Source organism: Narcine bancroftii, chromosome 11 (assembly GCF_036971445.1).
Source record: "Narcine bancroftii isolate sNarBan1 chromosome 11, sNarBan1.hap1, whole genome shotgun sequence".
NCBI classification, from domain to species: Eukaryota; Metazoa; Chordata; class Chondrichthyes; order Torpediniformes; family Narcinidae; genus Narcine; species Narcine bancroftii.
Window position 1 is genome coordinate 82,287,750 of NC_091479.1, and position 114,360 is coordinate 82,402,109.

At 39.9% G+C, this 114,360-nt stretch overlaps 4 protein-coding genes across 24 annotated transcripts; 2 read left to right on the top strand and 2 right to left on the bottom strand.

The window, feature by feature from the left end:
• Nucleotides 1-1,604: 1,604 nt before the first annotated feature.
• Nucleotides 1,605-16,698, bottom strand: atp6v1e1b (ATPase H+ transporting V1 subunit E1b). Of its 2 annotated transcripts, none has more exons than XM_069903727.1 (9): nucleotides 16,473-16,698; nucleotides 13,048-13,113; nucleotides 7,952-8,061; nucleotides 6,796-6,862; nucleotides 6,014-6,103; nucleotides 4,446-4,514; nucleotides 3,403-3,497; nucleotides 2,450-2,537; nucleotides 1,605-2,113 (listed from the first exon to the last, which is right to left on the bottom strand). In XM_069903727.1, the coding sequence occupies exons 1-9, from the start codon at nucleotides 16,503-16,505 to the stop codon at nucleotides 2,051-2,053; spliced, it is 681 nt and encodes a 226-aa protein (XP_069759828.1). In that variant the 5' UTR covers nucleotides 16,506-16,698; the 3' UTR covers nucleotides 1,605-2,050. The 2 variants fall into 2 exon arrangements, with proteins under 2 accessions (XP_069759828.1, XP_069759829.1); XM_069903728.1 differs by lacking the exon at nucleotides 16,473-16,698 and adding an exon at nucleotides 13,446-13,469.
• A 106-nt stretch (nucleotides 16,699-16,804) lies between these two features.
• bcl2l13 (BCL2 like 13) lies at nucleotides 16,805-96,156 on the top strand. Of its 13 annotated transcripts, none has more exons than XM_069903718.1 (7): nucleotides 16,805-16,971; nucleotides 17,777-17,888; nucleotides 18,508-18,612; nucleotides 20,721-20,877; nucleotides 22,532-22,601; nucleotides 29,383-29,517; nucleotides 55,095-56,758. In XM_069903718.1, exons 2-7 carry the CDS (start codon nucleotides 17,789-17,791, stop codon nucleotides 55,908-55,910), a joined length of 1,383 nt encoding a protein of 460 aa, XP_069759819.1. In that variant the 5' UTR covers nucleotides 16,805-16,971; nucleotides 17,777-17,788; the 3' UTR covers nucleotides 55,911-56,758. The 13 variants fall into 13 exon arrangements, 12 of the variants coding, with proteins under 12 accessions (XP_069759819.1, XP_069759816.1, XP_069759818.1 ...); XM_069903715.1 differs by lacking the exon at nucleotides 16,805-16,971 and adding an exon at nucleotides 16,980-17,126 and having other exon boundaries at nucleotides 17,686-17,888; XM_069903717.1 differs by lacking the exon at nucleotides 16,805-16,971 and adding an exon at nucleotides 16,981-17,126.
• Nucleotides 60,633-98,347, bottom strand: LOC138746033 (BH3-interacting domain death agonist-like). Of its 8 annotated transcripts, none has more exons than XM_069903731.1 (7): nucleotides 98,147-98,347; nucleotides 96,146-96,344; nucleotides 73,087-73,274; nucleotides 68,077-68,312; nucleotides 65,748-65,857; nucleotides 63,192-63,410; nucleotides 60,633-60,773 (listed from the first exon to the last, which is right to left on the bottom strand). In XM_069903731.1, the coding sequence occupies exons 4-7, from the start codon at nucleotides 68,276-68,278 to the stop codon at nucleotides 60,759-60,761; spliced, it is 546 nt and encodes a 181-aa protein (XP_069759832.1). In that variant the 5' UTR covers nucleotides 68,279-68,312; nucleotides 73,087-73,274; nucleotides 96,146-96,344; nucleotides 98,147-98,347; the 3' UTR covers nucleotides 60,633-60,758. The 8 variants fall into 8 exon arrangements, with proteins under 8 accessions (XP_069759832.1, XP_069759834.1, XP_069759833.1 ...); XM_069903733.1 differs by lacking the exon at nucleotides 98,147-98,347 and adding an exon at nucleotides 98,075-98,118; XM_069903732.1 differs by lacking the exon at nucleotides 96,146-96,344.
• Nucleotides 98,348-104,984: 6,637 nt separating this feature from the next.
• LOC138746035 (apoptosis facilitator Bcl-2-like protein 14) lies at nucleotides 104,985-109,137 on the top strand. The gene is made up of 4 exons (XM_069903737.1): nucleotides 104,985-105,726; nucleotides 105,824-105,891; nucleotides 105,978-106,259; nucleotides 108,695-109,137. Exons 1-4 carry the CDS (start codon nucleotides 105,609-105,611, stop codon nucleotides 108,746-108,748), a joined length of 522 nt encoding a protein of 173 aa, XP_069759838.1. The 5' UTR covers nucleotides 104,985-105,608; the 3' UTR covers nucleotides 108,749-109,137.
• The last annotated feature ends 5,223 nt before the right edge of the window (nucleotides 109,138-114,360 follow it).

Consider the following 114,360-nt stretch of genomic DNA (forward strand, 5'->3'; position numbering starts at 1 on the left):
GATATGACTGATCTGGTAACATGATTGTGGACTTTTAAAGCGGTGACAGCTGATCCATGTTCCAGCATGGTGGGGGTAACAAATTGTACGTGAAGGGATGTTGAAAAGAAAGCAACTGCAAGAAGTCAACGAGCTTTCTATTTCCAACATTTAATTCATGATGCATCTAATCTGAGTATTTTGAGCATTTACTGTTTTTAAGATTTCCAGCAGTTGCCATTTTGCTACTGATTTACTTCTGAGGTTGAATGATGACGGGAGAAACCTAGTGTCTGGCAAAGTATCAGTTATGGCAGTTGAAGTTGGGAGGATTCTAATTTGTTGAATAAAAGCTATTGGTCGATCATTGCAGTTTTAAAAGGTTTACTTGGATAGTGCACTATTTGTGCAATTTCAGTCCTTTGGAGGGAACAGCTACTGGCTCAAGAAAAATGTAACCCTCGAGTCAAATTGCAAAGTGACCTAGACTTGAAATATCAATTGGTCAATAGCAAGAAATATATGCAGAGAAATGAGACAAAAAGCAGGAACAATAGTGCTACCATGATTAGCTGCTTGAAAAGGACATGACTGGTTGAAAATACCCTGCATTAATAGGAGTCCACCATGTGAATTGATCGTCAATAATCAATGGAATAGATCCACAGTGGAATGCAGTGCTTCAATATCAATTTCTTGCAACTCTTTTATTCTAATAGTCTTTAACAGAAAGGTTTGAAGTAAATAGAAATTTCAAGAGATAATATCCAAATTTAACCTAAATACTATGATTTTTTTTAAGCGGAAGAAATGATCATTTTAAATTTAGACACACAGCACTAGCCCGTGCCATACAATTACACCCAAACTACCTTCACCCCCTGTTAAGTTTTGAACAGTGGCAGGAAACTGGAACCCTCAGGAAAACCCACACAGGGAGAAAGTATGAACCGTGGCAAAATTCTCTTAAAAATGAATTAATCTATTCAAAAATTGTTTTTAAATGTTCGAGCCAACTATCACAAAAATCATACAATGTAGAAACAAGCCCTTCAGCCAACAAAGTCCATGACCATCATTAAGCACCCATTTGCACAAATCCTGCAGTCATCCCATTTTAATTCTCTTCACATTCCTGTTATCTCCAAGATTTAGCTTCACTGACACACCAGACCAATGGACTCCAACCAGCACCTGAAAGAAACTCCATCACTGGCAAAACCCAGAGCACCAGTGATCAGGTTTGAAAGCCAAGTTGCTGGAGAAATGAGCTATGGTTTATGAGGAAATGTTTTCAAAAGTTAAAATGGAAATTAAATACAACTTCACTCTAGATCCTTAGTTTGTTAATGAGGCCAATTTTTGAAACAATTGGAGACACAGATTCAGCAAATGCTGCCCATGAGGCAGGTAGTTGGTGATCACTCCTAGACTTATTTATTGCTTTATTCTCCATACCATTCCAATTCTTTTTAAAAAACTTATGGAGTCAAAGGAGATGTATTTCTTCAAGGAAGCTTTGAGTACATCCCTGATCTTGGCCTAGTAGTGTGGTAGATGGGTTGACAATCAAGTCATTTCTGGCCAGTCTATTAGAATAAAGATGCACCTCAAAGAAAACCATATTTAAGATTCAGTAAAAGCTTTACTTCAGAACCACATATACATACAGTACTTGAAACAAACTTCCATTTCAATTTAAATAGTACAAGACTAATATCAGTAACACTAGGTACAATACATCTACAGACTTCACTTTTGTACAGTTAAAGTGACAACCAACAATTCAAATGATGCCTTCTTCACACTTGGAAAAACAGATTTATGTGTACACAAAAAGAAGCAACTGATAATACAGGGCATTCCCAGTCCTTCCCCATCCTTTCTGGCACTTTCCCTTGGGCCAATACAGCAAACGTTAAATTGGAAAAAAACTACCAAATGAAGCAGTTTCAGGTTACATTAATAAACAAAAGCAAGAACAATGGATCATTTCACTCAAGTACTGGTCTGTAACTTTTACATTTTTTAATCATAGTATGTGCCAAGATGCAACAGTCAAAGCACACATTTAGTCCAAGAACTTCCGGTTTTGATTGGCACCAAACAAAGCTACGCGGATTTCAGGCATCATCTGAGAAATAAAATTGTGGAAGGTCAAGATAATTCCTTTATTATAATTGCAACCTAATCAAACAGTCTACGGTGCAAAGCAAATACTTAAGGCAGTTCAGTGACAACCCTTTTGAAGCTGGGATCTATTTTTCCCCATTCATGACTATAGCATTTGAAAAGATAGGGAAAAAAATTGCCTACATTTCTGCAAAGCCACCCAGGGGCCGTGGACACAAAATGCACACAGAAAATAGAATGCACAAGCATTAACTATGAATACCACCCCCACCACCAAAACAGAGAAATTCTTAACACTGCATTAGCATTTCCCCTGGAGCTCAGACTACCTCCTTACCTGCTGTGCAATGAGTTCCAATCTACTCTCTAAGGTATTGGAAACCTTGATTTTCCCAGTGGAATTATACATTTCAATACCTCCAGCACTGTTAGAAAAGAAAAATAATAAGTACCTTTGTCAATATTTATTGCCTATACAATGCCAATTGCTCGTTATACAAAAACACAAATATAAAACTTTCATTAATCCAAATGCTGTTAACAGTGAACCAAATGGAAAGAGCTTTCATTTCAGAGTTTTTATTTATTTGCACATTGCCATTTAACTGGTCGTCAAAATGCTCAGTTTTTTTGTCATCCATTCGGGAAGTTCTAATAAAACCTCATACAAACCCACTCTCCAAATATTACCTGAGCATTTTCTCTCCCTACAGAGCAAAGACTGTTCATCAACTTCTCCAAAATTAAAATCTTAAAATTTACTTTTACTGAGAAAAAATTTTACTTGTAAAATTTCAGGACCAAACCTAAAATTCTACAGATCTAAATAAGCTTTCACAATATAATTGTAATGGACAATCACTAAATTGGTCTATTAATTAAGATTCTAAACCCACTGAGTAGCCTTTCTAATGGATCTACAGTACTGAATAACAAAGAAAATTTTCATTTTAGAAGATATGATCAGTACTTTGATAGCAAATTTTAACAGATTACACAACTGTTACCTGTTATGAACTGCAGAGCACTTTTACATTTTGAAGCTCAAAGGAAAACTTAACACTAGTACTTGCATCCTGCCAGTGCAGGATTTGGACTCAAGTGATACTTAATCCTGGGTTGATAATCAAGATAAATATTTTATAAAACAAAATTAATGTTTTAATATTCAATGGACAGATAAAATACAGATACAGATCGTATTTTAGAGTACATTATTAAAAATACTATCTATTTACAGCAGGTGGAACTAAACCAAGCCCAAGTCTTTTCAAAAGAAATGATGCTTACATGTCTTCTGGTAAAAAGTTTTCCTGGTCAATGTGAATTTCAATTCCTTTATTTATGCTGCTCTTGTAAATGGGAAGATTCTTGCTGATAGAGGTCTGTTTGACAAAAACAATGAAAATTCACGTTTTAACTTGTGATAGTACAGATTCTATCACCAACCTGTATATCTACATATGCAGTCTTTTAGTTAATAAAAGCCTTGGTTTGGATCAACAAGTCTTTGGTTCTTTCGACGCGCATTACATAACTAATATTCTCAAGCTGGGAAATCAATATTAACTAAAAATAAATTTTGAAAAGACTGGAGCATATCACAAGTAGGTCAACCAGTCCAGAATGACCTGGTCTGGCTAGGAGCAATCCTTTAAGACCTGCCAGTAGATGTGGCTACACTCTCAGCCAATCATAGTCATCCTACACTACCATCTGTACATATGTACATAGTTTGAAATGGAGAGTGGCGATTTGGCTTCACACGAGGCACTGTGTTTGATGGCGGCCATTTTGGAGCGACAGACTGCAGCAAAGTGGCCATTTTTAAGGCATTTCTGGCACCTGGCTTTGTTTGCCAGGCACTGGGATCTGCTGTGCTTGTTCTTCCCGCAGAAATTACACTTTGGGGTTGCATCGGGCAGCGTAGCGGCAGTAGTAGGGTAGACACCTACTGGTAGGTCTTAAAGGTTTCACACAAAGAGGAGGCGACAGAGAGCACAGAATCCAAGAGGTTAGAAGTGCATGCAAATCTGCCCCACCAATGGAGATTTGAAATACTGACCAATTTTGAAAAAGTTGATTTTTGAAAGGGAGTTAAAAGAAATAGATATGGTTTCTTTTGGGAGAGGAAAAAGTGAGTTTTGGAAAGACTAAAGATTACTAATGAACTTTAGACACTAAATGGGAACATTCCGGATACATTAAATGGAGGCAAGGGCAAATGTCAGCTAGATCCTTTAACCACTGCACAGGATGCTAGTTGGAAAAAAAAATCAAAGCATTCCAATTTCAAACACAAAAATATCTTGAACAGAGCATTGCTTTATTACCTTAACCAATGACACATCTTGTTTGCAGCATCGAATAATCACCACAGGTTCCAAGAGTTGATAAAAACCCTTAAAATGGAAAATAATGCATTTCATATCAATTTTGTGAGATCATAATTTTCTTAATGCAACTGATCAAAGCTCAAACATTGTTTTGGCAAAAAATTAGGCTATAGAACAGTGGTAAACTGAAGGTTTCACTTTTACTTGCTGTTCTAAAAGTTCTTTCTTTGGCTTGGCTTCGCGGACGAAGATTTATGGAGGGGGTAAAAAGTCCACGTCAGCTGTAGGCTCGTTTGTGGCTGACAAGTCTGATGCGGGACAGGCAGACACGGTTGCAGGGGAAAATTGGTTGGTTGGGGTTGGGTGTTGGGTTTTTCCTCCTTTGCCTTTTGTCAGTGAGGTGGGCTCTGCGGTCTTCTTCAAAGGAGGTTGCTGCCCGCCAAACTGTGAGGCGCCAAGATGCACGGTTTGAGGCGTTATCAGCCCACTGGCGGTGGTCAATGTGGCAGGCACCAAGAGATTTCTTTAGGCAGTCCTTGTACCTTTTCTTTGGTGCACCTCTGTCACGGTGGCCAGTGGAGAGCTCGCCATATAATACGATCTTGGGAAGGCGATGGCCCTCCATTCTGGAGACGTGACCCATCCAGCGCAGCTGGATCTTCAGCAGCGTGGACTCGATGCTGTCGACCTCTGCCATCTCGAGTACCTCGACGTTAGGGGTGTGAGCGCTCCAATGGATGTTGAGGATGGAGCGGAGACAACGCTGGTGGAAGCGTCCTAGGAGCCGTAGGTGGTGCCGGTAGAGGACCCATGATTCGGAGCCGAACAGGAGTGTGGGTATGACAACGGCTCTGTATACGCTTATCTTTGTGAGGTTTTTCAGTTGGTTGTTTTTCCAGACTCTTTTGTGTAGTCTTCCAAAGGCGCTATTTGCCTTGGCGAGTCTGTTGTCTATCTCATTGTCGATCCTTGCATCTGATGAAATGGTGCAGCCAAGATAGGTAAACTGGTTGACCGTTTTGAGTTTTGTGTGCCCGATGGAGATGTGGGGGGGCTGGTAGTCATGGTGGGGAGCTGGCTGATGGAGGACCTCAGTTTTCTTCAGGCTGACTTCCAGGCCAAACATTTTGGCAGTTTCCGCAAAGCAGGACGTCAAGCGCTGAAGAGCTGGCTCTGAATGGGCAACTAAAGCGGCATCATCTGCAAAGAGTAGTTCACGGACAAGTTTCTCTTGTGTCTTGGTGTGAGCTTGCAGGCGCCTTAGATTGAAAAGACTGCCATCCGTGCGGTACCGGATGTAAACAGCGTAATGATGTAGCAAAAGCATCAATTTCAGGTTCAACGAATTTTCAAGTCTCTAGTTTTATTGTCCATAAAAACATCAAGTTTTGAGCAAACTTAACTGTTGCAATCCATATCATTCTTGTCATTTTCTTTCCCCAACCACAAGAAAAACCAGTAATATTAACATGGCATCTAATAAGATAGAGAAGGCACAGTACTTGATGTAGTTGAGTGAAAAAAAAAACTAACCCATTGTTTCTAATCTGTTAGACCATTCTTACCTGCAGTACAAGTCCATCAAGAAGTGTTTGGTATCTGGAAGGATCTTTTGCTACCCTGCTCAGTGTCTGTCTGGCTTCATTCAACAAATCCTGGAAACCAAAATAAAAGCCCTCATCAAAAAGGTCACGAAAAATCAAAGAAAATTCAAATAGCTACAAATACACTTCACAAATTCCAGAGGTGTCCAGACCAAAACTTGCAAAATTCCAAAAGATGAACAACTCTGAAATTTGTTTTTGCCACAAAAGGCAAAATTCTTGTGCTAAAAATACTTAAATACAAATTAAAACTTTTCTTCCAGATAGTATGCCACAGTGATTTTAATATTTTCCTTAAAATAGCTACTACAAACAGGACTCAAATTTTATTTTCCAACCTTTCAACTGTAAACCTGAACATGTTGAGAAGTGATCAGTGTGTCAGCATGCAAGATCTTCATGCCAAGTAGTAATAATAAATGCCAAGGCAGCTTGGAATTAGGAGAGGGGAAAATTTAAAGGAGACATACAAGGCAAGAAATTTTAAAACACAGTGGTAGGTATCTGGAACAAGCTGCCAGGAGAGGTGGAAAAAACAAATGTGATAGTAACATTTAAGAGGCATTTAGATAGACATCAACAAGCAGAGAATAGGATACAAACCATATGCAGACAATGGGATCAGTTAGATTGTTATGGTCAGCTGTTCCTGTGCTGCACTGTTTTATGGTCTTAAAAATATACTCTTTAGATGGGAGTCCCCAAGTAATAACACTTAGATATTTAAGCATCAACAATCTTACCGAAATCAGATCATCTCTGGCTTTGAGGACCTTCAACCTCGCCTGGTTCAGCAAATTAGACATTTGACTAAAACAAAATAATAACAGTCAGAAAGACACTTCAATACCCAACATGTTAAGAATCTGAGCAATTTGTATATTGTGAAAATCATAGTAAGGAGGTATACACAAATTGTTTCATTTTGATGTTTAAAGTTTCTTTATACAGTAAAGTCCCTGGTATCTGGAATCCAAGCAATCAGCAAAAAAAAGTTAATAAGAATAAATAAAAAATTAAATACAAATTTTTAATTTGAGAAGTAAATGTTCTCCGAACCAACACACAACCCTTTGGTGAAGATGGCAGTAAACATTCAGCCAGTGGAGCACCTGGTTATACCCTGCCCTCAGCAGCTTAGTTTTGGAAAAGTTGTGTTTGAATAAAGTGAAGGTGCCCTGGCTGATGCTGCTCACCACTATGGTGAGTCTTCTAAAACATCTTCCTATCCTTGCTTGGTAAGTGTCTTCATCTTTATTAGTATGGCTTCATCTGTAAACTTTGGTGCAGGAGTTGCACTTTTAGTCCAATGCTATTACAGCACTTCAAAGTACACCTCCTTTGAAGAAGACTGCAGAGCCCACCTCACTGACAAAAGGCAAAGGAGGAAAAACCCAACACCCAACCCCAACCCACCAATTTTCCCCTGCAGCCGCTGCAACCGTGTCTGCCTGTCCCGCATCGGACTTGTCAGCCACAAACGAGCCTGCAGCTGACGTGGACTTTTACCCCCTCCATAAATCTTCGTCCGCGAAGCCAAGCCAAAGATTACAGCACTAGTGAGCAGGGTTAGAATTTAACTTTAATTCCTGATTAAAATGAACTTCATACAATTTAGGACAATAGTGATTTTTTTTTGGTCAAACTACTTTACATTGTGTTTTATCTTTTAAACTGTCTAGTCTTAATTCAGATGTATTAGGTAGGCTTTACAAAATTGTGTCTCAGACAATCAGAAAATTTGCATATTCAACATCTGCAATCCCTGTAGATGCTAGATACTGGGGATTTTACTGAGTTACAAACTAAAACGCCAATCAAGGAATATTTAAACATGGGGAGGTGGGGGGGGGGGGGAAATAAAATCGTTCACTATTTAATACTTTACAAAGTATTTACATTTTCTTCTGCTGTTCAATTTGCTTTTCCTTCTTTTCATAATACTCCATGATCTTCAACCTTTGAGTCTGTACAAGCCGACCCTTTTCAATGTTAAACTCTTCTTCTGCCTGCAATCAGTTCAAAACATCTTCAATACCAATAAAATAATTAGTTTTATAAACCTGCATGCTTGTCCAAAGTTATAAAAGGTACATATATTACACAAACATTCTAAAAGTGTATACAATGGTAAAAAGAGGCAACCTTGGAGGGTATTTCAATATCGCTATTTTTTGTGTCTAGTGTCGGAGAATCGACCACTACAGCCAGTTTACAGCTGGGCTGTCAACAGCACTTGGAAGCCAAGATATTTTTTTTCTCCGCCTTCTTTACAAAGACTATCCAAAGATAGCAGTTCAGTAAATTCAGATAAATACCATAACTAATATCAGGATTCCAAAGAAAGATCAGCCAGGTGAGAAACCTATTTTTGTGGGGGCATGGCCATGCTGAGGACCTCGACAGGCATAGGTTGGAAAGGCTCTCCGTGAAGATTGATTAAAAGATCAATTTAAAGTCCTTTTTTTTGTGTTTAAAAACAAAGGATTGATGGGTAAGAAGAACAAGACCCAGAAAAATATAACTGAAGAAGCTCAAAAAGTCATCTAGATCATCAATAGAAGTCTACAAGGGAGTGGTGAAGAAGGTACAGAAGGAAGTGGGGGGAATCGACAAAGGATTTGCTAAAAGATAAGAGCCTATGGAGGTTCTGAATGAACGATTCTCCAAGGTGGACTAAGAGAAGTGGCAGGAAAAATAACAGCAATGACAACAGCAATTGAAGAACTGAATACTTGAGTGGGCCAAGTTGAAAACAAACTGATAATGACTCAAGGACAATTAAAAACCCTGGAGGAAAATGCAAAGAAGTGGAAAGTGGATAAAAAACTGCTGCTGGACAAAAATCAACCACATGGAAAATTTCAGAAGAAATAATGCCCGAATCATCAGGCTGAGAGAAGGGACTGACCAGGGAAGGGGGAGGGGGGGAAGAGAGGACCGGGTGAATTTCTTTAAAGTGATTCCCACAAGTGCCAGGAGTAGGAAAAGACAAAGGAAAACTACTTATAGAGAGAACCATCAGCCCCAGGAGAGCAAACAACCAAAGACCAAGACCTGTCCTGGTGAGATCTTTGAATTACCGGGACCAGCAGGCAACATTAAGAGCAACAGTGGAGTATGCCAGAGAAAACAGTGGCCCAGTTGAGAAGGAAGGAGTAAAGGTACTATTCTTTCAGGACTGTGAGCGCTAATTTGGTAAAAAAGAAAAGAATTTGACAATGTTAAAATAAAATTAAGAACACGGAATATAAAATATGGAATGCTGTATCCAGTGATGCTTAGGATCAATGTAACAGAGGGACCCCAAAGATTTTATAAAACAGTAGAGAAATTTCTACAAGAACTGTAAAGGGGACTCAAATATTGAACCAGGAAGAACAAGAATAAAGACAAAGTGAACTGTAAATGTTAAAAAGATAAAAATATAACTATTGTTTTACTTTCTATCTTTTAAAGTAATATTAAAGGTATAGGAAGAGTAAATATTTAAAAAATAGCAGGGTGGAGACTCCAACTTAAGGGGGTTAGTGGCGCCAGAGAGGGAGAATTTTTTCAAAATTGCGCCGAAGCGAAGGGGAGGGGTTTTTCCTCAGACAGTACCACGGGTTTTTTTTTTTGCAGGCTTCCAGGGTTTCTCGATTACTTCACCAATCAGATCAGGGCCAATACATCTGTTTGTTAAAAGGAGAAAATCACTTTACTGTACAACTAATCAAAAGGGTCTAATGATAGAGCTGAATATGTAAAAATGTAAATATGAATAGAAAGTCAAAATTTAATTATAATATTAACAGGATAAACTGACCCATAAAAGGTAAAGAGTTTTGGGACACTTAAAATTTAAAGGCAGTTATAATTTTTCTACAAGACACACACCTTACAAAAATCGGAACAAGTTAAAAAGGGACTGGGTGGGACAAGTCATATCCTCCTCTTAACACCAAAGCAAGGGGAGTGGCAATTTTAATAAACAAAAATATACCATCATTGTCGAAGACACATCCATTGACCCAGCGAGAAGATTTGTAATGGTATATTGTAAGATGTATGCAAAATCCTGGAAGCTTGTGAATAAGCTCCAAATTTTGATGATGAATCATATAACCATTAACAGCACGTTAACAGACCATGTCAGCCCTTCAAGTCCGTACTGGTTCACTTGAACAACTCCACTAGCTCCTCCACAAACTCCTGAGGAAGTGTTGGCTGCCTTTCCCAGGCAGTGAAGAGATGTGGATGGAATCTGTGGAGGGGATGGCAGTACACTGGACTTGACTTGAACATCTACAGAGCTCTAGGATAACTCAGCAGGTCAACCTGTGTAAAAATTCAATGCTGGGGAATCTCAGCAGGCAAAACAGTGTAAAAACTCAATGCTCCTTTATACAAAATGACTTCTGAAAAAAACAGTAGAGGGTAGACAAAATGTACTGATTGGAAGATATTTTAACTTTTGATTGGATCCCGTCCTTGATAAATCAGCAAGGCAAAACTGCGAAAGTTACTCTTTATTTAATGAAAGATTTAAACCTGATAGATGTATGGAGACAGTTACACCCCATGATGAGAGATTACTCATTCTACTCCTATACAAGAATAGATTTGTTTTCAATGCCTGCACAATTGAAGAGCAGAGTGGTTGAAATCTAAACACGCGCCTCTGACCTTAATGATAATGATGCCTGAAAAGCAAGAGAATATATACAGATGACATCTCAATTCTACACTGTTGAGAAGGCCAGATTTCTGTAATTTTAATCAGGGAACAAATAAAATTGTTTTGTGAAACAAACAGACCCTCTACTTATGACAGTTTCCTAATATGGGATACATTAAAAGCTTGCTTGAGGGGACGGATATACAAAATAAATAGTATATGGCAGAGGACAATGGCCTGAAGAAATAACAGAATTAGAAAAATACCAGAGAACAGGTTCAAAAGTAAAATAGAAAATTTTGGTAAATAAAAAAAATTACAAAACAGAAGTATTATGAATTGGGAGATAGAGCACAAAGTTTTGACATGGCAATTAAAGGCAGAGGAGACATCCTCTGATAAATACAATTCAAATAGAGCCTGACAAATTAACATATAATCAGAAAATCAATTAAACAATACTATACAAAGCTCTATGAATCAGACTTGAGAAGATTCTACTGAAATAGATGAATTTCTCTTGGCGATTAAACTGCCAAAGTTGGACGATAGAGATCAGATGGAATTAGATGCCCCCTTCACTCGAGAACAAAAAGCCTTGAATACATTACAGGTAAATAAGTCACCAACCCGAGTTTTATAGACAATTTTTTGATACCTCTCATTATGGAGGTATTGGATTGGGCAGTGTAAACCAAGACACTTCTGGAATCCTTCGACAGCTATTATTACGGTACTACCAATAAAAAAAGACACGCTAAAACAGTCATCACACAGATCTATCTCTTTATTAAATGCAGATCACAAAATTTTGGCAAAAGTGCTAGCCAATCATTTAACTAAACCGACCAGGTGGGTTTCATTTATATAAAAAAAAGACAACCTGCAGATAATTTGAGCAGACCATTTAATGCAATTCATTTAGTTAAGTCTAAAGAAAACCCAAGTGTAATTGTATCATTAGATACAGAAAAGGCATTCGATTGGCTAGAGTGGCCATTCCTATTATAAGTACTAGAATGGGCCAAACATTTATTATTATTGATACTGATGTTTTTCTTTTTGATTATTCTTCATTTTGACTGCATGTTGATTGAAAATTTAAAGAAAAATAAAAGCCAGACACCTATAAAAAGTATAATTCAGGATTATTTCCAGTCCAACACACCAGGGTGAACACAAGACGGTAAAAAGTTCAAGAAAGATTCCTCCAGGACTACCGATGCAGAAAAGGATTTACATTCTTGACGCATTGAGAACAGTTGTGGAAAAAAGAGACCTACCTGTTCATGCAGAATGGGTCAGATATTCTTGCAATGGTGCTAGTCATGGGAACATGTCAGGGGGATGGGTACCCAAGAGTTAGAGAAAAAGAAAGAATAGAAATCGAGAAAGAAAAAAGCTGTAAAAGAGCAAGATGGAATTGGAGCAACAACAGAACTAATACAATTGAGAGTGAACAAAATCAACATTACATATTGAGATGACCAGATATAATTGGATAGTCACAAGAACCATGGTTAGGAGATCAAAGCTATGAACTCTATACGACATCGGAAGAGTACACAGGAAAAAGGGCAGTGAGTTGGCTTGCTAAATAAAAGATACAATCATGAAAGAGGATAGTCTTAGAGAACGTAGAGTTCATTTGGGGAAGGTAACAAAAGGAAAACAGTGTGTTAGGTATATAGGCCCCAAAATAGTATCCACAATTTAGGAAAAAGTAGTAGAAATAATAGGGTATGTTTAGAGAATAGATTATTAATTATGGGGAACTAATCTTCTGATACATTGGGTTCGTCAAATTAGACATTGTAGCCACAAGATCAAATAAGTCAGGTGTGCAAAAACAGAGCTTATTTAAGTGCATTCAAAAGATGTTAGAAAATAAATGGATTTGGAGAGAAATGGTCAGTCAACATTTTGGATCCAGATCCATTATCACATCTTTGTTGTGCACTATCAACAGGGCATGATCTTTTAATTTGTAAAGAAACAAATGACATTCCACAGTCATTATTTGAATTATTCAAGTTTTATAGTGCAATAGTTTCTTAGTATCAGTTCCCACTCTTTATTGCAACAATCAGACATCAAGACAGTAAATGAGGAAGAGCCAAGAAAACAGGGAGAACAATCTGCCACATTCACTTTCCAAAATGAATCTTGACTGCTCAGAATTCAACTGTAAGAAATAAGCTTGAATGTCATCCAATAACCAATTTCCTTAGATGGAGTGCAATTATTGAAATCTCTTCAAACAGTTTAGCTCCACAGCTAACGGACTGGATGGCAAAGCAACCACAAGGATCGCAATTATCTACATAAACCTTACCTTTGCATCGATTTCTTCAGCCTTTTCATTTGCCTCCTGCTCAATGAAGGCCATCATATGCTTTATCTACAAAACAAAAGAGAAATAGCACATACAATCATACTGATGAGACTAGGCACAACACATCTCCTGCAAAATAATGTCCACGTTCACCAGGTTCCATTTGCTAGAATATCATGTGATCCACAACTCAAAGTCCAATGTACAAAAAGTCAAATGAGCTTTTCCCCTACCTAAACAAAGGACCCTTTTCCATATTTGAGACAAATTATCACAAAGAATTTTATTTAAAATCTTTATACATTTTACAAAATGGCTAGAAACTGACCATACAAAGGGTTAGCCAGAATAATCTTCAACAGTTACAAGAGTTCTGTTTCAACTGACCCATTCAATACCTTGAGCATGTTCAATTACATCAAGGTGTACTTATCCCTAATGGTCATTTGTCTTTTATTGCTGTATGACCACCAATGTAACTACACCAATTTTATAGATTCTTTACCAGATTAGTCAAGAAATACAATGGCACTGTAACAAATATTGCAATACTTGAATATCAAAAACACTATTTCAAGAATTTTAGAAAATAAAATTAAAATAGAAATTTAAATAAATAATCTGAGATGCTCATGGTTTTCTACTTCAGATTATTAAAGAAAATCTGGAGGAACCATTTTATAAACAAATGTCAGTAACCAGGGGAGACCAATGTATTGTGACTGAGAAAATAACCAGAGATGACAAGGCTCTTCTGAAACCAGACAAGTTAGTGTATTTGGAGGATTGCTTGAAAAGATCAGAAGAAAATTTATAAAATAATTGGATAACTATTTTGAGGGGATAAAGATTAAGGCTATGAAGAGTAGGGGAGTGGAATTAATTGGATGTCTTTACCCAAGAAAATATGGGATTGATGAGCTTTTATCATTCCTTGGCCCCATGTATTCAAACCACACATTACAAACAGCACTCAATGAGCCGCAATAGACAATGAAGCAGTGTTTAATTTTAAAACACTAATTTTATTCCTAACTCAAACTATTGACTTAACTTTTAAACTATCCTTCCACACCACTACAGTCCAGGCCAAAATCTACAAAGTTCAGTCTTTCAAATTCAGTGTTGAAGCATAGGGCTTTCAAATTTGATGCTCAGCATTAATGATGAACTGATGGGAAGACTGGAGTTGTGGCTGGTACAGACTCACAAATTCTTGCGTTGCCTTTGAAGAAATGTCCATCCACATGAGCTGTAGTCATAACACTCCTGGTCCTTTTGTAGGCAAGAATCGAACTGGGTGGTCTCCATGAAGCTTCCAAGACCCTGGGACTGGTCTCTCCAATTGACCTTCACTGTTAGTCACACTCAAAATGAAGCACTTTGCTTCAGAAAAGACCCTCCTGGCCCTGGTCAATCCACCAAAAAGGCCCAGTCATTCACAGAGCATGCTTTGCTCTGAATTCCACAAAAATGACTGGCTACAAGAGCTGCTTCAAAATCCTGCTTTCTCTTCAGCATTCAGAATGGTTCTCCTGTAGCAGCAGCTACACTGCTACTGAAAGAACTCACAACCAGACAGGTTGAGCTCAGTGAGCAGAACTGATTTATTGCAGGCTGCTGGGCTGGACGTACTCCCAGCCCGGACCTGGCTGAGAACCGCGCCGGCATCACTCGGGCGTCACATGGTCCCCCAGTGCTGGGTTCTGAGCCCGGTGCTGAGAAGAAGGGGGAACCCCCGACGACGCCATTTTGGCCGGCTGCCCCGCCGCGTGGATTACAAGCAGGGCCGGTTCACCTGCCGAGTGGCATGCCGCCATACTCCCTTGCAAAATCACAATGTCTTTGGAAATGTATCGAATCTGGAACAGACTGTGACAAGCCTTCCCTCAGTTCTTCCAATATATTGAATTGTCACTGGCCTGTGACTTGTGTTGTGATGGTGTTTGGGTGAAATTTCAACTGTGACCATTCAGTTCTTCCTACCTATTCTATCCCTTACAATGATAATCCCATTTTACTAAAATGAGAGCTTGTAATACTCAGTACTTTTGAAAAAAAATAGAATTAGTTGTAATTACTAAAAATTTAAATAGCTCTCTCATAAGTTGCACACAGATTAATTTCATGTACACAGGAATGGAGAATGATCTGAAAAAAATGTCATACTCCACCAGCAATTTAACAAAAATAGCTCTCCCCCACACTAGAACAAACAAGAATCCAACTGCTTCAAACGAGGTGCTTCAGCTCAAACTAGTTTTAAGTAGCAACTCAGTGGGTTTTTTTTGCTTACCGACAACTAGAACTTAGTTAAAATCAAAATATAGAAAGGAACCCAAAAAGATACAAAAATTGATTTTAAAAAATGTTCGTGCAATACAAAAACTTAAAGTTACCAACTGTTAAAAATGAATATTCATGGCACTCAACAAGGTTAAACATTATCTCAATGTCAAAAAGAAAACAGCCATTTTAACTTACTCATACAAAAACACTTTGGTTCACAGCATTTTATGAAAGCTAAAAATAATCCAGTGGATTTACAATACAATACCTGTAAATAATAAGTAGAAGTCTCATCAAGGGTTAAGACGGTAGATGAAGGGTAGTGACAATGGAAAAATTGCAACTGAAGTATACAAAAGGATTTTATTTTACTTAACTTTGGTATTTCCACATGAAACGTTAAAAAGTTTTTCCAACACATTGACAATATTTACTCTTTACAAACGAACTCAAATGACATTATCATAAAAAGTTTTTCCAACACATTGACAATATTTACTCTTTACAAACGTACTCAAATCACAGGTTTTCAAACAACCAGTTGAATACAACATCACCACAAACAAGGGGTCTGTGTAAAAGAACAGGATCTTCCATAGATATGAAAGTATACAATTTTGTTAGGGTTTTTGAAAATGGTGGGAATACAAGAGCTCGCATTTCAGATCACGCTTAATACAGCAATGTCAATCACCAAATTAGGGGGGGGGGGGAGGAAAGAAACATGGACTTCTTGAACAAAATAGCAGAGTCGTGCACAAAAGGATCATCACTCGATAGAAAGAAAAGTTTTGTCGTTAATGTCAAATATTAACCTTTTCTGAAAGAAGCCCAAGAATTTTTAGCATTAAGATCCAGGTTTTTTTTTAAAATGAGAAACATTTTCCTGCAGGTGTTTATTAACACTATACAAGTTTAAAATGGGACATTTCCTCCAAATCCGTTCGAGCACATCGTTAATGAATCCCCTCCTGCCACATCGCAAATCATTTTGAATGACGAGGGTTGGTACTTGTTAAATGTAAAACTGGTGAAAGAGGGATCAGGGGAAGAAAAATGCAAGCACCACTGGTTCGATTCCTCCCTCCCTCCCTCCGTGGTGGGGGCGCGGGGGGGGGGGGCGCTGTCCCCTTTACCTGCTTCTGCACATCAGCGTCGCTCAGCGCCATCGTCTTCCAGAGAGAAACACCCACCGAGGCCACTGAAAAGAGGGGGTGAGCGAGCTCGTGGCAGGATCCCACTGCTTTCACCTCCAGCCAGGGAGTCAACCACCAGCGGCTGGATCGGCAGGGGCCTCCAACCTCGAGCCGATCAGCTGATGCGCGGGTCACGCCGTCCTGCGGCAGGGCGGCGCGCGCAGGCGCAGTGCCGACCCGATCCGCCAACGGCCCGAATTTGCGTCACGGGGGGGGGAGGGGGACTCGCTCGCGCGTGATGATGTCGATCGGGTGGGCGTTCGCCGATTCAACCATTCAATAAAATGCGATTTTGACCTTGGTCTCGTCTTTCGCATTTTGGTGCTCGTGAACTTTGACCTTTGACTCGGGTGGACGGATTTTCTTTCTACTCTGTCGGGATGTTCTCTGCAGGGGGCCTGGCTGCTGGGATGACGGGAGGCCTGCTGTGGTTTTCACGGTGATTTAAGGCGAGGTTGTGGGCGCCTTGCCCCCTTGTGTTGCGGGACGGGGCGGAGACATGCTGTCTCTTTGCCCCCTCCTCCCAAGATGGCGCGGGCCTAAATAAGGATCAGCGCTCAGCAGTTGGACCGGCTTGTTCCCTGCTCCTGTGCGGTGAGTCGGTCCTGCTGCTTTGAGTGACATTTTGGGGGGGGGTTCCCGCAATTAGATCGAAAGTGAGTATTCGTTCAAAGATCATGCAACGTTTAAAATATAAAATGCTTTTCGTCTCTCGTGTAATCTGGGCTATTTTGATGTCTCAGGCCAGTTAAAGGCTGTGGAGTGAACTTGGATATTTAATTTTGGATGGTCCTGTGAAGTTTATCGAATTTTTAAACATCACTTCCTAGTCTGTTCAAAACTAATGTCAGGACTTTATAATTGCCTCGTTAATAGGGCATAAAATGCCACCCAACCGCGCTGGTTGTGACTGTTCCCCCCCCCCCCCCCCCTGTATTGTTGGAATTGCATCTGTATTTGGTGGGTCGTTGAACAAAGGACTTTGTTATCAGCGGTTTACTTTTCCAAATAATGTCTTGCCGATCATAATTTTCAACACTAATATATGGGCGTTCAGTTTTATCTTGATCATGTGTTCTGAAACTTAAGACCCTCTTGGAAACTTTTTAATAGCGCTTTTCTTCCTTGATAAAATAATGGGGCAAAATCGTAGGGATTAGATGCTAACTAGTTCGTCGATTGTGGTTTATGCATCGTTTTCTTCTCCTGGCTTGTGTTTCTCAACGTCGTTGGGCTCCGGAAAGGTTCAAGTGAAAATGGCTACAGCTCTACCTGAAGGTTTTCGTTATGAGACCAGATACGTCGTCCTTCGTTATTTGGGTCTGGCTTCACAAGAAAATATTCCACTAATGAGAGGTAATCTTAAGAATATAGTTCAGGGGGGGGGGGGGCATAATGATAAATAGCTTCAACACTTGTGTGGATTAATTTGCTTGTTCTAAATGTCTTTTTATCGATGTATGCGGTTAGCGTATTGTTTTACAATTAACTGGATTCCAGATTTGGAATCTCGTGCAACAACTTGACAAGTTTACTTTTACTTTGGCGTTTTTATTTTGTTAGTTTTTTTTCCCCCCCTTTAAGGAACAAAGTTAACCAAGTTTGCACTTTGGGGAAAGAATAGCCTTGATTTCACTTGCAAAGTATCTTGGCATATTATCTGCAATCATGCAAAAGTTGTCTGTTAATTTTCTGCATGGTTTGTAATGAATCCTGTCAAAGTGTCATACTTTATCAGTGTGAAATGTCTTCATTTAGAAATACAAAGTTGAAAGGCAGTTGTGTTTTGCAATGGGTTTTCTAGAACTGCTGAATAAAGAAATAACTGAAGAGTGGAAAATTAAGTCACTGTTGTTAAGCCCTATTGTATCCCTGATTTAATTTGCGAAGCTTAATAAGCCAAATAGTTTTTTCTCCATTTAAGCTAATATTGTTATGTAAATGCACAGTCGGTGATGTACTACTGACTTTACAGGGACGCAATCAATAGAAGTGGTTCCTTTGGACCCTGCTGCAGCTGAGAACCTCAAGATGAAAATAGAAGAAGAGGTTAAACTATTGCAAGATGAAATTAATAAAGGTTGGTTTAAGCATCTCCAGTTTGTTGTTTCCAATTAGTTTTACTTGAATATTTTGGGTGCATTTTTCATTATGGATGCTTATTAAGCTAGATTTCTTTTTGTTTGACAGCCAGTGCGATGATGGTAGAGCCCATTGTTTTTTCTTAATGTATTTTGTGCTAATCTGAAAACAAATGTTGGTGAATATAGGAGAAACCCAAGTACAGAATTTTTTTGTTATTTCTGTGAACAAACATTCCATCAATTTCAATAATGTGATGTCTGACTTAAGACCTTAAGTAAAATTGGGCTATTCAGCCCATTGAGACTGCTTCACCGTTCAAATCATGACTGATGTATTTTTCCTTTCAACCCTATTTTCCTGCCTTTTCCCCATAACTTTTTGATACCCTTACTAATCAAGAATCAATCAACTTCTGCTTTAAATGATTTAGCCTCTACAGCCATTTGTGGTAACAAATTGCACAGACTCACTGCCTTTTGGCTGAAGAAACGTTTTCTAATTTCTGCTCTAAAGGGATGCCCTGTTATTCTGCAACTGTGCCTTCTGGTCCTCGACTCTCCCATTTGTGGAAATGTCTTCTCCACATCTACTCTATTCAGTTAGTGTTTTCACTTCAACCACGGGGTCGACAGATTTCTGTGTTTTACTTGTACTCTATCCAGCCCTTTCAATATTTTGTGTTTCAATGAGATCTCTCTCATCCTTCTAAACTCCAGTGAGTACAGAACCAGAGCCATCACGTGCTCCTCGTATGTTATCACTCTCATCCCTGTGATAGTTCTCAAAAGCCTCTGGGTCCTCTCCAACTCCAGCATATTCTTCCTGAGATTTGGGGCCTGAAACTACTTGCACTACTCCAAATATGATTTGACAAATGCCTCAATATTCTGGATGACTTGAAATGAATGCAAACATTCCATTTCTTTTGTTACTATCAACTCAAACTGCAAAGTCACCTTTAGGGAAACTTTTGCTTGTGAATTCTCTTCCCATTTAGAAAATAGTTCCTTCTCCCAAAGAGCATGACCATAAACCTCCCCGAGTTGTATTCCATCTGCCTCTTTCTTTGCCCATTCTCCAGACCTGCAAACCTGGTCAGAAAGCTTTCTTTTTCTTCCTCATAATCATTTGCATTGTGAAAAGTAGCTACCCAACACAGTTCCCCACAGAACAGTGCACTGGCAGCTAGCCAGAAAAGGCCCCATTTAGTCAGTCATGCCTTGTACCTTTTCTGTAATATGTCCTATCTTGTTTAGCAGCCTTGTCAGAGCTCTGAAAATGCATGCAAACAATATCCACTGGCATTCTTTTGTCCTGCTCATCTCATTACTTTCTCAATGTTTGGAAAAGTGTTTTTCCACTGATTATGTATATTTAACGTGAATAGAATTTGCCAGTTAACTGTCCAGCTTTCTGGAATGAAACATTCATTATTTTGAAATGTATTTTTATTGCAATTTGGTAACTGCCTCATTTTATATGCTCTTTTATGCTATGTTTGGGAAATGGAAATTTGTTTACTGCAAAATAAATGATGGTCATTTTTATAATTTGCCTTTTTCCATATCAATAACTTGGTGTGAAATTAAATTTTTGCAATGATTAAATTACTGCTATAAATATTGACTACTGTTGATGTTGAATTTTTAAATATTGATATTGCAGCATTTTACACCTATTCCATAATCAGCTTTTTGTACTGTTTCTTTCTGTTTTCCTCACTAAAAAGGACTCAACTTTTTTTTGAGTTTTTTTTTAAAAAGTACTGAATGCAATGGATATCCCTTTTTCATTTCCAGTTTAGAGCTAAGTGATTCTATCAAGTAGTAAAAATATCTGTGTATACACATACAGTTTTGTGTAACTTGGGACCATATATAATTTATAACGGACTACAGCTAAATACTTTTTTAAAAAAGTTCACTTTGTTTGCCTGCCCATGATTGTTGGGAGTCAAATTTGAATAATGTGTACGGTATATAACAGTTTAGTGTTTTGTAAACCATTTTATATTATTTCCGCTCTAAGAAGATTTGTTTGATTTTTAGGTTCAATTATTCTAAATTTCCATCTTTTTATTTTACCCCCTCCCTTCTCTCCTAGCCTTTGCCAGTACAGGTTTTGAGTGCCACACTTCTCCAGTATTTAGTCCTGCAAATCCAGAAAGCTCAATAGAAGATTGTCTGGCTCGTCTTGGAGAGAAAGTATTTCAGGAGCTTACTGAGCAGGTGCAGGGAGCAGTGCAAAATATTCTTGCCAAGTGAGTTGCATTATTTGAAGCATTTAAAATTTTTTTCACTGAATAGTAATCACAGAAACATGTTTTGCCGAGAGTGGCATATTTCATATTTACATCTCCACCTTGCCTATAAACAGAGCTGCACATGAATAATGTAAATCTATGACTTGGGTGTTAAAGACATGAAAATAGAAACTATGCAGGTCTGAGTTTCCAGCTTTATGTTTACTTTTTTAGGGTTAAGTTTTCATGCCTCTGCTGGGTTCCTATTCTTTTTCCTCATCTGAGCTCTTCTAATGTAGAAACAACTGACGTTGTTGAATTAAAACTTGGAGCTGGGCAAATCACACATAGCAAGTCAATTTATTCTATGCAGTACACTTTTTATATAAAAAATTATTTATATCAATAGAATACCAAGTTGACGTGTTTGTGTTTTAATTTCAAACTCAAAGCTATTTTTCTGTGCATTTTCTTAGTGGCCAGAAATTTTTAATGACATCCTCTGGGGAAAGAGTCATAACTGTACAAAATACTCGATCGAGGTGCAGTTTCTCCAAAGCCCTTTATGCCTAGTTTCTAATTCTCATAATCATCTTCCAAAATACTTGTTATGTGCACATGATGGCTCAGTATTATGTCCAGGTACTCCAATCTTTTTTGAACGTTATTACCCAATCCATCAGTAGTTATTTTTAAGTACTCTACTTTTCTGTTTTGTGCATTTTTCCACCTTTGTATCTGCATGTTCTTGCCAAATCACTCAGCTTGTCTATATCTTTTAAATCATCTTGACACGTTCATTCCATCGTGCAAAAACCTTTGGAGGTATTTGGGCCCTTCATATGTATTGTTTAAGTGGATGACGAATAGCTAGTTATCAGTGCTTGGGGCCCCACCCCTGCAAGCCACAGCTTGACAATCTGGGGAAAATATCTATTTATTCCCATTGTTTAACTGAATCTCATCATTTGAATCATTCAGTATTAAAATAAACTATAGGCATGCATATCCTGGATTTTGTTTCCTATAATACAGAGTGCCCACTGGTCTGTGTGGGTGTTGGACTTCATCTCTTTCCATGCTGAATAACTGCATACAGAAACTTTTGAGGACCAGCAGATTTTCCAGCCCAATGGATATTCTTTTAATTAGCCTTTTTAAAGATGTAAACAGTTGAATAACATTTTCCAGCGAACCTGTTTAGTATCGGGGAATTTAGGAAATTGAAACATAGGTTTCAAGAAAGTAAGAAAATCTAAAGAAGATGAAGTTCAGGGTAGCACAGCAACCGGGAACCATATGGAGAACCAATGTGCTTTGCAGATAGTAGATTATCAGAGGTTTACAATTCCTGTACTAGGTCTAGTTAAATTAGTTAACTAACCACTTCTTGTTTGACATATGGTTAGAATGGGGTTGTGCTTTATTTCACCAGCTTGTTTTTAGAATGATCATTTAATAGATGCCTGCACCTTGGCCTATATTAGTGTGGCAACTCCTATATGAGGAATGGAATGTTTTGATTGCCTTATTGTATCATTGTCAATATTATCCACGGTCACTGGAAGCAATTGAGGTGGGAATGTCAGTTCTGTGTCTTTATGGATTTCTAAGGTACGTTGCATTTAAAGAAATCTTATAAAATTGTGCTTTTTTTTGTCTCAATTTGCAGACCCCTGGAGTATGAGCTGTACAAAGAGCAAGTAAATCAACTTGCTAGCCGCGCCACTGGGTGGAATAAGGTAGAATTAACATACTATTTTGGAACATTCCGTCAAACTCGTTTGGAGCTATTTTTTGAGTATTAAGGTGAAATAATGTGGCTAACGGGGCGGTCCGGTTGGTGTAGCAGTTAGCACAATCCCTTTATAGTGCCAATAATTGGGACCAGGGTTTGAATTCTATGCTGTCTATAAGGAGTTTGTACATTCTCCCCATGTCTGCGTGGGTTTTCCCCAGGGGTTCTTATTTCCTCCCGCCGTTGAAACATAATGGCCTGGTACTGTGCTGTATGACTAAATTATTTTTTAAAAATAAGGCAACATTAAACAATGAACAAATAGAAGAGTGGTTATGTCCACTTTAGGCAACTTCTTTGCAGCTGTAAAAGTATGTAAACTGTGCAAGTTTATCCAAGACTATTTTGTATTTTTTAAAATTTAAAACTTCTATGTTTAAAATGTTTACACATTAACTCATTGCTAAGTGTTAGTGGTGGCCTATGCAGTTACCATCTTTAAGTTGCCTACTGATTTAAAATTTTTGTGTTGTCGATTGAAATGGCAATCACCCCTCTTGGATAGAAATGGAACTGCAGTTTTCCAAAACAACTTCTACATTGGCAATTTTAGGATCCTTTTTACCATTTTCCTTTTCTAAATTGACAAACAATCTGTTAGTAAGAAATAGGTTGAGAATATGGGCCCAATTTAGGAAACTTTTGGGTTTGATTGTTTTTATTTGGCCAGTCCATCATAGATAACCATCTTTTTCAGCTGTCTCTGCTGGATGTAGGTTTCAAGGAATGGCATAGATTAGGTATCCAAAGTTATAATGATCTTTTTAGTCAAGATAATTTTGCTTCTTTTGAACGATTATCAACCAAATTTAATCTTTCTAACAGACATTTTTTTTTAGATATTTACAAGTTAGACATTTTGTTCAGTCCAAGCTTTCTGATTTCCCATGAATAAAATACTCATGATGTATATTTTAACTTGTGGTTCTTTTTTCATGGTGGATTAATATCATATTTATAATGGTTTAAGATCACCCTCCATGGCTGGGATTAAGAATGATATGGAACAAGATTTGAACATAACACTTTCAGATGAAGATTGGTGCTCTATCTTAGCTTGATTTTATTACAATTCAAGGTGGTACACAGAACACACATGTCCAGACTTAAATGATCTTGTTTTTTATGCAGATGTTGATCTACTGTGGAAAGTTTTTGAAACCTCACACTGATTTGGAATGCCCAAATTAGAGAGGTTCTGTCAATAATTTTTAAGATTAGTATAGAACCTTGTCCATTAATTGTTTTATTTTTTCTCGTGACCCAGATACACTTCTGCCTGCATCTCAGGGGAAAGTTTTAACCTTTATCGCGTTGATAGCCAGTCGAACTATTTTATTGAAATGGAAAGATGTCTCTTCATCTACCCATACACAGTGGTTATATGATATATTAAGTTTGGAGAAAATTAGATACAATATTAAAGATGAAAAGTTTCAGTTTGTAAAGATGTGGGGCCCATTCATAGAATATTATTATGATTGGAAAAATTAAGAATTTTTGAGTGCACCAGAGATTCTTTGTCTGATATCTGGAGGTCACATTGGATTCACAATTTCCTTTTTCATATATACACAAAGTAACATTGATTAGAGGGAGGGGGTAGATAAGATGTAGTTTTTACATTTTTTTCTTTGTTTTTCTTTTTGGTCTAACTTTGAAAACATAGGTTTAACTTAGTTATTATAGATTATTTTTAATCATTAGTTTCTTATTGTTGATCAAGGAATCACTGATGTAGTTTCATTTTTTTCTTTGTGGTTACATGTTTACAAGATGATTTAAGTGCTTTCCTTAAAAATTGTTCAGTTTGTATATTAAACTCAATTAAAATATTTTTTTTAAAAAGACGGCTGAAACTGTAACATTTTGGAATGAATTAAAATGTGTAACTTATTATCAAAAGACCTTTTTTAATAATTAAAAATTTTTCAGAAGGCACTGAGATGTTTTTTGGCTTGGAACAATAGCTATTATCTGAGTAAGATGGTCGGTGATAAAGTATTTAACTTCTAGAATAAGATATTGTACTGATATGCTTTGTAACCATGTTATTCACTAAACTGAAGCTTTTGCATTTTTCTGGTACATTATTGCGATTTAAGTGAAGTCGACTGCAAGCAGTAGAATTGTGCCACATTGCTTGGAGATCAGGGTTGGTGTAACTTCTTTTATCCTCCACTGTGTATTTGTTGAATCTTTAATTGAAGCCATAAAGTTTACAGGAAATTAATGCTGGAGGCTGAATATTTTTGCTTTGTATGGAGGGAAAATAATAAGACATGGTATGATTTTGATCTTCCTATTGGCAAACAAATCCTGTAGTTCATTGTTTTGTGCTTTGAAAGTCAAAAGCTGGAGCTACAATCAATAAAAAAGAGATTCTTAGTTCCTTTTATCATTTAATAAGAAATTGACTTGGACTGAAAATTGACAATACTTTTGGACAGAAATGAATAAAACCTATCTTTTGATTGCTGTTTGCAATTTCACAGACTTTGTAAAATTCCATAACTTGGATGTGAGAGGCAACAGTTCTTCATGGTTTCCTGATCATCAAAGTTAATAAGTTGGTGTGGGTTTGGAATGCTATGTGGCTGGCTGCATTATGACCTGCTCTGGCAAGCCACTTGGTTGTATCAATACAGCTGTTTAAAAAGTTATTAGAATAAAATGACTATGGACATGGAGCTTGTGACAAATGAATATAATAAAGCCCATTTGATTCTACTGGACAAAACTTTTAGTTAAGATCCCAGTCATTTCCATCATTATTCCTGTCTTGTCAAACATGTGATTGCAGCACCATGATACATCATTGATAGGAAATGTTTGCTGCAAGGTCTCAATTCATTTCCTACTATAACTGCACTATCAACTGATGACTAGTATCCTCAGTGTTAAATTGTATTGAAGAAGCATTGAGGATATCAAAGATAAAGAATATTTTCATAATCATAATTTACAGCATGTAATGAGGGTCAAGTATGTGCTGACCATCAAGTACCCATTTCCACAAGAGACTGGACAATGTCAATGCTGGAATCTGATGTTAAATAAACTGATGAAGGAACTCAGCAGGTAAAACCGCATCAGTGGGAGGAAAAAGTATAGTCGCTATTTTGGCTTGAGAGGAAACTTGTAGCAGCCATTGTGGAATGTGCAGGAAACTAGGGCATTCAGAGGAAATCCTTGTGAGGTCACATGGAGAGTGCAAAGTGGAGTTTGATTTGAATGTCAGAATTGAAACAGGTCACTGGACAAGCTCTTCTACCATTCCTGACCCTACTCTGGATGAAAAATTTGAGTATCTGACATTGGTTCCTGAAAAATGTAAATGCTTGAATTTGCTTTGTCCTGAAACATCTATCTGCTAGACGAGATATGTAATAGATTGTTAAATGAAAGTTTGGGAGAAAAATCCACTTGAATTTGTAATCCAACTACCTGCAAGCATCATCCATAATCTTGTTGGAGTTCCCTGTAGTGGCCAAGTTGTGCCTTCACATGCACGAGGTGTGTGGGGACCAGCTGTGTCAAGTGGCAGTTGAATTTTATTTCAGCTCCACCTGTAACCACATGGTACTACCATCAAGACCTGGCTCATTGAAAAGAAACAATACCTTCAAATCTGAATACGAGTAATTTCATTTGAAAGTATAGATTTAAAAGGTGAGATGCAAAAGGGAAAAAAAAATTCTAAAGGCTCAATTGAGATTGAAGAAGTTTTCCTTGTCTCTTTTCTCTTGTATTGAGTAACAAATTCCCAGTCAAATGTTGAGTGTACAGTCTGTTGCTTTTCCAAGGAGAACATTAACCTGAAATATTGTTTTTCCTCTCTAGAATTACTGTAATTCAGTATTTTCTGTTTTTTTTTTTCCCAAACGTAAGCAGTGCAGTTAGTGTAAAGATTAGTGCTATGCTGTTCTAGCACCAACAGCCTGGGTTTGAAACCGGCACTGCCTGTATGGAGTTTATATGGTTTCTCTGTGACCTGTGTAGGGTTTTTTCTGGTTCTCTGTTTTCTTCCCATCCTCTAAACCCTACGGAGTTGGTAGGTTAATTGGATGTAATTGGGCTGCCTGTTTCTCCTGGACTGGAAGGGCCTGCTATCATAATATATCATTTTTAAAAAATAGTTTATCTATTTAGTAATTGAAGCTAATAATATTTATTACCCCTGCTTTTTTTTTTGCCTCCAGCTTTTGGTGGTGGATTTGAGATCGTGCTATTGTGCATCTTGTAGGTGGTGCACTGCACCCCATGAAAATGATTTGAAATAGTAGATGGCAAACCAACGAGTGAGCTGTTTTTTCCTTTCCATGAGCTACTTGAGTGTGATGAAAGCTGCATTGATTGAAGCATCTGGCAAGTACACTGCTGGGCTTAATTTTAGAGAGTCAGCAACCAAGTTATTTGTGGAATAATTCTAAACTTTATATTAATCTAGTCAGTAATACAAAGGACTGGCCTAGTTGAGTCTGGATACTAATGGTTGAATATTTGACTAGTAAAGCTACTAAATGCAGAAGAAAGGTGATTAGATAATTATTTTACAGATTCCATTGATAGCTCTTTTGTATTGTCCAATTTTATTTGCCCCTTATCAGTCCAAGCCAAAATATTTTAATAATCTTCAACAGTGTGCTTCATGAGCTGAGTAGCAGTGAACAAAATTGAAATTAATGCCATCACAGCAATCTCATTCCTCCACCTCCAACATATAAAGGAATTTTATTGATAAGGCAGATAAAATGGTTGGAACCTTGGTCTGAAACATTCTCGGTCAGAGATTTGATTATGGCTTTCTGTTTGCTTCAATTGCAACTATTGCAGAGTTATTTTTCCTCATTTCAATAGGATCTATTTTATTCTGGTTCCAGGTGCCATTGTTATGAAGTATATTTTAGTTGCTTGGTATCTGTAATTCATTCTATTCCTCCACATTTAATTCAATTTTAATGACTTCTGGAGTGGATTGGCCAGGTGTATCTCAATTGAATGTTGATTAGTAATTCCCTTTTGACCATGTATTGCAAGCAATTGCTGCTTCATGCTTCCATCAGAGTAGCTCCTTTTTATTTGCATCTGATTCTGCTCCTGGTGCCATCTTCTCTTTTGAACCAGGGATAGTTTGCTGGCTGGCTGGTTATGGTAGAGAAAGAGTTCTGCCAAATCACTGGCAAAATAATAGTAAGATTACTTCACTTTTACCCATCTTCCTGGAGACACTAAGAATCAAGTGGATAATGTCCTTGATTTGTGAGCAGACACATGAAATAGCTGAAGTTATCACTTGAAATCCAGTAGTTTCTTGGCAAACAATTTGCAAACTTTATTCAATTTCACACTGCTAGAATTGTTCAATTTTGTATTGAAAACAAAAATTTTGGACCCTTGTACAAAATATTTGGGAGAAAATAGTGAATATTTCATCAATTTTATTCCTGAAGTTTTCTTTATATTTCCTTTTTAATGCAAGAGTATCTTAAGGTTGAGGGGAAAAAAATGCATTGGAACCTTCTGCTCAGATGTTATTAAATTGAAGGTAGTCCTTTTAATATAGAACATAAAATAAACAGTATAGCGTAGTACAGTCCCTTCAGCCTCCAATGTTGTGCTACCCCATGTAAACCTACTCCACAATCAACCTAATCTTACCCTCCCTCAAAGTCTATAACGCTCTATTTTTCTTGGATTCATGTACCTATCCAAGAGTCTTTTAAATGTCCCTATTGTATGGGCCTCAACGCTGTCCCGAGTAGTGTATTCCAGGTACCCACTATTTGGAAAAAAAAAGCCTCTGATATCACACCTAAACTTTATTCCACTCATCTTGTGTCCTCTGGTAGTGGCCATTGCTGCCTGGGGGGGGGGGGGGGGGGGGGGGGGGGGGGGGGGTTGGGGGAGAGATGGTGGCTCTCTATCGTTTCTGCCTGTCATAATTTTAAACACCCTTTTTATGTCACCTCTTGTCCTCTGTCATTCCAAAGAGAAAAGCCCTAGCTCACTTCACCTATCCTCATAATGCATATTCTTCAATCCAGGTAGCATCCTAAAGCTAGTAAATTGAATGCTTTGTTTTGCCAAATCCATTGTGGATCTGAAAAGTATGTTCAATAATGATATTCATAATAGATCTTTCTGAAAATAGTAATGGGTTCTGAAAGGGTCAGATTTTTGTTTTTAATGAGGAGAGTGCAGGGTAAGTTGTAATGTAGAAACCTTAATTCTGCTTTCTTCATTATCTTGTCATAAAACTTCTGCACTGCAGTTCCTGTGAAATGGCAGTGTGCTCAAGCCAAGATCATGAAGGGTAAAACAAGAAACTTGTTCATCTCTCAAAAGAGAGAAAAATCAAGTTTGTGCTGAGTTATGTATCTGTTTTAGTATTGTCATCAAATTTGTGGAGGTTGCTGAATGAAATAGTTGTGGAATTTCTACATTTTTTTTGTAAAGAGATAGTTACCATGACATTGTAGGTACCATGAACAAGGTGGTATCTATTTAGTACCTTTCTTGAAAGTTTTATTAACTTAAGCAGGGACTACATTTTTAACTTGCATGTGTCAAGGTTAAAGATCTATTTAAAGGAAGAAGAATTGGAGATTAATGAAATTGTATGCTATTGCTGTTGGGTTTTAATCCAGTGGGTCCTTCAAGATCATAATAAATTAGGTATGTTTGGTAATCTTGTATTTTACTATTCCAATTTTATTTTGTAGGTTATGCTTTCTCTGATGGTGTTGAGGCAAATTCTGACCAGTAACAGAGAGCCATCGCTAAAGATGCTGGTAGAGCTTGGAGTGAAGTACATCGAGGAGACAGATGCTGACTTTATCATCCAGCAAGGAGGATGGGTAAGTTCATCAACCAATCGCAACTTCAAAAGTACAAGAATAATCCGTGTTCTACCAAAAGTTCCTCTAGACAACATGTATTCAAACTGAGCACATTTTATTATCCAGCTTTTCTCCCCTCTCCCTATAATCTATCCTTGTCTGTTTTTTGTACGTCTTGTCCATGAACAGAAAGTGCCCTCCATCTCACCACCATCTTGTGATTCTATAGTCCACTAGTCAGATTGTCCAACATTCTCCAAATATTGTGAAGACTGGAAATTAAGGTACAGGCACATAATCTTTTACCTGAAATTATGAAAACTGAACATTTTTTCCATGAATATAGAGCACACACCAAAGCTCGCGCTTGATTCCAAACATGACCTGCCCCTGGTCTAGCGCCGTGTGGTGGCATGGAGCAATGTGCATTTATCAATGAGCATGAAATTATGGCAGTTTATTCAATTAAAGGGAGACTGCTCAAACAGAAACCTCTTAATGAAACAGTTGACACTGGAAAAAGTCTTTGAACTAATGCACCATTTCAACCATGTGATCATGCCTGCACAGTCCATCCTTACCTTGAGTTAAGGACACCCATTTGCAACTCCTCCAATGAACTTGTCAGATTGAGCCATGGATCCCATTTGGGAGATCCCGAGTTCAATGTAACCCTTGATTTCCACTTTCACCTCGAAGATGATGCTTGCATTGTGTTTCCACCTGAAGTGATATTTGCTCTTTGCATCCAGCACGGCACAGTAGCAGAATGCTTGGTGCACCCATTTGCCTATGGCCTGCACACCTTATAGCATGAGCAGTGGCAGTAGTCCTGCAGCCAAAGCAAGACACCACAGGTAGCTTGATTCTCACATGCAATTTGAAAGTGCCTTCCTGTCAGAAAGATCAGTGTTCGCGTGGCTGTTTTAGCCTTGCGAAGCAGCGAGCATCCATTCAAAGCTTTTCGCATGGCAGCATGTGAAGCTACAGTAAGCATGATGCGAAAGGAGCTGGTGGTCCGACTCTTGCTGCAGTTTCAAGCCAGGGCAGGTAGGCAGAACTGCGGGGAGTTGTTAAAGCCCCCCCCCCATCCAGCACCGCTCCCCCCCAACCACTCCGTCCAGAGACCTGTCAAGTTGGAATGTTTGTTTGGCACAAATCTGAAGTCAGCGCAATTACTTAACATTCTGCCATTACTATTCTATGATCTGAAAAATTCTGAAGTGTCTGATCCCAAGGGTTTAAGATAAAAGATTATATTGTAGCGAGTTGTGAGCGAGGGCAGCAAAGGACTGAGGCAACAGGCTGAGAGCTCAGTGGTCACAACGGTTTTAATTTGAATCTCACACCGCAACCTTTAAATCCGGCTGCCATTCCACCCCTTGCGAGTCGGCACTCGCATCACGATGACGTAAGCACATACATGCCCTTCCTATCTGTACTGGAAGAGACGGTCCTGTGACGCCATCCTTGCCGTGGCTGCCCCGCCACCCGCGTGTAACAAGCGGGGCCAGGTCACCACAAATTCCAATCCAATCCATAGCCATTGACTAGCCCTCTCCTTGTTGACAGTAAATCTACTTATAACTTTGATATTACAGTAAAATCCCTGGTATCTGGTACCTACATGGATCACAGATGCTGGTTATGTGAATTTTCACTCTAACAATGCCTAACTAATACACCTGCATTAAGAATACAGTTTAAAAGTTAAAAGACAGTGCAAAATGTAAAGTAATTTAAAAGAAATCAGTATTGTAGACCTTAATTATATAAGTTCACTTTAATCAGGGAATTTCTGTTTTTTGCAAAATGAAAATTTAAATTCTAACCCTGGATGCTGCACAAAAATAGTGTCGGCGTCATCATTAAGACCCCTTCCCCCCCCCCCCCAAGTTTACATAAAGCTTAACTAATATACTTAATGCTAATAAATTATAAAGGCTCTAACTAGGCAGGAAACACTTTGGGAGAGTCATCCCAGCAGTGAGTGCCATTTTATTCAAACATCTGCTGTGGGCAAAACATGACTGGGATGCTCCACTGGCTGAATATTTGCTCCCATCTTAACGTTTTGCTTCAGAGAACATTTACTATTACAATTTAAAACTTATTATTGTTTAAATTTGCTTTGCCCATTGGTTAGGTTGCTGGTTTCATGAATTCCAGATACTGGGGATTTTTTACTGTATATTTGATACTTATCCACATTATAATTTATATAAATGGTTATTATTTATAGTTTTACTGACTCTTAAGAATTGGTCAAAAGTGTTGCTTATCTTAAATTTTTCATTAAAATCTCATTCACCTATTATCCCTTTGACTATCTTAGTTCCTGTTTTAGCAACACCTTTTAAGGATTTAAAAAAAAAACCATTGTTGAATATATTCAAAATTCTCCTATCGTCTCTATTTTGTATTACAGTCCCACAATCATTCAAGGTGCCTGGAATCCTCTGGTTCTGTCATCCTGGTCATTTCCTTCTTTAATTATTGCACTATTTTCAACGTCTAAAGTCTGAATTAACTCCTTAAATCTTCTATTTCTTAGTTGCAAATTGCTCCCTTTTAAAATTCCCTCCCCACTTCCACCAGACTTTTAGTCAACTCCCCATATCTCTTAATGTAGCTTAATCAACTGTTCTTGTCAAGTGCCTGGGAATTAGAGATGGGAAAATGAATGTGGTGGATGATCCACAATATACCAATATTGAAAATTAGCCTTTAATCAAGATAAATTCCTCCCATTCCTGGCATTTTTCAATTGGAGGTTTATGTGGATATAAATTGTAGTTTTTAAACTTTAAAGAGACTCAGTTTCTTTGTAACAGGCTTTTGCAATTACAAGAGAAAAATGCTTTATTAACCTGGTCTGGATTCATTCTGACAAAAATATTAGTTGTGAAATATGCCAAAAACACTTTCATTTGCTATGCAAAACCTGCATTCGATACAAAGCTAGTTTTTGCAGTCAGATGACACTGATCTTTTAATGGGAATATCTCTTGTTATTTCAATTTACAAACTTGTTGAAGAAATACTTTTGTTAGTGTTTGGTTAATCTAGGTGTGAAATCAATAATAATTCAAGGACTGAAGTGAAGGCATTTATGGTAATAACATAAATTCTTAATACTTATTGGAACTAGGCTTTGAAGTAGAAGAAAAATATTGTAAACCAGTGTGGTTTTAAACTGAAAATTGCAAAATAATTTCAAATGGTGGGGGGTGGGTGGAAAGAGTAATATTTTTCCCAGCAAATTTTGACTTGAATAAAATTTTGAAGTCCTGAGTATCCAAGGAAACAATAGTAATAAAAAGGTAAAGTAAGAGTCTTTAAATGAATGCAGATTTTGTTAAGGCATCTGATGGTAGATGAGTAGCAACTGTTCCTGAACCTAGTGTACAAATTTTGTGACGCCTATACCTCCTTTCTTTTGGCAGTAGCGAGAATAGCATGTCCTGGGTGGTGTGGATCCTTGGTGAATGCTGCCGCTCTCCATTGGCAGCATTTCATGTAGATTTTCTTGATGGTGAAGATGTACTGGGATATGTCCCCATCCTTTTGCAGGGCTTTCCACTGCGAAGCAGCTAATCAGCACACTTTCTACTGCACATCTGTAGAAGTTTGCTAAAATTTCTAATGTAATTTTTTTTAAAAACCTCTGCGAACTCCTGAGGAAGTAGAATTGCTGATGTGCTTTCTTAACGAGGTCATTAGTGGGTTGAATCAAGAGGTCCTGGGATTTAAATTTGCTCACCCTCTCCATTTCTGTATCCCCAATGATCATTGGATTGTACACCTCAGGTTTTTCCTTTCTAAAGTCCATAATGAGCATCTTGGTTTAGGTGACACTAAGGGAGAGTTTGTTGTTAATACACCATTTAACCAAGTTTTCAATCTCCTTCCTGTATGCTGACTCATTGCCCCTTTTTACACAACTCACTTCCATGGTATTGTCAGCAAATTTGTAGATGTTGTCATCATCAAGCCACAATTATGTGTAAAGAGAGTAGAGCATTGATTTAAGTACACAACCCTATGATGCTCCAGTACTGATAGAGATTGTGGAAGAGATGTTCTTGCCAGTTTTCACTGATTTGGGTCTGGAGGTGAAGAAATCCAGGATTCAAATACACAGTGGAGCACTAAGTTCTAGATCTTGGAGTTTGCTGTTCAGTTTTTTGAGGGGATGATGGTGTTGAATGCCAAACTATAGTCGATAAAGAGTTTCCTGGTGTATGCATTTTTGCTGCCCAGGTGTTCTGGGGCTTTGTGTCGAGCTAGTGAGATGGGATCTTCTGTAAATCTGTTAATTGGAACAGATCCATGTCACTGCTCACACAGGAGCTGATATGTTTCAACACCAGCCTCTCAAATTTTTTCATCACTGTGGATGCGAGTGCCATTGGTCAGTAGCCATTTAGGCAGGCTAGCATGTTCTACTTTGTCAATGGTACGATAGAGGCCTATTAGAAATGACACTCTGCCAGAGTGAAATGTTGAGGATGTCTGTGAATACATTGCAACTTGATCAGCACAGGTTTTCTATATGGACTGGATGATTTCTTTGGATTCCCGCTTAAGACAGTCCATACATCAGCCTTGTCTACTGACAGTAGAGGATCATCAGGGGATATGGGGGTGTGCAGTGTTTTTTTTTCTTGTCTTGGTAGTCAAATTGGGCATAGAATGATTGAATTCTTCTGTGAGTAAAGCTTTGCTGTCTCCTGCACCAGATTTTTTTGAGCAAAAATGTTATTTCATTTAGACCCTGCAACACCTGTCAGGCATTCTTTTGTTATTTCTATTCTCTGGAATTTACCACTTTGCCCGAAGTGGCGAAGTGGTAATTCACACAGTTTTTCCTAGGTCGTACCTGTTCCTTGTGATCTGGCTCTTTGAGGTTCTGGATTTCGTTGTTCATCCAGGGCTTCCGGTTGGGGAAAATCCTGAATGATTTGGTGGGAACGCACTTGTCCACATCTGTTTTCAAATGTCTGTTACAGCCCTGATGTCATCATTCCGTTCTTAAGCACTACCCAATCTACTGACTCGAGGCAGTTCTTTAACTGTTTTTCAGCTTCCCTTGACCACCATCACTGTCCTGATCTCTGGAGCCTCTTTTAGGCTTGTTTGTGTGCAGGCAGGAGGAACAATGCCAGGTTATCTGACTTGTCAACATTGCGTTAGTTATTCACTAGATTGACCCTACTGTGTGTAGGTTATGGAAGTTGAATGAAGGTTTACTGTAGGATTGAACCAGACACTGGTACTATCATGCAACTACTCTTCAATTTGTTTGGTGTGCACTCAGTGGGCTGTAGGACCTTCATGTGTTGTATCATGGTTCTAATAGCACTTCTAAAGGAAATTTTGGGTTATCAAAGTCATTTTGGATTTCTAAATGGGTGAATGTTTAATTGAATATTTTGTTTTGAGGTAGTGTATAAAATAGCAGAATAGTTTGAATAGACTCAAAGATTTCCACTTGTGATTTAGTTAAGATTAACTTCTGGGTAACAAATATCAAAAGAATCTTACTGCATGTTTGGAAAGTGGGTGTCATCCTGAAATGGGTGTTGGGTAAAGTCCAATTCCATTGTATACACAACATTGCTTGAAGTAAAATAACTTGGTGCAGTTTTGGTGTTGCATTTACTCCTGTCACAAAGTTCAGGCTTTTCTTTTGAAAGTCCAGATTAATTTGCTTTTCAAAGCAAAGATCAATATATTAAATTTCCTGATCAGATTGCCGCCTTGCTTCCTGCAAATTATTTTAAGATCTGGGGAAATTGGCATGTCTAGGTAGCTGAATATCTTGTGTACACAATGAAATCTACAAAGGATAAATTAAAAGCAGATTTTTAAATTCGTGGACAAGCAGGTGATATGAATTTGTAGAATATTGCAAAACTCTGGAGCTGTTCAAATTTAATAAATGGACAGTTAGTCCCTGCAATTCTAGGACTTTAACATCTTGTGTACAGACGGACATGCTCTGATTGAAGCAAGTGAATGTGATCACTTGTACATTTTGAAACCTAGCAGTTGGATTTCATAAAATCTAAAGCCTAATGGCCTGAATACATATGAGAATGTCTCATCTCGTAAACTGAGCAGGATTGGGCCTGGTCAGTACTTGGCGGGGAGATGTCTACGAACACCAGATGCTATAGTTTTCTGTTAGGGGTGCTGAACAGTGGCGACTCTGCCTTACAGTAGACAAAAGTTAAAGAATTCCATGCATCTTCCATTCTAAATGTAGTATTATGGAACTATACCTTGAATTGATTAACTTTGAGGAATTGAACACAACTATACCAGACTGTACTAAATGCATCAAGCTTCATGTATTTGCTCCCTGCCATTTGCTTCATCCTGTGACCACCTGCCAAGATGAAGCAGTTCACAAGCAGTGACTTTGGCTCTGTGGAAAATTTAGAGGTTCTGCTCTGGGCCATTCCTGATGGCTACAGCTAAAGGCCTTTGCAATACTTTGAATATCTGTAGACAAATTATTTTAAAATCTAAAATAAATTTTATTTGTATATGTGCTTAATTATTAAATATATTAAGTAAAACACAATTCTTTCACAATTGTTAACTGTTTTATTACAAGGCCCATCATATAAAGATTAAATTCAGGAAATGTCTCGTCTATTGCTTTTAAAAATGTTTTAAGTGGCATTTGTGGCTGTTGTTAAACTAAAGACTACGTATATTCGACTTGGGGTGTTTGTTCTCTGTCCTGGACTCTGTGAATCCAGTGATGGAGCAGGAGGTCAAATGTCCTCTGACCTTCTGTTTATCTTTAACTTTCATGATTTGTATGTAGGCACGGAAATCAAAAATGATGTCCCACAAAAAGGATCTTGCTGGTGAAGTTTGATACCTTAGATTCCCTTTGATCTCTTAACATAAGTGCTTCTAATCCCACTTCTCTTACTTACAATATGGGTCAATACCATAAGGTTAGAATAGACTGCTTACAGGAGTAACTAACTGTAGAGCCTCGCAAGGTATCTACGTTAAATTTTGTCTTGATTTTTTTTTTTAAAAAGTGGTCGCAAGAGATTTGTAGGTGAAAGTGGTGGTTTTCATTCAATCCCCAGCATGCCTACAATTAATTTGTTCATCTATGAATTTAATTGCTGTCCATTTTCCAATCAAAATACTCTTTAACAGGTAGTTTTCACATTTGGAAAAAGTATAAAGGAAAGTGTGGAGAGGAGCAGTGTGGGTGGGGTTGCAAAAAACTGCAAGATGCTGGAAATTGTAAATAAAAACAAAAATCTGAATATTCCATGTCAGCTTGCATCTGTGGAAGGGATACCATTAACATATTGATTTGGAAGTCTTTTATCAGAACAGTCAAAATGTAAACTAGTCATTTCAAAGGTATAAACTCAAGAATTCCTGTAATGTAAACATTACACTGGATAATAAATTATTCATGCTGTTTTCAAATAAAAGTATTGTGATTGTACATAGTTAACATTGGATAAATTTAATATGTTCTTGCTATGCAGTCATCTGTAACATTTTCTGCACATTTTGAGGCATTGGTCACAAGCAACATTTTTCCACGGCTCTTAAAAAGCTAACTGTGTTCAATCTGGACTACGCTCAGTCAAACTTGAGGTTACTGTTCCCTTCAGTTTTGTAGCCTCTGAATCTCTCATTGGCTTCTGCTATATGCTGCATCTCATTTTGTTAACAGCTGCATTAGAGATGACTTGTACACCCTACTTCAAGTGAAGAGTTCCTCTAACTTGCATGAGAAAGTAAACTGGATTTTATTTCCTGCTAAAGTCGAAAGTTATTAAGCTGTGCAGAATTTGTACTAAGCAGATTTTAAATGTGCTCGGAATATCATGTTACCAGCACCGCCCACAAGATCCAGTACTTTCTCTTTCAGGCACTGTTCTCCCACGATGGCCTCCTCCTCTTGATGATGCCAACTGCCTATTCCTTATGAACTTTGCCTGCAGTAGAGTTGTAGAGAGAGTTGAATGGGCAGAGCATTGGGACTACCTTGCTGATTGGATGGAGCATTCATGCAGTGAGCACAAGATCATGGATGTGGGAAGAAAAATGGAATTGAAGCAAAGTATACAACTGAGTCAGTGGATGTGCGTATGTATTGGTGCGTGTAGACGTGGAGCAGAACACAAGTAGTTCTTCTGTTATGCATGGGCAGAATCACAGAGATGGGAAAGGGGAAATATGATGAGAGCACCAGGGATATGAAGAGATGCAAAGGAGACAGAAGGAGCTTGTATGAGTGAATGTGTTGCAAGCAAAAGTTTGAAGGCAAAGATTGTAGATGTCTAAGTCTGGCATGGTCATGATTTACTTTGACACTGGTCAAGACTAGGCTTAGTATTACGCCTGACAGGCCTTCCTGCTAATACCTCCTGAAGAGTTTCCATCACTTGACACAAGATATCCCACCATTTTCTCTGGGCCCTTCATGAAAACTATAAAGCCCCCTGAGGGGGTGAAACTGGTGCCACTTCTAAATAATTGATTAAGAAGGGCTGAATGTGTGTGTTTTCAGTATTGGCTGAGGGATGTTTTGGTGGGTCACCAAGTGTAGTTGGCTGTAAGAAATTAAAACTAGTGCTTTTCTGCAACATCCCACAAATGGAATCCGTATGAAATTATGATCCTGATGGTGCCAGTTCTTAAACTGCACTGGAATTATTTTATTTTAAAGCAGTTTTAAAACTATTAGACAAGCTGGGAGGTTGGTGGGAAGCGGTTTGTGGAAAAGTGCCATGCACTTTGTTGACTGAAAGATAAACATTGATTTGATGGCAAGTTGTTGGCCACAAGGAGGGCACAAGATCAGTAGTGTTATGGGATTTTGGGGGAAAGGAGAGGGGAAGATAAAGTTAATTTTTAAAATACCTCTTGAGAATGGGGAGAACAAATGGAATAAGTTTAAAATATTTCCAATTAAGCTTATCATTGGGACTTTAAATATTGTTTAATCTTAGTACAACTAGCCTTATTGTGTAATTTTAAATTTCATCGTTACAACATCGTCCAAGATAAATAGCATAGAAATATGCCTTCATTAACACTTGTCTGTGTCGGCCAAATTTTCTAGTCCCATTTGCTAATGTTCTGCCCATACCCTTCTTAACCAAGTAAAAACAATGCTGGAGAATCTCAGCAGGTCACATTTCAGACTTTTGCATTTACTTCCCCCTCTTAACCTTTTCATGTAGCTGTTGAAATTGTTCATGCTTCTACTACTTCCTCTGGCAGCTTGTTTCTCATTCTACCTGTGAGGGGGGGGAAAAGAAATTGCCCCTCAGGGCCACTTTAAATCTTTCCCCATTTGCCTGAAATCTATGCCCTGTAGTTTTACAATCTCCAACCCCAAGAATACTTTGACCACTTGCCTTATCGATGCTCCTGACAATTTTGTACACCTTTCCGATCACTCCTCAACCTCCTGTGATCCATTATAACACTCATCTGAATAATAAGCTCCTTGGGGATAAATTATCCCATTCCTGATGTAAAATTTGTTGCTGGATAAATCTAGAATAAGCAAACCAATGATTGTGCTTGAGTTCCTGTGTGTGAAAGAAAATGTGGTCCCCAAAAAAGCTAAAACTTGTTTGTAAAGTTACTGCACATTTTGATCTGAGTCGTATCAGTCCACTTTTTGAGGTGGAACACCCCTCGCCCCCACAAAGTTGAAAATTAGTCAAGGAAAGCTAACCTTGGTAGAATGCAGGAAATTTAACTGCTTGTAAAAGACAGACTTCCCCCCCCCCCTTCATTGATACCAATCTTAATGTGATCATTTTTTGAAAAACTTTATTTATTCGTTCAAAAAACAAATAATATATGACATATACAGCAATTAAACATGAACATTTTTTATTTATATATATATTAAAAAAAAAGAGAAAAAAAGAAAAGTTCCCCCCTTCAGCCAACTCTCCTAAGGAGAACCATAAAAAAAGAAAGAATATTTAAAAAAAAGTTAAATATACATATTAAAATCTAATCAATATAAATTGAAATGTAAATATTCTGAATCTAACAGCTACTTATTAATAAAAAAATTATAATGATCATGCGAAACATACGTAATTTTTTCCATTATTAAACAATATTTCATCTCATTATGCCATCTATTAATATCAATCATATTTGTATCTCTCCACGTACTAGCAATACATTTTTTCGCTACGGATAAATTTAAATATACAAAAGCAAGCTGAAACATATCTAATCCCAAGGCTTTCAGAGGTTGCAAACTACCCAATAAAAATACTGTTGGATCTAAAACTATTTTAATCTTATACAGATATTCTAAAAACGATTGAATTTTCTTCCAAAAAGATTGTATATGTATACATGACCAAACAGCATGAAAAAAAGTTCCAACCGTATCACCACATCTAAAACATAAATCTGATTCATGAAAACAATATTTTAAAAATTTTTCAGGTGTCAAATATAATTGATGTAAAAAATTGTAATTAATCATTGCATAATGTGTATTTATCAATCTAGTTACACTATCATAACAGATATCTAACCAATCCTCTTCAGAAAAAGTAAAACCAATATCTGCTTCCCATTTAATTTTTAGATCTATCCCAATCCTTTTTATCCATACCATCCTATAATATTTGATACATAAATGAAATATAACCCTTCTTTGGTACCTTCATAAGAGAAGTCTCAAATTTAGTCATTTTAGGTAAAATCCTATCTCTACCAAACATGTATTTTACCAAAGATTGAATTTGATAATAAAGAAATAAAGAATTCTTATCAATACCAAAATATTCCCTCATCTGATTAAAAGATAAAAACTTACCCTCTTTAAAACAATCTCCCAAATTTTTCACACCTTTAAATCTCCAGTGCAATAAACTTTGATTATGTATTGAAAAAGAAACAAGTTGATAAAGCCAATAATTTACCCCAGAGCCTTTCATTTTATTTTTCTTTATCCTTAACTTCATTAAATGCTTTAGTATAGGCATTGTTAGTATATTTAGTATATTGTTGTAACAAATTTATATCCCACCTAAACAAAAATTGATGTATTTCAAATTCAATTTTAGCCCAACTAGGAGGCCGTACCAAATCCATCAATTAACTAATAAATTTAAATTGGGCTGCCTCATAATAATTTTGAAAATGTGGTAAACGTAATCCCCCTAACTCATATTTCCAAGTTAATTTATTCAAAGCTACTCTCGAAAATTTACCCCTCCATAAAAACTCCCTAATCTTATTTAAATCTCGAAGAAAAATTTTATCAAGTAAATACGGAATAGATTGAAACAATCTATACGCGGGAAGATATTCATCTTAATTGTATTTATCCTTTCCATTAAATTAATAGATAAATCTTTCCATTTAATCAAATGTTTTAATTTTTTTCATGAACAGAGCATAATTTAATTTATATAAAGATTGATAATTAACATTCAAAATTATACCCAGATATTTAATTCGATCAGTCTACTTCAAATTAATAATATTCTTATAAACTGAATAATCTCCTTACCAATAATATCTTTATATAAAAACTCACATCAATGTATATAGGCCCTCCAATAAAAATATCACAAATTAAAAACTAAGAAAAAAGTTAAAAAATCTTTTTTAAAAACAATTAAAAAAATTCCCCCCACCCCAAAAAAAACTACCAAAAGGTAGTAATCCCTAAAACAAAAATTGGATATGGATCACCCACCAGTGACTGATAACTAGTAAAGAACTTAGTGCAAATCTCCCCCTCCCCAACCAAACAATCAGTAACATCCAAGTATCATAATAACAAGAGAAAAAATAAAATAAGAACATTCTTCTTTTCATCCAAAAGACTAGAAGATAGACAATAGGAGTTGGAGTAGGCCATTTGGCCCGTCGGGCCAGCACCGCCATTTTAGATCATGGCTGATCATTACCATCAGTACCCCTTTCCAGCCTTATCCCCATAACCCTTAACTCCGTTACCCACAAGAGTCTTATCTAACTCTCTTTTGAACATAGTCAGCGAATCCGCCTCTACCACCCTCTGTGAGGATCTAGAAGATCCCATTTCAGAAGGAGATAGACTCTTTCCATTCCCATTTTTCCCATTTCTGCCATTTCTTCCGTTTCCAGAGCTACCAAATTTTCCTTTAGGAGATGATGGTGGACTACGTCTTTGTCCTCTTGTATCTGGCAATGAGTCAGCAAAAATTATTGCTTCACAATCAGTTTCAAAAAACCGAAATTGATAGTCTCCGTAAAAGACCTTCAACACTGCAGGGTAACGAAAGGTAGACTTGTAACCTTTTCGCCACAAAACTTCTTTAACTGAATTAAATCGACGTCATCGTTGAATGACATCTTGACTCAGATCAGGATACAAAAAAGACTACTATTCTGAATCAATAATGGGGTTTGTCGTCTCGCATTTTGTACTGCAAGTCGAAGTATTGCTTCTCTATCCAAATAACTCAGACATCGAATTAATAGGTCTCGGGCGTTGACCAGCTGAGGGTATTCTTAAAGCTCTATGGGCTTTTTCCAGTGCCAATCCCCCAGAGAAAAATTCATGCCCTAATATTTGCGGAATCCAGTCTTTAAAGAAACGAAGAGGGTCTTGTCCTTCTATACCTTCTGGAAAACCAACAATTTTCACATTATTCCTTCTGCTTTGATTTTCCAAATAATCTATTTTTCTTTCTAGCTCCTTCACACGATCTCCTAATTCTATGACTGACTTTTCCACCTTCAACACCTTTTCTGTGTTAGAAGTCACTTGTTGTTTACAGTCCAAAAAGCAGTCTGAAATTTTTCAAATTCTTAATAAGATGCATCCACATGTGTCTTAACCATATTTAATTCTGAACTTATACCAGCATTCATTTGATCCATTTCATTCATTGGAGATGTCAACATGGGTTGAATAACTGCATTCAATTGCATATATTGTGAATCAGTAAATCTCAGCTCTGCTCTCTCTGACATAGTGGCAAAACAAGGTAACTGCAGCTCCTGCTGCAATTCAACAAAAGGCATTTAAAAATTTTTACTGCGGGTCTGGACTCCCAGCGACGACACCTCGCCTTCTCCAGGGGGTCGCCACTGGTCTCCCCCCGCATCCTGTTGTTTTCTCATCCAATCCTTCATTTGGTGAGTAATGGTTTTTTTTCAGCCTCCTCAGCCTGGGGCTGTTTCAAGTCGTCTAGGCCCCAGATCTTCAGCACTTCGAAAATGTATCTTCTTTTGAACTTGAGATTTAGTCTTCTTACCATTAGTGGCCATAATAATTCCTTAATACTTTAAACTAAAATTTAAAAAGTTTAAACTTGGAAACAAAGGGTTAAAAAATGGGTATTTAAAAGTCTGGCCAGAGAGGTAGAGATTGCACATCTAGACTCTACGCCATCTTGCCACACCCCCCGATGTGATCATTTCTGAAGAGAAGTGGAATTGCACCAACTATAAATCATTGCTTGGGAAGTGACAATTAGCTGCTAGTTCATTTTTGAAGACCCCCAAAATGTATATGTTCGCTTTCTGAAGCCAGAAACCACTGCATAGTAATTAGTGGTAATTTGGTACATCAGCTTCAGATCTTCTATAATTGTTTGGAGGCAGTTGAACCACCAAGATACATTTGTAGATTATTCTTGTAACAGCCTGCAAGAAAGCTGCAAATTAAATCAGCAAACTAACAACAAAAAATAGAATTTGATTTCTTGTTTTGAGAAGTATCATACTGAAAATGCTACTGCTTTCTAATGACCATTACCTAAACATGCATACAGTTCATTTGAGGATAATTAATCTTGTACTTCAAACATATTCTGCTTTTAATATATTCAAACTCCAAATTTTTGATGAAATAATAAAATGGCTGTTGGTATATGCTGGAAGTGTTATTAGCATAAGTAGACAATATTTAACGAAGGGAAAGAAAATCACAAGTTTTTGTTGGAAAAAATATTTAGTGCTTGCTAAGTACTGCATTATTCTCCCTTTTACTCTTGCTAAATTTTTTAAATGCCCAAGTCAAGGTTCTTGTGTTACGAGCCCAGAGGACTCCAAAAACCAGCAACAATAGAAATTCACCAAGACAATGGTTACTTAAACAAAAATTGCTTTTAATTTTCTTCAAACATAATATAAATTTTAAAATTATTTCTATTAACGTAACCCCCTTCTAATTTTAAGTGCATGTGTTCAGGAAAGTTTTTTGTTTCACTGTCTAATCTTTCACTTTTCACTTCTCCAAGTTCACTGGTATCAGGCAATTTTCCATACTGTGCACAGAATTTAACAATGATGATCTTCACCAGGGTCTGGTGCTTTAACTTAAATTGTTACCACAAAGGAAAGTCTTTGGTTTCAGAGAGAGGTGTTTGTTGTTCATTGGACACGCATACAAACTGATCTCCTTCAATCAGCCACTTCAGTGTCGTGCTGAAGAAACTTGGCCCCCCCCCCTCCCTTGGGTTTTACAAAAAATAACCTCTTCCAGGTTACCTCAGACTTCTTCTTCCCCTATTCCAGGAGTGTCTTGGGTAAACTTATACCTCTCACTTTGTTTGTTTTAGATTGGTCACAGTGTTCGAGCTACCGAAAGAAAATAGACACACACACCGAGAGCAGTTCCGTTTATACAAGTCTTTATTACTAAATCTAAAGCTGAATTCACACTACAATATGCAAGCCCTTCCCAATTATACTTATCAATGCCTGGACTGGTCCAAACTGCCAAAGCGAGGCGACGACTGCACACTTGTAGTAGGTTGTCTGGGTGCCGGTAGCAGCTTCTCCATCTCCCCGGACCGGGACGTCAGTTTGGAATCTTTAAGTTCTTCTTCTTGCTGAGAGATGTTGCCACCTCTTGGAGAGTCTCAAACTTCAGCAGTGGGGCCATGGCTTATATTACCCAAAAGTTGTTTACTTCAGATCTTATCTCTTTGAACAAATGATTTAATTATCTTCAAGGTCTCCTGACAGTCTGCGACCAACAAAAGACAACTGCATCTCTGGGGCCTCATGGTGGAAGTTGGATAATGTCTACTGATTCATATGCATCCCTGGGCCCCATAGTGTAAATTTAGATAATGTCTTCCTATTCAACTGCATCCTGGGCCCCATAGTGGAATTTAGGTGTATCTACTAAATATGCATCCTGGGCCTCATAGTGGAATTGAGATTATGTCTTCTGATGCAACTGCATCCCTTCTTGCATCACCTAGTCTAAATCCTCCATTACAAGGAGAAATACACTAACCAGCCATTTCCTCTTGTAATTGACTATAAGAATGGGCTGAACTCAGAAATTAAAACCCATCTTCAAAATGGGGCCTTATAGCAGGAGTGCCAGTCTTGCAGCCTCCAGCGTCAACTCCTGCTGCAAATCTCTCATTCAAGAATCATGTTTTTTTTTCCCCTCTCTGTTTGCAAAACCACATGACCCCTCTTTGAACAGCAAACTTCAACCAGTCTTGGATCAATGGCACTGGAATCATTTTCAGAGCCTGGACATTAATATTCAATTTATTCTATCATATCACTCCAATTAACACCTATTTGTGAAGTCCTTTCCAAAGCAGTTCCATTGTCTCTGCAAAGTCACTGTAGACTTGTAGGTTCCACCTGGGCATAGCTCTTGCATTTTAAATGAGAGGTCTTTTGTGAAATGTTAAAATCTGTTTGTAAAGTGTCCCTCTACTAATTTGTCATAATTTTATTAACCCAATCTGTAACACTTAAGGCTATAAACTTTCCTACTGTCCGTTATCTAAAGTAGGGGTTGCCAAACCTTTTTCGTTGTGGGCACATACAGAAAAATATAAGGAGTCATGGGCAAAACAATGTTAAGCCCAGCAATTTTCAATCCATTACACTGCAAGAAAAATTGTGTATTTAGACTAGAAAATCCCCGTGCCATCAAAAATCCATTTTCTATCAAAATAACTATATAACACTACTGAACATTTCAACTGACATTAGTTGTTTATTGATATGCTCATATTATAGGAAGCTTTTCTGTATCTGCTGCTCCCAATTTTAATTTAAAAGAATACAATCAAACTCTAAAACTCTTTTTAAAAAAAAAAGTGCAAAGTAAAAAGCTGGGTGTAAAATAAGAACAGGAGTAAAGATCACGAAAAGTCTCCAAAATCCCTCCACTACTCTCAGTGAATACAGTTCATGGTCCAAGTGTCCACCTTAATGATTATGATGCACTATGTAAATCTGTAGAGAGGCTATTAAAGTTGACAGATTCCTTGCAAATCAAACAAATACACTTTCCCTTGACTTCTGTGAAAACTTGTTCATTTTCCCAACGTGTTTGAAATGTTTGGCACTCCCTTGCTATTTTCTCTCTTTTCATTTTGGCCATGTTTAATCAACTGGGGTAAATGTTTTCATTGAGTAACATTTCAATTGTTGGTCTAGTATTTGTTCAAAATAGCAGTGACATCTAGTGTTGAAACTAAATGCAATATGCAGACATTGCAATTTATTGTTAGACTAACTGGCCATATTCCATTTTATTTTTAAAATTTAACCAGGGCCACTTTTATTTTTTTTTTTAAAAATGGCCTGGAGACTGTAATTTGGCCATCCGTGACCTAAAGTAACCTTGAAATCTTATTGTACAATTTTATAAATTGCATTTTTCATTTGAACTCTTTCAAAGAACTGAAACATGAAAGTCTGCAGGCACTGATAGGCATTGATTATAGTTTAAAAAAAAAGCAGGTCTCCAGCATCCATAGGAAGTAAAGATATAACACTATTTTGGGCCTGAGCCCTTCAGGTTGAGTGTTATCTTGAAGGGCTCAGGTCCAAAACATCAGTTAAATATTTTTAACCTCATGGATGCTGCAAGACCTGCAAAGTTCCTCCAGCATTTGTTTTTTTTTATGATAGAACTTTATAGCACAGAAAAACAGCCCATTTGACCCTTCTGGTCTGTGCCGACCAAAAAAAAACTAGCTAGTCCCACTGACCTCTCATTCCATAACCATCCAGACCTCTCCTGTCCATGTATTTATCCAATTTATTTTTAAAACTCAAGATTGAGTATTCACTACATCAGGTGGCAGTTCATTCCACACTCCTACCACTTTCCACTAATATTCCCCTTATACCTCTCCCCTTTCAGCCTCAAGCTATGACTTCGCATATTTATCTCCCCCAGTCTAAGTGGAAACATCCTACTCACATCTGCTCATAATCTTTTAAACTCCTCAAGTCCCCCCTTCATTCTTCCTAATCTGTTTAAATCCCAACTGGCAAATTTAGTTATTCATTTTTTATCTTCTGTTTGTCTTATGCACTGATATTGATTGAATATTGTCATATGTTCCTTAATTAGTTGCAAAAATCTGTAAATTGAACTTTATACTTGACATTCATAATGGCACTCCCTATTTCTTGTTTAAATTTTACTCATGAGTACCATCAAGATCAGGCAGCACCCAGTCTTGTCTGGCAAATGAACAAAAAAAAACCTGTTTCTGTTGTAACATGATTGACCTTTTTTCTTAAATCCTCCTTAGGGTCTCAAACTCCAGATCTTGGGATTTAAAATTAAGAAACCCACATGTCATAAAGTGCAACACCGCAAGGATATGATATTAGGTCAGGATTGAACTTGAGTTTGGAGGTCTTTGATGCAGCAGCATGTGTTACTGTAGCCCCTTTCACACTTGCAAGTGATCCCAGGAATTAACCGCCAATTGGCCTTTAAAGTGCCTAGTGTGAAAGCAAAATCAGCTCAATGCTGGTGTCAGATGATGTCATCTCACGCTGGGGATTGACTGTCTCGACCCAGCAACTATAGACCCCGAAGTTGCAATCAGGCAAGTATGAAATGGGTAATTGCATTGTGGGATTGAAATGACACAAGTTTCTGCATGACTGCAGGAAGAAAAGATTAAAATGAAGGTATAAACTTTGCCATGGGAAAGTCACAGAAGGGGAGAAAGAGCGAGGCAATAAACAGCAATAGTGGACAATTTTTAAACAGCGTGGGAAAATTGGTAGCACTATAGCGTACAATTTATAAATACCATGGGGGGGGGGAAAACCAATGGTGGACCTAACATCCTAGAATGCTGTGCGGCAGAGAACCCCCTCTTTGAGTGCTCCATGCATGCAACTGGACATAACAGCTCTTTCTCTGCTACATGGAATTCTGGGAGGCAGGTCCACCATAGCTTTTCCCCATGGTATTTATAAATTGTACGCAATAGCGCTACCAACTTTCCTACGCTATATAAATTGTGCACTATAGCGCTACAAATTTTCCATACCATATAAATTAAGTGCTATAGCACTACCAATTTTCCCACCCTGTTTAAAAATTGTCTGCTATTTGTTGCTTGCACTTTCCCACAGTCCCTTATATAGGTCAGCACAACAACAGGGGCTGAAGGGCTCAGACTGTGCTGTACATAAAGCTTTATTATATAATTAGGCATGATTATTTTTGTTCAAATATAAGATTATAATACATTGATCAGGATTTAGGACCGATCCACCATCACTTGATGCGTCATGATGTCACGGGTAGAAGATAGAACAGTCCTAACCCTGGGGATGGCTCCTTGCAAGTGTGAAAGCGACACCCCCTCACTCCTATCCCAGGACACTGAATGGCCAATTTCGTGGGATGCAAGTGTGAAAGGGGCTTGTGTCTAGCTCCTTGAATATATTTGTGACTTGGTCTTTGTAGTTTTTAGTGATAACAAATTATACAGGTTCACTACCCTCTGAATGAAGGAGTTCTTGTCTCAGTCCTAAATTGGAGGTGCAAGTTTGTAGAGAGCAGATAGCTGCAGGAAATGTGATAGTAGGAGATTTTAACTCTCTACATATTGACTGGGACTCCCATACTGTAAAAGGGCTGGATGACTTGGAGTTTGTCAAATGTGTTGAGGAATGTTTTCTGAATCAATAATAGAGGTACCAACTAGAGAGAGTGCAATACTGAATCTCCTATTGGGGAACGAGAAAGGACAGGTGACAGAAGTATGTGTAGGGAAAATTTTGAATCCAGTGATCATAATGTCATTAGTTTCAAGTTAATTATGGGGAAGGATCGGTCAGGGCCACAGGTTGAGATTCTACATTGAAGAAAGACCAATTTTGATAAAAATGACAAAGGATCTAGAATGCGTGGATTGGGACAAATTGTTTTCGGGATGAGTGGAGGGCCTTCAAAGGTGAAATTTTGAGGGTATAGAGTTTGTATGTTCCTGTCAGAATTAAAGGCAATTTTAAATGGCATGGGGAACCTTGGTTTTTGAGGGATATTGGGGATCTGGTTTGGAAGAAGAGAGAGGTGTATAACAGGTATAGGCAACATGGAGCAAATGAGGTACTTGAGAAATATATAAAACGCAAGAAAAACTTCAAGAAAGAAATCAGGAACCCTAAAAACAGACATGAGGTTGCTTTGGCAGACATTGTGAAGGAAAATCCTCAGTTTCTACAGGTATATTAAGGTCAAAATTGGTCCCCTTGAAGATCAGATTGGTCAGCTTTGTATGGAAACAAAAGAGAAGAGAGAAGTCTTGAATTTTTTTTTCATACACGTTCACTCAGGAAAAGGCACAATCATGTGAAGTAAGGAAAACAAGCAGAGAGGTCGTGGAACCTATACAGATTAAAGAGGAGGAGGTACCTGCTGTCTTAAAGAAAATATGGGTGAATAAATCCCCAGGGCCTGACAAGATATTAAATCGGACTTTTCAGGGAGGCTAGTGTAAAAATTGCAGGTCTCTGGTAGAAATATTTAAAATGTCCCTAGCCACAGGTGTGGTGGAGAGGATTGGAGGGTAGCAAACATTGTTCCATTGTTTAAAAAAAGCTCCAAAATTAACCCTGGACATTATAGGTAATTGAGCCTGACATCAGTAGTAGGTAAATTATTCTAAGAGATCGGATTGTAGTTGCGCTGTGTCGCAGTGAGAGAAAGGAGGAGTCTGACTCAAGTGGTGTCTAGTTGGAAAGCTGCTTGCTTGTTCATACACACGCACATTTTAAACATTCCTCCCAGGAATCCCCTTGTGCTGCGGGGCAGAAATGACATCACTTTCCGAACCACGGTTCGCCCCGCAATCAGCTCTCCTGATGCTGACGTCCGCAATTTCCCAGTGACTTCCTGAGCCGTTTGAAACTGCGCTTAGGTGAGCCACCATATGGCCCCTATTCCCCCAGAACCGGTGATCGGAGGTGAAATGTTTGGTACCATTCTCTGGTTGTTTGGGTTGGCATCCTCGCCTTTGCGGTGCAGGCACTGATAGTGGTTGATCAAGGTCTAGGTGTGCTGGTTTGAGGCGGTCGATGTCCAGGATGCAAGTAGTGCCGCTGTGGTATACCGCCTTGAATTGCCCCTCTTAGGGATGCTGTAGGGATGGTCTGTGCACATCTCTTGGAACAGAGACATACTCACAGCCCTGTAAGTCCTTGGGCACAAAGAGTTTCTTAGTGCCTTGGCAGGAAAGTTGGAATCGGGGCCAGTTCACTGAGCTGCTCTTGCAGTTTGTTCAGGACCTCTGATGGCGCATCTTCCTGCCCTTGAGCTGCAGGCACAAATTCTCTGGGAACATTAGTCAGGTGCCATATACCACCTCTGCTGATGAAGACTTCAGGTCCTCTTTGGACTCTGTGGAGGTGTCTACAGTGGGGGGGATTGCCTCTTGCAATCTTGTGAACCTGTCCACCATGGCCCACAATGTCTATATGCACATGCTCGAACCTCCACTGTAATGGCTGGAAGGGCTGTAGTGGAGCCTTCATGTGCCATTGTAGGTTTGTGCATGTTCTGGACCAGTGCCCGACCTGCTTTCAGAGGCTGGATGGAAGGATGGGCTAAATTGTGCAGGATGTCAAAAATGCAGTGCCTCCAAGCATCCGGAACGATGGGCCGAAGCTGACCTGTGGATACATCGCAAAGGAATGTTGGACCCCCAGTCTGATGGCAATGTACTCCAGGCAAAGCCCAAGACCACAGTCCTGTATGCCAGGATCTGTGTCCTGGGGCTGAGCTTCAACTAGTGCCGTATAGTCCAGCCCCAGAGATGGGGAATGTACTACTTGTATGGAGTGTGTAACAGTGTGTTGGCAACCACGTTGCTCTTTCTGGAGATGTCGCCATGGTGGTAAACTCAGAGACATGAGAGATGGAATTGTTAGTGGGCTGACCACTGGTATGACACTTTGGCGAAGGTTAGGGGCTTGTAGTCAGTGAAGATGGTGAATTCCCTTCCTTCAAGGAAATACCAAAAATGCCGGAGAGCCAGGTACAGGGCTAATAGCTCCCTGTCGAAGGTGCTGAATTTGACCACTTGTGGGGTGGTTGTAGGTTCCGGCTGAAGAATGCCAGGGGCTTCCATTGGCCATCAATGATCAGTTCCAGGGCGCTGCCTACTGCCAAGATGGAGGTATCCACCATGAGGGTGGTTGGCATGCCCACTTGGGGTGGACTCGGAGTGTGGCATTTGCCAGGGCATCCTTGCTCTTCTCAAATGCCATTACTGCCTTTTGCATCCACTTGATCTCCTTGGTCTTGCTGGACATGAGACCAAACAGGGGTTGCAAGATGCAGGCAGCTGAAGGTAAAAAAAAAAGTGGCAGTAAAAGTTCATCATCCCTACAAACTCTTGTAGACCCTTAACTGTGTTAGGCCTGGTGAACTGGTCGATGGAGTCTGATTAAACCAGTGTTTTGAAGTGTATTACTACCTTCAGTTGTTTTGCACTTTTAAAATTAAAATCTGTATAATCATAAACAATAATGAGGAACTTGATAATACAATTGCTGCAAATGTTCAAAGGTTCCCGTTGTTGTCATTTAATAAGACATTAAAAATTATATACTTAATCTTTTGTCTCCCATAAGGCAAACAATTGCTGTGAGCATTGCCCAGCACCCCTAACGATAAGATAAAGAGAAGCAGAAGAGTCCCTTCAGAATCAATGTCCGTGGATTCTCCTCCAGCGTTCCTGCAGCCGCACAGATTCTAGTTCAAACCTTCAGGAACTTGAGCTCCATATCAGGAAGCCTTCACCACCTGAGGACATTTGGGAGGCCTCCTTTCCCTCCGCACCCTCTCGAATCCTGGTTTGGATGCCTAGTTCCCATGAGCCAGTTGCCAGTAACCTACAACCTTGTGTCTGTCCTTCAGCTGCTATGGTCACTGACCAGTAGGATAATCTCCTATGCTTTACTGACTTTAATTTTAAAAAAAATTTAGACATACAACACAGAAACAGGCCATCTCGGCCCACGAGTCCATGCCATCCAATTTACCCCCATTAACCTAAACCCCCAGTAAGTTTTGAATGGTGGGCAGAAACAGGAACCCTTGGAGAAAACCCACGCACACACGGAGAATGTACTGACACTTTACAGACAGTGTGGGATTTGAACCCTAGACCAGCCCTGATTGCTGGCGCTGTAAAGGCATTGCACTCTCCACTACACCATCCGTGCTGCCCTATTTGAATGTTTTGAGCTTTTACTGTTGAATATTTACTTTTTATTGTTGACCTGATGGTACATGTAATTGCTTTGTGTTGAAATGCCATTGGATTTTCAGCAATTAAAATAAATGGAAAGAATGGTCGTGTTAAATTAATTTCAATTCAGTCATCCATGAACCTGTCTTGCCAAAAATTACAAAGGAAATATTTGCCTGAGGCTTTGTTTCTGCACTGCTGCATCATTTTTCAAGCTTTTTATCTAAATTCAGTCATTCAATTAGTCCTTGGAAAATGTAATTTTCCACCTAGTATACTACTACCACCTACAGATTTTTAGTTTGCACAGTTGGTACTAGTAAACTATAATATCTCCAATATGCTTGTTAAATTGAAAATTTGATTGCAATTGATTCTGAACAAATTGAATTTGGAAGATTTTTGTACTTAAAAGGAAGGACTTGATCAAGAAAATTACTTTGCACCATAACATCTGCCAGACAGAGCTAGAAAGTTCCGAACACTTTGCTGGATAGTTTGTTTAAAAAGCTTCTCTACTCCCCGGGTAATGAGGCTGTCAGGTATATAAAATTAATGAGGGGAAAATGCAAGATTATGTAGTAACTAATAAATGAAGTTTGTACATTTAGAATATTTTTAAATAGGGCAGGTTTGACATGCATTGTTTAATTGTAGATGTAAATCAATAGTGTGGCGTAAATTACATTAGTTTTGTTTCAAATTTCAGAAATGTTGTCACTGGCTTCAAATACTATTGCAAGTGAGAAACTGAGTAATTTGTTCCATCATTCAAAGGCCAAAGCATCCTGTATCCATTATTACAAATTGATTGCTCCTTCGTCTCCAACCAACCACTCCCATTCAATCATAAATATTTTGTCAACTTCCCTTTTGTCTCTTCCCGTTAATCAGGTACAAAAACCTTGTGAAGCAATAATTCATTCTTCCAATTGTATACTGCACGGTGTTCCCTTCTACACTGGAGAACCTCAGTGCAGATTAGGTGACTCCTTTGCAGAGGACTTGCATTCAGTCCATAGGAGTGACCCCCAAGTTTCCAGTTTCCTACCACTTTATTCTCCATACCACTCTGCCCTATCTATTTGTGGCCTCCTGCATTGTGACAACAAAGTCCAACTCAGGTTTGTTACACTTCTCAGCAGCAATTGGGAGGCACATAAATGAATGGGTTAAGTTTAGCACAAAATTTATTAACAAACTAATAATAGAATTAACCCAATAAACTTAACACCTGAACACCAGCCTTAGAGAGGCAACTCTATATTAACAATGGATTATTATACAGCATATGTGGGGGGGGGGATGACCCAAACCATTACAGTCCAAGCTGAAATGCCCCCCAAGATCATTAAAATTCCCAAAACAAACCCCCATGTCAAGTCTGTCAAGAAGGAACAGCTTACGGATTTGGTCTCCAGGCTTGAGATTTTGTTTCCTTGCGCACTGGTTGAGGCTGTATCCAAATGACTGTGGTCCCTATACACTTTCAACCGTCATGGAAACATGAGACTGGCTTGAGTTTTGACTGTGGCAACAACCACCTTTACTTTCTTCACCTGGGAATTTTCACAGTGACCTCCTAGTCACCACATGAGATTCACTCCTCCAAAGCCCTCTTTAAGGTTAACAAGTAACTTTCTGTCACACAACTCTTCTCTGGACACCCTGGCTTGAGTGGTCTCATGACTCCTGTCACACAAAGTCCTCTTGAAAAGGAGCTGGAGAGGCACTGGTCAGTCCCACACACACTCTGGGTATCAGAGTTCCTCAAACTTGTATCAGGACAAGTGCTGATATCCATGGACAAAGTAGCTGTCTTCCTTTTTCCACTGAAACTACTGGGGGAACACACTGACATACAGTTCCAGATGGCAGTGCTAGCACCTGTGAACAAAGCTGCCAGGTGAGCACGCACAGTCAGACCGCCTGTCTGATGATCTGCAGTCCAATACACTGACTAACCTCTTTAAAACCAGTGCATATCTCCAGTTCTCAACAATGGTGGAGAGAGGTTAACAGCTGCAGGCTCGCTCTCCTGCGAGCCCATGGTCTTCTGCGAGCCCATGGTCTTCCAGCATGTGGTTCCCATGCTTTGACAGCTGTCAAAGTTCCCTAGCAGTAGCCCGGTGCTACCACAGCATTAGCAGCTGTTAAATCTTCCACAGTAGGTTCAGTCCTGTCCTCAGTCAAAAATAAAATTGTCCAAGGTCCATAACAGGTTGAAAACCTGCTTATTGCAGCCTTCCAGGCTCTATCAAACTCTCTGACTTGCTGTTCCATTTTTGTATGACCAGAATGAATGTGGACCATTCACCATGCTATTAGCAAAGAACCATGCTATTAGCAAAGACAATGTACTTGTATCACGTGAATCAATATATCAAAGATTCCCTTTGTTTTATCCATCTTTCCTCCATATCTACTACTGAAAACTAGCTTGCTTTCTCGCTTTCCCTATTCTGATAAAGGGCCTTCAACCTGAAATATTAGTTCTGTTTCTCTTCCAACAGTTGCTACCTGCCTTGCTGAGTATTTACATTTTCTGTTTTCTTTGCAGATCATCAGGTCCTTGGGATTGTCAGCATTTCAAGTTTTTCACTTCTCTCATATATTTTTGATTAATACATTTTTCAGATCTTCAATTTTGCAACACCTTTGATTCTTTCAAATGTGTAGCAGGTTTTTTCTGTGCAAAGACTGATGAGCAGAAACTGCTTAATTCATGTTATTTCTAAATTCTCCAATCTCTGACCATAAGGGGTCCACATTCACTAATGTCATTTCCTTAAACATTTAATGCTTTGCAATTTTTTTTTGTTTCTTGCTATTCTACTAGTATATTTCTGCTTTTGCTTTTCTCTATCCTTTTTTAAAATTCTACAGTGCACTTGCAATATGGGCTTGCAACCTTTACAGACTATAACATTTCTTTAATGTAGTATTAGCTGATTGGAAGCTTGCATTATCTGTGCAAAAATATCCAGTCTGTTCTGACATAATTGTCATTTGTACAAAAAAATGTTTAATGGGTTTCAATCTGTTTGTTATTCTTAGGGCACTGTTTTCAATCTTGATTCAGACGAAGAAGAACGGGGAGAAACAGTGGATGAAAGCAATGATATTTATATCTTACCCAGTAACAACTCTGGTCAAGTAAGTCCTCCTGAACCACTCACAGTTACCAGTTCTTGGCAGACTGCTAGCTTGCAGACATCATTGTCTCCAAGTCAAAGCTGGCATACTGAAGGCCTACCAGTTTCTCTTGGAACAGAGTCTTGGCAACAGCTATCCATGGATCCAGAGGACATGAAGAGCTTGGACAGTAATGGTGGTGGTGAAGAGAAAAGTGAAAACAATTCTTCCAATTCTGATATTGTTCATGTCGAAAAGGAGGAAGTTACAGAAGCTGGTGAGAAGCAGGAAATGGAGCTAAAGACTACTGGAACTACAGCATCGTTTGAGTCAGAAGCTATTTCGACCAAACAGACAATGCCAGTAGAGAGTCTGTCTTCTGTTGGATTGGAGAAAACTGAACCTTTATCAATAGCAGTTTCTGAAATAGAAAAAAAAGCACTAGAAGCTGCTGGAAAAGATGCATCCCGATCTGGTGAAATGCCACAGTCAACATCTCTCCAAGAAATAAAGCAATTGGATGAGATTAAAAAAGATGCCCCAAAGACCAAATTGGAAGAGGAGTTTTTTGAAAAGGGGGAAAGAGTTGAAATGGCTCCACTAACTGAGCCAGAAGTTACTGAAGTGATCATTCCTGCAAAAACAACCACACCTGTTTTGTTTTATGGTGGAGCTGCTGCTTTAGCAATGCTGGCACTTGCAGTGGGAGTGGCTCTCGCCTTGAGAAGAAGATTTTAATATGAGCAGTTCGTTACTGATTAGAATAATTAAGGCTTTCTATTCTATTTGATTTATGACTGTAATTGAGTATTTATTCAGTTGTATTGCACAGAATGTGATCAATGAGACAAGCAATGATTAATAAGGGTATAGATATAGGGCATTGTTTTCCATTGAGAAAGTGTTAATGGGTAGAGTATAGGATATTCTTGAATGCAATGGAATCTTTGACAATGAAAATGCTATTTTCTTTCCAAATAATATCTAAATGTTGAGTCACTGAAGAGGAAAAGAATGTTGAATCTTTTCTGGGAACTTAGTTAATGGAGACCTTTTTATAATTGGAATGGATTCTTATTTACTGCCACCTTCATTTTTAACTGAGTAAAACTAATTCCTAATTTTTTAAAAAATTATTAGCTTGGATATTGTTTCTATTGTTATGAGTCCATTCAGTTCCACCATGTCCATTTGTGCAAGCTTTACCTCTGCTTGTGTATTTTCCATTGTCCCATTTGCATTTACTTGTTTATTTCTTCATGGAACATTTTTTTCATTAAATATAGTTGGCATCCTATATGTTTTGCATCAGCTTAAAAGATGTAATGTGGTTATTAATTTGTCTAATATACTTCCACTACTGCTGATGCCGTAAACAATTCCATCATTTAGACTGTGGTGAATTGAAAGCATTATATCTAATTTGCTTTAAACATGCAAGTATCGATTGCTTGCAAGTTTCCAAGTGAGGTGATCAAAAGAAAATAATTTTGACGGCAATTACAAATGGTTTTCTGAGTGCTCAATTTGCAATTTGTACTAAAACCATAAATAACAATAAAACATGGATTCATTTGTGGTGAAAATTATTTATCATATTCTATTATATACCCTGGAACCATTGCAATTTTTAAAATTGACTTTTGTATTATGGCTTCCATTGTCAGCAAATTTGTCATTTAATTTGGGTCATGTATTTTAGCCAACTGGAAATTCTTTTATTCCCACTTACAAACCTGAAAAAAATTGCATGCCCATTACTATCTTCATCTATCTCGGTTCAAGTTTCCTGAGTATTGAAATTAAGATTCTATTCAAATTTAATAATTATAAAACCACTTCCCTCCAACTTTGTGTAGATTAACATTTTTAGTTATTTTATAATTGTATATTAAGGCAGAAAATAAATCTGCTAAAAGATATTTGGAATATCACAAATCTGTTTGATTTCTAACTTTGTGGCTCTAATGAAGGATCATCAACCTGAAACATTGACAGTTTAATCTTTTCACAGATAAACACCTCTCATATCTGTCAGAATTCCATCCTCTCATTTTTTCTCAAACTCCATTGTGTATCTGATGTTGACTGCTTCTTCTCCACTCCTTTTGAGATGTTTTCCTTTCAACTTGTCCATGCTTTCCTCTCCTCTATTAAAGCAATCCCAACCACACCCCTTCTATTTCTTTAACTTGTGTTGACCCCTTATCCTTCCTAGATCAAGGTTAGGGCTCCTAATTTTTTCCCCTTCTTCCTGTCTTACACTGGCTCAGTCCACAAGGATTCCCGTGATCTTTTAATTGCCAGTTTCTTTAATTCTGCATTCCATTCATTCCCTTTCTCTTCTTTAACTTTTGATCTCTTGCATGGTTTTAAAACAAACTTTAACAGCAGTAGATGGATATAGTACAGTTAAATTTAATTTTAACGTAAAACTATTATACAAGGGAAAATCAGCTGTACATTTTGGTTTTTAGAACATCACAGTTAGTGTTTTGTATAGAACTAAGGTTATTTCTCCCATCTCCTTCTACAACTTCTTCACTACACAGTCTATGAGCCTTGTAACTTTTGTCATAGTCGTATGATAAATGAATTAGCTCATTCTTTATTCAGGAATAATCATTAACATGCTCTTGATCTCAATGTAAGCAGCAGTGAGGAAGTTATTAACCTGACATAACCTCTACTCTCCCAGCCATTTTCACCATCATGTTTCAGAGTCCTGCAACATCCATGTTCTTTTGTTTTTGTAATATCAGCTGATGAGGGATCCAAAGACAGCACAAGCCTTTCAACCCCTTGTGCCTAACCTGCCATTCCAAAGGAATCATGGTGGGTTTAATTTATCTTGATCATACCTTTCCTAGACAGATCCCATATTCCTTACATCCATGCCAATAATGGGAATCATCAGTTGATGTCAGAAAATTTTGTTGCTTCAGGCCTGGGATTGCATTGTGAGGAGAATTTTTAACCCCAGTAAAATGGAAATAAAACATAATTTGGCTATAAAATTTGCTTTTTCTCAAAATAAAAACATGTTAAAAAACCAATGAGACTTGTACAAACTTGCTCAACTTTAAGAATCTACACCATGTGAAGGAAGGGAATTGCAATGATAAGCATGCTGCCATGAAGTTTCTGATCTCTAGTCTAAATGGTCATGATCTTGGATTGTGTTCCCTCATTGTAAATTCTTGTTATGTACCCCTGCAATCTCTCACTCACATTTGTTTCTTTGAGACTACATCTTATTTTTGTTTAAAAGGGCTTGCATCGTTATTCCAGAAATTAATGCAGTTAATCTACAAAACATAAATTCAGAGTTAAATGTTTGGTACTTAAAATTCAGCACGTTAAATTAGTAAGATCCAGTGTGTTTATTTAAAAAATATATTTGACAGAATCAAATTTGTTCAAGAGGACTATAACTGGATTCTTGATATTAGATTAATAGCTCTAATCTTTCTCTTGTCTCAATGTTTTTTTTCTGATCTGCTGCAGCTATTTCCCGCATCTGTGCAATTTCATTTGTTGCAAGATTTGGTGGATCTGATTTTTCCCTTAAATTTGATGCTATTGTAGCGGGCCAGTGACCGCACGGTTAGACGGGCCAAATCACTGCCCCAATCATTCGACTCAAAATGGCGTGGGTCCCCCTTCACTCTCGAGGAGAAGGCCCCCCCCCCCCCCCCCATGGTTGACGCCACATCTTGCCCAGGGGAATTCCCCACTTCTGGGTGGCACTCCACTGAATAGGGAGTGATTCAATGATGAACGGATGTCACCAGAAGTGCGTGTTCCCCTGTGCGCAGCGTGAGAAATTCAAATAATAAAGTCAGTTACTAGTTCACCCTCGCACCGTGTGGATATCTCTTTATTCCATAGTTCTGCCGTCACAGACGCTACGCTATTAAGTATGTAGTTCCTCTGTAAACCCTCTATTGTAAAAAATTTGTTTAATGCCTCATCTATTTTATTCCCCTTAAGTCCATCACTTTTGCCTATTTTGGCCATTAAAATGAAGGTGACGTGATAAGAACGAAATGGCACTGAGCGAACATGTGTTAGCCATGATTTTGTATCTACCCCAGGGCCCTGCCATTTACTGTGCAAGTCCAATTCTGGTTATTCCCTCATGATACACCTGTGTATTTCATCTTTGATCTCTTTGCTTTTTAATGTAGTTACCACTTGTTTTCTTTAGACCTGCATTATCTTCTTTTCTTTGGCTTGGCTTCGCGGACGAAGATTTATGGAGGGGGTAAAAAGTCCACGTCAGCTGCAGGCTCGTTTGTGGCTGACCAGTCCGATGCGGGACAGGCAGACACGATTGCAGCGGTTGCAAGGGAAAATTGGTTGGTTGGGGTTGGGTGTTGGGTTTTTCCTCCTTTGCCTTTTGTCAGTGAGGTGGGCTCTGCGGTCTTCTTCAAAGGAGGCTGCTGCCCGCCAAACTGTGAGGCGCCAAGATGCACGGTTTGAGGCGTTATCAGCCCACTGGCGGTGGTCAATGTGGCAGGCACCAAGAGATTTCTTTAGGCAGTCCTTGTACCTTTTCTTTGGTGCACCTCTGTCACGGTGGCCAGTGGAGAGCTCGCCATATAATACGATCTTGGGAAGGCGATGGTCCTCCATTCTGGAGACGTGACCCATCCAGCGCAGCTGGATCATGAAATTACATCATCTTTCAACACTTATAGTCAAACAGTATCCCACTGCAACTTTTCACCAGTCCTCATTTTGTTTTAAGTTAATTGTAGTGATCAGAAACTTAGACCTGCATTAACAACTGTGCTAATTCCTCACTGTCTTCACCCAGGGGTACGACAGAAATCTCGGTGTTTTTTAAAAAAATTGAAGTAAACCAACCTTTTTCATTCCTTGGAATAACTTATTTTGCTGATTAATGCTTTAAAATCAACACTTTCCGACAAATATTGCACAGAAGCCTCTGAAAACTCCCTTGCGGTGGTTGGATTACCGTAACGCTATCCATATTTAAACAATTCAATACAGAAGTTCCATAAACTTAATGTTTTGGTTTTTAAAGTAAGCCTCCATTCTCAAACATGCGAGGGCTATTGGTGGTGCTGAATGAACAGACTTTCAGATTACAGATTTGTTAATATTCTAACACCCTTTAAGATTTTGCTCAGAATTGAATGTTCCAGTGAACACTTGAGCTGACAAGGATTGCAGGAATCGGCACCAGGTGAGTCAGATGCCAAACAACTAATTTTTAAGTAATTATCAGAGATTTACTATCATCTTTCAATGGATAATACTTCAAAATCCTATTTTTAAAAAACCTGTGTTTTTGAATCGCTTTCAAGATGTCATAGATTTAAGTTGTGCTTTTAATAACAGGTCTTCTTTTTTAAAACAAAATCTTGTTCATTTCCTTAGAATTATTCCAGTTACCAATTGTTTATTTTTAATTCAGTACAAATCTTCAGATAGGTTGCAGATAATTACCTTTTATTGCAATAATTTAATTATATACTGACAACATATGCCATTGAAGTGTAAACAAGTTTTAACACTGAGAAACAAGGTCAAGTAGAAAGTGGTTGTGTTGTCGTTTCAGTGCAAATTTTCCTGAAAAGTTAAAAAAAAAAGGACAATTAGTCTTGCCAATTATAACTGTATAACAGTTTCAACCTCCATGGAACTATTTTAATAGTTGACAATCTACAAGTTTTCAGGCATTGCAATGAAAAAAGTATCAACCATCTGCTATACAAATAAAGCAAAATATCTACAGCTGCATACATTTCTTTTAAGTTGTATGCAGAAGTGGTATAAAAGAGGAACAATGCTGCTGTTTGAAATAGTTACGGTGGGGAAATTAATCCAAAAATGTTAAGTCAATTTTGAGCTTTTTTATTTCATAGTTATAGCTTCCGATTCCAACTGATAACGTCTCATCAACAGGTAATAGACAAGGGGAATTTTTAATTGCAATATTAAACTAATCAATTCTTGCAAATATTGTAATCTTATAAAGTTTGAGTCATTTCAATTGTTTGAGGTTAGTGTTCAAGCCAAAGCACCACATATTCTCGGCTGGCATTGCAATTGTGAGGGAGCAATACATCTACTTTCCAGATGAAAAACTAAACTGAATATTTGTCTGCTTTCTTCAGTTCTCTACAAAAAATATGGTGAATTATCCAGTTCTGTTTAACTTTTCAATGTTCAACCAATACCACACAGCACATTTGGTAATTATTTAACATCTGAAAACTGGCAGAGTGCAATTTAGCTGCTGAATTTCTCTCCTGTCATGCATCAAAAACACTTGTCTGAAGGGCCTAAACATCACTCACAATAATTTTTTAGTCAATATGGAAGCATGAATCTAGCAACAAAAAATGTGCATCCTTGCAGTTAACACCTGTTCTGTGGTTAATATCCCTTTTGTTTTGCTTACATGCAGTAACTAATGCGTAGGGTACTGAACTTGTGTATAGAGTTTATTAATCAAAAATAGACTTTATACACAATAAATGCTTTACAAAATGAAAACCCTTCAAATTTTCTTCCCACCCTTAGTTTTGAATATCGTTATTTCCATTACTGAATAATTGTTACATTTATTTCTTAATATTTTTAATTTAAATTTTTTTTAAAATTAGACATGTAACACGGTAATGGGTCCTTTAGACTCAAGAGTCCGTGCTGCCCAATTACACCCAATTGACCTACAATCACTTATGTTTTGGAGGTTGGGAGGAAACTGGAACCCCCAGGGGAAACCCACGCAAACATGGGGAGAACATTTAAACAAAAGACTTCTTTCAGAAAGGGTGGGATTCAAACCCTGGTCCCAATTGCTGGTGGTGTAACAGCATTTTGCTATTGCCACCACTCTGATATCTAGAGTTCTGTATGACCAATCCTGGGGATGAGTTAAAATAGCTTGGAAATAAAACAGGGTGGCGCAGTAAACACAACATATTACAGCACCAGTGTCCCGTGTTCAAATCTGCTGCTGCCTGTGTTTCTATGTTTTGGTAATAGTGCAGAGTTTCTGAGTGCTCTGGTTTTCTCCCATGTTCCAAAGGTACAGATTAGGTTAATTGGTCACATGGGTGTTACTGGGCAGGCATAGGCTCAAGGAATTGGAAGACCCTGTTTCTGTATCTTTATTTAAATTTAAAAAAATAGAATTACTAATTGTTTTTAAATAAAAAAACTCATCTGCTTCACTATTATCCTTCAGGAACAGAAATCTGCCATACTTGACCAATTTGGCCTTTAAAGGGACTCCGATATGATTGACTCTAAACTTGTCTGCAGTGCTAGTCCACCTCAATTACTGTAGTTAGAACCAATGTGGAATGGACAATAAACTATGGTCTTGGCAGCATTGTCCACATCCTTTATCAAAAAAAGCCCAACTGGCTAATATTGCAGTATGCCTGAAAGGAGAAGGCAGTAATTAAAGGCTTTGGCTGACCTTAACTGGATCCTGACAAAACTATACAAGAGGCTGAGATAAAAGCAAATTCTTATAATGTACTCGAGTCAGTCAAGGGTATTCCTAGATGAAATTGCTAGTTTTGATGAGCACAGATCAGACAGCTTCACTTGTTTTGCTGACTTCTAGTTCTTCCTTCAAAACGTCCAGATGGCAAGCAGTATTACCATATAAAAATAAGTTGTAGATATGGAAAATGGGAGACTATTTTGACACAGTCACTATTGAACCTTGGTTTCAGTGGAAAATGCAATATTCATTTGGTCTGAAAGAATTTATTTTGCATCACTATGGTCTTTAACTATAACAAAGCATAAAATTGTAATCGTGCTAGCTTTGGTTGCATTCAATTTCTGGATTGGCTGTCATTCATTTAGTTATATTGGTTGACTTGTGGTCCAATATCCTCTAATGTTCTAGATTTTCATTCCTCTGATATTACCAACACAAAATATATTCAAAGCATTTCATGTCTTGTCTATGATAGAGCAGTTCAGTGATGCCAACATCTTTCTTTCTTCAAAGAAACTTACCCATCCTCCCAATTCCTGAATGTAATTTTGGAGGCTTGTGGTGATGTACTGTACAGTAGTTCTGAAGATGCGTGGGAGCAAGAGAGGCCGCTCCAATACAATCTTTTCTAACAGCAACAGTGTCAGTAATAGAATACCTTTCTCTTGTGGCATATCTTCAATAGCAGTCCTTTGACTGGACAAGTCATCAATAATGGCAGACAAAGTTATGGTTCCATTCTGATTAAAGGAATACACATGAAATTTAAAAATAGTTAATGGTCATAAATGGTTTTAGTTTTATTAACCCAGGTTAAATTAAGAAATGAAGATAACAAGGGGCCAGAAACACTTTTGGCAATTAATATTTGATCAGGGAAAAATAGAAAATAACATGGCAGATGTTGACTTCTGTGAAGGTGGGAGCCTCTGGGGAAAATAGTGCAGGAAAGAACTTCAGAGTACAAAAAGGGACCATGAAAAACCCTTGGCCAGCAAGATTGAGAATCCTAAGACATTCCAAGTATATTAGAAACAAGAAGGTAGTGAGGGAAAGAATGAAAAGTTTCAAGAACCAAAGGGTTAATTTGTGTGTGGAGCTATGGAATGTGGGAAAGGTATTGAATGAATACTTGTTTGTATTCACCAGGAAGAAGGACATGAAAGATCATGATTTCAGGAAGGATATGTTGAGTACATCAGTACTAAGAAGGAGAAGATGCTAAGTGGAAATGGAACATACGAGGGTCAATAAATTGCCGGAACTCAAAGAGATCTATCAGAGGTTGCTATGGGAACAAGGAAGACCAGGGGCCCTAATGGATATTTTTGCATTTTCATCATTGGAGATAAAATGCCAGAAGACTGGATAATTGGGAACATTGTTCTTTTATTTAAAGGCAGCAGAGAAAAGCAAGATAACGATAGACCAGGTGAGGATTCTATCAACAGGAGGAAAATTATTATAAGGGAATGCATTTTTCTACATTTTGTAAAGGTAGGGGCTGATCTGAAACAAGCGCAGTTTTGTATGGGGAAATCCTGCCTGACAATAGAATTTTTTTGAGAAGGTAACTGAGGAGATGGTAAAAGAATGAAAGAAACTGCACCAACAATAGGACTCATTTAGCACTGTTTCAATGCCAGCAACTGGGATTCCAATCTGGTGCTGTCTGTAAGGAGTTTGTACATTCTCCCCATGTCTGCATGGGTTTCCCCTAGGTGCTCCGGTTTCCACCCCCAGTTCAAAATGTACTGGGGTTGTGGGTCTGTTAGGTGTAATTGAGCAGAATAGCTCGTGGGCCAAAAGGGCCTGTTACCATGTTCTATGTCTAAACTTTTAAAATTTAAATTTTATATGTTACTTTGACTTAAGGTTGTTTGAGTGTGATAACTTGACTCCATCACAAGTGAAAATGATAGCAGTTTGTCGACTTTCCATTTTATATATGTGCAATAATGTTTTTCTGCAGAAAGCATAAGAAAATTATCTATATCCCACTGGCAAGTAGGAAGTCTTCTAGCCCATGTTCTCCTATGATTCTCATTGCTTTACCCTTTGCAAACAGAATAGGTGGAGGAAATGGGCAGATAAAAAAGAGTAAAATAAAATTTAAATTTCACTCTTAAAATATTCAACACCAATTTAAACCTACAGAGCAAGATTCCCCACAGTCTATTCCCTGAGAGTTATTGATGTTGTTTAATTGACCTCTAGGGGGCAGTGGTGCTTTGCTGTAGTCTTTCTGCTATCCACTGTATTTGCTTTGAAGGGAGCTGCAGGATTTGTTGGTTGAATTTTAGCTACCTTCAATTTAAGATGATTGGCAAGTTTTTTTAAACCAGTAGCATTTGTAAACTTTGAAAGGCTTTTTTATTTTGCTTAAATCTGAGTAGCGTGCAATGAGGAGAGGACCAATTACACCTACTGCCTTTGCCCTATTTGTTTGAATGATATCAGTTGGAAAATTGTTAAATTAACTGAGGCAATAAATGTTATGCATATTTTTTTTTAAGATGATGCACTCTACAGTTACTGTGTGCCAAGGTTGGAAAGATTACATGCTTGGGATGGCGTCAATCAGGATGGTGGGCTTGTGGATTTGGAGTTAGACACTGACTGACAATGACCGTCACTGTACAACAAGTGAAAAGAATATGTTAACTTAAACTCTATTTATGATCTTCAAAATGGTTTCTGAGCATTACTTCAGAACATGTTTAAATTTCTTTGGTAGAGGTGGGTCATAGCTATCTTGAAGGTACAGCAATTTCATGCACTTCAAGGCTAAGGCAGCCAGCATCAATGTTTGCATAGTTAGTAGTAAAATGGCGCATCTAAATTTTACTTCATTGTTTAACCATTTATCCAATTGACTTGAAGTTATTGGAACATTTGCATGCAAAAAAAAATTTCCTTTGTAATTTTGACAGCTAATTGTATGAAATCACAAATGTCTACCAGTGAAATTTTATAAACTACTTAATGCCTGAATTTTTCATAACTGTAGAACAGTGCTAGTCAAAGGCAAAAAGTACTAACATATATAAAAATACATAAAACAAAAAAATGCTTACCTCTTGAGGATTAATGTCATGGATAAATCTTTCAACCACATTATTATTGATGTTTTGATCCAACCCATCTCCCATCTGAGCCAAACGTGCACCTATGTCAATGTACAATTCTTCAGGAAACCGAAGTCCAGAAAATAAAGTGACAGGTTTTTAGCTTTTAAGCTCAAACACCAACATTCAAATGTTAAATAAACAACTTCACAGGTATATTCGAAGTGCACTTATTTTCAATTAAACCAGCAATGATGAGATGACAAGCTAGTAAAGGGCAGTCCTGCATTCCATTTAGTTCTATACCCAATCGTTATGGTTTTGTCACCAACCTGCGTGAAAATTCTCTAACATTCTAAAATTTACTTTTTACTGTACAAGAAATCCGAAATAAAATAAAAATGTTAGAAATATTCAGAAAATCGGCAGCATCTGTGTAAAAGAAAAAGTTAATTTTACAGGGTTGTGATCTGATATAAAATGGAAAAGCTGGTTATATAAAAAATTTACCCAGAACACTTAAAATTAAAACTGAAAATGCTAGCAATACTTTGCATGCTGAGTTGTGTGTATGTATACATATTTTAAATAGAGGACCTTTCATTTGGGGTTTTGATGCAAGGCAATGAATTGTTAAACATTAGGTTTCCCTTTCCATTTTGTTTTCAGATTTACTGCAATTGCTATATCTCTACCTCAGTTCTTACATTATTTCTGTAATTTTTTTTAAGCTCAAGCAAATCATTTGTTTTTGTATCAAATATCTTTAGGAGACCAATAGGAAACTATTGCCCACAATTCACTTGGGAATTACTTCCAAGTGTTTTTTTAAATGGATTGGGCTAAAAGATAAATACATCTGTAGTTGTTAGTGTCTCCTTGCTCAATCATTCTGAAAATGAATGAATGACTACTTCATCAGCCTATCTCCAAACTGGCTTCTGTAATGAGTATCAGTGTTCTCAAGATTCTTCCTTAATACTGATCCATAGTTTGGAATAATTACCATTTATCCTAAAATTCTTCTGCTTCAAATGGTAAACAATTTCCCAATGTTAAAAGCCAAGTTTCTTGTTCAACATTATTTATAATTTGTCAGATCTACTCCATTCAAATCAATGTATTTTGACACATTAAACTTTAAAATAATCTAATCTTGCTTAATAAAAATCACGTACTGTTCTGGGAAAAAAATGTCAGTAGTATTGAGCTACTTAAATATCAACAGTTTAGAAGGTGGAAAAAAAATTCCAAAAAATTGATGCTATAACTTCAGGTGTGGATAGAGCAAATCTGCATCCTAGTTTTTAATTTGGTCTTGACAGTCACAGATAAACCAGTTATTAGATGTAGCCAAAATTGTGGACGCGATTACCCATCAAGTTATTCATATCCATTATTTCCTTTTGTTTAAATGTTTTAGAATATTAATTTAATTTTTACTACATAGTTGTTGCATTTTGCATGCCATTTTGGTGCTTACGGATATGCCAAATTCACAATGACATTATCTTTTTTAGCCATCAGAAATGTGGCTAAATTTCCAGAGTACAATCAAGATTAGGGGCATTGCAGCTCAGCAAAACTCTAAATTGAGCTGTCAGTGAATTGTGCACGGAAGTCAAATAAAATGAGCAAGTAGAAATAACAAAGCAAAGGAATTCAATATTGCTGAGAATATATGGGGGTCTCAAACAAGGGTCTCCTAAAATATCAGAGCAGTATTTAAAACTGAGGTACTTAGAAATTTCTTCTTGCAGAGTGGCGAATCTTGATTTCTGAATTTAACGTGGAAGTCTATTCGATTTTAGATCAAACTACCACCGATTAAATGCAAAATCTGCAGAATCAAATGATCACAAGAGCAGAATTTGAAACATAACTACACCAGCGTGATATTTTGCACCTATCTTGGCGAAGGGCTCAAGCCTGAAACGTTGGTTCCGTTTATCTTTGCTGTGTGACCTGCTGAGTTTTTAACTTTCAAGTGCACCAGTCAGATAGAACTCATTGGAGTCAGGAACAAATGTTGACATTTTAAATGTAACAGCTTTCGATTTTAGAGCCAGGCCAAGTGTGGGTAGATGGAACAGAAAGGTCAGATTTGCTGTCGGGTGGAAAGTGGAAAATGGTCACTGGGGCAGATTTAATAAAAGTTACATTGAATACAAAATGTGGCAGTCGAGAGGACAATAGTATTGACCTGCTTCCTGAAGAGTGTTTCTGATCTGTTGGACATACATTTGGGGATTTTACTTCATTATGATGTGATTAGGGGAGGGAGTAGGAAGATGGCCCGAGTGTAGTAGATAGATTAAAAAAACAGTTAAATTAATACCTTCCAACCGTGCGGCCGAACGATGACAAGGTAAAGAGGGGCAGTGTCCATCTGTCTGAATATCATCCTCGAATCCAGTGACTTCCTTTTCCAGTTCATGAATCCCTTCCTCAAGAATCAAATCCTCAAAGTTTCTGGCCTTAAGAAACTGCAATACAATTTGTTCCGTCTGTTTTTGAAACGAGTCAATTTCCAGGGACATGTCCAAGGTCTCCCTTCCTTCCCCTTTTTGGAATCTGAACAAAAGAGAAGCTTTTAGACGCCACTGGCAACAAAGGTGGGACAAAGACCCTGCAGAATAGCCTGGGCTGGGCCGAACCTTGTCCCCAAGGAGGCTGCGTGGCCCGCGGAGCTCCTCCACCAGCTGCAAGTCCAGCAAAAGGATGTGATCATTTCCCAACAGGTGCATCGCCCTGTTCATAAAACGCTACGTTTAACAGTTCTTCCACAACGCTTCATTGAGGGTCTCCATGAGACCCCCACCCCACCTTCCCCCCCCCCCCCCCACAGCGTTTACCAAAACCGATACATCGCTGCACCGCTCCTCCGAGTCGAAAGCGGAAAATGCTTAAAAAAAAATTCTCCTGCATTCGCGAAAGAATCTGGATCTGCGAACTCCCGGACTCTGAATCCCGGTGCCGAGGACCACCACACGGGCGGCAGGGAGTGCGGGGGGATACGTGAGCCTTCACTCATCTGAAGCGACGGCCGATCTGATGAGGTCGTTACCTTTCCGTGGGCTCGCGGCTTCTTCCGGGGCCACCAGATCGCAGCCCCTCGCCTCTTTCGGCGCCGGCGACCGCTGAAAATCGGGACGAGGCCGCTTGCTGCGCGGCGCAAGCACACAGGCCCTGCCCTCCGTCACGCTGCGTGGCCGCCTTGCCGATGGCCCGGGACCCGCCAAACTTTGAAGGGCGGGTTATTAACTCTCTTCGAGGAAGTTGGCGGAGGGACCGAACCGAGCCAAGGTGACCAATTGCCCCGCTTGTAAAGCCGCATAGGCCAGGTCAATGCGCAGCAGGCGCCGAGTGAAGGGTCGGCGGGGGAACAGGGCCACCTAAAGGATGGCTGAGCCGGGGTGGGGGTGGGGGTGTGGGTGGGGTGATGCGTGGCAGTAAGAGGATGTCGGCTTCGGGACGGTTCCGGAGATGCAAGGGTGCCCGGGATGCGGGGGGAGGGGGTGCATGGCAGTGAGGGTCTGGGGGCAGCAGTGGCCCGTGGTTGATGATGGGCGTGGAGAGGGTTCCGGAGATGCCAGGGGTGCCCGGACTGGAGGGGCTTGGCTCCCGCCAATGCCAGGTCCCGAGTTGAGACGGTGTCCTCACGGCCATTGGGGTACCACACAGGGGCGTAACGTGGGTTGGCATGGATGTGAACTTTGTGACCCTCCTCCGAGAGGGCTAATCGCCGCAGCACAGTGGCCATCTGAATGCAGCCGCTTTCAGGGTGACAGTCAGCTGGCGAGCGCCTGACAGCTCCTCTCCCGGCTGCCCCTTCCCCCGGCGCAGGACATCAGGGCAGGGACAGCTGGCTGGGCTGTCAGCGCGGGGACGGCAGGGCTGGAGCGGTCGGCGGGGGAAGGGGTTTGGGGCGGCCGCCGGGGGAGGACGGGGCTGGAGTCAGACTAGTGCTGGCATTCCTGTAGTTCTGGCACTAACAAACAGCAGTAGAACCGGACAAGTTCAGGCACAAGCACTAAAGTGGAACGGGTCTCAGCAATGGGGCACTAAACCTTGCCCCACTACTACTGGCATTGGCACTGGAACTAGTTCTGACACTGGGATCAACAGTGGCACTAGGACTGACATCACCTCTGTAAGTCATAAAGACCAGTACATATTTCACGTATGTGAAGTGAGTCAGGAGATTTGGGATAAAAGTTCAGCTATGATCTTACTCAGTGACGGAACAGGCGCGAGTTCACCAATCCTGTTATCATCAAGGTTATCTCGGCACATGCTATCAAACGCCACTTCTTAAAGATGGCCACAAAATGTGTTCTTCAACACCCGAATAGTTTAAGTCATGAGACCAACCTGCAAGTGTGGGAGAGCAGTTTGTGGATGTCCTATTTCTGCTGCAATATGTCAGTTCTGACATCAAATTGCTTTAAATCCCAAGTGCTGTTATTTAAAAGTTGTGTTTTTATCTCGCAGTCACTTGATCCCGTAAAGGGAGCTGTCAGTTCCCAGGCAACTGGGTCTGAATGATGTCTTTGCATCCTTTTCCCTCAGGAACACACCAACCGCTCTCATTATTGCCACGACCTTCTTTAATCTAGCTCTGTACTTAAAAAGAAACCATTTCATCTGCATTTTAAGTTAATTAAGCATGGGTATTGTTCGGAACTGAGAACCAAATTATACTGTGTTATTGTAAACGACTGTTGATCAATTGGGAGACTGCAACACATGATTCCACTACAGAACATAAGTATGGGCCACCATCCCTCAGACAGCCAACCATAATAAACCAGCAGGTATTAAGAATATCACCAGCTTTTAAAATGATTTAGCTGTTCTAATTTTAGCCAGAAAACGTAACTGAGGATCTGCACTCTGGAAAAATCATCCTCTTTTCCCCAAAGAACATGCTAAACTAGCAACATGGGAACTTGGGGATACTGCTTCCATGTCCTTGCTTTCCTCCGCCAAGGCTTGAGTACGCTGACGCTAAGCTTGTTACGGGCGCTCGAATCGGTTACCGGCATTGTTTCGGCCAGCCCCCTTCTCCCCCGCCGGCCGCTCCTGCCCCCTTCTCCGCCGCTGGTCACTCCAAGCCCCGCATTCACCCGCTGGTCATTCAGCCCCCTTCTCCCCCTGCCAGTCGCTCCAGCCCCCTTCTCTCCCGCTGGCTGCTCCAGCCCCCTTCTCTCCCGCTGGCTGCTCCAGCCCCCTTCTTCCCCACCAGTCGCTCCAGCCCCCTTCTCTCCCGCTGGCTCCATCAGCCCCCTTCTCCCCTACCGGGAGCAGAGCAATCAGAGTGGGGACATTTCACAGGAGATGTCCCTGTGCTGATAGCCCGCGCTGGCTGTCCCAGCTGACAACCAGCCATCCTAACTTGACAGCCTAAGGGACAGGAGCCGGAGTGCGCTCAGATGCGCATCCTGGTGCAGCTGTCCCTTCAGGTGGCCAGCACTGCGCTTTCAGCGCTGCCACCTGAACGGCAAATCAAAGGGCCACTTCCTTTTCTTCAGGCGCATTCTTAGCGGAGAATATACCTAAAGAAGAAGATTATTTAAGAGGCCCAATAACGCAGAAAAATACTGTAAATTGAGCTGTCAGTGAATTATATTGTGCATGGAAGTCCAGATCGAGAATCGAAGCAGATTTCTCCCCTGTTATTTGCTTTCTACTTGAAAAGAAATTAAACAGCTAACTTAAAGAAAATTAAGCTATCTCTACAGAGGGTTATTAACGTGCAGGAAAGTGGTCGTATCCGGGAGAAGAACACACTCATACCTGAAATGCAGTAATGTTATTGTGATACGCTGCAGTGTGAACAAACAAGTTCAAACTATAAAGGCTTGAATTAGCTTAAGAATGGCACACAAGGTTTAATATCCCTTCTGGCTCCATGTGCTCTACTGCCTGCACAAGGGTTTGTGCGAGTCTTTATAGGGCTGGTGATTGGCAGGGAGGAGGTGGAGGCAGCCTCCCAGGTTACCTCCCTGCAGGTTCAGTGGGTTTCCCCCTGCAATAGGCAGGCAGGAATGCAGACAGGCACGGGCAGTCACAGACAGACCAGTGTTTGTACCACCACATTCACCCCCTTCTTAAAATCAGTCCCTGGTGGGGAAAAAAAGTGTCCACACGACTTCATGCCAAATGTCTGCTGGATACAGAGTAGTTGGGAGAGAAAAACGTATTTACAGATTTACAAATTCAGGCAATCTGGCAGTCTGGCAGTCTTTAGGACTGTTGCAGGACAGGGCCACCTAAAGGATGGCTGAGTCGGGGTAGCCGGGGCAGCCGGGGGTGTGGGTGGGGTGGTACATGGCAGTGAGAGGATGTCGGCTTCAGGAGGGTTCTGGAGATGCAAGGGTGCCCGTCAATGCCAGGTCACGAGTTGAGACGGTGTCCTCATGTCCATTGGGGTACAACACATGGGCGTAACATGGGTTGGCACGGATGAGGTGCACATGTAAACAAAGAAATAAATATAAACAAACTGACTGTGCAATAGAGAGTAATAAATAAATTAAGTTCAAAAGTAAGAGTCCTTAAATGAGTCTCTGATTGAGTTTGTTGTTGAGGAGTCTGATGGAGGAGGGGTAGCAGCTGTTCCTGAACCTGGTGGTGCTAGTCTTGTGGCACCTAGACCTCTTTTCTAATGGTAGGAGGTTTCCAATATTATCAAAAATTCTATTTCGCCATGTTATTCAGCCTGGGTCTTGAGATCATTTATGATATTTCACGTTGTCCATTTCTCCACTGCTCCTGTTGCCCTTACACTGTCTGGAAGCAACTGATGCCACAGATCCTTGTGAATGGTTGGTGCAAACTCTGATTTCAAGTGTGTTTTACAGGATAGCCATGCCACCACAGAAAAAAACACTTGAAGTCAGAGTTTACACCATCCATTCATTTGTCTGTGGATTAATGCTCTTTGGTTACCTTCAATTCCCCAATTCTGATGTTGGCATTCCAATAAAAATTTGCATGATACTCATCCATCATAATAATAATGAGTTTATTAACATACACATAATGTACATATGCATCAAAATTTTTACTTGATGCAGCTAAACAGTACCACAAGATATATCAACTACAATAGTTACAATAAACTACCCAAGCACCAAAAATGGTAATAAATATAAAGGAAAGATAAATAAATAGTTACAGTTAGTGTTAGAAAAAGAAGGTGGTGTTTTAACAGTGCAATCAGGTATGTTTGTGACCCTGGAGTATTATACAGTTAGGGTAGTAAGGGAAGGATCAACTTCTTGATAGCTGTTGGATCAAAACAATTCTTGAACCCAAAGGTGCTAAACTTTAGACTTTGTACCTTCCTGAAGGTCGCAGAGAGAACAGATTGTGATCAGGGTGATGGGGGTCCTTTATGATGGTGGCTGGTTTCTTCAGATAATGCCTCACATAGACGTCTTCAACAGTTGGATGTCAGAGTCTGTGATGGACACCCACATTTGCTGCTTTCTGTAGCCTTCTGCGTTCTTGGGCAATCGAATTACCAAACTAGATAATACAACAGTCAATAAATTAGAGTCATGGGAGGGCTATCTCCACAGTTCTCTCAATGTGCTGGCTCTATGAGAGGTCCTCATATGTGGACTCCTTGTAACATAAAATCCTCTCCACTGCCATCCCATTAATGAAGTCAGCCATTGCATTAAGACTGCCAGAGATGATTCTGTGGCTGTTGTCTAGCATGGACATTAGTAAGGCCTTTGACAAGGTCCAACATGAGAAGTTAGACAGGAAGGTTCAGATGCTCGGTATTCATAGTGAAGTAGTGAATTGGATTCGACAATGGACTTTAGACTTTGTACGGGAGAAGCCAGAGAATGGTGGTGGATGATTGCTTCTCAGATTGGAGGCCTGTGACTAGTAGTATGCCTCCAGGATCAATGCTGGGATCATTGTTGTTTGTCATCTATATCAAAGATCTGGATGATAATGTGGTAAATTGGATCAGCAAGTTTGCAGATGACACTAAGATTGAAGGCGTTGTAGACAGTGAAGAAGGTTCTCAAAGCTTGCAAAGGGATTTGGACCAGCTGGAAAAATGGCAGGTGGAATTCAATGCAATCACGTGTGAGGTGTTGCATTTTGGAAGGACAAACCAAGAAAGGACGTACACAGAAAATGGTAGGTCACTGAGGAGAGAGGTACAACAGAGGGATCTGGGAATACAAGTACATAATTCCCTGAAAGTGGCGTCACAAGGGTTGGAAAGAGAACTTTTGGCCTTCATAAATCAAAGTATTGAGTATAGGAGTTGGGATGATATGGTAAAGTTGTACAAGACATTGGCGATGCCAAACCTGGAGTATTGTGTGCAGTTTTGGTCACCTAACTTCAGGAAAGATATCAATAGGATAGAAAGAGAGCAGAGAAAATTAACTAGGATTTTGTCCAGACTTCAGGTACTGAGTTACAGGGAAAGGTTAAACAGGTTGAGACTTTATTCCCTGGAGTGTAGAATGAGGGGAGATTTGATAGAGGTATTTAAAATTATGAGGGGAACCAACAGAGTAAATGTAGGCAGGCTTTTTCCACAGAGGGTAGGTGAAATACAAACCAGAGGACATGGATTAAGAATGAACAGGGAAAAGTTTAGGGAGAACTTCTTCACAAAGAGAGTGGTGGGAGTGTGGAACGAGCTTCCAGCTGAGGTGGTGAATGCAGGCTCAATTTTAACATTTAAGAAGAATTTGGACAGTTACATGGTTGGGAGAGGTATGGAGGGCTTTGGACTGGATGCAGCTCAGTGGGACTAGGCAAAAAAAATGGTTTGGCTCAGACTAGAATGGCCAAAGGGGCTTGTTTCTGTGCTGTAATGATCTATGGTTCTATATCCTGGGTCAGTTTTTACTAGGAAAGTATAGTCCAGAAAACATGGGGCAACTTAATCCAATTGCACAAGTACAACCCAACAAGACAGCCTTCTCCGGTTCTTGTTGCAAAACATACAGGCACACAGCCAGACATAACAAGAGTTACTTTTACCACATGAATTTGGCTGATATCTAAGCCAAATCCAAAAACAGGGATATGCCATATTGCCTTCTTGGGTGGGAATACAAGCAATACATATGCAGGACAAATAGACAGATATAAAAATAAATAAATGTTGTTTAATACATTGTGGTATCTTGAATGGGTAGTGTGACAGATCATTTAGTCGTTCAGCATTTCACATGTTTAAGAGACAGACTAGTAAATTGGGCTTGGTGGAAATTGATCATCAGCTTAGGAAGACAGTCATGTTGACAAGTGCAGCAGTTAACATGTGCTCAAATGATGACAATCTCCTGCTTGCATTGCAATTGCCATACCATTAACATGGATATGCCACTTAGTGAGCTATTCGTATGGATAGATGTTAGGGTCTCAACAGGCTTGGACCATTACTGCTTATTGCTTTCCTACAACTCAAGCAGGTTATAATTTGAAATTTGTCAAATATACTTTAAAATCCATACCTGCAAGAAAATGCTATGCAAAAGAGTTACTTTATATATACTCATGTAATTGTCAAATTTTTTGGACTAATATTTTGGGCCAAAATTTCGAGGAGGGGTCAACATTTACAAAGGTCAAACTTTTGACTGTGGTAACTACCTGTATCGTTCAAAGTGTCGGGATCTCTGGTGATGGACTCAGGACCTCCGATGGGCTCGGGAGCTCTGGTAGCCAGGCGGTCACGGCGTTGGGAGCTCTGGTGGCCGGGGCCTCAGGATCTCGGTTGGGTGGGTGGTGGGGGACAAAAGAGGGGGGTGTCATACAAAAGCATGCAATTTTTTGTCCAAAAAAGGGGGGGGGGGGAGCTGTCATCTACTACACAGAATCGACGATTACACAAGTATTTATGTCTGCAACAAAAACGACCTCCCTGGAGCCAACCATTTCCATTCTGAGTTACACTCTCAAGCTCACATCTGTCCATGGCCTTTCACACTACCCCACCCTGACCACCTGCAGATTGGAGGAACAACACCTCATTTTTCCTTTGGGTACCCTCCAACCCCAGGGCATAAACATTGAGATCACTGCATTCCACTAATAAGCTTGTTTTTCCCCCTCCCCCACCTTTAACTAGTTATTCCTCTTTCTCTCTCCATCTAGCATAGTCTCCTCCCTCCACCCCCACCTATCATCTCCCACCCTCACCACACCCCCTCCCCTCTTTTGGTCGGACATCTCTCAAGTTCCCCCACGCCTTGATGAAGGGCTCAAGCCCAAAACGTCAGTGATCTATCTTCACCTTTGCAACATAAAGGCACTGTTTGACCTGCTGACTTCTCCAGAATTTGTGTGTTTTTTTTCATTTAACCATAGTGTTAACAGAATCCTGTGTTTTACCACACAAGTATATACGATTCACACCAACCCTCTTTTCAATCTTCTTCAGCATGATGCTGAACCAAGCCATGAAAGACCCCAACAATGAAGACGCTGTTTACATCCGGTACCGCACGGATGGCAGTCTCTTCAATCTGAGGCGCCTGCAAGCTCACACCAAGACACAAGAGAAACTTGTCCGTGAACTACTCTTTGCAGACGATGCCGCTTTAGTTGCCCATTCAGAGCCAGCTCTTCAGCGCTTGACGTCCTGCTTTGCGGAAACTGCCAAAATGTTTGGCCTGGAAGTCAGCCTGAAGAAAACTGAGGTCCTCCATCAGCCAGCTCCCCACCATGACTACCAGCCCCCCCACATCTCCATCGGGCACACAAAACTCAAAACGGTCAACCAGTTTACCTATCTCGGCTGCACCATTTCATCAGATGCAAAGATCGACAATGAGATAGACAACAGACTCGCCAAGGCAAATAGCGCCTTTGGAAGACTACACAAAAGAGTCTGGAAAAACAACCAACTGAAAAACCTCACAAAGATAAGCGTATACAGAGCCGTTGTCATACCCACACTCCTGTTCGGCTCCGAATCATGGGTCCTCTACCGGCACCACCTACGGCTCCTAGAACGCTTCCACCAGCGTTGTCTCCGCTCCATCCTCAACATCCATTGGAGCGCTTTCATCCCTAACGTCGAAGTACTCGAGATGGCAGAGGTCGACAGCATCGAGTCCACGCTGCTGAAGATCCAGCTGCGCTGGGTGGGTCACGTCTCCAGAATGGAGGACCATCGCCTTCCCAAGATCGTGTTATATGGCGAGCTCTCCACTGGCCACTGTGACAGAGGTGCACCAAAGAAAAGGTACAAGGACTGCCTAAAGAAATCTCTTGGTGCCTGCCACATTGACCACCGCCAGTGGGCTGATATCGCCTCAAACCGTGCATCTTGGCGCCTCACAGTTTGGCGGGCAGCAACCTCCTTTGAAGAAGACCGCAGAGCCCACCTCACTGGTAAAAGGCAAAGGAGGAAAAACCCAACACCCAACCCCAACCAACCAATTTTCCCCTGCAACCGCTGCAACCGTGTCTGCCTGTCCCGCGTCGGACTTGTCAGCCACAAACGAGCCTGCAGCTGACGTGGACTTTTTACCCCCTCCATAAATCTTCGTCCGCGAAGCCAAGCCAAAGAAGATATACGATTTTTAAATCCATCATTGTTTAAATATAACTCTTAGCCAGCAGGGCTTCTCATAAATGATAAAATCTATAATTACAATAAGGTTGTATATTTAAAAAAAATCTGATTTGAATGATTTTTGTTTTTTGAAATTAAATTTTAATCTGAAATAAAGTCATCTCTGAATTTGCTCAGATTTTATAAACACATTACGGTTAATTAAATAGCAGTCCATGCTATTTTTAGAGCCTTCTAAAAGCTCTCAAGGAAATGACTCAAATCTAATTTGGTTGGAAAATGTATCAGTTTTTTCCATTTTGTTTTAATCATATAAAAACTTAAATATAACTGAAATTCAACAGCTTCCTTAATGACAGTTACACTAAAATAATTAATGTGGCTTCACCGATATCAGATGGGGGTTTTCTTCATAATATTTCTACTTTCACAATTCTACATGTGGAGTTAAGTGATAATATTTCTTTCTCATTAACTCGCTTATTAAATCTAGCACAACATTTAAATACAGTAATCTCTCAGTTGAGTTAAATGTCAACCGATAGACTTCTGCTTCTCTACAGTTGCTTCCATGTTTTATTTGAGTCACTTGTTTTCAAATTGGCTCTTGTGGTCTAAGATCTGTAAATCCTGCAATTTGTGTTTCCAGGAATACTTAAAATCAGAGATTTGAGCGATGGCCCAGGCTGCAGTACGTGCCATCATTGTGGAAAGAGAGGTTACTCATATTGTTTGAGTGGTAGTTCTTACCTTGTGGCTGCATTTCTGAAATTATAACAGAGCAAAGCCAGAATTTTTTTTCACTTGCATTGCTTCAGAGTTCATTCATAATTATCAATTATGTATAGAGTATAGAAACATTTCCATTGCTTAATCCAATTCTGTCTTTTCTGACAGAGCTTATCTATTTGTGCTCATTTGGACTGAATATGCTGTGGATTTATGTTTGCATGAATTGGATAGAATGGCTGATGCAGCCATCAGAAAGGATACTTTTACCACATGAATTTGCCTGATATCTAAGCCAGATCCAAAAACAGGGATATGCCATATTGCCTTCTTTGGTGGGAAATTCCAAATATTTACCTGCTGGATGGAGAAATTAGTCCTCTCTATCTTGAATGGTTGACTAGTTTGAGAGAGTGATTACTGTTTCTACCCCATCACGTACTTACCTCCCATTCTTCTCAACTCTCTAAATTATAGGCAGAATCTGGTTAATCCCCCATCATAGAACAAACCTTACCAACACCCCCCACCCCCACCACATCAATTTGCTAAATCTTAGTTGTATTCCTTTCAACATTGGTCTATCCTTTCTTAAATCTGGAGACCAGATGTACACAATATTCCAGGCATGGTCCAGCTGGGGCCATTATAATTGCTCCAAGAATTTATCACCTCTGTAATGGACATCTCCGGTAATGAAGGCAATACCATCTTTCTTCCTCATTACTTGGGGTTCCTGCAGATTAAATTTCAATGATACGTGTACAAGACTCACAGATTCTCTGAACACACACTTTTCAACCTCTAACCTCTTTTCTGTCTTTTCTACCCAATAAGTTGATTTCACATCTTTCCACTTTATTTTCCATCTACCATATCCTCACCCATTCACTTAGCCTACCTACCGTATATCCTTCCGATTCCTCTCCTCTTCACAACACAATCTGACACTCAGATTGTATCGGGAGCAAATGTACTTACATTACATTTGGTTTCCTCACCCAAATAACTGGACATAGATTATCAATAGCTGTGGTCCCAGCACTGATTCGTGAACCATTCCATAATCATAACCTCTCAACCAAAAGTACCCTTTGATCCTCCTTTTCTCTGTATGATAATCAAGCTTCAGTCAATACCTGTATGATACTAATTTCATTTTTTTTTCATTTTGTTAAATATCCCTTTGAGTGGAACCCAAAGTATTAAAAGCCTTATTAAAATCCAAATGCAGCTCATCCTCTGGCTGCCCTTATCTAATCTGCTAGTTACAATCTCAAAAAGAAATTGACTGAATCGTCACACATGACTTTTCTTACATAACTTTATATATCAAATGCACAGAGTCCTGCTATTATCCCTCCTTTATCCAAGGCAGACCCTTGGCGGCCGAGGACGACTTGCTTCCACTCTAGTTGTACAGATCCTGAGGTGATTGGTGAGGCTAACGTGGGAAATGCAGGAAGTGCCTGGTGAGGTAGGCAAGGCTAGTGAACTTGAATTTCTATAATGCAAGATCTGTCAACATTAGTACAGGACAGGAAATGACTATTTTTGAGGTCCAAATGAATTGCTTAAAAGTTGCTTGAAGAACCTCATCCCATTTTCCAACAACGTCATTGGTACAGATATGCACTTTTGGCTCAGACTCGTCATCCTCCTCTCCAACCTTGTCCAGAGATGCTCTGTGATATCCTTGTCCATTGCACCACCATGGAATCACAACTGCTCTTGGACAAATGCTTGTCTGCTCCCATAATTACAGGACCCCCAATAACTAGTGTATTTTAACCTTCCTGAGCAGCCCAGGAATGAATCACTGATGCTTTAAAGTTGACTCTGATTCCAGGGATACCCTGCCATCAGTATTCACAACTCAGTATTAGTTAGGAAGCAAAAGAAATCCCACAAGTTCTTGCTCTTGATTTTTTATGTTCATGTTCACTTACCCTAAATGTTCATTAGGATTGACTGCTGCTTTGAATGCCAGTGTTTTTATGCACAAATTACAGAAAGCCTGCAAGATTTAGATTGAGCAAGAACTTCAATTTGGCACTTTCACGTGCTGTGATACATTTTGTATCACATTATAATGCTCTATTTCTTATGCATGCAAGATGACCGATGTGGGACACATACCCAAAACTATGCAATTATTTGTGCTGCACCCATTTAGAACATGAACAGCTGAAACTGAGTCATGCTTTCTTATTTTAGAAACAATTGTAGGTCATTCGCAGGCCTTCATTCATTAAAACCATGTGTTTCGAAGGCAACTTATTCTGCAGTATACTACTCGGGCTCCATGGGAGACTCAGGATAGGACTAAAACCAGCTTTTTACAGAGGTGCCAATTATTGCTACTTTATCATGGGTGCACTTATTGTGGACAGTATCAGAAGCAGACCAGACATGTTTAGGGAATATAAAGGATGAGAGAAAGAAGGGCTCGTTTCCTGAGTGCGCATCATTCAAGAGTATTCACCTGAGATTTGTGAAGAGCAGCAATTCCAGATATTTGAATTTCCCAATTTGGCATCCATGAGGGCATGATCCATTGAAGGCTGATTTGCCCATGCACATGCATATCTGGTCTGCTCTGCCATTAATTTTATAGTCTCTCAAACGTTCAAAGTGGCAGTCCCTGATCTATGGGATATTTCTGTTTGCTGTGCATTCTAAAAGTTCTGTTTATATGTTCGATTTCCAGTACTTGGATTCTTTTTAATTTTTATTAGACACTTGCAACTCAATCAGTACAGATTCAGCAGTTGACAAAGTGTGCACTTTATTATGTCAGTGAAGTACAATATCAAGTCCCAAGGAGTTGGTTCTCATGACAAGCTGCTAATTATGAGACCAAGATACAATTAAATGTCATTGTCTCCCTGCCTGTTTGTTGCAAGCTAACAGTCCAATGCCTCAAACAACAGAATAAAGAATAGAAATCATTTTGAATACATGTGACTGGACTCCTTCCGTATCTCCTGAGTAACCTTGAGGACTTGGACAGTGACCACATGATTAGATGCCACAGTGTTCGACCACGGTGACCATCACAAACCCTGTACAATTCCATTGAAATGTGACAGCGCTCAGTGTGGTTAAAAACCTCAAAGTACAAATCAAAATGTAGCTTAACATCATTTACTGTGAACACACTGGAAAGATTGTGTGCTCATCATAATGCAAAGAAATAGCCCTTTCCTTAATGGTGCACAATTAGGACAGAGGAACATAATTGCACTAGAAAAAGCAGTATGGAATTCAAAGATTAGGAGTTTCCAGACTGAAAGCTTGGCCTGTAATGGAGGACCAAATATGCCTCATTGTGGAAGAATAATTGGAAGGACCTTCCAACAATTATTGACAATGCACCAACTATTTTCTCAAACTTGAACAGGCAATGTTTCAAGATATCTCAGAATTCATTTTGCTACTGCCATCAACAGCGACCTCACCAGTGAAGTGCACCAGTACTTGTAGCAGCCATACATGCCCAGGCCATAACAACCCCACCACCATGTTTCACAGATGAGGTGGTATGTTTTGGATCTTGGGCAGTACTTTTACACCTCCACACTTTGCTCTTGCCAACACTCTGATACAGGTTAATGTTGGTCTCATCTATCCATAAGATCTATTTCCAGAATTCTGCAGGCTCTTTCAAATACTTATTGGCAAACTGTAATCTGGCCGTCCTGTTTCTATGGCTAATTATTGGTTTTACATCTTTCAGTGAAGCCTCTGTATTTCTGTGAATTAAGTCTTCTGCAGACAGTCGTCATTGACACGTCCTCACCTGCTTCCTGAAGAGTGTTTCTGATCTGTTGGACATACATTTGGGGATTTTTCTTCATTATGATGAGAATTCTTCTGTCATCAGGAGTGGAGATCTTCCTTGGCCTCCCGGACCCTTTGTGATCACTGAGGTCATCTGTACGTTCTTTCTTCTTTATGATGTTCCAAACTGTTGATTTAGGAAATCCTAAGGTTTGGGCGATGTCTTTTACTGTTTTGTTCTTGTTTTTCAGCCTCATAGTGGCTTCTTTGACTTTCATTGGCACAACTCTGAATCCTCAGGTTGAAAAATGGCAATGACAGACTCCAAAGGTGATTAAAAACTTAGAAACAAGCCTAGCTCTCTTATACCTGCACCAATGAAATAATTAAATATACATGAGGACTCACAAACATCTGTGAAGCCAAATGTCCCAAACATTATGCTGCCCTAAAATGAGGGGGATGATGTATAAAAAGAGCTGTAATTTCTACATGATGTACTCTGACAATAAATCTGAACTTTAAATTTTGTGCTCCATTTTTATCAGTTTTATCTCCTTCTATAACCTATGTTACAGTGCTACAATGCCTCAAGAATTTTTTCCTAATTTGCATTTCTATATTTTTAAAAACATCTTAGAAATAACCCCTCAATGTTTCTACTTACAGTAGAATCATCCTCTTGTCTTTGTAGAATGTCTTTGGTATGACACATGGACAGCGGTTTGTTACATGATTCCATTCTTCACCAGACGTGCTCTCACCCCTGACCTGAACTCAGTTATTTCACGGAGTCACAAAAGACTTCAGATACTGTTCTATCTTTTTTAAAAAAAAAAATTTTTCACACTATGAACCATATTAACCAAAATACACATAAACATTTCCCTCTTGAATATACAATGTCATTTTCTCCCCTTTTCCCCCCCTCTCTTCCCTCCCTCTTTCTCACCCCCCTCCAAACCCACTAAACATTCAACATATACAATAAGATACTGTTCTATCTTGGAGCAAAAAACAAATTGCTGAATGAACCCAGCGGATCCGGCAGCATCTGTGGTGGTAGAAGGTAGGTTGATATTTCAGATCTTGAAATGTTGTCCATCCCTCTGCCTCCACAGATACTGTCTGTCCTGTCCTGATTAGCTTCTCCAGCAGTTTGATATTTGCTCAGTTACTGTAAAGCCTCTGGTATCCAGCACCTATGGGGATCGATAAGTGCCAGACAAGTGCATTTTACGGTTGCTTGACTTCTTACAATGCCTAACTAAAACTTATCTGCTGCCTCATGATCTGCTAATTTCTGCTCACCAATCAAGTCTAATATATGGATACCATGACAAATCTTGAATGTGCTAAGCCAGCTGTTTGATAAAGAACACGATGCCTCAATCTTCTCATGGAACTCCTTTCCTTTTTCTTGCAACATGGGTCCTGATATGAAACCATCTACTGACCTTTTCAAACTAAACCATTCGAAAAAAACCCTGGTTTTTGGAAGTATGAAGAGAGTGGCATTGCTCAACCTCAACAATATCAATATCAGTGTTGGACCTCATTTAAAACAGATTGATTTTCTGAGACTGGGCCTTAATGTCTTAGATGGTTGATGAGTGTGCAAGTGGTGGATTGGCAAACGAACAGTGCCCATTTTAAACATGTTTTTTTTTAACATTTTAATTTATTCTTATTATTTTCATTTTTATTTATTTTCCTCAATTTCTTTGCTGGTTGCTTGAATTCCACATACCAGTGAAGTATTTCCATTTGGATAAGGGACATGGAAAGATTCCATGTGAGCTGTCACATTTCTAAGCCAAGAAGAAAAACAATCCAGCTGCTTTTGAGTAATTTACATGATTAAAAAAACTGGTTGGTCATTTGAAATTAACTGTTTACCTTTTACTTCTCCTTTTTCCTTCATCTCCAATGTTCGCTTTTGTTTTTTTAATGATGTGAAAGTTTGAATTAAATTTCCCCCACATTTCCTCTTTTATATTTAGGTAGTCTAAAACCCAATGGAATTAATATTGAATTCTCTAATTTCAGATCCTTTCACATCTTCTTACACACACGATTCTTACCAATTCTGGCCCCAGCCTCCTGTTACCTGGTTTTCTTGCCATCCCCACCTATTCTCATGATCCAAACACCCCGCCCACTGGGTCTCCTATTCTCTCCCACCAACAGTTCCCATTTGACCACCATCCCTTGCTTAATTCAACTCTTCACCTTCCTTTCTTTTCAGATTCTGTAATCCGCCACCACTCATCACCTGCCAGTCTCTCCACCCATCCCAACTATCTGCCAATCCATCTCTCCTCACCTAGTTCCACCTATTAATTGTCAGTCTTGCCTCATTTTCACCTCCCTCACTCCTTTCTTCTTGTTACACTGCTTATCTCTCCTTTACACTCTCAGATTTCATGTAGTGTCTTGACCCAAAACGTCAACTATCTCTCACCCTCCACAGATGCTGCCTGGCCCACAAGTTCCTCTTTTATCTCTTGAACTGAAAGCAGTCCGATTGTAAAAGGCAGTAGACAGTTATTCTTTTTGTGAGGTTGGGATTGTTGCAGAGAGAGAGTGGCGTGCAGAGTGTTCAGAGGAGGTGAGATTGGAATAAGAGAGAGGAGTGGTGAAGTTGAGACAGTTGATGTCTTGGTGCCAGTTGGAAATAAAAAGATCCAGAGCTGGCAAATGGCCAGGACGAGGTGTCCAAGAGGAGGAAGAAGTCTTAAAGTGGGAGAAAGGGTCTTGAGTGAGGCTTGTAAAATAAAAAGATGGGTCCAGTGGTTCTCAATCTTTTTCTTTCCACTCATATCCCACTTTAAGTAATCCCTATATCATAAATGCTCTGAGATTAGTAAGGGATTGCTTAAGGTGGTAAGTGAGTGAGAAGGGAAGGTTGAGAATCACTGCTCTAAATCCATTTGTTACCGAAATACTTTGCTTGAGAAAAATTGTCATTGGCCCATTTCCTTCGGAGTTATGAAACCGTGCACATAACGAGTCAATTAGGTACAATTAAAACAATGGTTTTCAAACTTTTTCTTTCCATCCACATACCACCTTAATTAGTAAAATCCCTTACTAATCACAGAGCACCCATGGCATGGGGATTACTTAAAGTGGTAAGTGAGTGGAAGGCAAAAGGTTGAGAACCACTGGGTTAAAGGTATTAATCACCGGTCATGGTGCAAGTATTAATCACACTCTTCAGGATGAAACGTGTGCAATTCTGAAGGGAGTTCTGCTTTGCTGAAGGTGATCCGTCCCTGTCTGGCCTTTCACCCAAGTAAACTAAAAGATCCAAAGACACTCTGAAGGACCCACCCGCTCCTATGACGGCCGACGTCTACTCTTCAGCCCACACCAAGTTCCCCATTGTTGGAGCTCAGAGGAAAGTTGCAACGAACCCCTGCCCGCAGTTATTTTAAAGTACATCAGGAGAGGTAATTTACTTTTACACAATAATTCACAGTCCATGGGGTACTTTGAAACTTTTTGGTCATCAGCTGGATGTTACACCTCGGAATTAAGGGCAGAATCCCATTCCCATGATTTACTACCGTCCGTTTTCCCGAGGTTTCCTATTGAAAGCTGTGCGGGGGAAAGGTGGATTGATGCAGTAGGACCGATGTGAGTTCAGTCCTCCTCCCAGCTCCCCCACCGCTGGGAACTGCTCGCTGGACGTCCAACCACTAGCACTTTTCGGAGAAATCCCTTGCAAAATGTACACGTTGACTAACTTCCTCCTCATAGTTAGAGACGCTTCCGCGTTTCTCGGTGCACACATTTGAATTCAGCAAGTCGTGATTGTTTTTACTGCTGTGCACGTAAAACCCGGCAAGGAACTGCACGGACGCGGCAGGACCTGGAGCAGAGTTGCCGGAGACCCCCAGCAGGTCAGACAGTATCCCTGGGTTGAAATAGTCCACGTTTCGGTGTGAACCCTTTATCTACATCAACTCCCAAGCCTCGACCATGAGAAAGACTCTATTTTAGATGCAGGTTATGATGAATAGAATTGGCTAGGAATAAAAAAAGCTTTAAAGATCTTTTTATTCAACAAAATGTTGAATGGCAGAATGAACAGACATTTTTTAAGTATGACCAAATGAAGCATTTTATTTGATCTCGAATTTCCATGTCTTATTGTTCTGAAACTTATAGACAAACTTTTTGAACTACATTTTGTGCATAAGGTATAATATCAGCTTTATATTATAAAATATGAAATGATGCAGCCGAGATAGGTAAACTGGTTGACCATTTTGAGTTTTGTGTGCCCGATGGAGATGTGGGGGGGCTGGTAGTCATGGTGGGGAGCTGGCTGATGGAGGACCTCAGTTTTCTTCAGGCTGACTTCCAGGCCAAACATTTTGGCAGTTTCCGCAAAGCAGGACGTCAAGCGCTGAAGAGCTGGCTCTGAATGGGCAACATGAGATAGACAACAGACTCGCCAAGGCAAATAGCGCCTTTGGAAGACTACACAAAAGAGTCTGGAAAAACAACCAACTGAAAAACCTCACAAAGATAAGCGTATACAGAGCCGTTGTCATACCCACACTCCTGTTCGGCTCCGAATAATGGGTCCTCTACCGGCATCACCTACGGCTCCTAGAACGCTTCCACCAGCGTTGTCTCCGCTCCATCCTCAACATCCATTGGAGCGCTTTCATCCCTAACGTCGAAGTACTCGAGATGGCAGAGGTCGACAGCATCGAGTCCACGCTGCTGAAGATCCAGCTGCGCTGGGTGGGTCACGTCTCCAGAATGGAGGACCATCACCTTCCCAAGATCGTGTTATATGGCGAGCTCTCCACTGGCCACCGTGACAGAGGTGCACCAAAGAAAAGGTACAAGGACTGCCTAAAGAAATCTCTTGGTGCCTGCCACATTGACCACCGCCAGTGGGCTGATATCGCCTCAAACCGTGCATCTTGGCGCCTCACAGTTTGGCGGGCAGCAACCTCCTTTGAAGAAGACCGCAGAGCCCACCTCACTGACAAAAGGCAAAGGAGGAAAAATCCAACACCCAACCCCAACCAACCAATTTTCCCCTGCAGCCGCTGCAATCGTGTCTGCCTGTCCCGCATCGGACTTGTCAGCCACAAACGAGCCTGCAGCTGACGTGGACTTTTACCCCCTCCATAAATCTTTGTCCGCGAAGCCAAGCCAAAGAAAGAAGAAGATTATAAAATATTGAATATAAAGACAGTTTCCTTAATTAAGATCAAAACCGAATGGGAGAATGATCTTATCCTTCTCAATTCCAGGCCTTATCAATAATTCTTCTCTCTGTGTTGGCATAGTTTGATTCAATTTAAAGTGGTACATAGAGTGCACTTTTCTAAAGTTAAACTCTCTCAAATTTATCCTGATATCAATCCATACTGTGATAAATGTAACATTTTTGAATGCTTTGGTCATGTCCCAAATTAGGAAAATTTTGGATAGATATTTTTAAAACCTTTTTGGATACCTTCAGGATCAATCGTAAACCATTTAGTTTCTCCAAGGATGAGAATATAAATTCAACATCAAGTCAAAGACAAGTTTGGCATTTTCTACATTGCTGGCCAGAAGAGAAATCCTGTTGAAATGGAAAGTTGATTTTCCATCTACCCACTTACAATGGTTACAGAACAACAAGTCCTTTTTGAGTCTAGAGAAAATTAGACATAATGCCAGGAAAATTAAGGTCATGTTTGCTAAGAAATGGGGTCCATTTACCACAATTTGATTAATTAAAGTACATGGTCAAGAATGTACTCGGTACTCCAAGCTGAAAGCCCAAAACAAGGGCTATACAGATTAAAGGAAAGATGGTAGTCAGACCTAGGCATTACAATTGATGAAAGATGTTGGTCAGACTGGTGAAAAGACAGTGCCGCAACAGTTATCAACTCTAGATACAGAGTTTATGGCCTCACACCATAAAAAATCCACAAAGCAAAACCAGAGGTGCCAGAAACGTGCTTCAGATGTGGAGTGGAGCAAAGAACCTGGTCCTGTGTAAAGGTAGCCCCATTACGGCAGGATATGACCAATATACTAACTAAAATAACAAAGGTAGCCTTCCCGCCGGATCCAATGTTATATCTACCAGGGAACCTTATGGACGTAGGCTACAAATAAACCAAATTCAATTCATATTTATATCTCTGGCTATAGCAAAGAAATACATAGCGATGACCTGGAAGTCCACCTCCCCTCTTCTCATCAGCAAATGGACTACTGAGATGCACAGCTGTATTCCCATGGGGAAATAAAAATCACATAAAACCTTAGGTGCCGACACAGCACCTTCGTTGGAATATGGCAGCCATATCTGGAGTGCACGGGAGCACGACTGTAACCGATTCCTGACAAAAATGGTTATAGAGAGTCACTAACAGATGGATTAAGAAAAGTGGCCACACAAGGGGATGGCCTCACCATCTCCATGGACACACACTGGAAGCACCCTCTCATTTCTTCTTTTTTCCTTTTCTTTTTCTCTTAACTCTCTTTCTTCATGTCATTTCTATCTTTTCCTTTCTCCCGGGGGGGGGAGGGAGGGGTAAGGAGAGGAATGGGGGTAAATTACTGGATGATATTGATATGCTCTGTAACAACCAATAATGTGATCTCCTGTTTAATAATGAAAAATCAAAATAAAATATTTTTAAAATATTAAGGTACTTGGATGTGGTAGACTGGTTTGCTTTGCTGGACCTCTGGAGGGTGCTGCTTGATTCCAAGGCTTCTAATAATATTAATTTGTAGTGGCAGCTACACTGCTAACGAAAGAACACACAACCAGACGGGTTGAGCTCAGTGAGCAGAACTGATTTATTGCAGGCTGCTGGGCTGGACTTGGCTGAGAACCGCACTGGGGGGCACTGATGTCACCCAGGCATCAAGTGGTCCCCCAGTGCAGGCTTCTGAGCCCTGTGCTGAGAAGAAGGGGAAACCCCCCCCCCGACGGCGCCATTTTGGCCGGCTGCCCTGCCGCGTGGATTACAAGCGGGGCCGGTTCACCTGCGCTGCCACAAATTCAACTTTGTTTAATAGGAGGGGTTGGAGCAACTGTGTTTTTTTTCCCTCTTTTTTGGGGGCAATAAATACTTATGGGTTTGATTGTACAATATAATCGATATTGTATTTGGTTCTTTAGAAACCTATTATGTATATGTTTTTGATTAAATTCAATAAAAATATTTTTAAAAAAATAGTTTATTTGTCCCCAGTGATCTCCGCTCTGCCTAGAGCATTCTCGAGTAGATTGTTGGACACCAGTCATCCTTTTGGGACATCACTGACTCACCTCATATGATCTTGGCAATATTGATGGCATCCTGCAAGCTTCCTTCCTCAATAAAAGCCACAAAATAATGAACAGAATGAGCAATCCATAATCCTGATTGATTGTTCCACTGTCTTGCTCAGGGATAGCAAGACCAGTTCCAGCAACAATCTTACTTCCCCTATGAAATCACACAACTCGATAGAAACTAAGGGTCAAATCTGTTAGCTTTCTTGTCCGTTTATTTCAATACAACACCAAGTGCTGCATTTTTCAATAGATGAAGCAGTTCAGAAAAGATTCATCAAATTGATACCTTAAACATGTGAAATTACTTAAGAGAAAAAATTGAATAGTCGGTGTATGGTGGAGTTTAGGAGCAGGTAACTTGATAAAAACACTAGATTCAGAAAGGTCTTGACAGCATCTTATTTATTAATCTTCCAGGAGTTGGGCACTGCTCACAATATCAGCATTTATTGTCCTTTGTCATTGAGAAGGAGGTGGTGAATTGCCAAAGTTCTATTGAATGTAATCCCACAGTGCTGGTGGGATCAAAAAGTGTCACTGTTTAAAATAAGAGGGCACAAGTTACAACAAAAAAGGCCTTTTTTTTTCCTTAAGAAGACAGAAACTCTTGAGGCATGAGATCCATGGAACCTTAGTTGTCCGGATAAAAAAAAATCGCTTGCGGATAGAAAGCAGAGAGTAGTAATGGAAGGAAAGTATTCTTCCTGGAGGTCAGTGACTAGTGGAGGATCTGTTCTGGGGCCCCTGTTCTTTGTGAATTTTATAAATGACCTTGATGAAGAGGCGGGAGGATGGGTTGATAAGTTTGTGGATGATACGAATGTTGGAGGAGTTGAATGGAGCTGAAGGTTGCCAAAGGATATAGACAGGATGCAGAGTTGGGTGGAGAAGTGGCAGATGGAGTTTAATCCAGATAAGTGTGAAGGTTGCCAAAGGATATAGACAGGATGCAGAGTTGGGTGGAGAAGTGGCAGATGGAGTTTAATGCAGATAAGTGTGAGATGATGCATTTTGGAAAGACAAATCAGAATGCCGATTACAGGATTAATGGTCGTTTACAACCCTCAACATTGCTGCACAGATTGATAAGATAATTAAGAAGACCTATGCAGTACTGGGCTTCATTAATAGGGGGATTGAGTTCAACAATAGAGAGAGGTATGTTGCAATTCTACAAATCTGGTGAAATCACAATATTGTGTTTAGTTCTGGTCACCTCATTACAGGAAGGATGTGGAAGCTATGGGGGAGGGTGCAGAGGTGATTTACCAGAATGTTACCTGGATTGGAAAATAAGTCTTATGAGGCAAGTTTGGCAGAGCTGGCACTTTTTTCCTTTAGACCATAAAAGGATGAGAGGGGACTTAATAGAGGTTTACAAGGTTATGAGAGGGCAGGAATAGCAAACCTCAGAGGACATGTGTAAAGTGAAGGGATGGAAATTTAGGGGAGAGATCAGGGGTAAGTTTTTTTACACAGAGTTGTGGGTGCCTGGAATGGCTTGTCAGGGATAGTGGCGGAGGCTGAAACATCAGTGGCATTTAAGAGATTCCTAGACAGACACATGGATGAAAGAAAAATAGAGGGTTACGTGGTAGAGAGGGTTTAGAATTGTTTTAAGGGTCAACACCACATCGAGGGCTGAAAGGCCTCTACTGAGCTGAGATCTTTGCTACTCTTTTCCTCAAAGGACAGTTGAAGCAGAGTTAGCTAGATTTTTGAAAATCAACATTGTAAAATTTTACAAGAGGTGAAAATGCAGAATTCAGATTACAATCTAATCAACCATAACCTTATTAAGTGACAGCCAGGGGAAGAGGTGGTAGTGTATTGATTGGACAGACAATGGGAGAGGTGGAGAGACAGGTAGAGGCTTGTTCCTGCTTTTTAAGTTCTATGTTCCTCCATTCCAGTCCTAGTTGTTTTATATCTTGAGATGACAAGCCAACGGAGGAAGTATTTTCCACTCTAATCGATTTGTTTGACATTAATTCTTTCAATTAAGATTCTTAGTGTTTAAATGAGATTAATTAATTTATTATTTTAACAGGTGCATTTCAACCTCGATTTTTAGTTCCCAAGTAATGATATGAAACACTATTAACGTAGTGTAACAAGATCCAAACTCCAGTCTCAGTATCACATTCAAGTTGTGCACCTTCAGTATATTAGCTTTTGATTTCTTACAATCCATCTGCACCTTTTTGGAAATGGAACTCTTCCCAGAATAGGTGTGTCAACTAGTGCAATGATGTCAAAACCTTAACACTAACCATTATCTTTTGATAGATGCCCTGTTTCATTTGAAATTTCAAAAATAAATCAGAAAATTATCAAAAAATCCCCATGTGTAAATTCCCCAACAGGACTACTATTTAGGGATGGGTTTCTTTAAAAATTCTTTCCATGATAACTAAGTTTATAATTTTTCAACAAAGTTAAGTAAAGTTATGGTTAAAATTTTAAAACTTTTGAGTAAAATGAAGAACTCTCCTTCATTAAATTAACAAGTTTGATGTATTTTTTAAATTCTCTTGCATTTGGTGAGATGTAAAACTGGTTTTGAGGAGCTGGATGGGTGAAGCAATGGGATATCCTTCAATCTCTGTGATGTGGGCATGAGTGAAGTATAACCAGAGATAAAGCCTTCGTCCCCAGCTGGTGATAACAAGGGCTTCACGTAAACCATTATCTTTGGTAAAATCTAAATTCCTCCAACATTTTGTCGCCAAAACCACTGTTAAACCCATTTTAAAATAATACCACTGTGCAAATACCACTTTTTATTTCTAGATTTGAAAGTTTATTTTAAAATCTAAAAATGTTTACATCTTTGCTTATTGCACTTTTCTTGCTATTTATCTGTTTTTTCATTGAATTGAAAGTAAATGGCAAACAATTATATTTCAGCAACATTTTTTTGTGAAGTGCCTTGGAATATAATGCTTCAAAACAGAAAACGAGAGCTCTTGCAAGCACCCCCTCCCCCTACCACCCCATGTCTCTGTGCTCCCAGTCTCTGAGGCTGAGGTGAACAGAATCTCCAGAAGAGTGATTCCTTGAAACGCATCCAGTCTGACCATGTCCTTAAAACCTATGCAAACCAATTGGCTGAAATTTTTGTGGACCTTTTCAACCTCTTGCTATGGCAGTCAGAGGTCCCCTACCTGCTTCAAAAGGACATCCATCATTCCAGTGCCTAAGAAGTAGACAGTGATATGTTCAATGATGATTGGCCAGTGGCACTAATGTCTACTGTGATTAAAGGCTTTGAAAGGTTGGTTATAGAGTGAATAAACTTTTAACTCAGGAAGGATCTGGGCCCACTTTATTTGCAGTGCAGATTGGCAACATCACTTCCCCCACACTATCAACACAGGGGCACCCCAAGGCTGCATGCTTAGTCCTCTACTCTAATCCTTGTACACCCATGACTGTGCAGCCAAGTTCAGCTCTAACTCGATCTACAAATTCTCTGACAACACTACCATTATTGGTCAAATAACTGGAAAGGATGAGTCACCATACAGGATGGAGATTGAGAATCTGGATGGGTGGTGCTAGAACAATCTTGCTCTCAACATCACCAGGACCAAGGAGTTGATAGTTGATTTTAGGAAGGAGAGTTCAAAGGACCACACACCTGTCTGATTTAATGGGAAAGAGGAAGAACCTTCAAGTTCCTGGGAGACCATATTTCAGAAGTCCTTTCCTGGAGCCAGTACATCAAAGTAAGGCATACTAGCTTTCTAAGGAGTCAGAGGAGGTTTGGCTTGTCATCAGATGGAAAGTATACTGACTGCATCACAGCTTGGTTTGGCAATATGTGCCCAGAAATATAGAAGGTAGCAAACATAGCCAGGCATATCACAGGATCCGTCAGTCCATCCATTGCAGATATCCATGTGAGGCGTTGCCTCAAGAAGGCAGCCAACATCATAAAGGACCCCATTACGCTGGTCACAACATCTTCTCACTGCTACCTTCAGAGAGGTGTGAGGTTTTAGTTCTTTGGGAAGAAAAACTAGGGTTGGACTTGCACAGTAAATGGTAGGGAACTGTAGTATACAAATACATAATTCCTTGAAAGTGGTGTCACAGGTTGATCAGGTCATAGTGGCTTTGAATCAAATATGTGCATAGGAGTTGAAATGTTACGGTGAAGTTGTATAAGATATTGGTGAGGTCAAATTTGGTGTATCATGCTCAGTTTCGGTCATCTACCTACAGGAAAGATATCAATAAGATTGAAAGAGTGTAGAGAAAATGTACAAAGATGTTGCCAGGACTTGAAGAGCTGTGTTATAGGGAAAGATTGAAAAAGTTTTACTTCATTCCCTGAAGTATCAAAGTAAGAGAAGATTTGATAGATGAATACAAAATTATGAACGGTAATAGGGTAAACACCTCAGTTGCCATTGAGCATGGATAAGGCCAGAATTTGGGGACATGGATGAAATGTTTAAGGGGGACTTCTTCACAGAGAGGATTGTGAAAGTGGAAGTAGTTCAACTTCAATATTTAAGAGATTAGATAGGATACATGGATCGGAGAGGTATAGTCTGAGTGCAGGTCAGTGAAACGAGGCAGAATAATAGTACAGCATGGTCTAGATGGGTTGAAGGGTCTATTTCTGTGTTGTGTTCTGTAGTTCTAAGCCTGAAAACCAGAATCCTCTAGGTTCAAGAACAGTTTCCTTCCAACAGACACTTAAGCTTCCCCTTGGTACACTAATCACAGACTGCTCTGCCAACACAAAACAACTGATGGCACCATCGTAAGTCGCTGTCAGGTCTCTACCTCTGTCTAATACTGTGACAGAATGATGCTATCAGTACTGCACCTTAGAGAGTTGTGCCTAGTCATACTGCACTCCCTAATTTTATAGTGACAGACCTATGCTTATCAATATCAAACCTCTACTATGTCCATTTCCTACCAATGTTCCACATTAACAGATCTTTGTTTGCCAATACTGTTTTAGAGTGCGATCGTGATTCAACTTGCTCAGTTGTTACACTGGCAAACCTGTGCCCACCAGTGCTGAAACGATAACCAGGTCAGTGACAGACCTACACATAACAAGTGGAAAAGAGAGCTAGTTCCCCTGGTGAACCACTCAGCTCCCTTTTGCCTCCTACCTACTCAGACCTAGGCATTTTTGTGCTCCAGTACTAATTTATTGAGGCTCAAAGTAGGAGCACCCTCACCTTCTCTCAGCAGGCATCACAACTGTTCAGATTCAATGTCAAATCCCCCAATTTGAATGACCTTTGTGCCAGAAATGGCCATCTCTGCTGGGTCAGATTTAAAAAAATGATCACAGCCTGACCTTCTTTAAGCTCTGCTCTTGTAACGTTTCTGTTTTTATTTGCACTCTCTAACTGCCCTTCGTCCTTCACTTCTGTTCATTTTCTCCCTCCCTCCAACTTCATCGCAACCACCTATTGACCTGACGACCTCGACAACTTATCCGCCGGGAAACCCCAGCCGCACCCTAACATTGTTATTTGTCCTCTCCTTTTCCCGTAAATTGTTTACTCACTTTCCCTGCTCCGATGAGGAATCTCAACTCGATTCCTCTTTCCACAAATACCACCTGACTCGCTTAAGTGTTTCCAAGTTACACCCCCGGGGTTTGAGCCGTCACCAATGACTACTTTGGAAATCTGATGAGGAATCCTGCACAGCAACTTGTCTGAGTAGCGACGACACTTGAGTTGCGTTTTACTTCAAAGATCCAGTTGTTGAAGGTTCCTTCCATTTACAGGTTAGTACTTTAAGGTCCTAATTTCAGGGAGGTGCATTTAATGTCCCGGCTAAATGTCCAGGTTGTGCTGTTAGACACTTCAGGACATCACGCGGAATTTTTGCATTTAACGTGAATTCTGCGGGAACTTCGAAAACGACCTTTGTTGACTTGTAGTAAACTCTCAACCCACGGACGACCCTGCCTGGGTTCCGACTAACTTCTGGCAATCGACAAACTTGGGGGGTTATTAGATGAAGCGAGGTTTTTTCCCCATTGACCCATTGAAAAGGTGTGTGCAGTTTAGGGTTTCCTCTGGAAATGTGTATTTGTTGCATGCTCGTGTCCTTAATAGTAAATTAATTTTTAAAGACCAGGTATTAAGTGCAGAAGATTGTTTTAAGTAATGCACCTCTTTAATAAGTAAGTAAGGTAAGTTTTTCCACGATACAAGCGTAAATAAAGCAACAATTTCGTTTCGCTTTTTGTTGGTTCTGGCCTGGTGGCTGTTTGACCGCGTCAAGGAGTTGCAAACAATGAAACCTATCTGCATTTTGATATAGATGAAATCTTGGTACAAAGTTGTAACACAACGACCACAACAACATCGTATGATTGTCAGTATCCATGCAAGAGTTAATATTTTAAAATGTAGATCATTTTGAAACTTTCGGTGACAATTTTTGATTTAGGGACGCAATTCAAATTGACATGTTCTAAAATTGCAACACCTCTGAGCAGTAAAACTCCGATAATGGTGAGCTCAGTAGCTTTTCTAGATTTTTATCAATACTTCAATACTCTCTCAGTTAACTATGTACGCATGTTGTACAGGGTAATGTTTCTCCAGTGAACCATGTAAACCATGCGAAAGAAAGCTGGGGCCTCATTGAGGTAGAAACATTCTGGTTTTTGAATAGTCATATGGCAGATTATCAGGGTTTTGCTGTCGATCTAGTGGACTTGAGGAAGCAATGATACAGGTGATCTGATAATACAAAGTTATTGCAAGTTGAAATATTCACTTCTCCAAATCTCATTCCAAGCATGTGTTTCTCTACCTCTGCATCTTGGCCCAATGCATTTCCTCCCCCTCTCCCCATTATACCAACAAAGTTCAAATATCACATTTATTGTCAGAGAGCATGCATAACATTGTTGATAATCTAAAAATGTTTTGCATTTTAAGGTAAAACATGGATCCATCAGACGCAGTGGAGAGTGATTCCATATCAGAGTACACTTACACAGATGATGACAACTTTGAGTTTAGGATCTTGATGGCCTACGCAAAAAGGACTTTACTGATGGATGAAACGTCAAAAAGTAAATTAGCAACACTCGAGATGTCTTCAGCTAAACGGAATAGCTTGGGTCCAAGTGATCACGCAAAGGTTAAACGAAAGGAATCCACAGTTATTCAGTCCAACAGGAGCAAGAAACATCCTGTTCACAGAGGTAAAAGGAAATTCAAATGGAAAAAATTAGTGCCAAGGTGTTTACGAACAGAAATGTCACGTGACGTGGCTCCGGCTGAAGAATGTGGAAAGAGTGAACACTCTGAGATGGACATGGGGTCCTTATGTGAATCACACCGTGGTAGGTGTGATAGTACAGATCTATCACCAATGTACATAGTGTATATAGTTACTGTATCTAGACTGTGCTTACAGCGATTGGCTGAGAGCTAAGCCACACCTATTGTTTGGGCCTTAAAGGGTTGTGTCCCTAGCCAGGTCGGATCATTCCGGACTGGTCGGCCACCTGTGAAGAGCTCCGATCTTTTGCTAATAAAAGCCTTGGTTTGGATCAACAAGTCTTTGGTTCTTTCGACGAGCTCTACAATTTTATTAGCAAAAGGAATTTTTTTTGAAAGGGATGGAGCGTTTAACTCGGCCAGAAAAACTTGATATCGACCCACAGTCAGCTACAGCCTTCAAAGCCTTTAACTTCTGGCTGCTGAACTTTGAAAACTTCCTGAGATTCATTCAGGTGGAGGAGGATAACCAGCGTCTAACAGCATTGCTGTCTATGGTGTCCTTGAGAGTCTACGAGAACATCCAGGATGAGACCACTTACACCGCAGCCATAAAGGTACTGAAAGGACTGTATGATCAACCGGTGAACAGAGTTCATGCCCGGCTCATGCTTGCGTCGAGGAAACAACAGCCCGGTGAGTCCAGCAGGGCATATTTACAAGTACTAAAGGCATTGGGCAAGGACTGTAACTGTGTGGACAAAACTGCTGCCGAGATCACTAGCGACCTCGTCCGGGATGCCTATGTGGCTGGGCTCCGATCGAACGAAGTGAGGCTGCGTTTGCTCGAACAAGGGGTAGAAAAACTAGAGGACGTGGCCCGGATTGCAATCACAATGGAGGATGCAGCCTTAAAGTCCACCGAGCTCTCTAGGGACTGGACCCCTCGTTCTGATGTGAGTAAAGTGCCCTTCTACCCTACCCCTGACGGCCTGTCGGCTGCTGCTACCCTGCCCCGTGCGAACCCGAAATGTTATTTCTGCGGGAGGAACAAGCACAGCAGATCCCAGTGCCCAGCAAGAAAAGCCAGGTGCCAGAAGTGCCTTAAAAAGGGCCACTTTGCTGCAGTCTGTAGGTCTAAAATGGCCGCCAGCAAACACAGTGCCTCGTGTGAAGCCCAACCGCCACTATCCCATTCAAACTCTTCTTCCCCAGAGCTCTCGTCCAATGAGAGCGAGGGCTCCCCTGCACGGCAACGCCTGACGTCACGGAGACGCCGAACCCGGAAGGGGCAACCCACCGTCGCAACCATGGTGATGGCCTGCCTCTCGCCCGCCGCTGCTGCCGCCGCCACAGTCACCCCCGGGGCCGACGCTACCGCCGCTGCTGCCGCCGCCACGGACACCCCCGGGGCCGACGCTACCGCCGCTGCTGCCGCCGCCACAGACACCCCCGGGGCCGACGCTACCGCCGCTGCTGCCGCCGCCACGGACACCCCCGGGGCCGACGCTACCGCTGCTGCCGCCGCCGCCACAGACACCCCCGGGGCCGACGCTACCGCCGCTGCTGCCGCCGCCACGGACACCTCCGGGGCCGACGCTACAGCCGCTGCTGCCGCCGCCACGGACACCCCCGGGGCCGACGCTACCGCCGCTGCTGCTGCCGCCACAGACACCCCCGCGGCCAACCAGGTGCTCACCCTAGCGTCCATCGCTGACGACCGCCAGGGCCCGACCACCGATCACGAGCAACTACAAACCCCACTACTTACCATTCACCCGCCACAACAGCACTTCCGGGAGGTTCTCCAACCTGCTCCTCGAGCGTTGACTACGTCATCCCGTTGCGTGACGTCATCCCGTTGCGTGACGTCATCCCGTTGCGTGACGTCATCCCGTTGCGTGACGTCATCGCGCAAAACTCGCCTGTCAACTGCTTCAATAACATTAAACCAGCAATGCTCTCATCCCCTCACCAGAGCAATGGAACTGATTAAAGTGCATGGACACTACACCAATTGCTTATTTGACTCTGGGTCAACTGACAGTTTTATCCAGCCAGATCTGGCCCTCCGTTGGGGACTTGACATTATCCCCACTACCCAGAGGATCTCATTAGCGACGAGGTCGCACTCGACTGGGATAAAGGGGTATTGCATCGCCACGCTGGAAGTACAGGGCGTGACGGTCACCCACTTTAAATTATTCGTCCTTCCCCAATTGTGCGCCCCAGTGTTGCTGGGATTAGACTTCCAGTGTCAGTTCCAAACGGTGTCCCTACACTTTGGGGGACCCCACGCCCCCCTCTCGGTCTGCCATCGCCATCGCCCCACTCCCGAAGCACCCGAGCAACCCGCCCCCGTGCCCCGGGGCCAATCCTGCGGCCTTTCCACACTCCGGATTGCCCCGCCAGCACTCTTCGCAAACCTCACCCCTGGCTGGAAGCCTGTGGCCACCAAAAGTCGGCAATATAGTTACGAAAACAGGCAATTCATTAGGAGTGAGGTGCGTAGATTGCTGGATGAGGGCATCATCGAACCCAGTTCAAGCCCCTGGAGAGCCCAGGTGGTGGTTGTCAAGAATGGGGAAAAACTACGGATGGTGGTCGACTACAGCCAGACCATTAACCGCTTCACACTCCTGGATGCGTACCCCCTGCCACGCATCACGGATGTGGTGAACCAGATCGCCCAGTACCGCATTTTCTCCACTATTGACCTACGTTCGGCCTACCACCAGCTCCCGATCCGCTGCGAGGACCGACCATTCACGGCCTTTGAAGCGAATGGGCGGCTATATCAATTTCTCAGGGTACCATTCGGGGTCACAAATGGTGTCGCGGTCTTCCAGCGGGAAATGGACAGGATGGTGGACCAGAACGGGCTAACCGCTACCTTCCCGTATCTGGACAATATCACCATCTGCGGCCACGACATGCAGGACCATGACGCCAACCTAGACAAATTTCTTCAAACTGCCCGTCAGCTAAACCTGACTTACAATTTGGACAAGTGTGTTTTCCGGACCACACGACTCGCTATTCTAGGTTGTGTGGTGGAAAACGGGATAGTCATGCCAGATCCTGACCGCATGCGTCCCTTAATGGACTTACCCCCCCCACATACCCAGAAAGCTCTCAAACGCTGCCTGGGCCTTTTCTCTTATTACGCACAATGGGTTCCAAACTACGCCGACAAGGCACGTCCTCTTATCAAGACCACCTCTTTTCCCCTCTCGACCGAAGCCACAGCGGCTTTCGATCGAATCAAATCTGACATCGCTGCTGCGACGCTGCACGCGATCGATGAGTCTGTCCCGTTTCAAGTCGAGAGCGATGCATCCGACTTCGCCCTGGCAGCCACCTTGAACCAGGCCGGTCGGCCTGTAGCCTTCTTCTCCAGAACCCTCCAGGGTCCGGAGAGTAGACACTCCTCGATCGAGAAGGAGGCCCAGGCCATAGTTGAAGCGGTACGTCGTTGGAGACATTACCTCGCTGGGAGGCGCTTTACACTGTTGACTGATCAACGCGCGGTCTCCTTCATGTTCAGCAACACCCAGCGTGGTAAGATAAAAAACGACAAAATCGCCAGATGGAGAATCGAACTCTCCACCTTTAACTATGACATCCTGTACCGGCCTGGTAAGCTCAACGACCCGCCTGACGCGCTCTCCAGGGGGACGTGCGCCAGCATACAGATGGACAGACTACGGAAACTCCATGAGGCGCTCTGTCATCCAGGGGTCACTAGGTTTGCTCACTTTGTCAAGGCGCGCAACTTACCCTACACAATTGAGGAGATCCGCTCCATGACCCGAGCCTGTTCGGTGTGCGCCGAATGCAAGCCCCACTTCTTCCGTCCGGATAACTCCCACGTCATCAAAGCCACCCGCCCCTTCGAGCGTCTTAGCGTAGACTTTAAGGGACCCCTACCGTCGACCAACCGTAATACCTACATCCTTACGGCCATCGACGAATACTCCCGCTTCCCATTCGCTGTGGCCTGCCCAGACACCACTGCCACCTCAGTGATACAGGCCCTTCACAGTATTTTCACCATCTTCGGGTACCCCAATTCCATCCACAGTGATAGGGGGTCCTCATTCATGAGTTCAGAGCTGCAACAGTACCTTCTGGAGTGTGGCATTGCTTCAAGCAGGACCACGAGCTATAACCCACGCGGTAATGGCCAGGTCGAGAGGGAGAATGCCACCATATGGAGAGCGGTTACACTGGCTCTCCGGTCTAAAGGTCTCCCCACCTCTCACTGGCAGGAGGTTCTCACTAGTGCCTTACACTCCATCCGCTCCCTCCTATGTACTGCAACAAATGCCACCCCCCACGAAAGGATGTTCCTTTTCCCGAGGAAATCCGAATCGGGAACCACTGTACCGGCATGGCTCACCGTCCCTGGCCCCGTCCTTTTGCGACGCCACGTCCGGCACTCAAAGAATGACCCCTTGGTCGACCGAGTGACTCTACTCCACGCGAACCCACATTACGCATACGTGGAGTTCCCAGACGGGCGGGAGGACACTGTTTCGGTGCGGGACCTAGCTCAGGACGCGGTAGACCCAGCAAACCCCCCAACTCCTTATGCTCCAGGCCCCGTGCCGCAACAGAAGGACCAACAGCACCCCAATGACTCGGGCCACCCTGCCGACAAAACGACTGGGGAATTGAGCGACGGAGCAGTCGCACCCGATGAGCCCGCTGGTGACACCACTCCAGCGACCCCAATCCCGGCACCACGGCGGTCACGCCGGATGGTCAGACCCCCTGACCGCTACAGTCCTTGACCTACCCCTTCCTTTTCATTCTCTCCCTCGTTTTTGTTTTTTTTTTTCCCCGGGTCAATTCTCCAAGAAGGGGTGAATGTGATAGTACAGATCTATCACCAATGTACATAGTGTATATAGTTACTGTATCTAGACTGTGCTTACAGCGATTGGCTGAGAGCTAAGCCACACCTATTGTTTGGGCCTTAAAGGGTTGTGTCCCTAGCCAGGTCGGATCATTCCGGACTGGTCGGCCACCTGTGAAGAGCTCCGGTCTTTTGCTAATAAAAGCCTTGGTTTGGATCAACAAGTCTTTGGTTCTTTCGACGAGCTCTACAGTAGGTATTTAGTTACTTGATGGTAAGTGGTGTATTAAGAGAGGAAGTGAAAGAAGTATAGACACCATTGTTCTCAAAGGTGAATTGAAGAAGATTATTTTTTATTCACAGCCTTATCACTGAATTGGTCAGTGATTTCCCATCTTTCACTTTAGTCTTAACCCCTTTCCAGCTCACTTACATCAGGTTCGTAATTATTCAGCAAAGTTTACATGTCTCAATTCTGATTATGAAATGAATATGGAGTTTTAAAATCTGTCTGGTACAGTTAATGAGAGAAAATGCACTAACTGAATGTGTTGCTTATCAATGTATTATCTGCCTGGTTTCAATTGTATATCACCCCATGATTCAAACCTCTTATTTATCAATGAAACATGATGGTCGGTGGGGCCCCAGCAGATTTGAGGTGCACCGCTGGGAATATTTTCTATAGATTGTGCTGCACTTCGGTGCGAAGCATTGATGTCCCTCATATTCCCAAGGGAAAGATTTTTTTAAAAATCACTTGTTGGGTGGACTCCAAAAAGTTTATGGATTATTGAAAAGCCTAAACTGATTTAATAAATCTCAGCCAGTTTGAATGTTACTGAATTAGTGAGAAGTAATTGGAAGAGTGCTTGCATTCTATCTGATTGTTCCATGCTGGATGTGTCTTTGTCCTTTGTGTTTGTATTGTGGAAACCAGAATAAAACTGGCCTGGCAATTTCAGACAGTTGCTCATGAGAAATAGTATTTAGGTCAATAATAAATAGTGGCAGGTGATTAAAGGAGCATATATATTGCCATGGGATTGTAAACTCCATACAAGGGGAAAGGCATTGTACTGATTGGGCAGATAACACAAAAACTGTAACCTATGTCACATTTGTTGATCTAACCAAAGTGTTTGATACTGTTGGAAGAGACGGCCAAAGCTTGGTTGCACCCCCACCCCCCTGTCTAAGCAACATCATCTGAAGGTATGGAAGGCCATATCATTATGTGTGGTGATTTGTCAGACCCATTTCCTGACAGCAATGGTGTAAAATAGGGTTGTGCTTTGGCTCCTACTCTGATGGGCTATATGTTGCTGCTGTTCTTCAGAATGCCACATCAGATCTGAAGTTAGGGGTCTTCCTACAACTGAGGGCTGATGAGGGTGGGGGAAGGGTGGGGGGTGGGGCTCCTCAATCTCTTGAGTGTGAGAACAAAAACAAAAGTCAGAGATATTGTGGTGCATGAGCTACAGTTTGGTGATGACTGTGCACTGGCTGTTCCACTGACTGTGCACTGGCTGTCCACTCTCTGGGAGACTTCTAGGAGGTTATCAGTTGCTTTGCCAGTGCTGCCAAGAGCTTTGTTTGGATTGACAATCAGCCTGAAAAAGATGTTGGCTTTGTCACTAGCTCAAGCTGCGAAGAACCAACTGTCCTCATCGATGACACTCGTCTCAATGCTGCCAACATGTTTTGCAACCTGGCAGCCCAGTAACATCCTCAACTTCTCTAGATGTACAGATTGAGTCAAGAACCAAGAAGGTCTGCTTTGCTTTTGGTTGGCTGAAAGGTCAGGTTTGGTCATAGGACATCAGTTTGGCCACAAAATGCAAGGTGTACAGAGCCATTGTCATATCAGCCGTACTATATGGATGTGAGATGTGGTGCCCATATCTTGTGCCATCTTGACCAACTGCAGCAATGTCATCTACATTCTCTGATGAAGATCACCTGGTGAAATAAGGTCTCAAATGCTGAGGTATTTTCTCAAGCTGGAATGCCAGCAGTTTCAACCTTGGTGATGTCAGTCCAATTGCGCCAGGCAGGATATGTCAGTGTATGGCCAATTGTCCAGTGGTACCCAAAACCGAGGTACCCAAAAAAGATGTTCTGCACAAGAGCCTCAAGAAAGCTAACATTGTCCCTTCAACATGGGAGGTTCTGGCTCAAGATTGCTCATAATGGAGGAACACCATCAGAAAAGGTGTGGACGCTGCTGAGAACAAGCTCAAAGGCAACAGAGGAAGGGCACAGGAAGCACCACAACAGCTTCTCCCTCCAGGCCTCACCTGTCAAGTACGTAGCAAACAATGTCTGTCGAGTACAGCCACTCCAGGACTCGCATATCAAGCCCCATAAACTGACTGAAACTTCAGGTTCAAGTATTGATGAAAGATCTTAATTTAGTAGATATTTGGAGACGTCTTAATACGACAGAGAAAGATTTCTCCTTTTATTCATCTAGTTATTTTTTCCGAGGATGATTCATTAGATATCTGTTATGATAGTGTAACTAGATTGATAAATGCACGTTATGCAATGATTAATTATAATTTTCTACATCAATTATACTTAACACCTGAAAATTTAAAAAGTATGGTTTTCATGAATCAGATTTGTGTTTTAGATGTGGTAATTCTGTTGGAACTTTTTTTTTCATGCTGTCTGGTCATGTGTGTGTGTGTGTGTGTGTGTGTGTGTGTGTGTGTGTGTGTGTGTGTGTGTGTATATATATATATGTATGTGTGTATATATATCTATATACAATCTTTTTGGAAAAAAATTCAATTGTTTTCAGAATACCTGTATAAGATTAAAATACCTTTAGATCCGACAGTATTTTTATTGGGCAGTTTGCAACCTCTGAAAGGTTTGGGATTAGATAAATTTCAACTTGCTTTTGTATATTTAGCTTTATCTGTAGTGAAAAAATGTATTGCTAGTATGTGGAAAGATACAAATATGATTGATATTAATAGATGGCATAACAAGATGAAATATTGTTTAATAATGGAAAAAAATTACATATGTTCTGTGTGATAATTATAGTTTTTTATTAATAAGTGGTTATATTCAGAATATTTACATTTTAATTTACGTTGATTAGATCTTAATATGTATGTTTAATTTTTCCTTAATATTTTTTCCTTTTTCTTTCTTTATGGCTCTCCTTGGCTGAAGGGGGGGGGGGGTTCTTTTTTTTCTATAAAAAAATTACGTTCATGTTTATCTGTTTATGGTTAATTGTTGTATATGTTATCTACTATTTGTATTTTGAACAAATAAATAAAGTTTAAAAAAAAACTGACTGAAAGGAACCTTCATCATCCTACAGGAAGGATAGCCAGAAGATGTTCATACCGATTAGGTAGATAACACTGAAACTGTTACCTGCAAGCATCTTCAATAGAGAAGACTTCCTCCTTTCCTGTTGAAAATATTTTAAGAAGGCATAAAAATATAGGAACAGGAGTAGGCCATTCAATTCTTCAAGTCTGCACCACCATTTCAAAATTATCCAAATTCGATACTTTGTTCCTGATTTGTGTTCTTGTTCTTTGATCCCTCCAACCAGAAGAACAATATCTAATTGATTTTTTAATAAACTTGGCTTCATCTGCTTTCTGTGGTAGAGAATTCCATAGGTTTGGCACTTTCTGGAGAAGAAATTACTCTCCAGTTCAATATTTAATAGCTTGCCTCTTGTCCATGGATTGTCACTCTTGGGACTGGACTTCTCTGATTTTTGGGAACATTCTTCCTTCATCTCATCTGTTCAGTCATGTTAGAATTTTGTAGGTTTTTAGGAATCCCTCCCTCATTTTTCACTCCAGTGAGTGGAAGCCTAATTGACCCATTCTCTCTACATAAATTAATCCTGGCTGTTCACTGAACACCCTCCATGGCAAGAACATTTTTCCTTTGGGAAGAACAAAATAAAGTTCAGAAAAGATTAGTGTCTATTTATAGTTAGAAGTTCAACACATCCAATAATTGTCACAGTATTTATTTTGTTACACAAAAGATTGTGATCAAGTTGTACATTTGTCTTTCAATAGGAATGACTCCCAGTGTGATGGCTGTGATGTCACAAATAACAGGAAGTAATGTGGGGCATTGAAGACTGCTGAACTACAGAAGGACACATGTCATTTCTGGTTTAGTCTGTAGTATTTGACAACTGAAGGGTTATAATTTCAAGCTAGTTCCTTGACCCACAATGTCTTTCTACCTAGCAATAAGAAATGGCCCTGAAAGTATTTTGCTCCATGCAAAGTGTTTTGGGACTCTAGATGGTTGTGATCATGTGTATACTTTGTGAAGGGTCTGTGAGATTTACAAGCTTCCTTCTCTAACTTTCATGACTCTAGTGTCACAACTGGACCCTTGTGAGGTTACTGAAATATTACAAGATGTTACGAACTCAGCAGTTTCTTTTCGGATGTTGCACTCACCCAGTTTGGAAAAGGATGGAGCAGGTAAGCAGCTGGTAAGAATAAAAATCTTTAAGGATTGTTGCTATTTTCTAACTTGTTTTTAAAAATATATATATATATATAAATATTTCTCTTACAGATGATCAGAAAACCATAGATCGAATTGTTGAGTTCTTGACCACGAAAGGAGATTTTATTGATGAAGAAGTAATTCATTACATTGTTCTTGCATTATATCACTAATTTAGACAAGCTTGTTTTTATTCTGATCATGTAGTTTTCTCTCTTTTTAGATGAAAAAGGACCCTCAATTTGGCAGCCTGTTTGGTGAGAAGCCATCCTTTTCAGTTTTCAAGAAAATAATGGATTACTCACTTCAAGCAACCTTGCCTGTCGAAATGAACTCTGAAGCAGGGAAGGAAACCAAAGTGAACTTGAACAAATTTGCTTTTGTTGTGCATGCAACTACAAAGTTTGCTGTGACTGGCAACCACCCAATGATTCAAATCATGGGCTTTGGAACGAAGTACCTGCAGGAAAACTTTTCAACCTGGCTCGGGGAGAAAGGAGGATGGGTGAGTTATTGAGCAATCCATGGAAATTGAACCCTGTGCCCTGCTTGGTAACTACCTGCTTAAACCCTACTGACATCCTGACTTAATTAGGGCTTTAACACGTTATAAATTATTATTTATCTCCTATGGATGCGGTGAGAGTTGCTGAGTTCTTCCAGCATTTGTGTTTTCACTGCAGAGTCTGGAGAATTTCATGTTTCACTTAATTACCGTTTTTCATTTTGCACTCTATTTTAAAGGTGAAAGACTGAAGGAGTTTTCACCCAAATCTTTGCAACCAATCCCTTAGTCTCTTCCTGTTTCTTCCCCTTGTCATAATGTTGATCCAATACCAATTGCTCCTCTTTGAATTTTTTTTTGTATTGGAGATTTTTCTGCCTCCAAAAATAATCTTAAATCTTATTCCAATAGCATTTGAATATAACTTTAGAGCAGCTTGTATAATTTTTTAAAAATTTCCATTTTGAACTGCAGCAATCTGGTGTGACTGCATGAGCTTTTATTGGATACTCTGATTCCCTCCTACATCCCAAAGATATACTGGTAGTTTAATTGGCTGCAGTATGTAGTCCCTTGGCACAGGTAAGTGGTAAATGAATCAAAGAGGATTAGATTGAGAAGGAATATGTTGTAGGCCTATAGGGGGAAAAAGAGGAGGTACTGGGACTCATCCTCCATGTACAGATCAGTATTCTAATGTGTATATACGTCACATCTAGTCCTGCAATTCCGATTCAGGAAAGGGTCCTGACCCAAAGTATTAACTATCCATTTCTCCCCATGAATATTGCCTGACCCATTGAGTTCCTCCAGATCCTCTGTTTTTCAAGGTACCAGCATCTTGTGTAACCTGAATTCTGAGACTTTCAGTTTTTTTTTCCTCATCCTGTTCCTTCCTTGAAGAAGGGCTCTGGCCTGAAATGTCAGCAGTATGGTTTTCTCTAAGGGATGCTGAAAGACCGGCTGAGTTCTTCCAGCATTTTGGTGTGTCTGGAGACTTTCGTCTCTCACTTGACTCTGCTTCTCAGCCTGTTGTTGATTTGAAGTATGTTAATTTATTAAAAACAAAAGTGAAACGATCAAAAGTGTCAGCTGAGGTGGACCATTTGTTCAGTAGAGACAAGTTGGGCGAAAGGGTTTGTTTCTCTATGCTGTAAAATTCTGAGCCAATGAGAGTAATACAGCTTACTTTTACAACAATTGGTCTGGTGTAGAATTATACTGGGAAAGGAGAAGGAACAAGGACATTGCATAAATCACCAGTGAAAAGTGGTACTATTTGGTTTTGGGTGATACTAATTACAAAGGCACTTCAATAATGTGCCTTTTAAGGACACAGACCTGAATCTAATTTTTCATTTGTAGTTTGTTGTCACATGACATTCTAGAATCATTATTGTATAGTACAGAAATGAGCTTTTTAGTCCCAGCATGACCATGCTGAACTTCTTACCCAACTACGCAAATTCCATTTGCCCTCATTAGGACTGTCCCCTCTCGACCTTGTTTAAATGTCTAAACACCTTTGAAACGTAGTGGATATATCGAATTCCACCATCACTTCTGGCAACGTGTTCCAGGTGTCGATCAAAAAAAAAAAACTTGGATGCCCTTGCGCTCACCTTGCATCTGTTTCTTATTGTTGGTGATATTCCTCCCAAGGCAAAAAGATGTTGACTACTTCCCCTATCTATACCACTAAATCTCGTATACCTCTACCAGATTTCCTGCACTTGAGGGAAAAAGAGCTCCACCTATCCCAACTCTCCCCACAGTTAAAGTCCTCCAATCCAGGCAGCATCCTGATTAATCTCCTCTGCATTCTCTTTAGCACAATTACATTCTTCCTGTAATAATGTCTTGAAAACGTTCCAACGCTTATTTTTTTTTCAATATTCCCACCCATGAAGATGTGTTTTAAATAAAACCGACACAAAACCTCAAATCAATGACTATAGAGATATTCTGACTTATAATGCTTTAAAAGATAACAATTCATGAGAGCTATATTTTTTAATAGAAGAATTTCATTGCCTTTGTTTCTGGTGTATAACTGGACTGCCTTACTCAAGATTATGGATTTTACTTGGAATAAGCTATCTCCGACTTTGTAATCAGTTTATAAGATGCTTCCTAGTGCACTGTGAACAGCTTGTAACTCTCATCCTGCCTCTCTTTTAGAATAATTTATTTGCGAGCCATTTGTAACATGGATTCTAAAGATGTTGGTAACAAGTGTCCCCTTGCTCTCCAAGCTATTGGGTTTATGAATTTTTCCTCACTCCCTTAAAAAGATGAAGGGATCAGCCCAAAACGTTGGTTATTTCCTGATTATTGTTTTTTTTTGTCTTTGATCATATTCTAGTTAAATTTACTTTATTGAAAACGATTTTCCTTCTGTAGTTGTTAGTTAAAATGTTATTCTCCTCTTCTAGGAAAAGATAATTGAAGAGGAATACAGTGAGGTTCAGCCAGATGCCAAAACTTGAAAGCTGACTGAAACGATGATGGCACCTTGCAATTCACAGATGTATTTTGTTGTAATGAAACAATGATGTGTTTTATTGTGATGAGATCTAAGTGATTATGGTACGATCAGGACGCTTTTAATGCATTTATTCACCTTTTCGAGTTGGGACAACTGGAAGATTAACTGGAATCTAACAAGCTTGAATTTTTATTCTGAAATTCAGAAGGGCGATATTTTGTAAGAATCCACTCTATTCAAATTGCTTGTCCTTGTCTGAATAGGAAGTGCTCTGTCCTAATAATAAATTGCAAGGAGCAGTCATAATTTTCTGTCTGTGCACCATGATGGTGGATACAGGAAGAATGAACTATGATTAAAAATTTCCTGAATGAATCAGCTGAAATTGTATGTTGGCATTGAATTGTAGTTTGATTTCTAGATTGATCAGATCTTTTTTGTGATTAGAAGATCAACATGCACTTATTATAACTACTTTCTCAGGGTTGGGCCACCCTAAAAGCGTCTTCCCTGCTCTAGAAGTGCAATCTTTGTCTGATGCAAGAACTCTGCCATGAGTAAGAAACATTATTACAAAGATAGAAAAAAGGTGGTCCTGGACTAAACTGTGAAAACTGGGAGGAAAATTGGGTCCTAGAGTGTTTAAAGAAAGGTGTGAATCTGAAAACCAAGACTGGGGTGAATGATTCCTGAAGAGCTAAATTGGAGAGTATTGGCATGCCAGTCTCATCTGATCACAGAAGCTACACTTTTAGATAATGTGGGGAAGGAAATTTGACTGAAGATGGTTTAATTTGTGTATATTTGGAGATTCGGTCCAGAGGTGTCACCTGTACCTGACTAGGAAGTAACTCTAATTTCCTAACCAGGCTGAGACAATTATCTGCTGGGGCCTCTTCTCCAGTCTTTAAGTTCTTCCTTTGCTTGACCCAGAGGATGGAGCGTTCTGGCCACTGCTTTCTGCTTATTTCCAGGTTTTTTTTTCCTGATTTGAAATCACTCATGGACATTGAACATTGACAGTTAATGGTTAAGATGTGTGACTGGTAGGCAGAGTCCTGATCAGTGATGCAGAGATTAAAAAGTGCAAACCCATAGCAGACATAAATTTAATTTCAGGTTTTAAGTAAAATCTAGAATGTTAACATAAATTACAATAATGAAACTGTGGAACTCATGAATTAGCCAGAGAAATCCATCATCCTTATTTGATTTGATGTCTGCAAAGGTAGTTCCACCAACATGGTTGGCTCTTAATAGAGATATTATAGCTGGATAATTATTGCCACTGACATCAATGTCCCAGGAATAGATGGAACCATTCAGCTGGAGCTCCATTGACCCTGTTGAATTGATGTTTCTGACATTGCTGTGTGGAAATCAGACACCTATCTCTTTAAATACCTGTTGGTGTACAGTGCGCTAATTACTGTATTTTGTAGAACAACGCCATGCAAAATGAAGTGCTTAATTGCATTTCATTCCTTTGTTTCAGGTGAATGAATTATTTTAATTTTTGTCCCTATTCCTGTGCTGCTGTTAAATAAGAATCTGATAAACTGTATTAAAATGAACATTTTCCCAAGGATTCTATACCTATTTCAGGCATTGCCAATACACTTGACAGAGAAATTCTTCAAGGAGTTAAAGAAAATAATAAGGAAATTTTTATGGAAAGGGGGGAAACCGAGGATAGCACTAGATAAATTAACAGAATGGTATAAACAAGGAGGCTTACAATTGCCAAACTTTAAAAATTATTATAGATCCGCACAATTAAGATACTTATCAGATTTTTGTCAAACAAGGGAAAAGCCAGATTGGACTAGATTAGAATTAGATAAAATAGGGGAAAAGATACCTGAACACATATTATATAAATGGGATGAAAAATTGGTACAACGTAGGAGTTCTCCAGTATTACATCATCTACTCAATATTTGGAAGAAGATTCATGTAGAAAGAAATAAAACAAATTATCAATTACCAAAACTAATATTGATGTAAAATAAGTTACTCCCTTTTACAATAGATAACCTTTCCTTTAGAGAATGGGAGAAAAAAGGGATCAAAAGAATAGAAAATTGTTTTTCAGGAAATAGATTATTATCCCTTGAACAAATGAAAGATAAATACAATATAACTCAAGATACAGTGCTGGCATATTACCAATTGAGATCCTACTTGAAGGACAAATTAGGAAGCAGTCTGAGGTTACCAGAGGGAAGTAACTTTGAATATGTGATTACAGATACAATGATAATCAAAAGATTTATAACAAATATGTACATTAAACTGCAAGAAAAGGAGAATGAGGAAACAAATGGTAAAACTAAACAAAAATGGGAACAAGATTTAAATATGAAGATAAAAAAGGAAACATGGGAGAAATTATGTTCTGGAACGATGAGAAATACAATAAATACGAGGTTACGTATGATACAATATAACTGGATACACAGGCTATACATTACACCTCAAAAGTTAAATAAATGGGACCCAACAGTATCTGATAGATGTTTTCGATGTAAAAAAAGAAATGGGAACAACAATTCATGCAATCTGGACATGTGAGAAAGTAGAAAAATTTTGGGAAGATCTAAACCAAATATTAAATAAAATTACAGAAAACAATATATCAAAAAATCCAGAGATCTTCCTCCTAAGTAACATAAAAAACAAAGAATTTGGAATTGATTTGGATGGTGCACAAAAAAGATTTGTTAAGATAGCTCTAGCCGTAGCAAAAAAATGTATTATGTCAACCTGGAAATTGGAAGATAATTTGAAAATAAAACAATGGTATATAGAAATGAATAAATGTATTCCATTAGAAAAAATAACATATAATTTAAGAAATAATATTGAAATATTTGAACAAATATGGGAGCCTTACATGAAACACAATAGAGAAAACCTACCGGGGACATTCACTACCTAAATTAACGAAAGGAGAAGGAAATGAAAAGAATTGACTCAGTGGAATTTCTTGTTTATTTTTATTGAATGACAACATTGTTTGACTGGTTTAATGTATCTTAGATTTTGTACTTTAAATGGATGGGGGGGGGGTAGGGAGGGTGGGATGGGAGGAGGGGGGGTGGAGAAAATGACATTGTATATATTTGAAAAGGAAAATGTATGTATCATGGTCAATGTGGTTTATGGTGTGAAAAATAAAAAATTAAAAAAAAAGAATCTGCCAATATCCTACATTGATCAGGTGATTACTGTAATTCATTATTATGGCAGATAGTGGGATTTCTCTGTAACCTATTTTCATTGTTAATGAAAGGTAACTACAAAAAATCAATCAGTCAATTTACAGAATGTCTTTTTGTAATTGAGATTGTTTACTAAAGTATTTGATCATGCAAAACTGTGGGAAATAAAATCAGCAATACACATTTGGATAAAATCTGACTATCTTTCTCAGTAACCTCCAACTTCTCACTACTTTCCTCCAATTTTGGTCTTTGAGCATTCCAGATGCCCTTTATATTTCTGTACCTTCAGCCAATAAGATACTAAATACTGTGATTCATCTTGCTCCATGAGTAGTCCTTAAGCCAACATTTACTGTGCCATTGATATTTTTTGAAGATTATGACATGCCTACTCTCTAGGCTACAATAGTGTTTACAGAAAGTCCTTAAGCCTTTGGTTTTGCAGCTTCTCCATGACCTGAACGATCATTTCATTAGGAAATACTGGGTAACTCTGAAATCTATATAGACTATAGTTATGGGTCGTAGCCAATATTAATTCTCCAGTTATTCTGTGCAATGAAATTAAATAGAAGATAAAACCAACCTCTCCACCACAGAGATCTAAATTCCCTGTTCTCTGTTTTCCCTGTGTCTGGGCTCCTATGGGTACAGCAGTTTGTTGTGAAAATTACATTTTTCTCCAGTCAGCAATGAACCTAATTCCAATCTAACCAAAAGGTGCCTGGCTTTGACCTACCAGATTAAAAAGTGGAAGGCTTTAAGTTCCGTCAGAACTTGTTTGAAGTTTGAGATTATTTGATGCGTGTGGCATATTAGTTTTACAAAATATGATGAAGGCAAACCTGATCAAACTATTGACCACATAAACCACCCTCCCATGTCAAAACTTGATGATGACCCCATAGAATATACTTGCCCTTTTTAGGTTGATTATCTGACCTTGAACTGGATTTGGAGCCATCGCTCAAAATGATCAGTTGTAGAAGAATAGTTTAGACATTTAAAGTTTGTACTTCACTGTGTGTGCAAACCCAATTATAAATAGTAAATACAAAAATATTTTGAAGACTAGGTATAGTGACAATTTTTAAGTATAGGAATCTTCAACCTTAATTTAATGTGCATGTTTGTGCAACCTGTGTTGGATGATTTCACCCATAGAGAAATTACATTCAAATCAGCCACAAGATGGCACCCTTGCTCTTCATTAAGGAAAACTCCTCAAAGCTTTAGATCCGTTTCCACAATATCATGCCATTCTAAAGGTTCCATAATTGTCACATAATACTACATCCAGTGCTCCTGTTGTGTACTTCTTCTGTTGAGTTAAATTGATGACAGTCATTTCCAGATTGTTTTGCAGTACGTTAAAGCATAGCAAAATAGCGGTCATATTTGACATTAGTGACATTTATCTGTACCCATTTGATACCTGTTGCTGTAACCATCAGTGAGTTTATTTTGCCTTTTTCCCCCAATAGCTTGCAACCTTAATGTTGGGAATCAATCCCAAATTGGCCTGAAGAGCAAGATGCAAATGAGCGATTTGTGCAAATCCATTTCATGCTGAAGTCAATTGGGCAAATTGCCATGAAATTTGTAATCTAAAGTTGGTGGAGGTTGGTCAATTTTTACTTTCTCACATTTGTGTTTCCAAAGATGTCAAATTCCTTGTAAAACAATGGCTACATTATTTCAAACAAATAATGAAAGTTATCCACAAGTTTAATTCTGGATCGTGGGATGAAAATTAGTTATGTTTGCCCTACTGCTCTACTCTCTATGGGTAGGCACAATTCAAATGCCATCTACAAATTTTGCCAATGACACTATGGATGTTGGCAGAGTCACAGATGGCAATGCGGAAGAGTATAGGAGAGAGATCAGTTTGTTGAGTGGTGTCACAACAACAACCTTGCAATCATTGTCAGCAAAAGTAAGGAATTGTTTGTGGACCTCAGAAGGGGAAAGCAGGACAACATAAACCAATCCACATCAAGGGGTCAGCAGTGCCAAGGGTAAGAAACATCAATTTTCTAGGTGTCAGCTTATCTGAAGACCTATTCTGGGGCCATCATGTCAATGCAACCAGTGGCTATATTTTGTTAGGAGTTTGAGGACTTTTTCAAATTTCTACAGGAGACCATTCTGATTGATTGCATACTACTGTCTGGTATGGAGGTGCAAATGCACAGGACAGGGACCAGGTTCCAGAGGTTGTAAACTCAGCCAGTGTCATCAAGGGGATGAGTCTTCACTCCATTAAGGGCATCAAGAAAGCATCTTCTATCATCAAGGACCCTCACACCCAGGCCATGCCACTTCTTACTGCTCCCATCTGGAAGGAGAAATGAGCCTGAAGACAATGTTACAAAAACAGTTA

Coding starts and splice junctions, on each gene's coding strand:
- atp6v1e1b (XM_069903727.1), bottom strand. CDS start 16,505: ATGGCGCTGAGCGACGCTGATGTGCAGAAGCAG. Junction 3,498..4,445: donor AAGATGTGTCATTGGTTAAG/GTAATAAAGCAA, acceptor TTTGTCAAACAG/ACCTCTATCAGCAAGAATCT. Junction 2,114..2,449: donor TGGAACTCATTGCACAGCAG/GTAAGGAGGTAG, acceptor TTTATTTCTCAG/ATGATGCCTGAAATCCGCGT.
- bcl2l13 (XM_069903715.1), top strand. CDS start 17,693: ATGCTAACTAGTTCGTCGATTGTGGTTTATGCATCGTTTTCTTCTCCT. Junction 17,889..18,507: donor AAATATTCCACTAATGAGAG/GTAATCTTAAGA, acceptor CTGACTTTACAG/GGACGCAATCAATAGAAGTG. Junction 22,602..29,382: donor GCGCCACTGGGTGGAATAAG/GTAGAATTAACA, acceptor TTTATTTTGTAG/GTTATGCTTTCTCTGATGGT.
- LOC138746033 (XM_069903732.1), bottom strand. CDS start 68,278: ATGTCCCTGGAAATTGACTCGTTTCAAAAACAGACGGAACAAATTGTA. Junction 65,858..68,076: donor TTCGGCCGCACGGTTGGAAG/GTATTAATTTAA, acceptor GGTTTCCTGAAG/AATTGTACATTGACATAGGT. Junction 63,411..65,747: donor ATGACATTAATCCTCAAGAG/GTAAGCATTTTT, acceptor TCCTTTAATCAG/AATGGAACCATAACTTTGTC.
- LOC138746035 (XM_069903737.1), top strand. CDS start 105,609: ATGACTCTAGTGTCACAACTGGACCCTTGTGAGGTTACTGAAATATTA. Junction 105,727..105,823: donor TTTGGAAAAGGATGGAGCAG/GTAAGCAGCTGG, acceptor TTTCTCTTACAG/ATGATCAGAAAACCATAGAT. Junction 105,892..105,977: donor GAGATTTTATTGATGAAGAA/GTAATTCATTAC, acceptor CTCTCTTTTTAG/ATGAAAAAGGACCCTCAATT.